This window comes from Lemur catta, chromosome 2, assembly GCF_020740605.2.
Source record: "Lemur catta isolate mLemCat1 chromosome 2, mLemCat1.pri, whole genome shotgun sequence".
Taxonomy (NCBI): Eukaryota; Metazoa; Chordata; class Mammalia; order Primates; family Lemuridae; genus Lemur; species Lemur catta.
The window spans coordinates 20,794,052-20,936,858 of record NC_059129.1 but is presented as its reverse complement, the minus strand read 5'-3'; the positions used below and the strand labels follow the sequence as shown (position 1 = coordinate 20,936,858).

Here is a 142,807-nt window from a genome sequence, read left to right as displayed (position 1 = left end):
GAGAGATTTGAAGCCTCTGAGAAAAGGCTTCTAGCAAAATTAGCTCAATGTGGGGCAGACACAATCCAGGCTCAATAAATATTTGTTGCATAACTGAAATGAATATTTCCAAAAGACTCTAAGTTCCAGGCTCTCGACACAAATAATATATTTCTCTTTCATTTCTACATAATGGGACTTTTTGTGCTGGAAAATTGGGAGAAAGGCATGATCTGGCCAAGGTCAATTGTCCACAGTTTGTGCTCCATCTACTGCTGCTGTGCTTGGCATTAGAAAAACCCTCAGCCACAATAAATTTTATATTTTATTACCCTTTTACCTGTTTCTCAAACAGTTTCAAGTACACTAGAGCATCTTTTATCCTTAATGGTCTGTTTTCCCAAAATTTATTTTGAGAAACAAATGAGTAAACAAAAGAAACCAAACCCGGCTTGATCCCAATAACTCTGAACCAGACAAATTGGGTTTTCTTTTTCGTTTCTTTGCTGCTTACAAGGCTTTAAAGGGTCTTATGAGTCATTAATTTGTTGGCTCTTGTGGAAGTATTTATGCAGGGCCATTAAGTAGCACAAACTGTGGAAGAAAATTGAGATTCTTTATGAACGTGGCCTCTGACCCCAACTGCCAATCTCCTCATAAGAGAGGAACACAGACGGGACTTTGGGCTTTGGGGAGAAACCTCACTGTGGCCTGATTTTCCATCCCCAGACAACAGTTTTCCACCCTTATTCTCATCCTTAGTCAAAAGCAGAAAACAAAACACAATGGCAGAACTCTAAACTCTAGGGGGAAATTGGGGTCCCAGAGCAAAGATTCGTGACATCCCAGGCAAAAATGACAAATTCTCATCTATAATGTATCATCGACAGCCTCAGTATGAGGAGGAAACAGGTTGCAATTTAATTCTGACACTGGCTACCTGGAGTCAGGTCAAACTTCACAGGTTAAGGGCACAGTCCTCCCCTAGACGTGCCCTCACTTCAGACGCCAGCCTCAAGCTCCAGGGCTCCCAGACCACCCACACTTCCAACCAACTAACCACAAATTGGGGGGCTCTCATTACTCCCTCAAGTTCAATAACTCCCCCAAGTTCAATAACTCACAGACCAGCTCACAGAACTCACTCAGGAAAGCACTATACTTTCTATAATTGTTTATTTAAAAAGGTGCAAATCAGGACCAACAAAAAGAGAGAAAGAGAGAGAGACCCATAGAGTGAGGTCTGGGAAACTTCCAAACACAAAGCTTCTTTGTGTCCTCAAGATGCGTCACCCTCCCAGCATGCAGATGTGTCCATCCCCAACAAGGGAGGCTCAACTGAGCTTCGGTGTTCGGAGTTTTTACTGTGGTCTCATTGCATAGGCATGCTCCTTTGCATCATCACTCACGTGATTGAACTCAATCTCCAGCCCCTCCACTCCCCAAAGATCGGGCTGATATTACCTGACTCAATGTCCCAACCCTCCCTCTGATCACATGGTTGGTCTTTCCGGGGTGGCTGGGTCATCTTGTTGGCATAAACTCAGGTGCGATCTGAGGGGCCCACCATGAATAACAAAGACAGTCCTAGCACTTGAGACATTCCAAGGATATATCTATCGATCTTCTTTTCTTTTATTACACCCCATCTTTGCATTACAAGTGGAAGCCAGTTCCAATTGGCCATGTGCTTCAAGCTCAAAGTACAGGCCAGTTAGGCAGGTGCTGGCCCTCAGAGGCACACACAGGTGAAAAAGCAAGGGCTCCGGGGCTGGTGAATGTCATTCATGCTCTTTCCTTTATAATTTGGTTCCTCTTGGTGCTGGTCAAGGGGCATGGTTGGGAGGGAGAGACCACACCAGTAGGATAGTGGGAACCTCCAAGGGAGACAGCAGAGCGTCCTTAAAATCAGACAGACCTGGGTTTGAATCTCAGTTCCACTATGAGTCAGTGCTGCTGGGCTAATTGCTGAACTCTCAGCCAGCATCAGTTTCCTGATCTGCAAAATGGGGATCGACTCACCCAGAGTGGGGCAAACTCAGCCAGTGTCCTCCCTGGGAGTCTAACATTTTAGTGAGCACCTGCTGGCTTCTCTTAGTGGTACCTGTGCTTCTTTGCCCAGGGGATGTTCTGAGGATGTGCACAGAGCTGTGATGTAAACACCCCAGTTCCCGCCTTTGCTCATCAATGGTAAGTCCAATCTCTGCAGGGAGAAGGTATTTAAAAGCACAAGTGCACAGTCAAGAGAAATTAAAATGGATTCCTTCCTAAGCCACATCACTCAAACACCCCGTGACCTGCTCATCCGCACGCCCTATGTTGGCTGCCTTCCTTCTCATTTCCCTTCCCCTCCCCAGTGTTTCCTGGAAGCACCTCTCAAACAAACCACCTGCACAAATGTCTTTGTCTCAGGGTCGGCTTCTGGGGAAGCCCCAGCTAAGACGTGACGTAATCATGAGGAATAATTGAGATTCTATGCAAAGGGCTGGGCACAGGGCTGGCACATAAGAAGCCTCTTTAAATAGCGGGTGCAATTGTATAATTCCACGTTGGGATGGGTGGGATTTGGAAGGGCTTCCTGGAGGCATCATTTGGGGGTGGCCTTGAAGGGAGAGTTGGTAGAAGGGGGCTGGACCCCGGGGTGCAGGAAGTTGCCAGGGGAGGGTGCAAAGGCTGTGGGTGGGAGGGAGAGGAGCCAGGGGTCAGAGGGCTGGCCAAGGTTACTCTCCTAAATGCCTCATGCCCAGCAGGAATGGACTTAATTCTTCAAAAGCTGTGCCCCTGGCCCCTAGCTCTGTGGTCCCCTCCGCATTAAGGTCTGTCCCCCACACCCCCAGACCTGTGGATCTATTCTCTCCCCAAAGCCTGCAATTCAGGCAGGAGAAGTGAACCCATTCACCTAGTCTGTTCTTTTTTCCTTCCTTTATTATCGTCACTTTTGTTTATATCACTTTGCACATAAAGCTTTATTGTAATCAGAGCAGTGTTTTATATTTATAAGCCGCCTTTCATCCGGCCCTGGTCTAACACGCACCAAAGATTCTGGAAACTTTAAAGAAGCCACACAACGAGCTCTACTTTGGTCCTCCCTAATCTCAAAGGCAAGCGAGGGGGCAGGAGGGGCGGGGAGGAAAAAGCTCACACACACTCCCCAGCCCTGGGGCCATGCCCTGAGTTAGCACTCACAACACACCAGCGAGGGGGGAGTTATATTCCCATTTCATGGATACGGAAAATAGCCCTGGGTTTCCGACATGGATCTGGGACGTTATCTCCAAATGAGGTCACTCACAGAGTCACAGGGATACACTGGCGTGTTTGGAAGGCGACAACTTTCTCCATGTCACTGTAGAAGGTGCCGCCAGATCGGCCCCCACCACCCTCCTGTGTAACTGATCAAAATATTTGTAAAATATTTTAAACTCGTGAAAAACACAATTCTAGTGCATTGTGTGTTCAAAGGGTACATTTTCATCAGGAATATATTCTAAATATGTGCAACTTTGTAACTATTTTGGCATGTTGTCACATGCTAAGAATTGTGGGAACCTTAAAAATCGGAGGCGGCCCTGGCCCCCGCCTCACTTGGACCTCGTCATCCCTTTGCCTTTCGTCCTGTCTTGGGTTGGGGAACCCAGAAGCAGACCTTGGAACAAAGGTTTGAGGGCAGGTTGTTCACAGGGGAGACGGTTCCAGAATCTCCCAGCAGGGGAGTGAGGAGGTGAGATGGGAAAGGGTGGGTCGAGGATTAAGCATTTGCTCTGGATCCAGTCACCACGGTGGGCAACCACGCTTGGTCCTGCTGGGGACCGCTGGAGACGGGGGCACCACAGGCCTTGCAGCCACCCTCCCAGACAGGTGAGAGAGCTGGCGCACTTCTCCAGCTCCCACCGGTTACTGGTGCTCCTGGGCCGCTCCTATAAAGCAGGCAGGGAGTCCCAGGTGGTTACAGCTGGTGCAGGGGGGACCTTCGCACCCAGAGGTGGTGAGTACCAGGCCACTGGGGGTGCTGGAAGCACCCCGTGTTTAACACTTCTTCACAAGCTTGCACTTCCTTATTCAAAACAATTCACCATCTCTTTTTTTTTTCCCTAGAAATAGCAGATCTCAATTAGTGGGCTCATGTAAGGAAACCACATGCTCTTAGTTTCCCCCTAATTCATGTAACACATGAAACACACTTTAAGATATATGTGTGTGTATAAACCCCAGAATGGGAGCCCCTAGAGGGTAGGAATGATGTAAGCAGGTTGTTTCTCTCCCTTTTTATGCATAACACCTCACTTCTCCCAGAGGCTGCATAATGTAGCCACATGAACAAAATTTTCCACCCGGTGTGTGCAGGGAAGGAGGCAGAGAGGAAGGGGAAGAGGCTGGGGTGGTGGCAGCAGGTGGAGCCTGCACCACTGTCCCCGTTTTACAGAAGAGAAACCGAAAGGGCTGCCTGGCGGCAGGATCCCACAGTACAGTATGAGCACAGTAGAACTAAGACACACGGGGTGGTTCTCACTTGTGTTTGCTCCACTCGACTGTTCTCTGACTCAAATGCGACAGTCCTAGGCCCCTAGCATGAGGCAGAGCTTGGAGTGCCACTCAGCGGGTCCCCAGGTCACCCCCATTCCATGCCAAGGCTCGTATGCACAGTGTTATGAGGGAGACAGGAGCGGAAACGACCCAGGCAGTTCCCTGGGGGGTGCACCTCACAGACAGCTGTGTGTCCAACCAGGGCTCAGAGCCTGCCAGAAAAGCAGGGTGGGCATTGGTGCCCCACGGCTGGGGTGCTGGGAGCTGTCTACTCTGGATGCAGGCAAAAGGGGAGGCATTGTCTGTAAAGAATTTAAAGTGAACAATAAAACCAGCTGAATGTGGGTCTGTTTCTATTAGCACTACGCACCAGCAATTCTACACAATGCCTGTGATCAGCTATTCCTTCCTCCCCAAAAAATCTTTGATTGGTCTGAGTTCCAAACAATTGCTGTGATTACCATTGGGTTTTAATAATATATGTGTGTGCCTGAAATTAGCATATTTTTTATTACTTGAACTTAAATATTGTGTTCTGCATGGCAGTTAGTTCAGAGAACTCCTAGTTCTACAATTTATTCCAACACACCAATTCAGCTACACATCTTGGTTTCAAGAGTAAGTTCCTATAGCAACAAGACAAGGTTGTCCACTCGGGCCACTTCTCCTGGTGGTTCTAGCCAGGGAAATTAGGAAAGAAAAAGAAAGAAAAGGCATCCAGATTGGAAAAGAAGAGGACATAATTTTGTAGAAAATCTCAAGGAGCCCGCTAAGAACTATTAAAACTAATCAGTGAGTTCAGCAGGTTGAAGGATACGAGATCGACGTACAAAGATCAGTTGTGTTTCTAGACACTAGCAATAAACAATCCAAAAATAAAATTAAGAACACAATTCATTTACAATAGCACCAAAAAGAATAAAATACCTAGGAATGACTTTAAGAAGTGCAAGACTTGGCCAAGTAGGGTGGCTCACATCTGTAATCCCAGCACTTCGGGAGGCTGGGACAGGAGGATTGCTTAAGGCCAGGAGTTTGAGGCTGCAGTGAGCTGTGATTGCACCACTGTACTCCAGCCTGGGCAACAGAGTAAGATCCCCATCTCTAAAAAAATAATAACAAAATAATATTAATAATAAAATAAAAATAAGTGCAAGATTTGTACATTGAAAACTGCAAAGCATTGTTGAAAGCAATTGAAGAAAATTTAAATAAATGGAAAGACATTCCATGTTCTTATTCCCCAAATTGATCTACACAATTCCTATCAAAATCCCAGCTGGCTTTTTTGTAGAAGTTGACAAGCTGACCCTAAAATTCACATGGAAATTTAAGGAACCCAGCACATCCAAGACAATCTTAAAAATGAACAAAGTTGAAGGGCTCACATCTCCTGACTTCAAAATTTACTGAAAACAACAGTAATCAAGATAGGGTGGTACTAGCAGAAGGATAAACATATAGACAATGGAATAAAATTCAGAGTCCAAAAATAATGGATTTTTGACAATGAGGTCAAGACAATTCATTGAGGAAAGAACAGTCATTTCAATTATGGTGCTGAGACAACTGGATTTCCACGTGCTAAAGAATGGATTTGGATCTCTACCTCATAAATATCACATCAAAGTGGATCACAGACCTAAACATAAGGGTTAAAACTATGAAAGTCTCACAAGAAAACATGGGAGTGATTATTTGTGACCTTGAGTTAGTCAATGATTTCTTAGCTGTTTCACCAAATGCACAATGACAACAGAAAAGATAAATCTGAATACATCAAAATAATAATTTCTGTGCCATAAACAATACCATCAAGAAAGTGAAAAGACATCCCACAGAATGGGAGAAAATATATGCAAACTATAAACCCGATAAGGGACTTGTATCCACAATATATAAAGAACTCTTACAACTCAATAATAAAAAGATAAATATTCCTATTTTTTAAATGGGCCAAAAATTTGACAGACATTTCTCTAAAGAAGATACACGAATGGCCAATAAACATGTAAAAAAGATTTTCAACATCATTTGCCATTAGGTAAACACAAATCAAAACCACAGAGATACATGTCACACCCACCAAAATAGCTATAATCAGAAAGTTGGGCAATAAAAAGTGCTGGGGAGTATGTGGACATTAGAACCCTCATCCACTCCTGGTGGGAATGTAAAATGGTGCGGCTACTTTGGAAAGTAGTTTGGCAGTTCCTCAAAACGTTAAATAGATAGTTACCATATGACCCAGAAGTTCCACTTTTATCTACCCCCGAGAAATGGAAACATGTCAACACAAAGCTTGTACACAAATGTTCATAGTATAATTCTTAATAGCCAAAAAGTGGAGACAACACAAATGTCCATCGATCAATAAACAGATAAAAAATGCAGTATGTTTCTAGAAAGGATTAATATTTGGCAATATTAATAAAAGAACTGGAGTACTGATACGTACTACCATGTGGGTGAACCTTGAAAATGTTACGCTAAGTAAAAGAAGCCAAACACAAAAGCCTGCATTTTGTATGATTCCATTTCTAGGAAATGTCCAAAATAGGCAACTTCATAGAAACAAAGAGGAGATTAGTGGTTGGCCTGGGTGAGGAGGAAGATGGAGGAGGAGATTTGAGGGAAAAGAATGGAGAATGCTAATGCCAGGCATCATGGCTCACGCCTGTAATCCTAATACTCTGGGAGGCCAAGGCCAGAGGATCGCTTGAGGTCAGGAATCCGAGACCAGCCTGAGCAAGAGCAAGTCCCCATCTCTACTAAGAATAGAAAAATTAGCTGGGCATGGTGGTGCAGCTACTTGGGAGTCCCAGCTACTTGGGAGGCTCAGGCAGTAGGATTGCTTGAGTCCAGGGGTTTGAGGTTGCTGTGAGCTACAGTGACACCACAGCACTCTGGGCCAGACAACAGAGCAAGACTCTGTGTCAAAAAAAAAAAAAAAAAAGAAGGGGGAATTATCCCATTTAAAAAAAAAAAGAATGGAGAATGCTGATGAATACAAGATTTGTTTGGAGGATGATGGAAATGTTCTGAAATTAGGTAATGTGTGCTTACACAACTCCATAGATACACTATTAATAAAAACCATTGAATTACACGCTTTAAATGGGTGAACATTATGACATGTATTTTTTAAAATAAAAGTGTAAGTTCCTAAAGGTCAGAATTGTTTGGGCTCATCTCAGGCTGATCCTTGTGTCCAACCCCTACAGTACTACGTGCTCGTGTGTTTAACAGTAGATTCCAAATAAATGACAACAGCACAATGATTGTAAAGACAACCAAACAGAACTTGAGTTCTTCATTTCTGCCATTTTTGTGCCCACTTGGAGTTTTTATTTATGTTTAAAATTTAAAATGGTGAAACAGAAGGTGAGTCACAAGCTGTAATATTTTTGTTTGGTAGGTACAAATTTCAGTGTGTACTTGGAGTATTTTCCTAAATTTGAATAATACCTTTAGAATTGAAAAATCTATTCTTTTTATAACCAATAGTTATTTTTTAAAACCATAGAACAAATAAAAAATAATGATTATTACTGATTAGTATAGACTTAGTACTGAAAATAATTTTGAAATATAGAGGAAGTTACTCAAAATTATCTGTTCCAGGTGTCAAATATGCTGGTGGTGCTACTAGGGAGAATTATTAATAGAATATTGATGTATTTCATTTCTCTTGTCAAGTACTGTAAAATTGTATGGGCCATTTTCCCACAGTAATTTAATCTCAGCATCCCCTGATACAAAAGCCAGTGCTGAAAACCAATGTTGTGTGAGTGTGTGTGTGTGTGTGTAGTGAGTGTGTGTTAGGTTGTTTTTGTTTTGTTTCGATCTTGCTCTATATGTACTCCCTGTTGGCAGGGCTCAGGATGGGGTCTTAGACTATATGTCAAATGAAACCCTTTCACCTCGACAGTGCTTAGTGTGTTTATGTGGTATATGTATCTCTTGGCCTTGGTATTTTGTGCTGAATGTTACTGAACCTTATTAACATCCCCAGCATTTGCTTCTGTCTGATCACAACGATTTGTTCTTCTTCTCGCTGTCCTAATCATTCTTTTCTTTCTCCAGCACTCCCTGTATGACGTCCTCCTTTTAAAGTCTCCCTTCCCTTGCCTAATCTTTTACTGGCAGTTGTGCAGTTTCTCTGTGTTCTTACTCAGCCATTTTAACACAAGCATTTCACATGGACACAATTCTCTGAGGAGATTGAAAGTTTTCAGAAACACATCCATTTCCAAACATTCTACGCAGGGTAAAGATCAAAGTAGCCAACCACGCACTTAATTTTATAGGAGGTAAAATATTGGCTAAAGTTAAAATGTATAAGTAAGTGCATGCTCAGAAATTCATATAATTATTCTAAATAGTTGCAACCAAACTGTCACACGTGGGTGTCAACATTGATGAAGTGACAGGTGGTTTTCACATTAATCGAGGGATGCTGACTTCTTTGTTGCCTAGAGTGATCTTACGAATGCCTCCGTGCCCCGCCGAACCTCCGGGAAATACACTGGAGTGTGTTATGCACGTAGATACTGAGAGATGCCTCATAAAACCCACACTACTATAAAACAGTTTGAGAACCACTGGGGTATAGATGACTGTGTTTAAAGTGGCCAATTCTATAAGCTACAGCATTCGTATTTTTAATGAGCCCTGACTTTCGTGCTCAAACATCGTGTGCTAAAAACAGGCATAACTCAGAACTGTTTATATGGCTTGGGTGTTTCCAGTTGCTTTCTCTAAAAGCAAAGGGAGGAAAAAAGCAATCGGCAGGCCTGGTGATTGATGAGCAGGGCTAAATATTTTCCATCTTTAAACAGGGGGGCGACCAAAGGCAAATACTGGACTGCCGTTAAGGTCCATGAGGAGGGGAACAGACTCGAATTTGATGGAGCACCCTTCAGGCCTCAGGTAACCCAGAGCCTTTCAAAGCCTAATCAGTTACATGCTGGTAATACAGTCCCCGAAGACAAACCAGGCATCCATTATGTGCTTGCCACAATAGCTCGCACACATTTCTGGTCATTACTGTGAGTTTTCATTATTTATATAGAGCCTCGAGCACACACACCACACTGTAAAATGGATGTAACGTGCCAATTACCCTAATGTTGATTAACTGAGAAAGAAAATGGTGGTCAAGTTTCAGGGACTGGCATTTCTCCCCTCGGAAAGACAAAATGGGCAAAGCACCACAGTCTGCAGAGAATGGGATGACTCTACATTTTCCCGACATCTGCCTTGTGCAAAAGATGGCACCTCTGTGGGCCGATGTGGAGCCGTCCTCTGAGGCGTAGACCAAAAGCTCCAAGTTCATTTCAACAGTGGTGCTGTCGTGAGCCTACGGTCATTTTGCCCATTTCACGCAGAAATGCCTTCATGCCAGTACTGTGGTGGAGGAAATTTCAAGGTATCTTCCCCCCATGAGATATATCAATGGCTATCATCATATTTCATAGCTCAAGCAATTGAAAACTATTGAATGTCTATTACCAGCCCACAGATGGAAATACTTTCCTCCTGGATGAAAGCCATGCTTTCTGCAAGAATTAAAAAAAAGAAAAAAAAAAAAACAAGTCAAGGGTCGTTTAAGGTATTCCGCATACAGGAAAGTAAATGGGCCTTTCATTGGGTTATTTTTTTGTAATCAGTGTGGGGTAATGTAGACACATTGATGCCTTTCTGGAATCATCTCTGCATAGGGAGACGGCAGGGAAACGATCTGAAATTAAGCGGCATGAGCTTGCAGGGGCAGAGAGAGCAATAACAGCGTAAGAGTATAAGGTACGTAAAACATAATTAAAGGCCTGGAAGGTTCTGTTTTGCTCCAGATGCTATTTTGGGGGGTATTAATATATATAATGGCAGTGAGGTGTGGCATCTGGGAAAAGAGCGATATATTAATTCTCAGATCAATAGTTTGTGAAATGCCTTTTTGCTGTCCCAAGCGTGTGACTGCTCCGCTGATAAGGAATGATTTTCCTGGAGTTAAAGGCAGCGCGGCAGGATGAGATCGCTCTCTGGAGGGGAGGGCGGGGGAAGCACGGACAAAAGAGGGGTCGTTTAAGAGACAGGACCTCACTCTCCCCCAGCTTCCCTCTCTCATCCTATTTTGCTGTCAGTGCAATACAGAGATGTCTCCAAACACAGCGTCAGGACCAAGGCTCAGCTCCCAGTAACAGCCTCAGCCTCTGATCTCTGCATTTCTGATCTCTGGGGGGCTGGGGGTGCTCAGGCAACTCTCACGCCACTCTACATAGTAAAGTTTGTCAGGGGGAGAACAGTTGAAGATGGAGGGTGTCGGTAGGCATTTCGAGACCTATCAGGGAACAATAGTGAGGAAAGGGGGGTGCAGCAACCCAGCTGACAGTTTCGAAAATGGAACTCACTTAACGAACCGCATCCGATCCTGCAGCTACAGCACAGATCCCTGCTTTGTCTTTTCCGTTTCTGAGAAGATCTCAGCTCAGGGTGACCCATCTCCAGAGAAGACACGTGGCACACCCCTCCTCCAGGCAGCCCACAGCCAACGACCGGCTGACAGTGGAGCCACCTCTGGGGGCAATCCAGGCTCCAGAGCTCCTCAGGGGATGACGACAGCTGACGACGTCACCTCCCTGTCCAGCTTTCCTTCTCTGCTCTGCCACTTCCCCCCGCTCCCCTTCCCCTGAGAGCACCCCTCAGTGAATCACTCACACAAGAATTCCCATCTCAGGGAGAGATACCACTTTCCTTTCTCAGCTTCCCCGGGGCAGAGATGGGGTCAACCGGGGCTCCCCCAGTGGGTGGACAGAGCAGACAGAGAGGGCATAGACGCGAGTCTCAGGCTGTCCTTGCAGACACTTAGTGCCACTTCATGTCCTGCAGAGAGGCCTGGGCACGGGCTTTCCTAAGCTGCTTTTAGGACCCCGATGCTATGGTCGGTGAGCTGAGAGCCTAAGGCACTTGAGGTGACCCCTCAGCGGAGGCAGCAGGTGGACTTCGGGCTGGGTAAGAATGTGGCAAATACTCAACCATGCTAAGAGAGAGCAGACAGTGAGTAGCACAGGAGCCCAAAGCCAGCCGCAAATCGCAGGAGGGAGCGCAGCCACCAGGCAAGGAAGGGCATTGGCCTGGGGACTCCAGAACTGGAGGTCAGAAGTGCAGGACTCCACGGCTTCCTCTGGGCCCACCCGGTCCCCTATGCCACTCCCCTCCCACACACTCAGATGCCAGGTGAAGCCAAAGCTGAGGAAGGGGACAACTGTAAGAGACTAAGCACCACCTAAAAGGACTGCTAAATTACTAGATTGGGCTACTTTTTGAGCCAGACAGTGCCCAAAGTGTTATTTTTCCTACTAACATGCAGGAGGAGCTCAGAAGGAAGGCAAGATTTGTTCTGGATAAAACAGGCATCTTCTGTAAACACACGTGTGGTTGTGAAAGTGACCCTACACCCCAGCACTGACCATGCTCTGATCCCTTGGCCACTGGGATGCAGGGAGGTAGGAAATGAAACCCATCAGTCCCGGCCATGGGTTTTATTATTCAGCAGAGCGCATGCACCGCACACACGCATATACACGCATCCATGCAGACACACGCTTCTCGTAGAAATTCGTTCTCTTTATTAAGATAGAATGACATGGATATGGAAATAGACATTGTCAGGACAGAAGGATACCCAGTGAAGACGGAATATACCAGTTTGGACTCTGCTTTCACCATTCCTAGTTAAACTCCTTAGAAATGACCACTTTTGACTGAGTAAGACTTCTAGATGGTTCTGGCTTAAAACTTACTCCAATCCAGGACTGACTTCAACAGTTCTTCTCAGTTCTTTTGGGAGCTGGGGGTCCTTCCACTAGCTAGCTGGGGTCTTTACCGAACCCACAGATACATGCTGACTTTTTTTCCTAGGCCTCTGCACACTTATATTTTTCAATTGTCCTATTTATTTTATTTCTAGTTTTATTTCTTTATTTTATTTATATTTTTAATTTAATTTTATGTTATTTTACCTATTTTTTCATATTCTTAAAAATTCTTTTCATTGATTTATTTCAGTCTTTCTTAGATCCTATGTCTTCTTCTTAGGTTTCTTCTTTATTTCATCGTCGTTTTTCTCAAGTGACTTTTCTCTTGAGGAACGCTTGGGGAATAAAGGTCCCAAGTTCCCCGTATGTATGAGAATGTTGCTTTTGCTCTTACACATGACTGATGTTTTGGTTGCATACAGAATTCTGATCTTGAAGGGAATGTCCCCGAGAACATGGAAGCTTCATTCACTTCTCCGTTGCTTAGTGCCCCAACGTTGCAGGTGACAGCTCCGAATCTCATTTGCTCCTTGGCACCAGCAGGCATGTTTCTTTCTCTCTAAACGATTTTAGAATCTTCTCATCACCCGTCTTCTTTTCCCTTCCTGAAATTTCATGAGGATGTATCTAGGTGCAGATCTTTTCCCATTCATCCAAGTCAGTCCCCAGTGAGCCCACTCGTGGGGAAGAGTCACATCATTCCTCAGCATTGACATGCGATGATCACATTTTGTGATTAAATCCTCCCTCCATTTTCTCTCTTCCTGCTGGAAACTATTTCTAAGTGGACGCTGGTCTTTCTGAATTGATCATGTATGTCTCAACTTTTCTCTCTAACTTTTCATTGCTTTTGGGGGTTTGGTTTTGTTTTGGCTTCCTGGTCTGGGAGACAGGCTTGACAGACATCTTCCTCTGGCCCTCCTATTGAACTTTAAAATGTATTTTATTATTTTGGCAATCATATTTTAAATTTCCATAAACTATTCCTTTATTCAGGCAGCCTATTTCATAGTCATTTGTTCTGATTTTATGGATGCGATCCCTGCTGGAATCTCTCCGAGGACATGCATTAGATTGTTTTTGGATCATTATGCCTCATTCTCTTCCCAGCATCGCTGTTCCCTTCCCGCCCTTGGGAGACAGTTGTCCTATTTGTGCATCTAAGTCCTCGTCTGTCAAGCTGCTGACTTATGTACGTGTTTGCAAAGGTCCCAGTTGACTAATAGGAAGTTCCTCTGGCCTTTTCCAGCCTCCCCCTCCCCCCTTCCCCCCTACCCCCCACCCAGGTGAAGTGAAGCTGGCTGGGCTGGCTGGGGGCTGGCTGGGGGCAGACGGGGCTGACAGTCAGCATGCCCCCTGCACTCCGGGGCGGTGCTCCGTAAAATCTGGCCTGTGGACCCATGTCTTTTCATGCATACATCTGCGACGAGAGAAGAGCAGAAATTGAGACTAAGCATTTAGAGACTTTTATGGCACTTTTGACATTGCCACAATTACCAAGCATGATCAACCAGCTTGCACCTTGAGTAACTTTTTTTTAAATTCTATTTTCTAGTAATTAATTTTTATTATATCTTACGAAAGTATCAATCCGTAACAGATTAGAAATTTTTTTTTAAAGGCAGCTGGTGGGGAGGTGTCTTTCACTACAGATAGTTCTGGAAGCACTGCGTTAGGGAGCCCAGGCAGGGAGAGGGCCACAGGGCTCCACCCCGCTGCAAAATGTCACACAGGGAGGGAGCTCCATGGGCTGCTGCCCCTTCTTCCGAGAGTGCTCACCTCTCTGAGCAGTTTTCATTAGAAAGATTTCTCTGGCTTCGGCCTCGGGGAGAAGCTGAAGATGCACAGTGGAGGGTTTGGTGGAAGGAAAAGGCACGGCCTTACCTGTCCCAGCCATTCTGCAGCCGGCGCTTCTGCCCCCCACTCAGTGTCTACCCTTCCTTCTGTGCCTGCCTCACTTCAAACCCAACAGATCTGAGGGGTCCAGCAGCGGAAAAAGACCCCCCAGCTTGGCTCCTGCCTCCCCTGCAGGCTCTGAGCTGGGGCTCCTGTCCACCTGCCTCCTGCCTCCCAGAAACTTAGCACACCTCTGATCTGCAGTCTTTAAACCCACCCTCCACTGTGGCTTACTGTTATATCAGCGGGTCTTCAAAAGAGGAGGTAAATTTTGTGTTTAGTTCACTGTCTTGAACCAGAAGTCCTCATTCAAGAACTTTAGAATTAACTTCTCCCTGGGATCACAGATACAAGGATGTGCCCAGCATGTGAGGGAACTCGGTGGGGTGATGGTAATGTTCTACATCACACCAGCACTGCCCAGTAGAAACAAAATGTGCAATGTAAAATCTCCTAATAGCAACACGAGAAAAGGAATAGGTGAAATTCATTTTAATAATACATTTTACTTAATCCAACTCATCTAAAGTATTATTTCAACATGTAATCAATATACAAATTATTAATAAGACACTTTGCATTCTTTTTTACATACAAAGTCTTCAAAATCTGGTGTCTTTAACACTTATAACACATCAGTGCAGTCACTAAATTTTGCCATATTTAGGATTTCATGAAATTTACAGTTGAAAAAGTAGACCAAGCACAGTGGCTCAGGCCTGTAATCCTAGCATTTTGGGAGGCTTAGGCAGGAGGACTGCTGGAGCTCAGAAGTTCAAGACCAGCCTGAGCAAAAGCAAGACCCCAGCTCTACAAAAAACAGAAAAAATTTAACCAGGCGTGGTGGTGCATACCTGTAGTCCCAGCTACTCAGGAAACTGAGGCAGAAGGATCTCTTGAGCCCAGGAGTTTGAGGCTGCAGTGAGCTATCATGACGCCACTGCACTCCAGCCCAGGCAACAGAGCTAAATCCTGCCTCAAAAAAGGGAAAAAAAGGTAAGTTAGCACACTCAAATTACTCCAGACATACTTAAAAGGTTTTCAATTGCAGAATCAAGTATCAGTTTTTAGATTTAGATTAACATCAATTAAAATTAAAGAGAATTAAAAATTCAGTTCCCATTCACACCAGCCTTCTGTCAAGGGCTCCAAAGTCAAGTGCAACTAGTGGCTGCGGTTTTGGACCACACAATTCTCTATCTTTGTAAGGGTTTGGGTTACGAGGTGTGCACATTTGCCCAAATTCATTGCATCATACAGTTAAAACCCGTGTGTAAATTTCATCAAAAAACCTCTCCAGTTAATGACATGCATGATGGAGTGTTTAACAGTGACATATACTGATGTCTGCAGCTTACTTGGAAACGAGTCCCCAAACAGAGGAGGAGGATGAAGGGATAGACGGATAGATCTGTGACAAAATGAATACAGTGAGATGTTAGCGATTGTATCGTATGGTGAGGTATACGGGTATTCACTATACAATTCTTCTAGCTTTTCTGGATGTTTAAAATTTTTAATGAGATGTTAGTGGAGAAAGAGACTTGTCTTAATGAACTGTACTTGCACACAATCCCATGGATCAATCTCAAAAACATAACGTCCAGTGAAGAGGCCCAACTCCAAAGATAACCCGCACCTGCTTCCATCTGCATGAAGTTCACCAACAGGCAAAACTGACCGATGCTGTCAGAGGTCAGAGTGTGGCTGCCCTTGCTGGGCAGTTTCAGGGGAGCGGGTGAAGTTCTATGTTTTGACAGACTATAGCGTGGGGTATGGGTTACATGATTGTGTTCACTTTGTGAAAATTCAAATATGCAGAATCTGTGTTCTTTACAGAATACACATCTCAGTAAACACTCTATTGTTTTAAGGCATGCCAACCTTCAAAGCTCGAGTGAGGGAAACCCGTGTTTTCCTGTGAAATGACACTGCCTGGTGTAGCAGGCCCATGGAACGCAAGCGGCGCACCTCCCTGGTAGGCAGTGAGAATGTGTCGCTGGGGCCTGAGGACTTGGATGCCTTGGGCCTTGGTATTTATTTTAAGAACTTTCTCTCTTTACGGTTCTTGGTTACATTTCTGAACGTGCTTCGCAGAAGGCAGACTCCTATCTTCCTCAGTCCCTGGCCCAACTGCATTGGTACACACCATGGGCCTCAAAACTGCCAAGATCTCAAATTCTTCCGTGCCTGCAGCACAGTCCCATTGTGTATTTACTTTCTTGCTTAGTTGTTTAATTTATTGAATGCCTTTTCCTCTAGAAGCTCAAGGAACTCTCCCCAGAACACTTAAAACATGAAACAGAAGGGTACATTCTCTAGCTGTCATAGGGGAACTCCAAAGGGGGAGAAAGAGAAGGGAGAGGCAAACCGAGGCAGAATAGAATGAGGGGTGCGGAGGCTGGGGGAACACGGATGGGGGCAGGGTAAGAAGTCCAGATATTCTGGCGGCTGTGCCTGGCTCTCCAGATTTCTGGGTCCATAGTTCAGGTAAACCCGTGACTGTCCCCCCAGGCAGTACTTGCTGTGAAAGAGCAGCCAGCAGACCCACCATCATGGCCATTTGGGACAAATGATTAAAATGATGACATCCAAATCACAGTTTTTAACAGGTATTGTTCACCAGAACTTTGAGAGCACAAGTTAAGTGAGAGTATTGGGGCCCCAGGAGGTGGGGGTGAGGAAGGCCCTTGAGGGAGGGGGCTGCTGACCCCCAGGCACGACACAGGAAGCTTCCAGAACGACTGAAGCAGAGAAGAGGCTTGGGATGTTGGAGGCTGCAATATTTGTTCCTTCCCACTCATTCGTGGGACCCCGCCCCCCATTGCAATGACAGGGTCCGGAATTTCTTCAGAACGTGGCTGATTCCTCTAAAAGGACCACAGCCCTGGGGAACCTAGCCAGGGCATCCCCCTCCGAAGCCACACCTGGGTGCCCGACTAGGGGGCGGAGCTGGCCGGGGGCGACCGGACGGTCCAGGTGCTCCGGCCTCGCCCCACCTGGGCCCCCCACTCCAGCCACTGATCTGTCCCCGAGCACCCGCCCCAGGCGCCCCGCGGCCTGGCACAGAACTCCGCCCCTTCCCCCTCTTCCTTATCTCCTTTTCTAACCTTTTGCATTTTTCGTCTCATTTCCTGTCGGGTTTTGCATTTCCCTCCCCCGCCGCCCCTCCCAGCCTATGACACACTTTCTCTCCTTTTTTCTCTCTGGCCTCCTCTGGCCTTGGCGCTCCAGCCCGGGCGCGCGCAGCCCCCTCCCGGCCCTGCAGCCCCTGGGCGGGCGGCGCCCCCGGACGGGTGCGGGCCGCGGGGACGGAGGGCCCGGCGCCCGGAGGAAGCCGGCGGGCTGCGTGGAGGAGGCGCCCGGCGCGGCGGGTGGAGCATGAGCACCCCAGGTAGGCTGGCGGGGATGGGGGCTGCTGGAGGGGGCGCGCCCGGGGCAGCGTGGGGAGGGCGCGGGGCAGGGGCGCGGCGTGGGCCGGGGGCGTCGCTGCGGCCCGGTTTTTCCCTCACCAGCTCCTTCCTTTTTCTCTCCCCTCTCCTCTCCTCGCCTCTCCTGTCCCTTCCAAACCTTTCCCTTCTCACTTTCCACTTCCTTGGGTCTCCCCTCCCTGCCTCTCTGACCCGGTCTTGAGTGTCAGCGCCTGGCAAAGTCCCCGCTCCTCAGAGAGGACAGGGATGAACCGCCCGGGCGTCTCGGGGTGCACCTGCCCCGGAGGGAGGAAGAGAAACTTTTCTGACACCTGAAAGGCCCGGAAGTTTGCAGCCCACAGCCCCGCCTGACTCAGAGGCTCCCGAGAAGGTGGGGCCTGGCTCAGGCGGGGAGGGGGGAGGACAGCCCCTCCATGGGAGTGGTGGCGCTGGTGGCAGGGGCTCGGGAGGGGGCGCTCCTGGGCTCGGGCCTGAAGTCACCTCTCCCAGGAGACCCCCAGGCCTGATGGGGCCACCAGGAGCTCTGCCCAGCTGTCCAGCGGGGAGAGCAGGGAGGGCTGTTCTGTCCCTTGGGGGTTCTGAGCAGAGCTGGAGGGAGTCACTGGGTCACAACAGGTCTCAGAGGTGGTCTAAGCTGAAGCTTCAGGTCACCTGCCCCTGGTCTCCGCAGAGGACCGCTGATACACACTTGGTCTCGGACCAAACTGACCTCTCTGTGCCCGCCCGCTCTCAAAGCCTTTGATTTGTAGTTTAGAAAAATTTCTCCTGACATTTATGACTTCTCTTGAAGGTAAAAGGTTACCAACCTACCAGAAAGGGGAAAAAGTGTCGGTCAGTCATTCAGCATTTATCGAGTGCTTACCCACTGCATAATGTGTGCCGGAAATCCCGGGAGTCGTGAATTAATGCGAGGACAGGAATTTCGCTCAAAGTGTCCACTTCTGTGCTTTCCCCGAAACGCCAGTTCTCTCCGCCCTGGACACATCTGTAAAGGGGTGATGGTTCTGCCCAGGGCCTGGGATGCTCCAAGGGCAAGGGGAGGCGTGGACTCAGCCTGGTCTCCTCCCAGGGAACGGTGTGGACTGTGTGGATTCCCTGTACAGGTGCAGACAGGCAGGCAGTGCACCCGTCAGTCCCAGAAGTCCTGAGTCAGTGCAAGAATGATCCTTTATGTGATTTTAAAAAAACTGCAGTAAAATACATATAACATAACGTACCATCTTAATGCCATGTTTAAGTGTACAGTCGGTGGCACTAAGGGATTAAGTGCATTCACGTTGTCATTGCAGCCATCACCACCATCCATCTCCAGAACTTCTTTCATCTTCGAAAACTGGAACTCCCTAGACCACCCTCCCTCCCCGCCCCTCTCCTACCCTCTGTCTCTATGAATCTGACTACTCCAGGGACCTCCTATGAGTGGAATCACACAGTATTTGTCCTTGTGTGACTACTTTATGTCACTGAGCGTAATGTCCTCAAGGTTCATCCATGTTGTAGCAGGTGTCAGAATGTCCTTCCTTTTTAAAGCTGAGTAGTCTTCCATTATCTGGATAGACCACATTTTGTTTATCCACTCCTCCTTCATGTGCCTTTTCGAAAGGACTTCTACACCTAACTCTTCTTCTAAAGATGCCGGCGCTTGTTTGAATCCATCAGTGGGCGCTGTGCGGTGGCTTTGTACTCGGTGCCATCAGGGACATGCAGAAGGAATGCGAGGCACAGCCCTGCCCCAGTAGGTCCTGCTGAACAGTCTGAGTGTGGCTGAGACATGCACTAGACGGAAGAGAATTGAGAAGGAGGACGGCGTGGGGGGGCTAGGACCAGAGATTCATAGAAGGTTCCAGGCTGAGATTGTGCCAGAAGGGCAATCAATGTCCAGACTTCTTTTTCCACTTCCCTATGTAGTGTGTCCCCACCCTTCCAATCAAAGACTTGCTTCCTGGGACTGAAGGGAGGTGTGTCTGTGGTTTGGTGGTGGCTGGGGTGAAGGGCTCCTTTGATTACCACTCTTCATAGCATGTCATGCATGAAAGGCCAAATAGAGTCCCAATTTTCATATGATTATGATAGAAAGGAGTGTCAAATGCTGAAAAATGGAGCCTCAAATCTGTTTTTACAACTGCCTTCGATTCCTTCTTGCCTGGCCTCTGCACTCTCTGCTTCGAAGACGGTGCCCGTGGCAGCATTCCATCTTTGGGGGCTGAGACCATGAGGACCGAGATTCGAGGCATGACTGCCCATCTGTGTGACCTGCGTGACCTTGGACAGACTGGTCATTACGAGAGCTCTCTGAAAGTCATTTCTCTAATGCAATCAGGATATTAATACTGATTATTTTCAGTACTATCGGTTACATCAAGCATAAAATGAGAAAAGACGACATATGACATGTGATTACCTTTGCTGTTATTACTGGGATCTGCACAGAGCAGAGGCTGGACTTTGGAGTCCAGACCTGGGCTGCAGGGCCCAGGTGGGTGGCCTGCCTTACTTTTTCCGGTTTAGCGTCAGTTTCCTCGTCTGCAATCCCAGTCTTCCAGGGGGACTGTGAGGTTTCCAGGAAACCATGGAGTAGATGCTCAGTAAATCCACCCTATAGATAAAGTCCTCTCGTGTTACTCATCCAATCGATCTGTAAAATATTTGGATCGATTGAAATAGAGGAACAGAAAGAAGAGGAAAAGACAACTTTGAAGGAAGCCCCTTCAAAACATGCTTCTGCTAAAAGAAAAGTAGAAGGAGCAGATCCCAGATGCCAGCCTCTTCCTGTGCCGGGCCACACGGGAAGAACACGCGAGTGCATGTTACATACAAAGAACACACACCCCACTCCTTGTCCCCGCACTCTCCTTGAGGGACTTCTGCTCTCTGGGTCAGTGGTTTAATGGGGTGATTATTTTTGGGAGGGTAACCTTTGGGGTTGTGATTTGTTCAAGGGCTCCGAGATTATAATGGTCGCTGTCACATTTGTGTAATGTGTGTCCGTGGCCCCGTGCCAGGGGGCAATAAAAGTTCTGCTCATGTGCTCGGCTCCCACTCCTTCTCCTCGCTGGCTTCCCCAAGCACGTCCGTTCCACCAAAGTACTCTGGTCCTCCTGGCGCAGCTGGGGCCATTTGTCTGTGGGCTGCTCACAGCGTGGGAGCCAAAGTGGGGGTGCAGTATCTGTACCCCAAGAGAGGGCTTCAGCCTCCCTGGTGTGGTTTCTATTTCTAGCGTGTAATCTTCCTTCCTGCCCCTGTGGGACTCGGGAAGGTGCAGTCTTTAGACACAAATGGGGCAGCGGCAGGGAGGGGGCTCCCTGGTACTCTGTCCCACGAACCTCACAGACCCTGGTGGTATCACAGGCAGCACCCACCAGGACTTCGCTTTCCCCTGGGAGTGGCCTCATCCGTTAAAAGACAAGATGCTCTGCTAGGAAGATCTACGGACTTGGACTTGGAGCCAGGCAGACAGGGCGTGTGTCCCAGCTCTGACACCTACTGTCTGTGTGAGCTCAGCAAAGTCACCTAATGGCTTTGAGCCTCAAAAGACACCTGTATAAAATGGGTATACAAATACTGCCCCAAAATGAAGGTAGACCAGAGTGTTTCCAAACATCCTGCGCGTGTTAAACTGCTCTGAGGGCTTCTGCTTTTTAAGTTTTACTTCTGACTTGGTTATTTTGAAGGCAGGAGAACAGAGAGTGATGAGTTAATGCAAAACAGAATATAGGTGGTGAAGAGCTAGTTCCTTGATTTAGGAAGCTCTCTTGTAAACCAATCAGATGCGGGTATCAGAAAGCCTTTTCTTGAAAGGTCCAAATAATAAATATTTTAGGCCTTGTGAGCCAGATGGTCTCTGTGGAAGCCACTCAGCTCTGTCGTGGAGTAGAGGCAGGCGGGAATGAGTGAGGGCGGTACAGGACTGGGCCCTCAGCAGGAGTTTGCAAACCCCAGAATGAGAGATTTCACCCCAGTGGAAAAATGGTGACAGGTTGCAAACACACGGACTGTGAACAGGCCAAGCAACATGTTTTATGATTAAATTTATTTTAATACCTTTAACATTTAATTTATAATTAAATCAATGTAAAGCAATGCAACAGGAAAATGCCGTCTTTCTGGCAAAGATGAAAAAGGTGATAAAACCTAATAGTGGCAAGGGTGGGGAAGCAGGCGTTCTCACAGGCTGTCCATTCCATGACGCTCGCCAGCATCGTAAATGAATAAACCCTCTGGTGTGAGAATTCTGTGTCTAAGAAACGATCGTGTATACGTGTGAAAGTATGCAGACGCTTTTGCACACCGCTGTTGCTTGTAGGAGCATCTATGATTTATCATAGGAAAACGCTTGTAAGGGTATCAGTCCTCCTCCAGAGCAAGGTTGTCCATGCAAGGGAATTCCGTTGCTGGGAATGGGGGTGTCTATGCAGACAAACGGAGAGTTTTAGGGAGAAAACTCTAGTGCCTGTAAGTGAGTACTTTCTCGTAGTGACCTCTGGGGGAAGGGGAGCCCAGTGGTTGAAGGGGAAGAAATTTAGTACGTATTTTGTACCTATCTTTTTTATTAGAGAATATATATGTATAATTTTCCCCCCCATGAGTCTTAATCCCAACTGCAAATACGTTTGCCTCTTTTTGTAGCAAGTTCCAATTTCCGCTGCATCCTAGCGAGAGGGCAGTGTTAGAAATCACAGGCCTCAGTGCTCCCTTGAAGGAATTATATTATTAGGGTGTAACACACACAGCACAGTCGTAAGCATACAGCTCAACGAGCCTTTCCGTCACCTGGCTGGAGCCAGTCCCCCAGATCAAGACTTGAGTCCTTTCTAGGGCCCTGGGGGTCTCATGCCCCCTGCAAGGACTCTTCCAATCTCTGTCTCTGTCACCTGTCCTTGGACTTCCCGTGGAGGGTGTCGTCAGGGGTGTCTGTTCTCCCCAGTCTCTCATTTCCGTTACTCGGGTACGTGTATGAGACTCACCGTGTCATGTGCGGCTGTAGTTTATTGTGTCTGGTGGCTGTGGTGGCACCCTGTCATATAGCATCATACACATGTAGCGCGATTTATCTGTCTGTTCTGCCCCTGGGAAACATTCGCGTTGCTTGCAGTGCGGGGCAGTTGTGACAAAACTGCTGTGAACATTCTCGTACTCGTTGCAGTGGCGACAGCCCCTTTTATTTACATCTGAGGGCCCAGGGAAGCCCCGCGCTGACCTTGTCTGGGGTTTGGTAGATTGTTGTTTCCCTGCACGTACGTTGGCGTGAAGTAAAACTGCGCTTTGCGGGCATGAGTGCCCCGTTTCCTGCTTCCCTGTGAGGATTGTGGGACCCACTGGAGTCTTCTGCGTGGAAACGGCCTGTTTTTAAAGGGATTCGAGGACGGTTGGTCGAGGGGGAAACGTTCGGTTGAATAATAATGAAACCTCCCCCTTCTTTCCAAGCCTCCCATCTTTAATTCTCAGATGCTTGTGCAAAACCGACTTGCTGACCTCCCTCCGCAGCTCCTCTGGAAGCCACCAGGGTGGTCCTGTTTGTGGGCACATAGAGGGGCACTGGGATTCCCGCTCTGGATCTTTGCAGTGTTGGGAAGGGACGTTCTTTGACAGGGCCCTGTGCTGAGTGTTCTGAGTTTGGGGAGGTGTCAGATGGGCGAGGAGTGTGGCCCAGGAGGGAAAGGGTGGTCTTCTCTGACGGTTCCATGTCAGAAAGGCCACAATGCGGCCACCACACAACGCAGAAGGTTGTTTGCAGGGAATTGCAGGGAATGGCTCAACCTGTTTCCCCATTAATTTTATATAGAAATTTTATATTATTTTGTATCTTTTTAACTAATTTTAAAATACATTTTGTAAGCCCACCCTTTTATGTCTTGTGGCAGAGTTAGACTCTCTGGGCCTGACTGGCCCTAAGCAGTGGCCCTGCTCTGTCCCTGAGACACTGCTCTGTCACCTTCCCGGGCCCACCCTGCCAGGCACCAGAGCCCCCCGTGACTCCCCAACCAAAGACACTTCTGCAGCAATTGTCGTTTCTCTGCGGCACCATTGACTTTTTATTCCCTCTCTAGGGGGATCATTCCCAGCAGATAGACACAACTTCACCCCTCTTTAAAAAACCGGCAAACAAACCTGTCTTGATTTTACTTTCCCCTCCAGCGATTGCTGCATTTCTCTGCACCCCTTTTGGAGCAATTCGCTAGGGTTGCCATAACCAAATAGCGCAGAACAGGGGGCCTCAACAGCAGACGTGTGTTCTCTCTTGGTTCTGGAGGCTGGAAGTCCAAGGTCAAGGGTATCCTGAGGCCTCTCTCCTTGGTTTGCGGACGGCCATCTTCTCACTGTGTCCTCACCTGGTCTCTTGCCCTGCGTGTGTCCTTTCTGTCTCTGTGTGTCCAGTGTCCTCTTTTCATAAGGACACCAGTCAGATTGGATTAGGGCCACCCCATAGCCCCATTTTACCTTAATCACCTCTTTAAAGACCCTGTCTCCAAATACAGTCACGTTCCAAGGTATTGCAGGTCAGGACTTCAACATGTGAATTTGGGGGGACAGTATTCAGCCTGTGACACCTTTGCAGCAAAGTGTTGTCTACACCCACTGCCCCAGTTTCTCTCTTCCCCTTCTGTCTCGAACCCACTTCAGTCAGACTTTTGTCCCAGCACTCAGTGTAAACAGCTCTTATCAAAGACGCTGATGCCCTGACCTCTTGGCAGCATCTAATGCAATCCCTTCTTCTCTCCTCTCTGAAACACATGAGCGTTTGACTTTGCGGCTCCCTCTCTCTTGGTTTTTCTCCCACTGTACTGGCCATTCCTTCCCAGCCACACTTCTCTGAGTCCTCTGTGTCCCTGTCCCTCAAGGTCACAGTGAGCAGTCCCTGGAGCCTGAGTCCATGGGCCTCCTGCCCTGGGTGGTCTCGTGCAGCCTCCTCGCTTTAAGTCACCCGTATGCCAACGACTCCCAGGTTGATATCTCCTGCCCAGACTGCCCTCCTGAACTTTACCTTTCGTATCTAACTGTCTTGACATGTCCACCTGGACACACAGTGGATCCAAAATCAAACATGTGATTGTTCAAACCCTAGACCCCCTCTTCCATCCTGCCAGTGGCTCAGATTTAAGATCTTGGCGCCGTCGGTGACTCCTCTCTTGGTAATTTGTCCACTTGCTCGGCACAGAGAAAACACTTTGCTCTGACCAGGTCATGAAGCGAGTCATTCTTGTGCCTTGCAAATGCGCCTTTTAAGGGGGACCTCTTCATGCAGCAGGCAGGGCACAGCGCGGTGCACTAGAGAGTCCACTCGGCTCATCAAGCAGCGGTTTGGGGTTTGGGCCACTGACCCATTGTGCAGTCTTGGCCAAGTTCCCTTTCCCAACTGGGACTCAGTTTCCTCACATGTCGAGGGAGAAGATTAGATGGGGCTTAGGATGGCAAAGGGCTTCATCTCACAGGCTGGTCCACTCAGCTCGCAAGGGCTTGCTGGAGCCCGTGGGGGGGATCCGGGCTCTGGGAAGAGGCTTCTGTGATCGATGCCAGTGTCTGCATGGGCATGAAACTGACCACTGAAGCCTGGCAGCCCCCATCTGTCATCCCACCCTTGCCCTGCATGACCAAGAGCCCCTCCAGCTTTAAAAATCCATGATGACCTCGAGACCTTGAGCAAATCACTGTCCCAAGATTTTGTGTCTTCACCAACAAGATGGAGATAAATAAAGCCTACCGTGCTGCACACAGAATTGCTCTGAGGAGCATGTGAGATAAGTGGATGAAAAACGGCGCTGGAAATAACAACGCGTTCTAGAAAGGGGAGGTCTTATTTTTATTAATTGCCCTCTCTAGCCCTGATTCCTGGGTTGGGTGAGAGCCTTCCCCATGGGAATGCAAAATACCTTTGTTTCCCTGGCAAGACAAAGCCATTTGGATTTCCCTGGTGATGGTGAGAGAGGAAATTAACATGGATGTTGGATGTGGGATGTGATCCTTCTGTGCTTGGAAGATCTCAGCATCTTTAACAGCCCCTGGGCAGGTGGCAGTTAGAAGGGTTTTTTCAGGGTCACTCAGCTAATCAGTGATGTGGGTCTTGCATAATGGAACCCAGAGCTCCGGTCCCCACCCGTGGTCCTCACCACTTAATGGTGCTTGTGCACAACGGGTGGGGGGAGAAAATCTTTCCAAAGTAAATTTTTATCTCCCTTAAGGATTCATCCCTATTATCCAAATCTCTGGAGTTAAATTAATTCTCCAGTTGGGCAGTTAGGAGCGGTCGGTCTCCCTGGAGTGCCGCCGGGTGCAGCCCTGGTTAATTTCTGGAGTGAGCAGGTGCCCTGCAGCTTGTGGGAACCCGGTGGCAATATCTAGATATACCTGTTTTTGTTATCTGATGAAAATGTCCCTGTCCCTAAATCTACAAGCCCTCTTTCTTTCACCTTGAATGTTGTTAATGCCCTGTGTTTTCTGCCAAAAATCCCAAACACAGCCTCTATTCGCAGCCTCCTGTATATATTAACTTTTCCTGGAGACCCAGGGGAGCCATCTGTTCTTCTATTATTTGGTTTAAGCAAAGCTTTAGGGCATTTCCTCTTGCCAGTGGTATATTCCGAGTTGGATTCATTGCCTGGGCTCTTATTTATTAGCATGTGTGTTTTATTGTAATGCGTTTCATTTCCTTCTGTCTTTACTCTGCGCTTCACTCTGCAGCCTCTGTCGTGAACAATGTTTGGTGCTGTGTGAAATGAGATGCATTCAAAACTCTTCTAAGACATAAAGGGTTTTTTTTTCTGGTGTGATTTTTTTTTCTTTTCTTCCTTATTATTTTTTTTTTGTTGTTCTGTTTTAGTGACAGATAAATAAAGGACTTGAGTTTCCTGTAGGACTGGAAATAGTGAATCAGATTTTTGTTTTGTTTAAAACCTGAAAATCTCAGACAGGGAGTTGAGAGTCTCTGGCTAGAGCTGAATGCTGTGTCGAGGTGTTAGAGGTGTCACCCCCTTGCCAGCGGGGCCATTCCACGGGAGAGGGGGTGGCCACCCACACAGAGACTGATTTGAGAGGTACCGGGAAGGTTGCCAGAGTTAAAGCGCTGCCCAGGGCAGAATGGGCACCTGGCACTTCCTCCTTTGACTGGGCTGTTCCGTGAGGGCGTTTAGTGATTCAACACCTGGTGTTATTCACACAACAACAAGTGTAGCGAGTGTGGATTCTGCTGTGTACCAGCCACATGGCTTTGGCCAAGTCATTGAACTAACTGCTCTGCCCCTCTCTTCCTACCTATGACATGGAGTTGAGACCAGCATCCTTCTCACAGGACATTAAATGAGACACCACCTACCGTTGCCAGCACGTGCAGCAGGCACCTCCCTCAGGGCAGGCGCTGCCACAGCAATCAGCGCCCAGCGTCTTGTGGCTGCCTGCCTCTCATTAGCAGAGCGACTTAGAGCACCTTCTCAAGGGTCCCTTCCCAATCTAAGATGCAGTGTGAACCCTTTGCGAAGCTTTCTTCTATTCTTGTGTCTGATCTCCATCCATTAGCACCCACTACCATAGTCACCCACGTGTTCACCCCTTTACACATACCCGGCATCGACCACTGGCAGACACCCTGCTAGATGCTGGGGATAAAAAGACAGAAAGACGGGGTCCTCCGACAAGCCTGCCTTCTGGGGAGGAGAGAGCCGTAGAAACAGTCCGTTGCCAGATAATGCAGTTGCTATAAAGGAGGCACGACGTGAAGATGGGCCTCGGCGAGAGGAACAGACAGGTCTGCCTGGAGGAGTGAGAAAGACCTCCCAGAGCAGGTAGAAGCTGAGATGATTCTGGGAAAATAAATAGGTTTTTGCCTGGCAGAGAAGTAGGGGAAACAGCATGTGCAAAGCTGGTGGAGGTGCAGTTAGTGTCAGCACTGGAAAAAAAAAAAATATGTAGGGACGTGGGGCTGGGGCGGGAGAGGCCCCAAGAGCTCTGGGATGCTGAGCCAAGGAGGGCAGATGCTGTCCTGTGGGCGTTCTGAGCAGGGGCTGCGAGCCAGGATGGAGGTACAGGTTACAGAGATCACAGGCAGCAGCGAGGACAACAGATGGGACCCTCGAGGCAAGAGGCAGGCCCTCGTTTAATGGGACACGGGCCAGGGATAGTTTTATTGTTATTTTAGATAAGCTTTGTGTTGAAGTATAGCATACACATAAGAGACCCACGCAAGTCCTGAGTGGGCAGCTCAATGGATTTTCACAGATTGAACACACTCATGTCACCCAGGGGCAGCCAGACCAAGAAGCAGAACGTGACCAGGTAAAAAATAATATTGTAATATAATAAGGATTTTTAATGTAACTATGCCCCAAATGTTGCATAGGACATTCTTGCACTAAAAAATTATTCGTTTGTAACTCAAAATACAAATGTGATCTGGTGTCCCATATTTTATCTGGCAACCCTAGCTTCATCCATGTTGTTGCATGCAGCAAAGTTCACTTTTTATTGCCAATGATAGTTTGTTTTATGAATATTCCACATTTTATTTATACTACCATTGATGGATATTTGAGTTGTTTCCAATATTGGCCCATTATGAATAATGGCACTATGAGCATTCTTATGCATATTGATATCTTTTGGAAACATATCTGTCCACCCAAGAGTAGATTTGCTGGATCCTAGACTATGTTTATGTTCTGCTCTAATAAATACTGCCAAATAGTTTTCCAAGGATGTTGTTCCAATCTATGTTCCCTTCAGTGATGGATGAGAGTTTCAGTTGCTCCACCTCCTGGCTCACACAGTATTGTCTGTCTCTTCATTTTAGCCATTCAGGTGGGTGTTTAGTCAAAACAAACAATTGCATGACTTTAATTTGCGTTTCACTTATGACTAATTAACTTGAGTGCCTTTTTCATGTGTTTGCTGATCATTTTGGGTATCCTCCTGTTCAAGTGTTTTGTCCATTTTTCTACTGAGTTGTCTTTTTCTTATTGAATTGTAATTGTTCTTTATATATGGTAGATATGAGTCCTTTGTCAGCTATATGTATATTGCAGTCATCTTTCTTCAGTTTCTGGCTTGCCTTTTCATTCTCTTAATGATGAACAGAAGTTTTTAATACTAATGTGGTCCAATTCACATATGTATATATTTTTTTCTTATGGTTAACTCATTTTGAGTCCTGTTTAAGAAAGATTTGCCTATCCTAAAGTTTATGTTTCCTTCTAAAAGCTTTATTGGGCCAGGCGTGGTGGCTCACACCTGTAATCTCAGCACTTTGGGAGGCTGAGGCAGGAGAATTGCTCGAGGCCAGGAGTTCAAGACCAGCCTGGGCAACAGCAAGACCCCGTCTCTACAAAAAGTAAAAAAATTTAAAAAAAAAAGCTTTATTGTTTCATTTTTCACATTTATGTCTATAATTGATCTAGAATGGATTTTTTCCTTTAAAATGAGTTTTATTGAGGTATAATTTACAATAAACTCAGTGAGTTTTGATTAATGTATATACCCATGTAACCACAATCAAGGTATAGAATGTTTTCATCACCACAAAAAGTCGCCACTTGTCACTCTGCTACTAAGGGTCTCAGGGTTTGGTCCATAGACTGGCAGCGGCATCCTCACCTGGGAGTCGCTAGAAGTGCGGACTCTGGGTCCCACCGCAGACCTACAGACCTACTGAGTTAGAATCTGCATTTTAACAAGATTCCCAGATGCTCTGTAAGCACATTAAAGATTTAGAGACAATCAGAGCTCCTTTGGAGAAAGATGACAAGCCAGAAATGCTGTTTCTATTGTTATAAATAGCATAGCCTCAAGCAAGTCCAAGGTAAATGACGGATTATTGAGTTTAGGGGGGAAAAAAGAGAAAAGGGCTCAGTTGGGAAGAAATGTGAAGTCATTACAAGAACACCCTTTACTCCCCGGACCAAACACTTCCTCTCCACGAGGCCACTGATGTCACAGCTGGGCGTAAGACCTGTGAATTGGAGGGGCAAGGTTTGCCACTGGGGACACAGGAGGCTTTGTGGCGGGGGAAGGGGGGCTGCTTTCTGGTCTGTGTTCTGCACCACAGTGAAGGAAGCAGCCCAATGGCCAAGTCCAGAAGAGACCTTAATTTGGGGCTATCTTTGTTGTTGTTTTCTTTTTAAGTTTAACTTTTATTTTTATCTAAATAATATATGTGCTTGGTTTAAAAAGCCAAACACTACTGCATACCGTATAATAAAACATAGCAGCCCCCCCAGCAGCCCTTCCCCACTTAGGATCCAATTGTCCAACGTTTTAATCACCTGCCTTTCCGGATGGCAGCCCCTTCCTCACACAGTTGCTCCCAGAACTTTCCAGTGAGTAAACCTTGCTCCTCCTGCCGGGGCTGGGGAGGGAATCTGGGGGTTTAACTGCTACTTTGGCACATCCTCCACTGATCCTCTGGCCTTGCCCCTACCCCGCACACCCGGCTCCTGCAGTGCAGCGTGCGTCTGGGGTTCTGCGGAGCACGCTGGCCCTCCTCTCGCCAGCTCTGCTACTGCCAGGCACTTGGGGTTCATCCTTAACATCTACTCTTACGTCTGGAAACATTTCAAACTGTAAATTAAATTCCTTTAAAAAATTTCAAACAAAAGAATATGCAAACACTTCTTGGGTATCATCCCCAATAACCCCATTGTGAGTTAGAAATACTGTAAGTCAGAAATTCACTTAATCCACCTAACCTGCCAAACATCCCAGCTTAGCCTCGCCTACCTTAAGTGTGCTGAGAATGCCTACATCAGCCTACAGTTGGGCAAAATCATCTAACACAAAGCCTATTTTATAATAAAGTGTTGAATATCTCATGTAATTTATTGAGTACTGTACTGAATGTGAAAAACAGAATGGTTGTATGAGTGAATACTTGGAGTACAGTTTCTATTGAATGCCTATGGCTTTCGTACCATCATTAAGTTGAAAATGTGTAAGTTGGACCTGCGTAAATTGGGGACCATCTGTTTGTGTGTGTGTGTGTGTGTGTGTGTGTGTGTGTGTGTGTGTGTATGCATATATATTTATATTTATATATATAAAATAAAGAATACTAGCAGTAAGATTTCACATTCAAGTACATGGGATTTATTTATGTGAATGGTTTGTGGGAGACAGACAATTAAATTTACTTCCAAAGGGATCTCCGGTCATCCTGCACCATCCTCTCTCTGCTGACCTGCAGTGCCAAGTCTCTTTACGTATCTCATTTTCAAATAATCATGGCTCTAAATCTGAGCTCTGTTTTGTTCCTTAGATCTACTTGTCTTTCTTGGAACAAATACCAAACTATCGCGCCCCCTGCCCCTCGTTTTCTTCCTTCTTGGGTTTTAATTGAGCATTTTATGATTGCATTTTATGTTCTCTCTTAGCATATCAATTATACTTCTTTTGAAATTTTTTTAGTGCTTGCCCTAAAGTGTAGAAAATACATTTTTAACTACCTCAAGTTCACCTTCAAATAACACTACTGTTTCAGGTGTGGCGGAGGTGCCTTGTGACGCCAACCCCTCCTGCCTGACCCTGTGAGACACCCACCAATCATTCCACTTATCCGTATGCTATAATTACATGACATATGTCACTCTTATTACTTTAAAAAGCAGTTATCTTTTGGATCAATTAATAATAAGAAAAATAGAAGATCTTATTTTACTTTTATTTATTCCTTCTCCACTGTTCTTCCTTTCTTTATAACATTTCTCTTCTGCCTGAAGACTCTCTTTTACCATTGCTCGCAGAGCAAGTCTGTTGGCTATGTAGTCTCTCCGTTTTTATGTATCTAAGAAAGTTTTTATTTCTCTTTCAAGTTTGAGGACAATTTTACTGAATTCTAGTCTAAGGGGGGTGGGTTCTTCCTGAATACTGTCAATATTTTGCTCCACTTCCTTCTTGTGTGCATGGTATCTGATGAGAAGTCTGCAGTTATTCTTGTCATTATGCCTTTATAGATAAGGTGTTTGTCCCCACTGTGGCTTCAAGATTTGCTCTTCCTCTTTGGTTTTCTGCAGTTTGGTGTGTTTTTGTTATTTATCCTGCTTTGAGTGTTCTCTGAACTTCCTGGATCTGTGTCACTCATTTTGGAACATCCTTGGCCATTATTACTTCAAACATTTCTTTTTCTTCCTTCTCTTTTTCTTCTCCTTCTGTTCATCCAAGTATGTATATACTACACTTTCACTAGTATCTGATACTGCTTGGATGTTATGTTCTAATTTTTTTTTTTCCATTCTGTTTTCTCTGCATTTCAATTTGGGAAGTTACTCTGACTTTATTCAAGCTCACTGATTCTTTCCTCAGCATGTCCAGTCTACTGATGAACTCGTGTAAGGCATTCTTATTTTTACTCTGTTTTTATTTCTAGCATGTCCTTTTGACTCCTTCGTAGAGTTTCCATTTGTCTGCTTACCTTACCCATCTGTTCTTACATTCTATTTACCTTTCTCCATCAGAGCCCTCAACATATTAGTCATAATTATTTTTATTTGCCTGTCTGATAATTCCAGCATCTGTGTCATATCTCAGTCTGGTTCTGATAATCACTCTGTCTTTTCAAAGTGTATATTTTTTCTTGCCTTTTAGAATATCTTGTACTTTTTTTGTTGACAGCCATACATGCTGTATTGGGTAATAGGAACTGAGGTAAATAGGCCTTTAGGATGAGGATTTATGTTAACCTTGCTAAGATTCAGGTTCCATTTGATGTTTGTTGTATTTAGAGGTACTAGAAGCTTCAAATTCCTCGAGTATCCTTGTTTTTGTCTTCTCTCTTGACTTTGGGCTTCCCTATGCACTCCTCCTTAAAGCAAGTTTGTGTTGTGCAGCTCTTACAACTATCATCCACTGTTATTATACTGCAGCCCTATTGGTGTAGTGGTCAAGTGTGGGGAGGGGAAATGTTCTATAATCTATGATTAAATTTCAGTCTTTTGGTGGGCCTGTGTTTCAGGGCTGTGACATTCACAAATGATTTTCCAGGGATAAAGTCACCACCCCCACCCCCTACTCCCTCTCCTGGCTGCAGCATTCCCAATCTATAAGGTGTCCCGAAAGTTGCCACGTATAGGGAAAATGGGAAGCTGTAGCTAAATGTACCTTTATTTACAAAATATTCATTACAAGATTTTTCCTTTTGTATGGAGACTTTTGGGACACCCTGTATTTCCTTGACCCTGACCCCTTGTCCCGCTCTTGCCCCGAGGTGAGACAGGAAGGCTGGAGAGGGCTGGAGAGAGGAGGATCCCCCTCCCCTAGGTGGCACAGGGTTTCTGAGTCACACTCTGGCAAAGTCCTCTCCCTTAGAGAACAAGGCTTTGTTTTAGAAAAGGCTCTGGGTATATTTCACAATAGTTACTGTTCCTCTCACTCTGCCAGAGCCACTGGGGATCTTTCTGGGATCCTCACAGTGAGAACCTAGTGGGGTTCCTAGAGGGAAAGCCCAAAAAAGTATGGTGGCCCCTAAGACTGTGCCTCCCCCGCAAGTTTTGCATCTCACACTAGTCTACACTCAGCCTCCAGCAATGCATCAGAATTACCACGTAAGTGTTCTTGCCGGTTTATGGTACCTGTGGCTTCTGCTCCACATACACAGATCCCAGTTGCTGTATCTCTCGAGATGTCCCAGACTTTCAAGTTTTTAAGGTGGCAGCTTGCCCTGTGACCTTGGTTCTCTAGTGAGTTCAAGAAAATTATTAATTTTCAGTTTGTCTAGCTTTTTTTGTTAAGATGATGCCCAAGCTGAAACCAGAGGTCAATATCAAGCTATTTGAATTGCCATTATGCATTAGTCAGGGTAGGCTACACTGTATAAAAAATAGACCCCAAAATATCAATGTCTTAAAGAACAGGAAGTGTATTCTTTTTCTCATGTAACATCTGGGGAGGGTTTCCAGGTCAGCAGGACAGCTGTCCTCCATGTAGTCATTCAGGGTCCCAGGTTCTTTTTAACATGCTCTTCACAATATCCTAAGGCCATGGTGTCATCTGCATCCAGCCAGCAGAAGGAGAATGTGCAAGGCACACACATGAGAGATTTATTATGGACCAGACCTAGAAGCAAAACACATCACTTTTGCACATGTTGCCTTGAAATGAACTTAGTCATATGGCCACAGCCTGACTGCAAAAGAACTGTAGTTGTGCACCCAAAGAAAAAGAGAAAGGAATTTTAGAAATGACCACTAACCTGGACATAGAGTAGTTTTGCCTGCTTTCACATAAATAGAATCATCCAGTCTGTATTCCTTTTTTGTATCTGTCCTCTTTCACCCAACGTACGTCTGTGAGATCCATTCATGTAGTTGCTTGCAGCTGTAGTGTTGGCTTGCCTTGCCGTATAGTATTCCAATTTGTTTGTCTGTTCTATGGCTGGTGAGCACTCGGGTGGTTTCCACTTGGGAGCCATGATGAACGGTGCTGCTATGAACTTCTTGGGCATGTCTTATGTGAACATGTTGTGCTTTGCTGTTAAATCTCCTGGGAATGGAATCGGGGACCACAGGATATTGGTATATTCTGCTCTAATGCTAATAAAAAGTTTTCCAAACTAAATTATATTCCCACCTTGCAGCACAAGAGTGTGAGATGATTTAAACTACATCCTCAGTTTGGTGCTTTTTGGTCCATGAAGTTGGGTGAGTTAAGATCCTACAGCTACAGGAAACTGGTGGCTACAAATTGAGAACAGATACATTTCCCTCCACTCAGAGCTATGGCTGAGACAGACAAGTTTCCTCACTGTCTCATGAAACCCAGTTGTGGGTTTCATAGTTTGTCATTTCCCTGGAGGGTCCCTGAGTGTTATGTGGGGGTCTCTGGTCTGACCCCTAACTCTGGATCCAGAGGTCTTCAGAGCAGCCTGCAGCCTCAGTGGTCGCCCCCTGACTTTTCTGGCTCCTGCTCCAGTTTCATTTTCGGCTTCTGAGGGTGTCCCTGAACGTCCTGCCAGGTCACTCATGCACTTTAGCAACTATTTTAAAATATTTTATCTGGCATTTTAGATATGTAATGGTGAAAGTGTTTCTAGACTTTGTAGTTGTCTTAGTCCATTCAGGCTGCTATAACAAAATACTGTAGACAGAGTGGCTTACAAAGAACACACATTCATTTCTCACAGTTCTGGAGGCTGGGAAGTCCAAGATCAAGGCACCTGCAGATTCGGTGCCTGAGGAGGTCCACTTCCTGGTTCATAGACTGCCACCTTCTTGCTATTTCCTCACATAGCAGAAGGGGAAGGGAGCCTGTTGGGACCTCTTTATAAGGGCACTAATCCCATTTGAGAGGCCTCCACCCTCATGGCCTGATCACCTCCCAAAGGCCCCACCTCCAGATATCACCACCTTGGGGGTAAGGATTTCAACAGATGAATTTGGGGGGATATAAACATTCAGACCATAACAGGAGTCTCCCCAGAAATGGTCTCCATCTGCTTTCCATCTTCCAAAATATTGTCGACATCTCTCATCCACTGTAGTCTTCTCCATTCTTCAAGCCCGTGTGAAGACACACATCCACATGTGTTTCATTCCTTCACCGGTGAGCTGGTGCAGTTTCGGGGGGGAGTGGAGGGAAATGTGTATGGATTTAACTAGAGATCCAGCTAGAAGCATCGTAAGTAAGTTTTTATCCTCTCTGTGTTTGCGAAGCCCTTTTCTGCCGGTGCTCTTTCTCTGACTCCTTGAAGTGTGGTCCTCAGACAAGCAGCACTGACGCCCCTCAGGCGAGTGTCAGAAATGCAGATTCTCAGGCCCCACCCCAGACCTTCCGATCACTTCCACAAGAGCCTGGGGGTTCCCATGCCCAGGACACCTGGAGAAGCTCTGCCCGGACCCCTTTCTCTTTGCTCCCTGTCCCTGGAGCCCCTGCTGGGGCAGTGGCTCTCCGCCGTGGCTGCAGGTTAGCACGACCCTTTAAAACTGCCACTACCGGCCCCCCCAACAGCCAATTACTTCCCTATCTGGGGCGGGACCCTGAGCATGGTTTTTTAAAACTCCACAAGTGATTGTAATGTGGACCAAGGAGATGCAAAAATAGTACAAAATAGTCCCTGCCCTTAAGAAGGTTCCGGTCTGGATCTGGGAGAATGTTCTAGAGATCAGGAAACAGCCTGTGAGGGCAAAAAGTAGATTTCTGAGCATTCAATGTAAAAAATATACAGTTACAGAAGCATAGAGTTATTTTTGAGTCAAATACATGTACTTCTGGTGAAAATCCCAGAACTTTGTTTTACTGGGACCTCGGGTTCAGTCACAGCTCTCTGTGTTTTGGGTCATCCGATGGGTTGCCAGAAGTTTGGAGGTTCGGCAGGACTTGGCGTTGCTCGGAGAGGAGTGGGCATATCCGCCGCCCCTCCCTGCCTGTCCCCTTGCGCTTCTGTGCACTTGAGTCACCGTGTGTGACAATGGCTGTGCTGTGTTCTTGGCTGCAAGTCTGTGCTGGTCACAGAAGTCCGTTTCCTGGGGGACTCTCACTCAGTCACCCTCGATGGCGACGATAGTGTCAAACCGGGCTCAGTCATTTGGCCCAGGAGCCTGAGTGGGACCTAGGACCAATGTGGGAAGAAACGCAAGACAAGGGCCCCACGGACCTCTGTTTCCTCCTGACATTCCCCCTCAGGCACTCACGTCTTGGCACATCCGACGTGCTCTTAGATCCACAGGTTGGCAATGTGAACTGAGTGGCCCCTCAGCGGTGGCCTGCATCCGCATGCTATCAGTGGAAGAAGGGACACTCCGCGCTCGGTTCTCTGGGACCTCCGTGTCTTACTTGCCAATTGGACACGTCACCTAAATTTCCACTGAGGTGCTGTGAGGTCTTTGGATGCTGTCTGCAGGGGGCAGGTGCCTAACGCTGCTGTCTTAAGAGTCTCAACACATTTTACTACTTCTCTGGGGTGGTTCTAGAATGAGAGCTGGAAGTGCCGCCGGCCAGAGTTACCTGGCGCGGCCAGGTGGGCAGAGAGCTGGTGGCATGGGGGCCACTCCAAGGCCGCAGCCCCCACGGGGCTGTTACGGGCTGAATCGTGTCCCCCCTCAGTCCATATGTTGGAGTCCTAACTCCCAGTGCGTCAGAATGTGACTATATTTGGAGACCGGGTATTTAAAGAGGTGATTAAGTTAAATGAGGTCTTTAGGGTGGGCCCTAATCCCGTGTGCCTGGTGTCCTTATGAGGAGAGATTAGGACACAGACACGCACAGAGGGACGCCCATGTGGGGACATGGGAAAGGCGGCCGTCTGCAAGCCAAGGAGAGAGGCCTCAGGAGATGCCAACCCTGCTGACACCTTGATCTCGGACTTCCAGCCTGCAGGACTAAGGAGTAAACGTCTCTTCCAACTGCATGGTCTGGGTGCTGGGTTACAGCAGCCACAGGACACCAATACGGGGGCTCACTGGCCGACCCACCCTTCTCCTCTGTGACTCCCTGCCTCAGTGTCGCGAGTCCACAGGACAGGAGCCGGGCTCTGCCCCGGCCACCAGAAGCCCTGATGCGACACTCAGTTTTCCCGATGCCCGCAATGCAGGTTTCTGGGGCTCGACAGAGATTTTTCTTCTGCACATACGGCCTCAGGTCTCCAGAGCCGCGGTAGAGGTTTGCAGTTCAGTCCTGTGCCCGCGCCACCGCCGCTGTCATTGCCACTATTATTGAGCACCTCGGTGGGCACAGTGCTGAGTTAATTTTTTTTAAATTGGCTCTGCCCGACCCACCACGGGAGCTTCTGGGAGTTCATTTTAAAGTCAGAGCGAGAGGAAGCAGGCGCGGGCTGATTCCCTGCTTCAATTGCACGTTAAATCTAGTTTGGTATCTTCCCCGCTCGGCACATCTCTTTTATGACAGTCGGGAGCGGACGATGACAGCTCTGGGGCCCTGCCTCTGCACTGGAGGGTCAGGACGAGCGACCTCATTAGCGGGCCCACCGCGCCCTCCCGCTCTCCGCCTCTTATGGCAGATTTCCCAGGACGCGCCTACGGGAGAAGGGGCCTCCTCGTGCAGGGGACAGGACAATAGGGTGGGCCCCGTGCCTGGGGCCAGCCTCTGCGTACAGGGCCTCAGTCCCCCAGGCCTCACGCAGACGCCCAGAATGTCACACATGGACTCGGCCTGGCTTGTTGGCCAGACATGGCCTGTCCTGTCCCCTCCCTGCAACGCCCCTGCCCCTCTTCTCGCAGCCCCTGCAAATCCCACCCAGTTGTGCTCTCACTGAAGCCCCACGAAACCTTTTATGGCTGTGTTCTCTGTCCCTCCTGCTCCTTCTCTGAATTTCTATTGCATTTTGTGATTAAAAGAGAAATCATGGTGTGAACGGAAAACAGCTGTCGGCTCCACGAAAAGTTAAACAGAAAATCACCATGTGACCCAGCAACTCTACCACACTGGAGAGGATCGGAACCAGGGACTCTAGCACATCCCTGTCACAGGTGTTCACAATAACCCAGCAACAGATGCATGGATGAGCAAAATGTGGTCAGTCCACCCCGGGGGCTGTTAGTCAGCCATCACAGGGGACGGAGCGCAGATACATGCATCCCCTGTGGGGAGGGGAACCTCGCCCTTGTAAACAGTACGCTCAGTGAGAGGAGCCAGATGCAAAAGGCCGTGCAGGATATGGTTCCATTTATATGAAACGTCCTAGGGGTGGGCAGAATGAGGTGTGACTCAATGGGTCTCCTTTAGGGGTGGTGAAAATATCTTGGGTAAAGGTACATTATGAATGTACTAAAAGCCACTAAATTGTATCCTTTAAAGGGTTAATTTTTTTGTTATGAGATTTTTGTCTCGATAAAAAGAAAGAAATTGCAGATTCTTAAAGCCAGAGGGACTTTAATCCAGATTAACCTTACAGGTGATGCAAGAATCCTCTGTAGAAGGTCCCCGACAGTCCTCCTACCTGAGGACCTCATTGTGTGACAGGTGGCACCTGATGGGGACAAGTGGCCCAGGCAGATGACACCTGCTCCCAGGTGACAGCCATTCGGGTGTGGGAGGCCAGTCCCCTAGCCCCCCAGCCCCTGTGTCTCCTTCCCTCCTTCCTTCCCTCCCTTATTCAACAGTCTTGGGGACGTTCTCATGTCTTATTTTAGCCTGTCGCTTTCCAGCCATGGCAGTGGACAGAAGCAGCCTAACTCAGTGGTTCAGTCTTTGGACTTTGAAGCCGGACAGCTTGGATTTCAATCTGGCCTCTACCAACAGGGGATCCGTGTTGGTGGCAGATTCTCTCTACGGTCCAGTTCCTTGCCTGTGAAGTGCAGATGATGTTAGTATCTCCCTGATGGGTTTAAAGAAGATACAGGTTCTGAGACGACGCTTAGGGCCACGCCTGGCACGGCGTCAGCTGGTGAGGCTGCTCATTACTGGTATTTACGATCCCAGTTCCTGCCACTGTCCTTGTGCGGGTTTTCATATTAGTCTCCGACTCAGCCTCCTCCCTGGATAGTTGGGTGACCATACAATTTACTGCCTGCACCAGGACCCTTTCTGTTTCAATCAACATGCAGAAAATTGCCTCCCTTTGATGTGTCGTTCTATGCATTTTAACACGTATATGAATTCACTTAACTGCCACCACGATCCGGATTCAGAATAGCTTCATTACCCTAAAAGAATCCTTTGCAGTACGGCCACCCTTCACCCCGACCCTGTGCTCTGACACTATGTTTGTCTCTTTTCAGGAATGTCATGTCAATGGAATCATGCAGTATGCAGCCTTTTGAGACCGGCTTCATTCATTCAGCATAATGCCTTTGGTACTCATCCATGTTACTGCATGTATCAGTAGTTTGATCCTTTTTATTGTTGATTAATATTCCATCGTATGGATGCACCGTGTCTGTTGGTGGACATCTGGGTTGCGCTCAGTTTTTAGCGATGATGTATAGAGCTGTTATAAACATTAGTGTACAGGCCTTTGTGTGAAGATGTTTTCATTTTTCTAGGGCAAATACCTAGGAGTAGGATTGATTAATTTCGTAAAACTGCCAAACTTTTTCCCAGGGTAGGTACCATTTTGCAGTCCTACTAGCAGATGCTCCACATCTTCCCCAGTGATTGGTATTGTCCATATTTTCTTTTATTTTAGCCATGCTAATAGTTGTGTAGTGGCAGCTCATTGTGGTTTTAATTTGCATTTCTCTAGTGGCTAACAATATTTAATATTTTTTATGTGCTTATTTAGCATCCATATAGCCTCTTTGGTAAAGTATCTGTTCGAGTTGTTTATCCGTTTTCACATTGGGTTGTTTGTTTTCTTAGTACTGACTTTTTTATTTTTTATTTTTTTGAGACAGGGTCTCACTCTGTCGCCCGGGCTAGAGTGCAGTGGCGTCATCATAGCTCACTGCAACCTCAACCTCCTGGGCTCAAGTGATCCTCCCGCCTCAGCCTCCCAGAGTGCTGGGATCACAGGTGTGAGCCACCGCACCCAGTCTAATCCTGACTTTTGAGAGCTCTTTGTATTTTCTGGATACACATCTTTTGTCAGATCTGTGATGTGCACGTTTTCTCCCAATCTGTAGCTTGTCTTTTCATTCTTTTAGCAGTGCCTTTTGCAGAGCAAAGGTTTTAATTTTCAAGTCCAACTTGTCAATTTTTTTCTTTCATAGACTGTGCTTTTGGTGTTATATCTACAATCTCTTTGTGTAACCCATTAACACAAGTATTTTCTCCTATGTTGTCTTCTAAAAGTTTTGTAGCTCTATGTTTTATCTTTAAGCACACGACCCATTCTGTTCACTTTTGTACAAGGTGTAAGTATTTGTTGAGGTCCTTTTTTTAAATAAGGAGATCCAATTGCTCTAGCACCATTTATTGCAGACTATACTTCTTCCACCTGTGTGGCTATCCCTTCACCAAATCCACACTCCAGTGACTATTATACCTTTATCGTAAGTCTTAAAATCAGGTTTTCAGAATTGTTTTGACTGTTCTAGTTTATTTGCCTTTCCATATAAATTTTAGAATCTGCTTGTCTATATCTGTGGAAAACAAATCCTGCTGTGACTTTTATTGTAATTGAGTCAAATCCATAGATCGGTTTGGCAAGAATTTATTTAGGTCTTCTTTGATTTCTTTCATCAGTGTTTTATAGTTCTCAGTAAACAGATCCTGTACCTGCTATGTGAGATTTATGCTTAAGTTTTGTTTGGGGGAGGGGAGGTTTCTTTTGGTGGGGGGAGGGGAGCTTCTATAAGTCAAATCAGGAAACTGTTGAGAGGCTCTATTAGTGACTACATCAGAGCAATAGGGCTGTCCTGGGCAAATTGGAAGGTGTCCTATGGCTAGTACACTCCAGCTGTGAATGCCTCTCTGAAAGCATGATGCTCAGAGTGGACACAAAGCCCAGACGTGAGCTTATCTTCTAACGCGGAGTGTATGACCTAGATACTCTCAGAACAATGGAGTAGCCAAAGATTGCATTGGTTTGGGGGTTGTCTTACATTTTGTTTATTTTTGTTTCTAAAAAGCATACATGAAAACATTCTTCTAAAATTTTCAAATGCTGTAGACAAAGCTATGAAGTCTTTCTTTACATGCATAGCACGGATCCCAGTGTGGTCCCCTGAGGAAACCAGTGCTGTCAATTGGGCGTGTTGCCTTCCGGAGCTCTTCCCAGGCATAGTTAGGCAACTACTGAAATACAGGTTTGCGTTTTGCAGTTACTATTTTCCTAAGTAGCATCATTGAACGCTTATTGTTCTGCAACTTGTTTGCGTCACTTAAAAATATGTCTTGGAGATCTTTCCACGTTAGTACAAGCTCTATTTCGTTCCAATCAACAGTTGCAAAGTACTCCACGAGGTCAAAGCTCCGTGCTCCCTGTGGCTGGACGCTTAGGATGGATGCCAATCTTTTGTTCTTTGTTTGCAGAGGGTTGACTGTTTCTCCAGGTTGGGTGCCAACATGGAACTGCTAGGTATCTTAGTCTTTTTGGGCTGCTATGACAAAATAGACTGGGCAGCTTATAAACAGACTGGGCAGCTTATAAACAACAACCATTTATTTCTCAGAGTTCCAGAGGCAGAGAAGTCCAAGACCAAGTGTCTGATGAGGGCCCACTTTGTCTTAGATGGCACCTTCTGGCTGTGTCTTCCCACGGTGGAAGGGTTGAGGGGTCTCTTAGGGACATCTTTCTGACACCTCTTTTATAAGGGTACTAACCCCACCCATGAGGGTTCTGCCCCCATGACCTAATCAACTCCCAAAGGCGAGGTATGCTACCTCACCTCCTAACACCATTACCTGGGGGGTAGGATTTCAACCTATGGATCTGGAGGGACACAAACACTGGAACTGTTGGGTGTGTGATGGCATGTGTTAATGGGTATTGCCAAATTGCCTGCAAAAACTGCCTGGACCAGTTCATGTTCCCAGCAAGACAGTGTGAGAGCACTTGCTTCCCTGCACCCTTGCTAACACCTTACGTGATCTAGCTTGAAAATCTGCCACTCGGATGGCTGAAACATGCGGATGATAATGACAACAATCGCTTATGCTTGTTGGCCGCAGATCCCATTCCAGGTACTGTTCCAAAAGCTTCACTTATATTGGTTCACTGAGTCCCATGACAACCCCATGAGGTGGGTTCTTTTATCTCCCTGTTTCACAGCCGAGGAAACTCAAGTGCAGAATGGAATCTCGTCGTTTCAACTCATGTCCTTGATTATTACCAAGCCTAATTATCGCTGCGTGTTTATTGGTCACATAAACTCGTGTGATTCACTGACTCGTTTTCTTCTTTTCCTTCCTACCATGTGCCTTGTCTTTTTCTTATCTTGTCTGCACCTTAATCTTTAAATCATGATGCACTCAAATGCATCAATATTTCCCTACATGACATTAGCATATGCCTTGTTTAGGAAGGCCTTTCCTATCCCAAGCTTATAAGCATATTTTTAAAAATTCGTTGTCTTCTAATACTTTTGGAATGTATTATTTACTTTCTAAGTGATTCATCTATGTGCAAATTATTTTTGCAGAGGGGCAAGTAGGAACATAATGCTTTCCAAATCATTAGCAAATTATCCAACAGTTCTCGAACGCTCCTTTTATATTCCACATTGATGTGGAATGTCACCCTAATCATACACTAAATTTTTACACATATGTGGGTTGTTTACTAGACCTTTGTTCATTGACCTAATTATCTGTTTCTGCACTGCTGTGGCCTGTTGCGTTATAACATGTTTTAATAACTGGAGAGCTGTCAGCTGACCTCGTAGGTAGCCACCTTGCTGAGCTTCTCATATTGGTTCCAGCAGTTTCTGCTCTCATTATCGTACATTTTAAAATAATATTTAATTTGTGTTTTTAAATTTTCTGATGTCTAGATGAGAGGGAGTATTCTTTGGCAATGTTAAAAATTTTATTATGTCTGCGCCAGCAAATATGCCCTGCGTTATTTCTGCTTTTCATTAGGGCTTGAAATTTCCTTTGTGGCTAATACATGTTGAATTCTTGTAAAACTTCCATGTGTAATTGAAAAGAGTTTGTCTCCCCTAATTGTGGGGTACCGAGTTCTGTAGCTCTGTTAGAGCAAACATATTCATTATTTTTAATCATCTGTGACTGTACTGTGTTCCCCTCTCGGGGGGTTACATGAAGTCTTGTACCATGGCAATATCTTTACCAATTTTCTCTCTATTGCTATGAGTTTTGCTCTCTGTGCTTCGGAGCCAGGCTGTAAGGTGTGCAAACATTCGTGGTTGTTGATGTTTCTTAATAGCATAAAAATCTTATTTGTCCCTTTCAATGTTTTTTTCCCTTAAATTCTATGTTCTCATATAAGGACGGCAGGACTACCAGATTAGGGCCCACCTCAGGCTCATTTTAACTTAATCACCTCTTTAAAGACCCTGTCTCCAAACACAGTCACGTTCTGCGGTGCCAGGGGCTGGGGACTTCAACATACACATTTTGGGGCACACAATTCCCACCGCAGCAGGCAGCCACCATTGTCCCTGACATCCTGTTTCTTCCCTGCAGTCTCTTCTTTCCCCTTCCTGACTCCATCTGTACGTGTGACACTTGGGGACTGTTTCATCGAAGGTCTGTGGATGGGAAACTTTTGGGGTCCTCATATGTGTGAAAAAATTATTTTTTTATTTTTTTCTTTACACTTGAGTCATTGTTTAGCCGAATGTGGGATTCTAGTTTCAAAATTATTTTTCCTTAGAACGTCAAAGAGACTGTCTTCTTGCATCAGGTGTTACCGGTTGATCCATCCCAGTGTATGTGCCCCGTCGGTAATAAATACATCTCTGCAAGCTCTCGGGATTTTTCCTTGTGAGCCTGGTGTCCTGAGACCTCATCGCAGTGGGAGTAGATGGAGCTTCCCTCCTGTGTCCTTCCTGGCACTCTGTGTGTCCTTTCGAGCTCAGGGTTCAGATCTTTTTTCAATTCTGGAAATTTTTTTCTAGAATTTCTTTGAGTGTACCTTCCTCTCCATTTCTGAAATTGTCACCTGCTGGATCACCTACAAGACAAATGTTGGGACTTCTGGATTTATCTGCCACTTCTCTTAACTTTTCTTTCATTCTGTCCAGCCCCTGCTCCCACCACCACCACCACTCTTTTTTTCTCCTAGATTCTGGGCAAATTCCTCAGTTCCATTGGCAGTTGGGTCATGAGCTGTGTCCATTCTGTAAATTCAGTCCACTTGCAGTTTGTTTGTTTGTTTGTTTGTTTGTTTGTTTGTTTGTTTGTTTCAGTGATGTTCTAAATTTCTATTAGTTGAGCCCATATCCGCTTGCATCTTTCTGAGGACATTAGGTATGCATGTTCCAATGGCTTGTTCTGCCGGCTCTGTGAGCACTTCCTTGGTGGGGGCTCTCTTTGCTGCACTTGGTTGTTTCTTTTACGGTGTTGACTTTCCTCAGATGTCTAGCATTTCCTGGAGTTACACATCGGACATTCTCCGTACACTGTCAGCTACAACTGCCCCTGTTCCCTTCAGTCTTTTAGTGAGGGTGACATATCCCAGCTGTGTTGCAGAGGAAGATGCTTCGGGAGCACCTTCTCCTGGATCGAGGCCGCCTGTTCCTCCTGGTCTTGCCAACACAGCCCATCCCTTGCCCAGAGCACTGTCCTGCCCCTCCAACCACCAGGCCCATGGCCTGTCTGCCTATGGGACCACATCTCTGCAGTTTGCTGCCAGGCTATGGGGAGGGGTGAGGGGAGTGTGCAGAAGTGTCAACCAGCGTGGCTGCTCCTGTCTTAGGCGGGGATCTGACTGGTCACCCTAGAGGCATCCTTGGTGTCTGGCACCTCCTGTCTTGGAGTTGCTCTTTCTTTCCTGCAGCCATTTGGACTTGGGTTTTCTCTTTCAGCCTGATCCTGTCTGCTAGCTGTCAAAAGGTTTCTCATATTTTCCAGTCCACTGGGTTGGGAGTGGGAGAGAAGAGAAATTGCAGCATATACAGAGTTTGCCTTCTTCATATAGTCTCACCTTATTCTTTAAACATCGGTATTACATGATCGGGTCACATTGAACATTTAGTTAATCAAAAGCTAGAGGTTTTTTTTATCTTTTCCTTTCCCTACCTCCCTCCCCCCTTCTCTCTTCCTTCCTTCCTTCCTTTCATTTGGCACAAGCCTCAGCCATGCCAATTCTCCCCGATCATGTCCCTGTACACTTTTTTAAAGGCAAAATTCAGCACTTTACATTCATTTCTGTTGAATTCCATCTTGTGGTTTGGGCCCTATATTCTTGCCTGTCTTTTTGAATATTGATGACTGCATTTATCGTATTAACTGTCTCCCCAACTTCGTGTGACCTGCAAATCTGATAAGATTCTCCTTTTTAGTGTCACTCACATCGTTGCCAAAAGTGTCGAACAAAACAGGGCCCAGAAAGGAGCTCTTTGGTCTCCCCGCTTCAGACCTTCTCCAAGGTTTTAAAAATTTATGCAGCCAACGTAAAGATAATGCCATTATCAATACTCTTTAGGTAACGCTCTCCAACAACCTATGAGTGCGCCTGTCAAGGAGACCAGTCGGTCCCGATTCTGTTATCTTATTCTCAAGGTTATCGTAGAAAATTGGTCAGAAGCTAAAATCAGGATGTGCCATTAGTCCCAGCAAATCAGCGTGTAATTATCTTATTGTTTCCTGATTTGCTGTTGTGTGTGGGTTTGTCTTCCGAGCCGAAGTATGAGTTTCTCAGAGGAGGTTACTGATGTCATTTCCTCAAGGGGGATGTGCAGCAGGTCCTCAAATAATGTCATGTAGTCCAACATCATTTGTTATAATGGTGATGAGAGAAAAAAGTTGATTCCCAGACAGGGCCACTGTGTGTGTGGGTTTGTGTGGGTTTTCTGCTGGCGTTCGGTTTCCCCCCATGTCACAAAGATGTGCACATGAGGTTCATCAGAGCGTGTCTCCATCCTCCCAGTCTGAGCGAGCGTGAATGTACATGTGATTGTCCTACGACGGGATGGCGTCCTGGCCAGCGTGGGCTCCCACCTTGCACGCTGAGCCGCTGGGATGGGCTCTGGCCACCCATGACCTTGAACTGGAATAAATGGGTAAATAATTATTTTATTACTGGCTTTTATTAATATTTCTCCAATGTACCTGCAACTCACATTTATTTCCATGTTTAACATTAAAAGTGTTTTGCTCTTTAGTTAGAAGCTTGGTGATGTTTTTGTGACCAGAAATCTGCCATAGGAATTAACTCTTGTTTGTATCTTAGCCTGTGGTCAACTGGTTTCGTTACACATTGTTTCACTTAAAGTCATGGTTTCCAAGAACCTATTGGCAATGTCAGGTGAGGAGTTACCCGGTCGTTATGCACGTGCGCCCCAACGTGGGCACCATTGTGTTCAATGCTTTGTAAATACTAACTCTCTGCACCACAGTGGAGATGCTATGGCTACGATTTCGTAGACTGGGAAATGCCCTGAGTAAGTCTCCCAGTTGGTCATGGTGGAGTTTGTCTGATCCCAAGCCCAGGCCCTCTGCGTTGCACATACTCCCCTGCCCTTCCAGAATTTGGGAGCAGGCTCAGGAAATGCCGTCCTCTGAAATTCCACCCGAGAAGAATTGAAGAGAAATGAACAAGGTGATTCCCAGCAGGGATTCCCCACCCGAAAGGATTAAGTGAACCAGGTTGCTTGGGTGACTGGGTCCCTCCCACACCTCATCAGTAGACCCCGAGCCAGAATGTTACTGAACACAAAGTGGTCTCCTTCATTGACCTTGTCTGTGATGGATGTTGGTGCTGGGACCAAAGTGGGGTGTTCTTACCCAAGAGTAAGAACTGTCCCTGTGCTTTTTATTCTGCTATTCTGGAGCGGTCATGGCCCACTGCTACTGCCATTCCTCGTTCTCTGAACAGATGCATCCCCTAGAGTGCACGTGAGCTCATCAGGCCCCTCCAGGTGGGTGGACACATGGCCCGAGACGGCGTTTCTCAAAGTGTGTACCACAGAACACTAGTCCATGAGTTACTCCACAAGGCAAGGATCCCATGGTCAGAGAAGTTGGGAAATGCTGCATGTGCACCTCCCTTGGGGAGATTCGTGTGCTAAGGCTCTGAGAAGTCCTGCAGTACCAGACTTACTAATCAATTTAGCCACATTGCACACCCCACCCCTCACCTTTTTGGGGGGGGGGGCTAAACACAGTGTCTCCCAGGGGCAGAGTTCTGTGTAGTTAATAGGAAATATTTATTGAGTTTCTATGGGACAGGCCCCAAACTAAGCTTTTCCTATACAGGATTTCATTCACTCCTGAAGCAACCCTGTGAAGTTTCTATATTGTCATCATTCCCATTTGACAGGTAAAGCAGTCATGGCTGGAAGAGTTTAAGCCATTTTCCCTGCTCACTCAGCTAAGAAGTGGCAGAGCCAGGTTCACACCCAGCCTGCCTCCCTCCGGGTCTGCTTTACCATGCTGCCCCAGGGGGCGATGGCTGCTTATATAATAATAAAAGTAAATTAGCATCCAGCCTCCGAGTCAGCCTCTTAACTGAGCAGAGATAACCCAGAACAAAGGGGGAGATATTCACTTCCTCAAGCTTGCAAAACTGAGCCCCACGTCCCGAGTGCGGGGTGACCCCACGACAGTGTAGCCAGATTCCTGGTCTCTTTCTGGACACTTTACTTACCTTCCGGTGGCCGTCCTCTGTTGCCAAAAGAAACGCAGCATGCTGCTAGGCCCATCAGAGGCATGCCTTAGATAGCCACACAAGTGACAATTGAGATTAGCAAGATGGGTCCCCAGCCGGGAAGTCACGTAGTGTCTTTGTGATGGGCATAGGCAGTGCTGACCTCTGTCCTGGCCCAAGCTTCTGCGTCACAGTTGGGGTCTGGTTTCTGTGTCCCGCTGTCGATAATTATCCTTCACCCTCTCCAGGACGCTCCCCTTGGTTCCCCACACGTCCAGCAGCTGCTCTCGGCTGCTTCCACCCCTTTTGGCCTCTTGCAGTTTCCTTCTCAGCCTGCTTGGATCTCTGAGATCCCCACCCTGTAATACTCCTTCGCCTGGAGACTCTGTGAATGTCCCATCCCAGTGGGGACCTGACATCCCATCTCCATGGTAACCCGTGGGAAGCTCGTGATGGATGGGGGTCCAGCGTGGAACATGTTGCAGTCCTTGGACGCTGATTCTTCCCACAGAGGACGTCCAGGCAGGGAGGAAGTGACCTGGGGGATGGGAAGGAGAGGTCACAGCGCCTTCTAGGGCTGGTCTTACATGGTGACGTTCCTGTGCCCTTCTTGGCTTTGGGTTCTTGCCAAAACATATCACTACGCTGACGAGACTGTGGATTAGGTCCAGTGAGAAGCCCTTCTGGCGAGGACTTGTTCATGGGCCAGGCTGTGGTGACTATTAATAATAGTTAGGCGGGAGGATAGCAGACCCCCTTGGGAAGACTTGCGCCATCTGCTCCAACACAGATGACCGTGCAGCTCCTGTCCGGTAGGGGCAGAATCAGGTGAGACTCTGTTACCCAGTTGGCGATTGTTTATTGAGCTCTGGGCCAGGCGCTGGGGATATAAGAGTTGTCCAAGTTAAATAAAATATAGAGGTGACTCTCTGAAATTAAAACGTTTTGTTTGCAAAGAAAGAATTACAGTTTGGGGCATCCACAGAAAGTGGTTTTCGGTATGTGTGTTCATGTTTTCAGTATGTGTAAGGAACAAAGACTGGGTTAGAGGTTTGATGAAGAAAAGAGAGAGAGAAGTGTTCTGTGCTGCTCTTTGAGAAAGTTTACCAGCACCAGTGAGGTTCTAGGGGGCTGGCAAGCTCCGACTGGTGAGCGACAGTGGCTGGCGAAACTAGTCTTCGAGTTGCAGCAGGTGATTTCAGTAGCCCATGGACAAAGCTGGTTTCAGGTTACGACAGGCAGTTTCAGCAGCCAGGCTTGCGGAGAATGCCATTTTTGGAGCCATGCTGTGTGCCCCAAGTGCGTTTTCCCCCTGGCCCCTCAACTCTGTTTCAGTTGAGTGTGACAAGAATGACTCAATCCGTATGATCGACTTTCACAGGGTGAATAAGACAGACGTGGTCCTTAGTATCAAGAAACATTCAGGGTGGCGACAACAATACTCTCTTGCATTCGCCTACCGTCTGTCCCTCAAAGAGGTCCTTTAGTTTCTCCGTGAGGTGGGAATGGTCAGCCCTTCCATTTCCGCTGTCCACTCTGATGTCTAAGGTCACTGTCATCCCTCGCCTGGCGCAAGCCATTGCGTCCAAAATTATCCCCCAGCTTTCACCTGTGCCTCCCTGAGTCTGTTCTCAGAGAGCAGTTTAAACCTGTCTAATTGGTCCCCAATCTGTTTGAAATGCAAACCACATATTTGTCCCTCTCAGATCTAAAACCCTCCCTCAGTTTCCCCTCCAATCCCCTCCCCAAGACCCTCAAGGCCTCAGGATCTGGCCCTGCCACTCCTTGTGACATCTCTCCTCCCCTTGGTCCCTACAATTCTACTCCCCCACCCCCCACCTTCCCACAGGTCCATATCATGGCAGATCCAAACCGAGATGGAACGTGTAAAGTACACTCCGGGTTTCAAAGTGTTAGTATGAAAAAATAGAACGCAGAATATCTCATTAACAATTTTTATGTGGATCACGTGTCCGAAGGATTATATTTTGGATATAGTGCATGAAATACATCTTAGTACAATTAATTGTACCTATTTCTTTTGACTTTTTTTCATGGCTGCTGGAAAACTTATAATCACATCTGTGGTCCAAGTCTGTGGCTCTCGGGATCCTCCTACTGTATCGCACTGTCCTGGAATCCTTCAAGCCTTTGTCTTCCTGCACATCTGTCTGTCTGCTGCTCCGTCTGCCAGGTCCCTGGTGCCCAGACAAGTGGTTCTCTCATCACTTGGGCCTCCTGCCTGCCTTACCCACATGCACGTTCCCCTACGGAGCTCATGCTCTCCTCTGTCAGCACCTGTTTGCTTTTTTAGCGTTAATCACACTGTGTCATTGTTTACTTAGTGACTCTCCAACCATACTTAGGATGCACCAAGCCTTTCACGTGGATTAGCTTTTTGAAGCCACAGGTAGATGCTTCCCCATTTTACAGGTGCGACACACGGATGCCGACCACAGGCCTGTTCTCGAGCCTACAGGTCTGACCCGGAGTAAGCTCCAGGTGGGGGCAGGGACCCCCTTTCCCTGTGTTCCCGTTTGGCCCACGTTGGTGCCAAATAAATATTTGTGAATACTTGGCCGGGCAAGGTGGCTCATGCCTGTGATCCTAACACTCTGGGAGGTGAAGGCGGGAGGATCGCGCAAGGTCAGTAGTTCAAGACCAGCCTGAGCAAGAGAAGACCGCGTCTCTACTAAAAATAGAAGAAATTAGCCAGGCGTGTTGGGGCACACCTGTAGTCCCAGCTACGCCAGAGGCTGAGACAGGATGATCACTTGAGCCCAGGAGTTTAAGGTTACAGTGAGCTATGATGATGCCATTGCACTCCAGCCTGGATGACAGAGCAAGACTCTGTCTCAAAAAAAAAAAAAAAAAATTGTAATCATCAAGTGACCATCAGTTGATGAATGGATAAATAAAATGTGATGTATATATACATGAAATAATATTCAGCCATAGAATTGAATGGAGCAAATGATACATGCTACTGTGTGAATAAACCTTGGAAACCTTATGCTAAATGAAGGAAACCAGACACAAAAGGCTACAGATTATATGATTCCGTGTATATGAAATGTCCAAATAGAGAACCCATAGATGCAGAAAGTAGGTGCCAGGGGTTGGGGAGAGAGGGAATGAAGAATGACTACTAACAGATATGGGGGCTTTCCTGGGGTGATAGAAATGTTCTGGAAATAGACAGTGGCAACAGTTGCACAGTATTGTGAATATACTAAAAACAACTGAATTGTACCCTTTAAAGTGGCGGATTTTATAGTATGTGAATCATATCTCAATTAAAGCAAGTAAATATATAGATATTGTGTAGATTGAATAAATTAGCACAGAGGCAGACGTGAAAACCCAAGATTCAGCAGCTTTCCCAAAGCCTAGTCATTCATTCATCAAATGTTCTCATGCATCTGCAAATACGCTGGCACCGTGCCAGGCACCGAGTTGCCACTGTGAATAAGACAGACAGGGATCCTGTCCTCTGAGGTCCAGCAGGGAAGACAGGTGGTTCTGCAAGTGCTTGCAGGGGATGTGACCCTGGGGCAGCAGTTCTGAACCTGGAGCCCAGAGACCCTCAGGGGATCCATGGATAAAATTAAAATTATATCTTTATTTTTGCTAACACTAATTCAAATTTATCAATTCCTTCAATTCCAAATGGAAGTGACAAGCCACGGTGGTGTCAGCAGTACCCGTGACTTTGTCACAAGCAAAAATCACAGGTATTTTCACATCCCATTACGGTTTTTTGCAGATGCCTCAAAATATTGTTTACAGATCTCTATTTTAAAGTTAGGGTAGTTGTTAGACCTTAGTGCTAGATATTCTTTGGTACATGAATAAAGAGGCATGTGTATTCGAATATTGCAATTTTAAAAATATATGATAACTGTATTTCAACATCATTACTTTCCTTGGTAATCTTCCATATGTCATTTTATGTATTTAAAAACATTATTCTGAGACAGGCACAGTGGCATTGGCCTGTAGTCCCAGTTACTGGGGAGGCCGAGGCAGGAGGATCTCTTGAGCCCAAGAGTTCGAGGCTGTAGTGCACTGTAGTCGCCTGTGAAAAGCCACTGCACTCCAGCTTGGGCAACATAGCGAGACCCCATCCCTAAAAAAATTATTCTGGAAGTGATCTCAGATGAATTAACATTCAAGAAAGTTAAGAAGTGCTGCCCCTAAGAAGGGGCTTCTTATACTGGAAACTTCCCAGATGGCTCCTGCGATGGAGGGAGTGGCGAGGCAGGGGACTGGCAAGTGCCGGCCCAGGTGGCCGACCAAGGAAGGGAGTGACGCTCCCATTCTCAGGGCAGGCTCAGGGCAGTATGAGGAGTGTCACGTTCAGTCCCCGGCAGGCCCAGAGGAACATGAGTTGCCATGGAGAGCAGGATGGACAGAAGGTTCTTGGACCGTAGGAGAAGGAACAACTTCTTGGGCAGGAAGCAATTCCATTTACAGCCTTTCTCCTGGAGTTGGCCCTCTGTGCCTGAAAAACACTTTGAGGAAGTTAAGACGGAGAAAGTTCCGTGTGGCTTTCTGAAATACACAGTCAGGGTGGGCGAGTCATTCCTAACTCATTCCCGCACGTACGAGAGGGGAGCGCACGGTGTCAGGAAGGTGGCTAAATGCACCCACATTTCTGTTGCAGAAACGGGCAAAGGAGGCGCGTTAAGGATGGCGCGTCAGCCTTAACTGTGCGTTTCCTGGTTTTATTGGTCCGTGTCATAACCTCCGCGTTCCTTAAATGTAGTTTGGTCGTGTTTTTTATTGCAGTTTCCCCTTCCCTTCCCCGTGGCTGCCAATATTTCGTGTGGCAGCTCCCCACTCTCTTGTCACCCGTTATCCATTACTGTCACCTCCCGCCAGGATGTCCTTGCAGGGGACTCTTAATGGAGCTGTCCTGGTTAAAGAAATTCAATGTGATTGAACTGCAGCGAAGAATCAAAATCCAAGTATCTGAAAGGGGTGAATAATAACTAGGTATTAAAGCATATTGGTTATTTATTACTGGCAGAAGGCAAGAAAACATTAGCATGTAAAAAGCTGTAAATTAATCACAGCTGGGGCTAGGAAACCTGAAAAAGTCACCTCTATCTTTGTTAACGCTGTTTTGTTATTCCCGGTGTGTTACTCAGCCCCCACTTCTCTCCTTCTATGATAGATTTTCATCCCCAGCTGCCTTGCTGCAGGCACGAAGGGGCAAGATTTTTCTTAAAAAATGGAAAATCTCACATCACCCAGTCCTCAGAAGAGGGCGGCAGGGGCTAGAGCATCGAGGAACTGACTTCGGTCTGAATCCTGGCCGTACCACTCGCTGACCGGGGCTTCAGACAAGTCACCTGACCTCTCCAGGCGGTGGGCATCCAATCTGTGAAGAGCAGGTGATTCTAGAACCTTCCTGACAGAGTTGTTCTAGGATCAAACGAGAGGCTGCCTTTACAGGTTTAGTCCCGTGGGCAAAGGGGAGCTGCTGGTGAAAGACCAAGGGGCCTTGCTACACAAAATGCTACCAGTGGGCCAGCATCGCAGTAAAAATGCAGGTTCCGAGGCCCCCTCTGACCTTCCGTGTTAGAATCTGCATTCAACAGGATCCCAGGCGAATCATATGGACATCGGTGTTTAGGAAGCGCTAACACAAAGTGTTCTTGTACTTTTAGGGAATTTTTTAGTGAATCGAAGAAAGGGTGTAAAGTGTTATGATAAAACCAGGAAAAGGATTCATTAATGTCAAAAGCATTCATTGAATATTTTGGCTGAAATGTACTTTGGAAGTCTTTGAATCCTACTCTCTTTACAGATGAGGAAACTAGGTCCAGCGAGGTTAAACATTTGACCGAGGCCACAGAGGTGGTGTTCTGGTTGTGTGTTGTTGTATAAAAACCACCCCCAAATTTAGTGACTTCAAACAACAATTTATTGAGCTCATGAATCTGCGATTTGGGCAGAGCTTGGCAGGGAAAGCTTGTCTCTGCCCAACATGGGCAGAGACACGTGGGCAGCTCACCTGGGGGCTGAAGGATCCACATCCAAGGTGGTACAGGCACACAGCTGGCTCAGAGCTCGGCTGGGGCTGAGGGCTGGGAACCTTGGTTCCTCTCCTCAGGCTGCTTGAGCTTCCTCGCAGCATGGTGTCTGGGTTTTAAGAGTGAGTGTCCCAAGGCACAGGCAGTGAAGCTGCCAGTTTCTTAAGGCCTAGGCCCAGACTTCCAGCTTTTTCTGTAGGTCAAGCAGTTACAGAGCCCAGATCCAAGGGGAGGAGATACAAGCCCAACCTATCCATGATAGCAGAGAGTTTTAATATTATGCTTTAAAACTACCATAGGTCAGCTTTAGGAGAACTGGGATTTAAACATAGATTTTCCCAGCACAGAGCTCTTTCTACCATGTCAAGCTCAAACTTCCCCCTTGATCTTTCCTTGAAGGAAAAATTACACCCTGTCAGCTTGATTCTGCATAAAAGTAAAAAGAACCCCATGTTTTCACTTTACGGTGTGAGCTGAGAGCCCAGGGCCCAGACCACCATCCCGTTCCCAGAGCCCCCAGGAGCAGCCGGGTGAGATGTCGCATGTCTGGGCAGCTTGCTTTTTCACAGCATGGGGCATGTGACAGCTGCTGCTGTCCCTGGCATAGGCCTGAGCATCTCAGGACTGTCTAGCACAAGCCTGCCGTGAGCCCTGGGCGGAGCTGTGCCTAGGGCTGCTGGCACACAACCGCCCACCCGGGCCCTGTCCACCCTCCCATGTGGGCTGCGCTGCAGGAGCTCCTGGGCCGGCCTCTGCCCTTCCCGCTCCTGAGAGCCGGTGCTCGTCCATCTGCCTGGGGCCCTAGTCTTAGATTAGGGGCCAGGCCATTTTGCTTGTTTGGTTTGAATCCAGCTAGCTCCAAGGACCCTTTATCAGAGCTGTTTCCCCTGTCCGGTGCTGTCTGCCGTTCCAAACTGTAACTTAGTTGGGGTCCCCCCAAAGCAGTCTGTGAGTAAAAGATTTGCAAGCAACTAGTTCATGTAGGAGTTGCAGGGGACAAGGGTCAAGGAGTAGGGAAGTGGGGCAGGGATGGGAGGGCAGACAATGAAGGGTATTAGGAAGCTTGTCACCACTGTGGCAGCAGGAACTTCGTCCTGCGGGAAGCTCAACAGATGCCCCAGGGGTTCCCACCTAAGAGTCAGTGGCGGAGGTATTTATGCACCAGCCCCCGCAAAGATTTGCTGAGGGTCATGGCGGCTCTTACAGCTTGCCACACACCCAGGCTTGGTGGTTTAAGATACTTCTGGAAGAAAGGCTTTGGGAACAGAGATGAAAATAGCGGTGGTAGGTCCACTTTACTTCCCATTTATCTTTGGGACAAAATTGGGCTGTGGCAGCTTTGGGGTTGGATGGAGTTGGGGGGAGCTCACTAAAACGTCACTGGCACAAGATTTGACAAACGTCTGCAGAACACCTGCTATGGCCGAGGGCCTGGTTCTGCTGGTGACAAGACGGGTCTCCCAGCTTCAAGGGCAAGCTGCCAGTGGAGGAGACACATGAGGGAGCAGAGAAACACAATCAGATGTGACAAGTGCTGTTCTGGAAGTCGGGGCTTGAGAGCCGTGGAGGAAGGAGCCAGGAAACTACCGGCAAGTTCAGGCAGTGGTGGCACTAAGCACCAAGGGATGTGTAGGAGTCATCCACGTGATGTGGCTATGGTGGGGAAGGGCACTGCAGGCACAGGGAACAGCGTGGGCAAATGCTCAGAGGCGTGGGAAGTGCACGGTCATCAGGCGTGGCTGCTGCGTGTCCCCTGCCTGTCCCAGGGATAACGTCACGGCTCCCAGAAGGATGCGGGTCCTCGCCCTTGGCCATTGTTTTGCAAGCTTCAGAGCTGTAGTAACTAAGAGGAGAAAATTCCATAAAACACGTGGAGGGATTGCAGCATGGTTGGAAAGATTCTCAAAGGACCGTTCATTTGGACGTTACCAGGTGAAGTCTCTTTCTTAAAAATGTCCATTTTGGTTCAAATGTCCCAACATGAGGGGGAAGACATAATGTGTGCATAGTTACTGTTATGGACCAAATTTCATCCCCTCCCCCTCAAAGACTGGAATGCTGAAGCCTCACTCCCCATGTGATCGTATTTGGAGACAGGGCCTTTGAGGAGGCAATTTTAAGTAAGACCAGAAAGGCAGGGTCCTGATCCCACAGGACTGGTGTCCCCACAGGCAGAGGAAGAGACACCAGGTCCACATGCACAGAGAAAACGCCATGTGAGGACACAGCGAGAAGGTGGCATCTGCGAGACAGGTAGAAGCACCTCAGCAGAAAGCAATTCTGCAGGCGCCTCGGACTTCCAGCCTCCAGAGCTGTGAGAAAATAGATTTCTCTTGTTTAAGCCTCCCAGTCTGGGGTGTTCAGTTACAGAAGCCCAGGCAGACAGTTACCAGCAGATAACTGAACATTTCTAATAGGGACTCTTTAAACGTCTTTGCAGACTCCCGAGCTGCTGTCTGAGAGGGCGTTCGCACGTGGAACCCATCCCATTCAACCCTCTAAGTGCATCTTCTCTCGTCTGTAAACAGTGCTATGTTTCCAAGGCCCCCGTTCCTGAATGTTCTGCCCCCGCGCACACACGCTCAGATCCCCAGTGCTTGCAGTCCTTCAGTTAGGAATAGCTATTTTCCCTGCTCAGAGCAGGTGTTCGTGCAAGAGGTGACACATTAAACACAGCCGGGTGCCGAAACCCTCGCAGGTGGACATCGAGGCCGGGAGCCCTGCCTTGGAGTCAGACACACCTGAGTGTGAATGAGGCTCAGCCAGTCCCCGCTGTGCGACCTCAGATGGGGAATTCAGGCCTGTGAGGCTTAGTGCAAACAGAAATACCTGCGTCCCAGGTGAGCAGTGGGCGCACTGCACCTGGAGAAAGCAGCTGGTCGCTGAGTGTCTGCTCTTCCTGCCTTTCCCGGGAGCAGAGTTTGATGGGACAGCAGGACCCGGAGCATTTGGTGAGGTGGGACGGGGGCTCCTGCAGATGGGAGGAGGTGGGGGCAGGGAGCTTGATGGGGTGTGCCAGGGACAGGTTCACCGAGAGCCAGCTCTGCATCAAAACCTGCAGGAGGCTGCCCCGGCTGAGGAGCAATTATTCATGCTGCTAAAGGTTAATTCCTCTATGGAGAAAGCAAAAGGGCCTCAACTGCTTCGTGGAGAAAGGGCAAAGGCAATTAAAAGTGACTGTGACCCAGGAGCAAAGGGTCCGACCTTTGGCTCTCTCTGTGGCTACGAGCTTCTCCCATCCTTCTCTTTCCTGTAGACCTAACAATCGTCACAGGTGTGTTCTCAAAGTTTCTCTCTTCATGGTGTCGCAATGCCTCTGAGCAGATCAGGTACCCATCCAAGATGGGGAGGATGTGGAAGCATAGTATTGTGTTAGAGAAATCGCGTCAAATCCATTCTAATTTCTTGCCTAAATCGAGACAATTTGTACACTGTGTTGAGTATTTTTTCATCTGCTTATTAACCATTTATGTTTCTTCCTTTCTAGAATGTCTAAGTTTTTTGCCCACTTTTTATTGGGTTGTTCATCTTTATAGTTTATATTTTGGTTTCAACATTCCTTATATTGCAGGCCTGCTGGTGATAAATTTTTTCAGTTTTTGGTTTGTCAAAGAAAGGACTTTTATTACATCTTATTTTTTAAAGAATCCCAAATTAGCCAGGCACAGTGGCGCATGCCTGTAGTCCCAGCTACTCAGGAGGCTGAGGTGGGAGGATCCCTTGAGCAGTGTAGAAGTTCGAGTTCAGCCTGGGCAACATAGTAAGACTCCGTCTTAAAAAAAAAAAAATCCCAAGTTAACTTGTTCATATGTTTATTTCAACACATTAAAGATGTTGTTGCATCGTTTTCTTCTTTGCATTGTTATTAAGAGTGAACAATGATTCTTATCACTGTTCCATTGCATTATATTTGTAATACGTCTTTTTTCCTCTGTCTGCTTTTAAGATTTTCTCCTTACATTTGGTGTTCAGCAATTTGATGAAGATGTGCCTGTGTATAGTTTTGTGTTTATTTTGCTTAGGATTCACTGAGTTTATTGGATCTGTGAGTTAATATTTTTCATCAAATTTGGAAAAATTTTGGTCATTACTTTTTTTTATTTGGTCATTATTTCTAAAAGTGATTTCTCTTCCACAATTCTATGTTCTTTTCTAGGATTCTAATTACATGAATATTAAACCACTGAATATCGTTCCACAATTTGCTGATTCTATGTTCATTCTTTTCAGCCTTTTATTTCCTTGTGCGCCTTAGTTATACACTTCCTGGTGCCCTGTTCTCAAGTTCACTGATATGTTCTTCTGCAGTGGCCAGTGATTAAGTCCATCCATGGAATTTGTAACTCAGATATTCTAATTTTTAGTTCTGGCATTTCCATTTGATAGTTTTTATTTCATCTCTGTTCCCTTATTATGTTCATTCCCTCATTTCTGTAATTTCTGGGTACATTTCTATGGACTGTTTTTTCTCCTGATTATGGGTCAAACTTGCCAGCTTATGCACATGTCTGGTAAAAATTGTTATTATGTTCTGGTCATTATAGTTGCTCAATTATTGAGTTTCTGGATTTTATTCTTCCCTTAAGTTGTGATAAATCTTAATCTGGCAAATAATTTATGTGTGAAGAGCCTTGATCCTTTTGAAACTTGGTTTTAAGCTTTGCTAGGTGCATCTAGGGTAGTCCTTATTCTAGAGTTAGAGTAGCCCTACTCCTAAGGTGTGGACTTATTGGGTGTTTGAATTCCGAGGAAACTCAGGGAGGTCTGTCTGGTCTGGCCGCTTGGGACTACAACGTCTCTCAGTCCCATGTGTCACCTGAAATCTTCGCAGGTCACAGCCTCTTGACAGCTGTTCTCTGCCAGGCTCGTCTTTCCTGTGCATGGAGAGTTTAGTCTTTATCCACACAGTCTCTCTCTGTATTGTTCCCAAATTCTAGCCCCCTCAGCAACCCTGAACACTGACCTCTGTTAGCTGCTGTGCTCTGGGCTGCACCTCTCTGCCCCAAGATGTTTAAAATGAATCCGGGTAAGAAGCCTACGAGCTGGCACCACACATCTTTACCTTCCAGCAGGATCTGTCCCGAGCTACCTGTTGTCCAATATCTGCAAACAGTCGTTTCAAATTTCTTGACCCATTTTACAATTGATTAATACTCTCACTGTCAATAGTAACATGTTACTTTCCGCCTACCTCACAACAGATCCTAATTCGCAAGGCCAGGTAGGAGGAGGGTGTTATAAAAGATCAGCCATGAAGTAGGATTTATTGTAGGCAGGATTCGCTGGGCATCCTGTCCCCACATAAGACTTTACGCACAGTGAAAAATCCTGTATGAAATATTATTAGGTTTTTACAAGAAATCATTGTGGGGCTTAATCCTTACTTTGCACTTTACAAAAGAACTAGCAATAATTAAATAAGTCCTCCCTTAGCCCACTTACTTACAAGATCGCAAGCAACGTGCGTCAGAGCCCCACGTCCTGGAAGTTGTTTCCAGGTGGGGTTGTCAGTTAGGAATGAAGTTCATGTGGCGCTGACATGTTGCCGCATTTCCCCAGCTTCTCGGCCCTTCAAGGCCAAGACAAGGTGAGGGCCGCTATGGGATGAAGCGTGGACCCTTGGTCAACGTGGGGGCTCGGTTACCCAGAAGAGTCTTGAGTGTGTGGAGCCAGGATGGGAGGTCAGAAACCCCGTGAGAGCCCAGGCAGAGGTGCGAGCCAGGAGGGGTCAGCGAGGTTCTCAAACCAAAGTCCTAAAAGACTCAGGCAGGGAGGGAACAGGGAAGCCGGCAGCCTGTGACTCTGTGCGCAGTGAGGAGTGGGTTGCAGTGGGTTGCAGTGGCGCGTCCCAGTGTGCCTCTCCATCACCTGGGGAACTTGTTAAACCACAAGTTCCATTCGGAAGGTTGAAGGTGAGGATTGAAACGCTGCAAGGCTAACAAGCTGCAGGGGACGCTGGCGCTTCTGGGGACAACACTCCAATCAGCGAAGAATTTGAGTCAGCAAGCGAGGGCTTGCTTCGGGCAGCTGCTGGTGTGGGGCACCCACAGCTCTAAGCCCAGTGCATGGAGAGAAAAGGGTTTGATTTACACAGACTCAGCTTACTCATAATGTTTAGTCCTCGAAGCCGGCTGCACCTGTTGGAGCTGACAGTTACACCTGAGGGGGTTCTGGCTCCAGCCTCCCAGAAATCTCAGTCGTGACCCTAGGAGAATTCCCTGCACAGCCACAAGGACCTGAAACATGAGCTGTTCCTACTTGTTCCGGAGCCGGAACCTAAATGCCTACAGAACTGCAGTATGCTTCAGTTAAAGGAAAAAAAAAAAAAAAAAGCAAGCAGGAAAAACACCCTCAAAAACTCCATTACCTTCTGTCATAAACTTTTTACTAGAATATAATCTTGTGTGCCTTGACTACAGACTACATCTAAACTTTTATGTTGCAAACTCCCTCTCACATCGAATGGGTATTCGTGTTTGGGGAGTCCATGCACCTGCCCCTGCATGCAGCACCCATGCAGGGGGGTGTGCATGGGTGTGACCTCTGCATAGGCAAATGACACATCTTCACACCATCCACACATGCTGGGGTTTTCGGCCCTGTGTGTGCACACATGTGGACACGCCTTGGTGGATGTTAGCATTATGTGAGCACTAACCATAGGGACTGGGTTTTTCCCCAGCGCATTTGGGGAATTAACAATCACGTTTAAACTTCAGCTTCTAGGATGATGTTTGGAATAGTCCCTTTCTTCTTGATAAGACTTCAGATCTTAGCAAATTCTCGACTTTGGATTTAACTAATGAACTCGTACAAGCATGATAATAACGAAAACTCGCATTTATTGAGCACCGACTATATTCCAGGCGTGTGCTTTAGAAATGTGTTTAATCACCACTAAGATCCTGCAGCCTTTTGGGTTGTGAGCAGAGGAGATCGGAATTCCCACCAGGAAGGCTGGCTGGTGGTGGGAAGGGCTCCGTGCCGCCCTGTCCACCGTGGGGCAGAATGGCCCAGGCTGGGTGCTCACCACCTTGTGTGTAGCTGGGCTCTCTCTGAACCTCTGACTGGGAGCAGAGTGTGTTAGTCAGAGAAATAGAACCAACAAGACAAAGAGAGACTGTATAAAGGGGATTTATTTGGGGAGTTGGCTCATGCAATCATGGAGGCTGAGAAGTCCCACTATCTGCCATCTGCAGGCCGGAGCACCGGGAAAGCCAGCGGTGTCATTCACTCTGAGTTCAAAGGCCAGAAACCCAGGGGAGTCAATAGTATGAGTCCCAGAGTCCAAAGGCCCAAGAACCAAGAGCGCCAGTGTCTGAGGGCAGGAAAGATGGATGTCCCAGCTCGAGAGAGAGAATTCGCCCTTCCTCCAGCTTTTTGTTCTGGTTCTACCTGGGCCCTCAACAGATTGGACGCGGCCCGCCCACACCGCGGAGGGCGGAAGGTCTTTACTCTGTCCACTGATCCGGTGCTCCCCTCTTCCAGAAATGCCCTCACAGACACACCCAGAAATGTTTTACCAGATTTCTGGACACCCCTCAGCCCAGTGAAGTTGACACACAAAATTAACCATCACACGGAGTGCGTGGCTGCCGTGCCTGGGAGCTTCGGGGGACCCAAGGAGAGGGGACCCCTGAGCCATCAGCTTCTCTTCGTCCTCCCAGGCCAGACACTGCCCCTCCTGCATTCCCAGGCTGACCGAAGGCGTGGCCCTGTGGCCATGGGAAGGGCCCTGTGAGGGCTGAGGGGACAGGAAGAGTTAACCGGGCAGTGGGCTCTGTTTTATGCAGATGTTCGCCTTCCCTCTCCGCATCTCCAGGCTGGCTTCCACGGTGACTTCATTAGCAGCAAGCTGCTAATTAAATTTCATATTTATGATCAGAAAATAAAATCATTGGACCTTTCTGAAATAGGATTTTATGAGTTTTGGCTCAGGCAGCTGAATCAGCAGTCAGGGGCCGGCACTGTTTAGAACCACAGTTTCGAGGCGGAGATAAAGAAAACAAATAATGCCAGGGAGGAGGTCACATCCTCAGTTCTTGGACCAGCCTGGCCGGAACTGGGTTGGGGGCCTCGGTGGGACAGACCTGGGTCCGCTGTGGGAGCCCAGGCGTTGGGAAACGGAGCTCCCTCCCGGCCCCCTGGGCTTTGGGAAGGCTGGGGCTCGTGCACCAAAGCCCCTGAGGCCGAGTCAGCTGTGCTCTGTCCCTGGGGTCACCGAGCCCTGCGGGGCTGTTTTGCTGCAGAGCCAGCTATTCTGTATTTTCTTTTTCTCGCCGTACTAGAGAAATCGTGCCTCACCCACAAGCTCAGACACCTACCTCGGTGGGTGAGCATGCCGGAAGCTCTCAGATGCCACTTCCTTTCCGTGTGTGACTTAGTCACTGCCACCTTCTCCAAGGGGTCCCCGACGTACCTTCTCCTCCATGGCCTCATGTGGTCCCCTCTTCTTGGCAGGTGAGAGGGCGCAGCACCTGCCACCGTGCGGTGCTGGCGTCCCTTGTGGCACCGCTCAGACGAGCCCAACAGGAATCTCCTCACCCTCTCGTGAGGAAAAGGGAATTAAGCCTGAATTTTACCATTTATGTTTTGGTCTCCCCCATGGGGACTGTTCTAGAATCCCAGAGTTGGAAGGGACTTCAAGGGGGTCCAGCCCCCTCTTTGAATGTGGAACATCCGTTGCTCTGAAATCTCCAGCCCCGTGACAAGGCAACTTCCTCTGGTGTCTTCTTGGAGGGTTTAAGCCTCCTGCGTCTGCTGCCTCCGCGGGGAAGGGCCAGCTCTCCCGGGGCAGGAGGAGAAAGTGTGAGTGGCAGGAAGATCGGGAAGCAGAGGTGTGAGAAGAGGGGTCATCCCTGCCTCTCCCCTGACCCCTCTGGCCGCCCGGGCTCGATGCCTCCACGTCCAGACCCTTCTGCCACGTGGGGGGAAATAGGGCCGGGTTCGTGGGGCCATGGCAGCGAGGGCAGTGTGAGAACACGCATGTGCAGGGCCAGTGGGATCTGCATGTGGGGGCACCAGGTGAGCCCGCATAGTTTTTTTCTCTCGGTCCTCCCACCGCCGCCGGCTATGAGAAGCGGTTGGGTGGGTGCGATGGCGCCCACGTCCCCTCCCAGCTCTGAAACTCCCGTATCTCACGCTCTGACTCTAGAACTGCATCTCCCAATGTGCCCTTCCCCAATGTGCTCTTGGAGTTGGCCCTCCGTGGACAAGGTCTGAGTCACAGCGGGTCACAAGACGGTGGTCCCAGCCCTGGAGCGGGACCCAGTGCCACCCCCAAACCTCCCGCCACCTACCGTGAGACCCCAGCAAATCCTACAACTTCCAAGCGCGTTTCCCAGCCAGGGCCGCAGGGAGGGTGGAAGGAGACCCCGTTAAGCAGGGCGTACCGCCGTGCCGTCCCCAAAGGTGGCAGCTGCCAGGACCAGAGTCCTGGAGAACAGGGGAGCATTGGGGCCCGAATCTCCCCTTCCCACTCCTCCGTCAGCACACACAGACGGGCACAGTCTGAGCACCTAGTGCACGGGAGTGTGGCAGGAGATGGTGTGTCCCTTTCTGTCCTCGGGAAGGAGCCAAGACGTTGAGGAGCACAAGCCAGGCTATCCCTGGGGAAAACATACAGCTCCCAGCCCTGAGCTCTGCCTAGATGCAGCGCTGGGCTCTCCTCGCCCAGGCATCACCGCTATCTCCGCGCTCACCAAGAGCGTGGTGCTGTCACTGCCCCACCTGTGCCCCAGACCCAGCCACCCACTGGGCCCGGGCCCTGCCCTTTGTAAGCTGCATCCGTGGCCCCCCTGCCTTTTGGCTTTTGCTTGAGTTTGGCCTAGGGGAGAGCAGAGGGAGGTCTGAGGTCTGCCATTGAGGCCCCCAGGTGCCCCTGGGGGAGGCTGTGGGTGGCCTGGCCCCGTCTGGCAGTCCGTGCAGCCACTGTGCCCACTCCCACCCTTCCTCTGGCCCTTCAGGTTCGGCGAGAAGCCCTGCCTCGGTTGGCGCCCCCAGGGTGCTTCACGGTTCCCTGCAGGCTCCCTGCGGGCTCCCTGCCCACACCTCTGTGGACTGTTCCTTTGCTAAACTCTCCCCAGACCCGGCTCATACGACATCTGTCTCCTGCCAGCGCCTGACTGAGTCAGAGTGGAGCATCTTGCCCAGGGTCACCCAGCTGGTGGGAGCCCTGCCCGAAGCCACTGGGAGTGCCCAGGGAGGGGGACACGTGAGGTGAGGGCAGTCGGGGACCACTCCCTGGACGAGGACACCTGAGGCTGGACAAAAGTCTGACGTGTGGGTGGTGGAGGAGTCCTGAGGTGTATGAGTTTCCGGAAGCTGCCTTAACAAATGACCCCAAACTGAGTGGCTGAAAACCACAGGAATTTATTCTCTCACAGTCAGGGAAGCCAGAAGTGTGAGATGCAGACGTCAGCCGGGCTGCTCTCCTTCCCAAGACTCGGGGGGGTCCTCCCTGCCTCTTCCAGCCTTGGTGGTTGTGGCATCCTCGGGGCTCCGTGGCAGGAAGCACCTTCACTGCGCCTCGGCCTCCGCTTGGCCCCGTCTGTGCTTGTGTGTGTCTGCTCCTCTTAGCACGACACCCGTCCTTGGATTTGGGACCGCGCCTTAACTTAATTGCATCTGCAAAGGCCCTATTTCCAAATAAGGTCATGTTCTGAGGTTCTGAGAGGACATGAATTTGGGGGACACTATGTTGAGCAGGCAGGGGGAGGCTGGGGCGTGCAAAGTCCAGGGGCCGTGTCACCCCTCCCGAGCGGGAGGCCTGCGATCACGGGGCCTGGTGCTCCAAGTGTCGGCGGGATGCAGAGGATCTGGGGTGCTCCCCGCGCCACACACCCCAGAGCCATGCAGCTTACTGAGCACACCCCAACTTTTTGGAAAAAGGAAAGGGAATGGCAAGTAATCTTGCGACCGGGACAGGCTGGGAAGCAGAGGGATCGGGACAGCAGGGTAGATTTAGCCCCTTGTGTGGGGCCAGGAAGCACAGGGTGAGAAACTTGTGTTCAGTTGTAATAGGAAGGGGTTGGGGGTTGTTGGCAGCTTTTAGGGAGGGAATGGTGCCAACCGCAGATCACCTACATGCGCAGGATGCTCCGACGGGCGATTGTCACGCATCACCCCATCCAGCCTTCCCACGACACTTGTGGCCCCCCTTCCCCTGTGAAGACAGGTCGTTCTAGCCATCTGCCCCCGGGATGTCCACACCCCAGGGCCTCCCAGAGAATGAGCCAATCAGAGCTCTGCCGGTGTCTGTGGCGTAAGGGGCCTGTCGGAGAGTGGCAGAGAGGAGACACAGGCTGCCAGAGACGGTTGGTGGTCCGAGGTGGACGCCGGGTGATGGCTGCGGACAGGGGTCCAGGGTAGTCTGGGCTCTGCGCCCACTGCAAATGTCGACAAGTCGAGAGGAGCAAAGGCTATAATATGATGTGTGCTCGTAGAAACAGCTCCCCTGGAATGTTCTAGGCCCCGCATTTCCCACTGTCTGATCTTCCTCCTCCGTGGGGTTCAAAGGCAGAGCAGGCCAGAGCAGTCTCCAGGGTGAGGGCTGGCCAGGTGCGGGGGGGCAGGAAGAGTGGAGTTGCCCATGACGGCGGCAGTGACAGTGAGGCTGGGCTCCTGCCACCCGTTCTCTGCCACACCCGCACAGGGCCCCTCTGCCCTCCCAGCCTCCCCGCTGCATGGGGTGGACAGTCACTCACAGGCTCTGCTCAGAAGAAGACAGGGGGAAGTAAGGCAGCCCCGCCCCCACTGCTGCCCCTGCTAAAAATAGAGGCAGCATCTGAGTGGGGCCTCGGCGTGGGCTTCCGGGGAGGCTGCGGTTCCCTGAAACGTCAGCGTCTTCTGGGGGCCACACCGGCACCCGGCTGCAGGAGAGGGGATTCGGGAGGAGCGCAAGACCCCAGGACCTCGCTCACTCCCAAACAGTGAGTATATTTCCCAACCAGCGGGTCCCCCGGCCAGGCCTGCGTGTGCAGGGCTGGTGAAGCCCGGTCCCAGGGGCTGCCGTGGGGCCCCCCTCCCGGCACCTGGCACGCTGCTCTCGCCTGAGCCCCTGTGTTCTCACGGCCTCATGCGTGATCCCTTTCACCTCTTTTCCTAAACAAGACGTGGCATCTCAGCAGCAGTGCTGGGCAACTGTCTCATGCCATGGCTGGGATTGCACAGAACTCAGACTGAGCATGCAGAAGGTGCTCCATAAATGCCCATGACCCATGAGGACCAGGATGCTCCCATCATCATGTGCTGGATCTCATTTTCTTCTGACCGAGGACAGTGCCGGAGCTGGAGGGCGGGGGGCAGTGCACAGAGGAGCCTTGTGGAAGGACAGAGGTGCCCGGGCCCCAGCCGGGGCAGAGGAAGTGTGTGCAGCGGCTGTTTCCAGAAAACGGGGCCGTGCCTTTGTCAGAAACAGCTGCCCTGCAGGCTGGCCCTCCCTGGGTCTGGGAGGGCTCCTGCCCCGACCCAGCTCACCCTTCAGTCGGGTCCTCTGGGGCTTCTCGAGGTTCCAGATGCAAATAAATGAGCCTGTGCCTCCCTGGGGCCCACCCAAGGCCCAGCCACCACCCACCTGCAGAACGGACCAAGAAACACTGAGGACAAACCAGGCGATTGTGGGCCAGGAGCTTCCCAAGGAGACAGCAGGACCGCAGACCCCCAGGGGGATGTTCCCCTCCTCCTAGAGTCTCTTCAAGGCATCTGAGCAGTTTTCTAGATTCCTGATGAAACGCTTCAGATATTCCTTTTTTTTTTCTTTTTTTGAGACAGGGTCTTGCTCTGTCACCCAGGTTGGAGTGCAGTGGCACAATCACAGACCACTGCAGCCTCAAACTCCTGGGCTCCAGTGATCCTCCCGCCTCGGCCTCCCACAGTGCCAGGGTTACAGGCCTGAGCCACGGCACCAGGCCCAGGAATTCCTTAAGTCCCGCGGAGTTGAAAACACTTTGGCAGCCCCTTGGGATGTTTTGCTTATGAGAGACCGTGATCTTGTTTTGTGGGTTTAAACTGACTTCACTGATTTGAAAAAGTCAGCCAGGTCTCAGAGGCCTCCTTTAAAGTGAGAAACCGAATGATACATTCAAGGCGTCTCGAAGTCACGCGGCAGATAACATCCTTCGATGCAGAAATTTCAGGGTGATCCCTGGCTGTCTCGCCTGCAGGGTAGAGGCCCGGCCTGCAACACGCCCGTGTGACCTGAACACCTGGCTTCCTATGCGAGTGCATTCAGAGCCCCCTGCACACGAGCAAGAAGAGATAGCTGATCACGGCACAGCCCGGTCACCCCACCGCTGAGGAGACGCATGCCTAAGAGCGTCGTCCACATGGATCGACGGTTTCTGGGTGCAGCTTTGACAGGTGCCTTATTTCATTATTGGTGGTTGTGTTATTTGACACACACATAAAAAAAGGCTTCCCTGTTTGCATCTGATTTATCATCGTTCACTTACACGGCAAGAATCTAGCAATGATGTGAGCCTGCAGAGTCCTGGGTCCCTGTCCCCAGGGCTGGGTAGCGTATTTCCATCACGGCCTCAGTGTGGGCCGCATAAAGCCTCGGAAAAACGTGGCTTTGTGTTTGCTGGTCTCACATTTGAGCAGAGAACATGAAAAGAAACACCCACGAGCCTCCAACCCCAACAAATTCATCTAAAGACATTTTTTACACAATAGATCATTAAAAGAGATTGGGGGTGGGCACGCCGAGGAAGTTTGTTCCCTTAGAAGAAAAACACGGGTGCATTTTGAGATGTCGTGTGGGTCTCTCTTCCTCACTCCTCTCACCTTGCACAGATATATGGAAAGTGTGAGTCTAGGTATTTTTAAGTGCAAGATCACCAGTGGCTTTGAAACAGGTGAGCTGGCTTACGGGAAATTACTCAAGTTCATGTGCAAGTTGCTTGCGGTCTCGGGAACTCTCGGGAGTTGTGGTCCGGCCTGAGATCGTCACACAAACACACACACACACACACACACACACGCACACACACACCCGCTGGACCCGCCCTCTCACTTTCTCGCCCTGGGCCCAGCCCACGCCCACCTCCCTCTCCCTCCGCGCCGCCTGTCTGCATTTCTCGTTCCTGTTCTCAGCTCTGCACCTGTGGGCACCAAATAAAACCCTGAGTTCTTGTTCCTTTTTCTCTGTCGCCAGCCGGTGTCCTGTCCTCTCTTCTAACTCACCCTCCTCCTTCCCCTGCCGGGTCATTCCTGCAATCCCCACGTGGACTGTCCTCTCCTCCAGGGACCTCGGGTTCAGAAGCCGAGAGAATCCCCCAGTGAGGAGCTCATGCCTTCCCCCTGGGGCTCCCATCCCAGCTCTCACCCCGAAATGTCCTCTCTCCAAGCTCTAATGGCCGGGCTGTTGGAGGGTTGGTGTCACCATGGGCTCGGGGCCTGGCCCCTGCTTACATGTGCTCGAGAAATTGTAGCTATTTTTATTTTAGTTATTGAGGTGAAATTCACCATTTTAAAGTCAACCACCCAGTGGCATTTAGTACATTCCCAGTGTCGTACAGCCACCCGTTCTATGTGGTTCCAGAACGTCTTCATGACCCCAAAAGGAAACCTTGTCCCCCTTAGCGGTCACCCCTCCAGCCACCGGCAACCACCAAGCTGCTTCCTCTACGGATTTGCTGTTCTGGACATTTCACATAAAAGGATCTCACAACTGTGAGCTTTTGTGACTGGCGTATGTCCCTGGGTATCCTGTTTGCAAGGTTCATCCGTGTCATAGCAGACATCCGAACGCCATTCCTCTACAGGGCCGAGTAATATTCCGCAGCGTGGGTAGGATGTCTGTGTTAAATGTCCCTGGCACTCGGGGTCTGGGACATCAGGGCTGCGAAGGCAGCTGGCAGAGGGGGAGGAGGAAGGCTCGCTCAGCCCCAGAGGCAGCGAGGATGCCAGAGCCAGCGCCAAGCATCGCTGCCCACCTCCCTCACTCTCCCCACAGGGCAGCCCGGTCCTGTTGGTGAAGGCTGAGCTCCGGGTTGGCCCTTCCAGAAGGCATGTTGGGGGAGGAACAGCCATTGCCGAGAGCCTTCCCGAGCTGCCTGCCGTCTGGCTGTCCTCCTGAGTACATCACAACAATCAATTACAGCCCACCCTTGACTATCCCAAGTAATAGGGGACAGGAGTAACACAGAGATCATTGAAACTCGGGGCTGCGGGGGCTGCAGGCATGGGGAGGGGCATTCCATGAGAGGGCTGTTTATTTTGTAGTTCATTTTAAGTAAAGAGAATCTCCCCCTTTCTGAATCCCCCTCTCTCTCCGCCTCTCTCTTTTTCTCTCTCGGAAGCCTAACATCTAATTGGAATCATAAACCTATTTTGCTCCCAACGTAGTGGATGCTCAATTAATGTATTTTAACTAACGGGCTCCCTGGGCATCTCCCTGGCAGAGCAGTCTGAGGCGGAAAGGCTGGCTGGTTTGGATTTCATTTCTGTGCCCGCCTAGTCTCGATGGAAACGCTTGTTGTTGCAATAATTGCGGTAATAAGAGCACCGGATGTGGGATCACATTTTATTCTTCTAGAAACGCCTCCCGTTAACGGCGATGTGACCATGAGACACCCGGGAGGAGGGGAAAGGGGACACATCAGGAGTCTCGAACCTCCCCACACTGGGTCCCCAGTCCCTGGGCATTGAGAGACGTGGTGGTTGCTCCTGGCAGGTTGCTTGGGAACCCTGTCCTGAATTAGCGGATTTGCTAAAGATTGAGACACTTCTATTTTCCTGTCTAGTTAAAAACTAAAGAACTCTGTTGCATCCTGCACTTTTCCATCACCAGCATCGTGACCTTTCCTTTTCCTCCTGGGAAGCTCAGCCACAGCCTAGGGTGACCCTAGATTAGGTCCTAGGAGCCTGACCTCTTCCCGGGGACTGCCAGCCTCCGCCTCCGCATCTGTCGCGGTTTGGTCCCTGAGTCATTCTGCTCCCCCGCTCTGAGATTGGGCGAGCGCCCACTGCGTGCAGACACCGTGGCACTAAGGTGTCGTGGCCGGGTTGTCCAGGAATGTCACCTGATGAAGCAGTTACCATTCACGCCTGTTCTCTTACACGGTGAGGGAGTGACAGGTTGCGTGTGATCCCCAAAATGATGGCTGGTATCAGGTTATCTGTTTTCAAAGAATTAGAATTCCACAAACAGGACAGAACTCCAGAACGCCCCAGTGGCTAGAAGGGACTTTCCTCGAAGGCGCAGAAGGTCCTGCATGTTCTGGTGGTGCTCCGGGGAAGGAGCACATTGCAGAGACCCGTGGTGGCCCTAACACGCATGTCTGGTGGCACCGGCACAAGGAAGCTCTGCCAGGGAAAGGCAGGACCAGCCAGCCAGCCAACATCTCACCCAGTCACGACAGTTTGAGACGAGGTGGCTCTGTCCGTGGGGATCAGAGGTTGGCGAGCCACCTCTTCTAGGCGACTGCCCGGGACTGCTTGCGAGGGCAGGATGGCTCAGCACATGGCTCCAAAGTGCAGGCACAGCAGAGCCACCTGGGGGCACGCAAAGGGCACCTGAGCCCGTCAGGCTGTCATGCTGGCAGCTGTCACCACATGCGGGGAGATAAAGGTCTTATCGGCTGAAGGGAAGAACCGCAACAAGGAAAAGGAAGCCGGCATTTAGCCATTGGAAATCAATCACTTCATAAATATTAAATGCCTATTTATGTAAGGACTTGTTAGGCCACAGGGTGTACAAGGAGTAGGAGGTGGGTCCCTGCCCAGACATCACAAGGAACAGGGAAGGCATGAAAAGATGCTCACACCTCCAGCTGGGTGAGTTTCAAATCGGAAGCCCAGACAGAAGGATTGAGGATAAGTCTTTGAAGTTGTTCTCTAAGTGCTGTTCGGCGTGGAGGCTGTTAACACAGGGTGATGAGGGAGTGACTTCATTTCTGTCTCAAGTTCACTGCTGGCATCTGAGGGGAGTGGACTAAGTGACATTGATTGAGTGTCCACCTTATGTGCTACAGTAGCCTTAAGATATTAGGGCTACTCATCCAATTTCACAGACCAGTCACAGGGAGCTCAGAGAGGTTAAGCAACATGCCCAAGGCCACACAGCAGCAAATGGCAGAACTGGAGTTTAAACCTAGAGCGCTCTTACCGCAGGGCCATCTCCTTCCTACTAGAACACAAAGGGGAGCTGTCAGTTGTATCCCTTTATGCAAAGATTTTTCTTTTGGGTTTGACTTCTTACTTGATGAGAATTCCTGAGATCCTTCCCCCACACCCTTTACCCTTTTTTGAGAGGGAGGGAACAATGTCCCTTCACACCAATATGCACAACTTATTTTAACCTCTTAAGCGCAGGAGTTATCTCTTCCTTATTTGGCGGTGACCCATACATGGCCCCCCAGCCACCCAGCTCCCCAGGTCTACAACAGACGGCGTCTTCAGAGACCACTCGTTTTAACAAAGTCACTCAAGCCTGGCCCTCGAAAACCACCTCCTTCTTTTTCTTCTGCTGCCTGGAAATCTGCCCACTGAACTGACATGTGTGACACATGAAAGTGCAGTTTTGATCTCAAGCCTTGAACCCCTTGGGTTAAAATAAGGAAGCCTGAGGCCTAAATAAAACCCAGGTCTGCTGCTTCCGGCACCACGGTTTGGCCAGACCCGAAGCCCTTTTGAGAAAGAGGAGCTGCACGCCCTGTGGAGTCCCCGGGACGGCCAGGCCTGGAGCCCCCTCCCTGGGGCTTTCCTGCTGTGGTCGAGGGGACGTCCCGGGTCTCACATGTTGGCGGATCCTGGGATAATAACGGGAGGATTAGAGAGCTGGAGGCAGAAGCCACCCCCACCACCCTGTTACCACATACGAACCCCCTGGAAGCTGCATTCTTTTAGATACGAACCTTCTAGTTGACAGGAGTTGGCAGAGTTACTTTCGAACACACGGAAATGTGTCTGGAAATGTTACTGCGTTTACCTGTCCCCACCATATATCATGAAGTAGACGGCCCCACAGAAATGCATTTTGAATGGATCGCTGCATCGATTCTAAGCATATTTTCAGTGTGCCTCGTGAATGCAGAAGTGAGCCGCGGGGGCTTGTCTGTGAGTCGCTGGCAGCTGAGGCCTCAGAGGAGGTGTGTGATGCTGGCGGGGTGGCTCTGGGCCCTGGAGATAACGTCCTCTGAGCTGCAGGTAGCGACCCGGGCGGTCACTCTGCACACCCCGGGTAAACAGGCCCCGAGCCTCCGGGCTCGTGCTCACCTGTACCGATGGGCCGATGGGCTGACATCCAGGTTCCCTCCTCCGTCCTCGGCTCCCGTCTTTCCCGTGGCTTCCTTCCTCTTCCAATGAGCCCACGAGCCTTTCCCACTGTCGTTCCTTCAAGTGTCTCCACCCCGCCTCCCTCCCTTGGCTCTCAACACTCAGATATTTGTCGTTTGGGTCTTCCTCTCACTTGTCCTTGTCTTCTTTTGTTCTCTGAATCTTGCCATAGTCAAAGTTTCTTCCTTTCTTTTTCTTCTGCCTTCTGCATCTAGACATGCTCATTGCATCAGATGAGTCAGTGAATGAATGAATGAATGAATGAACAAATGAATGTGTGGGGCTCCCACTCCCCCCGCCTCAAATCCGCTCTGGAATATCCGCATTACCACACTTTGCAGACATTCCCAGGGTTGACATCCGAAGGCATCCGGGTCCCGGCCTGGCCTCTCGTTCGAACCTGGCCACGTGCCCCTGGGGACCCCAGTTCCAGCCAGTGAAATGAGAAAAAAACAAAAGGGGAAGATTTAAGGTCCGGCTGTGGCTCCCGCAGAATCTTCCTGCTTCTGGCTCTTGGCTGCTCTCCGAGTGGGACTCGGATTTGATGATGCTGGTGACCTTTTCTCTGAAACTCAAGGGCCTGACCCTTTCACTTAGAAGATTCTTGGGGCCGCTGGGCCCACCCCACACGTTCCCACGCCAGCCCCAAAGGCTCCGGGGAACGGGATTCTGCTTGTTAATGTGCAAGTCTCGGCCAGTGCCTTTCCTGTGTCTGATTTTCCTCCTTCCAAACTGTCTCCCCAGTTCCCCAAATTGAAAAGTAACTTGTAATTTCCTCCCTCTTCCCTTCCAGCCCTTAATTTTTCTATAATTTATGCACGAAAACACATGCTCTGTGTCCCACGTTGTGGTTGTGTTTGTACCAATTCCCCAGGCCGGGCTCTGGGAGATTTGTTTATCACCCGCTTTGCAGAGGGGGACCAGGCATCGTGCTGGAAGGACACCAGCGGGTGCACACGGGCCTCCTCCCGAGGAATTCTGTGCAGTGGCAGAAGACAGTAAAAAGCACGAGAACGTCGGTCCATGCCCAGCGCACTGGCGGCGTGAAGGGGGCAATCGGCGGAGACTACGCAAAGAGGTGGAGTCACTTATGCTCAGTGCATTCGGCTTGGTGGACTGATACCAAAGGTAATTCTGTGACACGGAATGTTTTATCATGGAACCTCAGATCACGCGAGCACTGGATTCAGCAAACATTTACTGAAAACCCTGTATGTGCCAGACAGCACGGTTCCAAACCGGTCCCGAGACTAACATGGTGAGTTCCAAGAGCAACAGTGGGCTCCCCACGCTGCTTCCAACCCAAACAATAAAACCATGGCCAAGACGTTGACAACTACGCCAAGGAAAAGGAATGGCATCAGGCCCAAAGAAGCAGTAAAGCGTCCATCTTCGAGGGCACGGAGCGGCCCCGAATTGGCCTCAGCTGGTGGTCTCAGCTACATCCCACTCCTGCAGTGAGGGCGGGTTTGCTGCCCAGGCTCGCAAGGCAGCAGCAGGAGAGGGCAGGTTTCCCCCGGCTAGTCCTGTAGCAAGGCTACACTTGACGGGAGTCTGGGACAGTGACCTCACTCTGGGATTTGCGTCTGGCGGAGGAGCCCAGCCACGGCTCACGGTGGCCCTCGGAGCTGTCGGTCTGCTCTGTGCACAACCCTGGGTCCAGGGGGAGCAGATGTTCATGAAGAACCGATGTGATCAATTGATCTGAATTTCAGAACGATTTAAATCTGTCATTCCTAATAGCGCTTCTTTTGAAAGCTTTTCAGCAGTGGTATTAGAAAAAAAAATGAGAACTAGCTGGGGAAAAAAAAACAAAAAAGCCATATCCTTTGGCAATGCAAGAGGTGTCTGCCCTTCCAAAATCCGTGGTCTTGGTACAAATCTGGAGCCACTACAGAGTAAGTCTGGACGCGTGGCAGGGCTGGGACATGGGAGGTGGACGCTTGGTGGCACCCTTGGTCTGGGGGCTCGGTAAACATGCACGCCAGCACACCCTCGCTCCCCACTCATGCTCCCTCCTTTCTAAAAGACATCAAGTTGAGACGTTTTTATCCACAAAAACCATTATTCCTTTGCTGGGTCACATAAAAGCAGATGGATGTAGCCCTGTGAGGAGTTTTGGGTATAACTGTTAGGGGCAGCCTGGTACACAAGGCGTGCCTGGGGGTGGTGGGCAGTGCAGTGGGCGTCACAGAGGCTGGAGAAGGGACTGCATTGACTGAAAATGAGGGGCCTGGCTGAGGATTTGAGACAGGGCCACAACCGGCAAGGGAAATATATCGTCCTGCCTGCGTGCCAGGAGCCAGGATGATGGTGTTGTATGTTATCTAGGCACTCCCAGAGTCATTGGTTTCTCACCCCCACAGCACTGTATACGTGGGTGGTACTTAGTCCTTCTGGATCACTTGCTGACGCCAGTACTGTGCCTGGAAGAAAGGGATGGGAATGAATAGCCAGATGAGGCAGTTGCTCAGAATTGAGGGCTAAGGACCCACGTGACTTAGAAGATGTGTTGTGTGTATCTGTTAGGAGTGTTTTCAGCTGCAAGTAATAGAAACATAATCAGATTTTATACATACTAGGGATTTTAGTCTTTTCATGGGCCAAGAACTTAAAGGTTAGTTGTCCAGGGCTGTCCCCCAAGACCCAAGATTCTTGTAGCATCCTGTTTGACCACCCTTAGAGTGTGGCCTTGTCTTCATGGTCACAAGATAGCTGCTCTGCTTCCAAGCATCACATGCACATTCCAGGTGGGAAGACAAGTAAAAGGCTTTTTTCATCTGGTTCTGCCTCCATTAAAGCGCCTTCTTAGACGTCTCACCCAGAAACTTCCACTTCCATCTCATTGGCCAGAATTGTGTCATAGAAGCCACCTCTAGCTGCAAGAGAGGCGGGAAATAGTTTCTTAGGTGGGCATGGTACTGCCCCAGACAAAATTGGTGCTCTTTAATAAGTACGAGAGAATGGATATTGGGTCGGCAGCTGGCGGTGTCTGCCACTCCGCTGTGAATTTAAAATGATAATTGCTGCTTTCAAAATATGTATCAGTGAAGCTCTACTGATTGCTGTACACATGTTAATTGATGGGAAATGTTATCATCTCAATATTTCGGTTGAATGAGCTGAGAAAGAGAGAGGTTAAAAAGTTAACTGGGATATGAGGGAAGAGTCTAGCAGGGGGGATTTTCTAGCTGCTTCTGTAAGTGCCCTTTTTGTAGGAATGAAGGAGATTCAGCGGGAGGGTGCATGAGGGGGGTGACTCTGGGCCTTCCCAGACAGCTTTCATTTCAGGGCTGAAAAGGCTGTGATGGCTGGAGGCCGGGCGTATGCTGACGTCTCTTCAGTCCTCTCTCACAGGCAGTAGATCATCTTTTAAATAATCTTTTTCCTTTTTTTTTTTTTTTTTGCCAGAAGTCCTTTCAATTATGTGGAGGTTACATTGGAATAATTAAACCCTGCACATCAGGCCGCTCACTGCAATCATCCAGGCACATCAATTAGCCAGAGATGCGTTTATCTAAGAGACTGCTGGTTCCCTTCTGGTTTCAAAGCATTTGCGCTGGGGGAGCTCGTGGAGAGAAGAGGTGCCTGTCTCCCCAAAACAGCTCGTTTTCAAGGGGCTTTCTGGATCTAAAGCAATAGCAATCTCACTGTTTATTTTATTCAAGATTTGCTATTTATTTTTATTGATTCACCCAACAAATATATATTGAACACCTCCTAAGCACAAGGCTCCATGCTAAGTTCTACCAGGGATACAGAGATAAGACAGACATGGCAAGTTGCTGGACTTCTCTGTGCCTCAGTTTCCTCATCTACAAAATGAGGACAGTGGTCGTATCTGCCTCATAGTGTTGAGCGTATTAAATGAGAAGATCCACGCAGAGCATTTAGTACAGTATTTGGCATAAAGCAACTCCATACACCTTTTTAGAAGCAGCTATTAGAGTATATGCTCCAGCAAAACGAGGGATTAAAATAATAAAGAGGAAGATGTGGGATCTAATTGGTTAGATTAAATGCTATGCTTTGTAAGATTTTTTTGGATTTGCCGGTGCCAGAGAAAGACGAGTAGAGCTGAAAGGGATAATAAGTAAAGAGGCTTTATTGGAGCATTCCCGAGTGAGGATAACGGGTCCCGAGAGTGGGGCCCGGGCGAGATTTTTGGGTCCCGGGAGAGAGAGAGAGAGAGAGAGAGACGCGAAAAGTCGCCCCGCCTAGAAGTCTGAGTGGGTTTATATATGTTTTTTGGGCTGGGGGATGAGGGTTTCTTTGGCGGGAAGATTTCGGCGTGAAGAGTGAGGAATTTCTTTGTTGCAGTTTTAGGGCGGGTATTGAGGAATAGGAGGGGCTTCTTTTTTTTCATTAAGGAAGGGAGGGATGCCTGCCACCAGCCTTACGTGCTTAATAAATGTTGGCTGTGATGATTACTAGCTGTATAAAGATCAGACAGTGTTGAGTCTGGGAGGGCTGAGTTGGAATCTCTGCTTTTCCACTTACTGACTGTGAGATCTCACCCCATTATTTACCTTTCTGATCCTACTTTCTCATCCATAAAATGGGAATAATAAAACCTACCTGACTGAGCTTCTATGAAGGTTAAACAAGGCACACAGCACTTCCAGTTTGTAAAGGAGTGAGCTGTCTTACAAGCTTTATAACAAATAGAACATGATGTGTGTGCAGAGAATGAGGCTAACTCTTTGATTCTTCATATTTAAATGCATTGTCCATATTTCTAATGATTGACATGTGTTATTTTTTATTACTGTTTTTTTCAATCAAAGTAATACATGAGTCATGCAAAGTTAGAAAGTAAAATAGTCTTATAAGAAAAACTTCAGTCCCAACCCGGCGGTCACCATTCCCAGTCCTGATCCCCAAAGGCAATCACTTCTAACTCTTCAGTGCTGTTTACTTCTGTCATTCACCTGCTATTTCTAAACAATATGCTTTACATTGCTGTTTATTGATATATTAGTGTTAAGATGTTATCAATTCACATATTGTTAGACAGATGAGAATTTATCTGTCTTTCACTAATAATCCACTCCAAGCACTCCTGTTCCTCCATTCTTTCGTTACATTAGGTCATAATTCTTACCTTAGATCATCTCTGATTGTTACATTGTTGTGACTAGGTAAATATCATTCATGCTGAGGCAAGCTGTGCACTGTGATTGTTTTCTTTTGTCTGCATTTTTGTTTCTCCTGGAGTTAATATTGCCTCTTTTTTTTTTTTTTTTTGCATTAGCTCATTTTTTAAAATTTGTTCACATATGACTCTCAGATCTGTCCTTTGCCTAACAACATTATTCGCTAAATTTTCAAATATATCAGAAAACCATTCAGTGTTTTTCTCCTGGCAAACTCTCGCTGGTGGACCCTCCGTGATCCTGCTGTAATCTTGGCCAGCTGCTCTTTGCTACTTCACTTCCATCTGGAACTCTCCTTGCTGCTCTCTCCAGGTAGGTTCCTTGCATTCTAAGCTCCATACCTTCCTCTTTTTTGCTTTACTCCCTCATTTCACTGGAGCTTATCCTCTAGTAGTTGCCTAAGGAAAAGGTACATAGGAGATAAATATTTGGAGTTCTTGCCTTTCTGAAAATCATTTTATTCTATTTTCACATGTAATAGTTTGGATGGGTTTAGGATTCTAAGTTAAAAAGGTTAAAAAGTATTTTCTGAAAATGTAAAGGCATTGCCTTCCTGTCTCCCAGCTTCCAGTGTTGCTATTAAAGATCTGACGCTACGCTTGCTTCCATTCCTCTGCATATAACCTGACATTTTCCCTCTGGAAGCTTCTAGGGTCTTCTCCAATTTGCTGGTGGCCTGAAATTTCACAATGACATGCTCTAGGAAGGTTCTTTTCCACTTATTGTACTAAGCATTCAAAGAAAGGATCCTTGAAACCTAAAGACTTATGTTCTTACACTCACAGAATTCTCTAAAATTATTTCTCTGATCATTTCATCCCTTAATTGGTATTATATCCCCAAAACATATACAAGGAGGAAACACAATCTGTAAAATCTCTTTTTAGGGTTTCTATTTATTGGATATTAGACCTTCTGAATTGACCCATTTTTACCCCCTTGTCTTCTTCCTCCTCTTTAAGTTTTTATTTAACTTTTTGGGCAATTTCTTCAACTTTATCTTCCAATTCTTCTACTGATTTTACATTTCTTCTGCCTTATTTTTAATTGCCAAGAACTCCTTCTCGTTCCTTGGTTGTCGCCTTCACAGTACCCGCTACCACTGCTGTCTAGACGCAATGTCTTAGCTCACCCCCTGGTGGATCTTAATTATCGGGTCGCATTTTTTAAGTTTTCTCTTATTCTGTGCATTGTCTGCTTGCTGCGGGTTCCTTGTATCACTGTCCCTTTCCATCTCTGCCTTTCACGTGGACACTTTCCTCAACCATCAAGTGATCTTTGGTTCTCTATTCTTAAATGGGAGGCAACAAAAACCGGGGTTCTGTTTGTCATCGAAGGGGCTCCACTGCGGCGCGACTGGGCACTGATCGTGCCTGGGTAACACCAGGGATAGGGCATTTACCATCCACCAAGCCAGTGATTCCGCTTTTGAGAAGCAACAGTTGTTCTTTTTAACCTTGAGCTCAGTTTTCATTCTATCTTAAGTTTACATGTTAAAGTGACATTTCAGGGAGCTTTTGTGGACACACTTTCTGGTTACAGCCCTTTAAAAAAGTAAACTCTTTGTAAAAAGTAGTTCTAGGTGCCGTGTAGTAGTAATTAAGGGAAAGTCAGAGAATCTTGGGTCCAAATCCTACCTTTTACGCTAGTTATGTGACCTTGAACTTCTCCAAGCTTTTACCTTCTTGGTTGTAAGATAGTGATGATGATGATGATGGATGATACCACCACCTACCTCAAAGAGTTCTTGAGGTTTGTCGATTACGTGTAACAAAGTACCTGGAGCACCGTGAACAGTCTCTCAGCCTGGCGGGTGACATTTCGTCTGGTGAATGTGGGGCAGATAAGTCAGTCTCGTGAGTGATCAAGAGATTGACTTTTCAATCCTAGAAATCTTCCCTGACCTCAGGACCAAGTTCTCAAATGCTGTAATCAAAATTCTAAGGGCAGAAACAGTGCGGCCTCATTAGTGGTTTTCTTGTGCCTCAGTTTCCCAGCCTGTGTTGACATGGTGGGAAGGCAGAATAGCAAGGCTAGCAGTGCAGACCTGTTCTCCCTTTCTTGCAATTAAAACCTTTCTTACAATCTTTTTTAAAAGCCTTTGTTTCCGATGATAAAAGAAACACATGTTCTCTTTTTTAAAAAAATGCAAATGCAGAAAGTCCAACTTCCCTTTGCGTTTGCTCATGAGCGTGTGGACCTCTCTGCCACTCTCTGCCACTCTTCTCGAGGGCCCTCGGCTCTGCAGACCACCTCCTCCGCAGCCCTGGCCCCAGCCCTGGGCAGTTGTGCGGCTGCCCCTGTCCCGGCCACGGAGCAGGGAGGCCAGGAGGAGACCAAGGAGACGGTGTCCTCTGGAGACGCGCATCGTGCCACCTCCCCCGGGCCGAGGGCCTCTGACAGCTCACTTCAACCTGAGCTGACACCCGACATGAGCAGCTTTGTCAGCCCTGTGAGATCTAATGTCACCTGTGATTAGTCCTCAAAGCCAAAACCAAGCAAGTTCCTGATTAAACAGTGGCGTCCCAGGGTCCCCGTCACTCCTGAGTGGAGCTGTCCTGCTGTAACAGCCTGAGGCCTCCCCACAGGGCTCCGAGCCGCCGTCCTCCTCACCGTCCCAGGGTCTGAACACCACCTTTCCCTCTGCCCTTCCCCGAAATACCCAAATCCAGCTGGGCTCCTAGAGCGGCTGAGCAGGGCACTAACAATGGCCTTGTCGTCACCATAAGGAACGTCACCCTTGGGAAATTACAGTGTGGGTTTGCCATGGCATGTGCCTGCCTAAACCATGGCAAGCTGAAGGCTGAAAATATAATTCACAGTGCAGGGGACTCTTCTGGGCTCGGGAACAGGGTTTGCTGCTTTTGACCTCATGAATTAAGAGCTGATTAGAGCATCTCCACTCTGCAGGTGCTTGTCCCAAAGCCCTGTGAAGACCCCCCAAGGCTCCCATCTGCCTTTCTCGCCATTCCCGGGGTCTCAGGACCTGCGGTCAGTGCCTTTCTGAGTGTCCACACCCTGGGTGGGCCAGAAGCCCTCCTCCCTCAGCAGCCCCCGGCACACTCCACCCTGTCAACGTCACCTGGGGTGACATGCACCTCTGGCCTTCCCGGCTTTTTCTTCCAAAGCAGAGCATCCCTTTGATACTTGAGTGGGTCCCCTCTCTTTGACCTCTGTCCCTGCTCCAGGGCTGATTTTCGCTTTCTTCGCAGATCCTGGCCATCCCCACTCCGGATCCAGCGGGAGCCTGGCTCGAGGGAAGACAAGATCCAGCCAGAAGGTGTAGAAGTCAGACCCAATGACGGGATAGCAGCGCCTGCGCCCTGTGCACCTGCTCCATGCCAGGTACTTTGCATACGGTAGCCCTCTACGTGACGAAATAGCAAGTTAGGGTCACCTGAGACGTGGCAGGGGCTGGGAGGGGAGGAGGGGCAGGAAGCAGGCTCTGACACTCGCCAGAGTGGGGTGGACAGAGAGGTGGCTGGCATGCCTGGGATGCAACCAGGACAAGATCGTGGGGCTGGCAGGAGGCAAATCACGCAGGACCTGCAGGTCAAAATCCAGATGTTGAACTTCAGTGTAAGAGCGAGAGGCAGCCACACCATAGGTATCTTGAATGCACAAGCGAGGGACGTGAGCCCAGTGGCTGTCACAGACTTTGTCCTTGGGTGGGTAACATGCCCTGTGCTTCCCAAGTAAAGGTGAGCAACACAGCCGGGGGGGCCTGAGCTTGCTTTTCGGCTGTTTGTGGAGAGACTGGTGTCATCTACGATTTGGCTCAGACTGGAAGCTAAACCCTGCCGTGGGCTGGGTCAGAGCTGCCGCAGCTCTGGCCAAGACTGAGGGTAAGCACAGACCATCCGGCCCGGGGGGCTGTGCAAATTCAGAGCCTCCGCGTCTCACAGTGCTTTTATGGGCAAATTGCTTTCACAGAAACTGCCCAGAGCTTGACACGAGCCGCTGGGCTCGTCCCAGGTGATGCGACTGCATCAGGCTGAGTTACAGTGAAGTGTTTGGAAAGGAAAATACATTTCAAATTGTGTCGGAGACATTCTGTTCCTTTTGAGGCTGGCTACACTCCCCATAGTTTTTACCCATGAAATATTTCGTACAAACAAAAATATATATAGGTAATGTGTATCGCTGAGACAAAGAACAGCAAAATGGACGCTTGTGTGCCCAGCTGAAGCCATGTCCCCTGGGCATCCTTCCAAGGTCACATCTCTCTACCTGCGCCTCCCCAGGGGAGCCACCATCCTGATTTGTATGAGTTCCTTGCTTGCCGGGATTGTTTTGCTATATATCCCTAACAGCAGAGTTTCATTTTGTATGTTTTCTAAATGTATGTAGACATTTTCATCTCGTACGTCTCCTGTGACTTGCTTTTTCACTCGGCACCATGTTCCCAAAGTCCGTCCCTGCTGACGCACGTGGCTGTGTTTCTTTGCGTTTTCGCTGCTGTAGAGTGTGCCATTGGTGAACTTCCAGGTTTTTCACCCACTCTGTCGCCGCAGGATACTTGTGTGCTTTCCAGGTTCTTGGATGCACGATGCCGCTGTTGAACATTCTTGCACAGGTCTCCTGGCGCACAGATTTCCCCAGGGATTATACCCATGGTTGTGTGGTGTGTGTTTTCAACCCCACTAGGTAAAGCCAACTTGTTTTCCAATCCTCAAGTTTTTTCAACCACTAACAAGTGTCTGTAGGTGAGCCCCTGCGGGGGAAGAGGTGCCATATCGTTCTTGTTCTTTGCCGCTCCAAGTGGGAACAGATGGACCCAGATCTTCACTCTTCACAGCTTGGGTTGTTCACTGTATGAACTCTAATCCTTCACTCGGCTGCTTTATTTTACCTCTTCCTCTGCTCAAAACGCTACCTGCTTGGGGGAGCCTTTGTACCGGGAGGTCTGGGCAGGAATCCCAGTTAGACTTGCTGTGCACCCCTGAGTGGGTGTGTAGGCTCTCTGTTTCTTGGGTTCCTGGTCTACAAAACAGAGATGAGCACGTCCACCTCTCGGAGCGGCTGTGATAATTAAATGAGATGATTTCTAGAAAGGGTAGGACACGGTGCCTGGCACACAGGGCCACCCAGGCAGGAGCACGTCCCGTTCTGCCAGCTGCATGTGCTTCTGCCCCCTGCAGGCCTCCAAGGGCGCTGCAGAGGCTTGGGTGGGCAGCCGACTCTCGCCACCCAACTCTGGGCACCTCGCAGTGCAGGGACCGAATCCTCGCACAGGGCTTAGCATGGGCAGACGCTGGAGTCAGCTGAGGATGAGGAGGCCCTCTCACCTGGGCACATAGGAACTGACCAGGTTGCCCAAGTTCGACTTGACTGCTGGTTGCCAAGTGGCTTTGCTGTGTGGGGCTGTTACTGATGGGACAAGTTCCAACAAAATTGAGGGTCTGTGATTTCATTACACCTGACCTAGGAGGGTCATTTCCTGTCCTGCTTGGTGGCTGCATAAACCACCCCAGTCTGTGACACTGAGTTCTCTTGGAACTGGGGGTTCACATGTGCCAACTACAACCTCCTTGTCCATAGAGGCCGGTGAGAAATACTTCCCAGTCCATCCAGACCTGCCTGTCTCCCTGCCTTGAGCTGCTGTGTAGAGAGTTCCTAGGCACAAACCTTCTGACTGCCCAAAAGGTAGAAGCTTCTCGACACCTGACTTTGGGTTCTTTTGTGCATTCACAGTGCTGGGTGAGTCTTTGCACAAAGCAGATGCATTTTCCAGTTAGGAGGCCTTGGCTGCAGATCACAGCAAACCCAACTTCACATGGCTTAGGGCAAAGGGCAGTTATGACCTTACAGATGAAAGAATCCAGAGGTGGGAGGGGTCCAGAGCTGGTTAGTGCAGTGCCCAGCAGGTGACATCAAGAATCCGGGGCCTTTCCATCTCTCAGCCTTGCCACCCTGGGGGTGTTAGCATTTGGCCTCAGGTGGGTCCTCAGGTCACAGGCTGGGTGCAGTGACCCAAAGCATCACATACACCTTCACACACCAAGACCCACAAGCTCAATGATGGAGTGACCCTCCTTTGTGCTCCTGTTAAAGACCAAGGAAAACCACCGAAATCACTCCCCCCTCCCCCCGTGCGCTTTCCTGCAGGCTGAACGGGCCAAAATCACTTTGTGTGCTTCCTCCTAAACCACTGGTAGAGGCCAAACAAGATCCACCCCTTGCAGCTCAGATATCTGGCCTCCCTAGAGCACGAGGCTGCCTGATTCCTGGAAAAAAAAAAAAATGGGGATTCTGTTAGCAGAAAGAGGAGGAGGGTGGTGTGGAGAGACACCGGCAGTGTCTGCCACCTGCTCCATAAATAATTTGTTGAATCAAATTCATAGGATGTCAACTCCTTGAAAATAATAAAGGCAAGTACATTTTCCTTTCTGAACGAAAATGATCGTGCTGACACACTGTCAGAAGGAGCCATCGTCGTGTCATATTTATGTTGCACTGGATGTAAACCCTCACCGATGACCCAGGTAGCCAGTGCCACGTGCTGGCAAAACGGCTCATAGAAATTAAGACTTAGGTCTGTGAAGCAAAGTTGTTATTGTCTATACAAACTTCGCTGGACTGAATGGGGACCCAAATCCTCGTTTTTAATCACTTTAAATCTGGTTGTTGCTCATAACAGCAAATAGATATTTTCACTCAAGGTTCTTTGGTTGCATGGAAAAAAATTCCACTTAAAATATCTTAAAGTAGTGGGTGGGGAGGTTACTGAAGGCCTACAAGGGCCAGAAACCACATGTGCCCAAGGCTCATTGGGACAGGAACTGAGTTCCGCACCACAAGAGGCGACCCCGCCACCCTTCTCACAGAGCCCTGTGGTCAGCAGGCAGCTTCCTCTACGTGCTTGTCCTTTCTCTGCCCCGACAGCCTTGACCTGCCTGTGTCTCTCTTCACTTGGCTCAGCTCCGGCCTCTGTGGCTGCCCTAACGCAACCTTCCAGCTCAATTCTCCATGGCAGACTCGCCCGCCCACCACGCAGGAAATCTCCGAATCCAGGAATTTGACCGTTGCCACCCAGCTTGTCAATTGGTCCTCCTTGGAGAAGGTCAGGTGGCCGTGGCCAGAGAGGTTATTTGGTACTAACAAGGTATCAGGGCTGTGGCCTTCAGAGGGGATGTGGTAGGAAAGCGCTAGTGTGGCTACTGCTCTAGACTTGGCTTTCATCTCTGTTAACTTTTCTGTTCTGTTTTTCAGACTATACAAGTAATGCATACATATATGCTTGTTGTAAAATACTGAAACAGAGTTGGTCACTGCCTCTGAACTCATCCCTCTTCCCAGATATAACCGCTGTAATCAGATCCTTTCAAAGCCCCCACACACACTCACATACACACATACGTCTATATAATTATAGTCTTGCTTTGTGTTGGATTACATAAACAAGTTCATATTGTACATATTCTGAAATTTACTTTTTTTAAAACAGTGTATCTGGGGATGTTTTCATGTCACCACATCCTTTTAAAATGCTATAGAGTATAGTACAAAAGAACCAGGAGGATCCGCTGATGGCAATTAGATTGTTGCCATTTTTTCCTATTACAAATAGTGCTAACTGTTCAAGTGAAAAACTAAGGGAAAATTAAATATCCCATAATAGGGGAATGGATAAATAGTGTATTCTTGTAATGGAATAATATACAACAGTTAAAAGATGAATAAACCAAGCAAAAGTCACAGATTATCAAAGTGAATTTTAAAAAAAAACAAGATCACCTATATACTGTCTACAGTATATAGATATAAAGAGGTTGAAAGTAAAACGACAGAAAAATATATCATGTTAACAACAACCATAAGAGAGCTGGAGTGGCTACACTAATATCAGACCAAGTAGACTTTAAAATAAAAATATTATTATAGATAAAGAAGATTTCCTAATGATAAAAGGGTCAATCCACCAGCAAGATATAATAGTTATAAACATATATTCACCTAACAGAGCTCCAAATACATGAAGCAAAGACAGAATTGGTGGGAGAAATACCCAATTCAACTTTATTACCCTACTTTCAATAATGAATAGAACAGCTAGGCAGAAGATCCAGAAATAGGAGACTTGAACAAGACTGTAAACAAATTAGACCTAACAGGCAGCACAACTGTACTACTATGCTCCTCCAACCACAGCAGAATAATACATTTTTCTCAAGTACACACCTCAAACATTCCCTAGGACAGATTGTATACTAGGCCATAAAACAACCCTCAAGAAGTTTGAAATGATTATGATGATATGAAGTATATTTTTCCCACAGTGTAATTAAACATCAATAATAGAAAGAAATTTGGGAATTCACAAATATAGGGAAATTAAACAGCACACTCCTACTAAATAACCAATGAATCAAGGAAAAATTCATAAGGAAAATTTAAAAATCACAAGGGAATTAGTAATTAGAAAATGTGCTTGTGAAAACACAACATACTAAAACTTACAGGATGCATCTAAAGCAGTGCTCAGAGGAAAAATCATAGCTATAATTGCCTGTATTAACAAAGAAGAAAGGGCCAGGCTCAGTGGCTCACACCTATAATCGCAGCACTTTGAGAGGCCGATGCAGAGGGATCACTTGAGGCCAGGAGTTCCAGACCAGCCTGGGCAACATAGCAAAACTCCATCTCTACAAAAAATAATTTTTTTAATTAGCTGGGTATAATGGCATATGCCTATAGTTCTAGCTACTTGGGAGGCTGAGGCAGAAGGATCACTTGAGCCCAGTAGTTCAAAGTTACAGTAAGCTATGATCACACCACTACACTCCCGCCTGGGTGACAAAGAAAGAAAAGAAAAGAAAAATAGATCTCAAATAAATAACCTAACCTTCCACCTTACAAAACTAGAAAAAGAACAGGAGCTAACTAAATCCAAAGCAAGGAGAAAGAAGGAAATAATAAAGACTAGAGCAGAAATAAATATACAGAAAATCAATGAAACCAAAAGTTGGTTCTTTGAAATATCAACAAAATTGACAAACCTATAGCTGGACTGACTGAGGGAAAAAAGAGAGAAGATTTAAATTACTGGAATCAGAAATGAATGAAGGGACATTATAAGTGACCTTACAGACAGAAAAAGGATTCTGAAAGTAACTGTGAGCAATTGCTGCCAATAAATTAGATAACTTAGATAAAATGGACAAATTCCTAGAAAGACACAAACTTCTGAAACTGGCTCAAGGAAAACAGAAAATATAAATAGATCTATAATAACAAAAGAGACTGAATTTATAAAAAAAAAAAATCTACAAATAGCCCATGCCTGGATATCTTCACTTAAGGACTTAGTGTAAGTCCTACATGACAAAAGAAAAATTAATACCAATTCTTTAAAAACTCTTCCAAAAAGTAGGTGAGGAAGGAACACATCCTAACTCATTCTATGAGACCAGTATTAGGCTGATATCAAAACCAGACAATGACCTCACAGAACAAGAAAGCTATAGGCCAATATCTGTTATGAATATAGATGCAAAAATTTAAAAAAACAGCTAATTGAATCCAGCAACATATAAAAATAATTATACACCATGACTGAGTGGGATTTATGCCAGGAATACAAAGTTTGTTTAACATCTGAAAATCAGTCAGTGTGATACATCATATCAATAAAATAAAAACCACATGACAATTTCAAAAGATACAGAAAAATCAAGCACCCTTTCATGACAAAAACACTCAACAAACCACAAATGTAAGGGAATGTCCTCAACTTGATAAAAAACATCTGGTTAAAAAACAACAAAAATCTACACCTAAAGTCATATTTCATAATGAAAGATTGGATGCTCTCCCCCTAAGATCAGGAACAAGATAAGGATGTCCACTCTCACCACTTCTATCTAAAATTGTGCTGGAGGTTCTAGCCAGGACAGTTATGAAAGAAAGAGAAATAAAAGGCATATAGATTGGAAAGATAGAAATAAAACTATCTATATTTGCAGATGACATGACCTTATATGTAGGATATCGTAAGGCAACTACTAACAAAGTATTAGAACAAATAAATGACTTCAGCAAGATTGTAAAATATAAGATCAATATACAAAATCAACTGTATATCTATAGACCAGCAATGAATATTCCACAAATGAAATTAAGAAAACAACTCCCATTTACAAGTCATCAAAAGTAATAAAATACTTAGAAATAAATTTAACAAAACAATATAAGACTTGTGCACTGAGAACTATAAAACATTGCTGAAATAAATTAAAGAAGATTTAAATAAACAAAAAGACATCCTATGTTCATGGATCAGAAAACTTAATATTATTAGACAGTAATACTCCCCAAATTGATCGACATATTCAGTGGATTCACTATCAAAATACCAGCTCCCTTTTTTGCAGAAATTGGCAAACTAATCCTAAAATTCACATGGAATTGTAAGGGGCACCTAATCGAGGCCAAAACAATCTTGAAAAAGAATAAGGTTGGAGGACTCATACTTCACAATTTGGAAACCTATTACAAATCTACAGTAATTAAGACAATATGGTACTGGAATAAGGATAGACATATAGATCAATGGAATAGAATTGCTAGTGCAGAAACAAACATTTACATTTATGGTGGGTTGATTTTCCACAAGGGTGCCAAGATCATTCAATCAGGAAAGAATAGTCTTTTCAACAAATTGTGCTAAGACAATTGGATACCCACACATAAAATAATGCAGTTGGAACCTTACTTCACACCATACACAAAAATTAACTCAAAATGGATCATAGCCCTCAGTGTAAGAGCTAAAGTATAAAACTCTAAGAAAAAAACAGTAGTGTGTCCTCATCACCTTGAGTTTTTTAGATACGTGCCAAAAGCACAAGTGAAAAAAGAAAAAGGAAATAAATTGGACAACATCAAAATTTAAAACTTTAGTGCTATAAACAATGCCTTTAAGAAAGTGAAAAAACAACTGACAAAATGGAAGAAAATATTTGCAAGTCACATATCTGTTAAGGAACTTGCATCCAGAATACATAACAAACTCCTACAACTCAATAGAAAAGGGACAAACAATCAAATTTTAAAATGGATAAAGGATTTAAATAGATATTTCTCAATACAAATGGCCAATAGGCACATGAAAAGATGTTCAACATCATTAGACTTTAGGAAAATGCAAATCAAACCCACATTGAGATACCCCTTCACATCCAGTAGAATAGCTATAATAAAAAGACAGACAATACCGGGAGTGTTAGCAAGAATGTGGAGAAATTAAAACCCTCCTACATTGCTAGTGGAAATGTAAAATGATATAGCTCTTTGAAAAAGAGCATGGTGGGTCCTCAAATGTTAAACATAGAGTTACCATTTGGCCCACAAGTTCCACTCCTGTGTATCTACCCAAGGGAAATAAAAACATACATTCACACAAAAACTCATACATGAATGTTCATAGCAGCATTATTCATAGTAGACAAAAGGTAGAAACAACTCAAATGTGCATCAACGGGTGGATGGATAAACAAAACGTGGTGTATCCATACAATGAAAAATTACCTGGCAATTTGAAATACATGAAATAATGATACATGCTGCAACATGGATGAACCTTGAAAGCGTTATGCTGAGTGAAAGAAGCCAGTCACAAAAGACCATCCATTGTATGAAATGTCCAGAAAAGGCAAGTCTATAGAGACAGAAAGTAGATTAGTGATTGCCTAGGGGCTGGAGGCACAGGTATTGAAGGGAAATGGGGAGTGACTAATAAAGGGTATGAGGTTTCTGTTTGAAGTGATGAAAATGTTTTAAAATTGACTGTGGTGATGGTTGTACAACCCTGTGATATACTGAAACCACTGAATTGTACACTTAAAAAGGTGAATTGTATGGCATGTGAATTATATCTCAAAAAAGCTGTTTTTTAAAAGAAAGAAATGAAGTATTGACACATGCTTCAACCTGGATGAACCTTGCAAACATTATGCTAAGTAAAAGATGCTAGTGACAAAAGACCACACAAATCTGTAGATAGAAAGTAAATCAGTGGTTGCTAATGAGGGAGATGGTAGGAGGAGGTCAAGAGTGACTAATGCCCAGGTGTGGTGGCTAGCACCTGTAATCTTAGCACTTTGGGAGGCTGAGGGAGGAGGGTCACTTCAAGTTCTAGACCACCGTGGCCAACAGCGAAACCCCATGTCTAAAATAGTAAAAAATTAGCCAGGCGTGGTGGCACACGCCTATAGCCCCAGCTACTTGGGAGGCTGAGGCAGGAGGATTGCTTGAGCACAGGAGTTCAAGACTGCAGTGAGCTATGATGACACCACTGCACTCTAGCCCAGGCAGCAGAGTGAGACCCTGTTTCAAAAAAAAAAAAGTGAATACTAATGGGAATTGGGTTTCTTTTAGCTAGGACAGAAATATTCCAAATATTAGATTGTGGTGATGATTGCACACCTCACAAGTATATTAAAAAAACATTGTACACCTTAAGTCAGTAATTATATGGTATGTGAATTATATCTCATTAAAGCTGTTTTTAAGAATGAATGAATTAGATCTATATGTATCCACCTAGAAAAATCTCAAAAAAATGCGGAGGGGAAAAAGCACATTTAGAAAGGAAACCTACAGTATAACACCATTTATGTGAAATTTTAAAACAAAAAACAATAGTATTAATATATATTGTTTTGGGAGCGAAACATTCTTAGTAAGACATAAAACCTCAGACGGAAAGGGTATGCTCCAACTGCAGGATTTTCCTTCTCTCCCCTATAAATAATCTTTTAAATTTTTTATGGCTTAACCTTCCATTGTTTATGTTTAGTATATAAGGAAATATATATTTTTTATATTCATATCCCCTTCGTTTCTTAGATAAAAGGTAGAATGCTATATATATTTTTCTTTTCAGTACAGTACTTTTTTTTTAACTTAACAATATATTCTAGAGATCACTCCAAAGGAGTTTATAGAGCTGTTCCTGTGAGGCTCTTTTATTAAGCTTGTTGGGGTTTATGTCTAAAAGGAGGAGGGCCAGAGATGGATGACTACATGGAGACGCTGAAGGATGAGGAGGACGCCTTGTGGGAGAATGTGGAGTGCAACCGGCACATGCTAAGTCGCTACATCAACCCCGCCAAGCTCACCCCCTACCTGCGCCAGTGCAAGGTCATTGATGAGCAAGATGAAGATGAAGTGCTCAATGCTCCCATGCTGCCATCCAAGATCAACCGGGCAGGTAACCTTAGAAGTGCTTTGGGGGGAAGAGGGTGGGCAGCTTCAGGACACACCCTTCCATTAGCTGTACCAAAATGAGGTTTCTCTAGGTCCAGGAGTTTTAAATTGGGGTCCATAGACCACCATCAACCCTTGTCCCCCAGCCAAGCTGCCTATGTTTAGAGCTTAGAGGATCCATGAACTTGAGACATAGGGAGAGAATCACATCTTTATTTTACAGCCTAAACTGAAATTAGCATTGCTTTCAATTAAGAATGTCAGTAGGCAACAAATTACAGTAGTGATTAGTAATTCCTGTGATTTAGTCAACAATAAAAATTACAGATATCTTCATATCACATTACAGCTGTTGCAGATCTCTCAAAATACCATTTACACTCATCTCTCCTTTGAAATTACAGTACTTATTAGACCTGCCAAGAGATCTTGTTATTTAATGTATTAATAAAGAAGTACATTTATTACTGAATCACAAATTTGCTTAATATTTGATAACTGTATTTTATTATAATTGGTTTCCCTTGTAATCTGATGTATTTAATCTGTTTAAAAATATTATTCTGAGAAGGGGTCCTTAGACTTTTCCAGTCTGACTTGGGGCTATGGCAGTTTATCAGATTCAGTAAAGATAATAGGTATGGTTTGTGAAACCTGTTTCAGTTTTTATATGTACATGTGTATATACATATATATGTTTATAGACTTTATGTATGGACACTAGGCCACAATGTAAAGTGTACTTCTTTCTGTGGATCACAGTTTAAAATGTTTGAGAATCACTGTCCCCCAGCTGCTGCCGATAACCAGCTTCTAAGCTGTGACTCTTGTATCAATGGCAGACATCACTAATCAATCACAACATGGGTTCCCACTGAGTTTGCATGTAACTTTAGAATCCTTCTCAAAACAGTGCTCCAGGCAGCTTCACCAAACAATCAGAGTTGACATAACATAAAACTTATTTATTGTGTCTGTCCTACAGAAAAAGGTTGAGTTTTAGGACCTCAAGTAAAGATATATCTGAAAATAAAATGCTTAAGGAAGGGCCAAGAAACATAAGCAATAAGTGAAACTAGTAGTATAGACACTGGAAACTGCTGGAGAAATTACATTTAGGTTAATGATGTTTCCATACTCTAATAATCCCAAAGAAGAACATGGAGCTGTGCCTGCTTCCCATGACTTTTTCTAGCTCCCCAACCAAATATTTGCCTTCCTGCTCTGAATCCCAGAGAACCACATATTATCCCATAACTGTTATTGTGCTTCTAGCCTGCTTCAGTCACAGAAGAGATGGTGCCTGTATGCTTCATTTTAGCCCTGGTCAATTGGGAAGCTCTTTAAAACTATTGGTTTCCTGCGGCTGCAAGTCCATTTATCCTGGTTCTACCAACTTATTATAGAAAGGAAATGAACATTCACTGAACCCCTGCTGAGCACCTGGCACCTTGATTTATTATAATAATACATTATGTGGACTTCAAGATACAACTTAGGAGTGACAGAATGTGGTGAGACTGTCTTCTTATAGTTTATTGAGGGATTTAAGTTTAGGATAAGACCAGATATGGAGACTTGCTTCCATTTAGACATGTATTCTTCTCACAGAGAGATTTGGTCTTTCCCTAGGCCGACTGTTGGACATTCTACATACCAAAGGGCAAAGGGGCTATGTGGTCTTCTTGGAGAGCCTGGAATTTTACTACCCAGAACTGTACAAACTGGTGACTGGGAAGGAGCCCACCCGGAGATTCTCTACCATTGTGGGTAAGTGGCTTTGCCTTCAGGAACATATGCACTCTAATAGGAGGTGTGTGTGTGTGTGTGTGTGTGTGTGTGTGTGTGTCCCTTCAGCAGAGGGACAGTTCTAAATCTCTGATGACATGCCTGTGACATGTAGGATTTAGGGACTGCCAACCGCCTATTTTGCCTAATGATGAAAGGTAGGTGACAGAGGGACAAACTGAAGCAGGGAACAAGAAATGTGGGTGTTCATGGAACACGCATCACGAATGGTGCTGGGGTGGAACAAAAATTCATTCTACCCTCTGGATCTTGTCCTTGCCTTGGCTGCTCTCTTGCTAGTGTCCCACGGGACAGAGCCCTTAGGCATCTTGTCTTCTTAATTTTTCTTCCTAAACAATATTGAATCATTCTTCTCTCCATCTCCACCACTAACCCCAGTCCAGACTCACACAACCCATCAACGCCCTACGTCCATTCCTGATCTATTCCAGTGTTTTCTCCATTCCTCTCATTACCCTCCCATTTGAAATCCTTTGGTCATTTTCCATTGCTCCCATGTAAAGACCCTACATGGTCCAGCCCCTTTTTTCTCTCTCCTACACACCCTCGTAGCTCCCTATCCCTTTACATTGTGAAGTCCTCATAGTCTGTAGTTACATTTGCGGATGATCATTGATTTTTTTAATGTCTGTCCACATTACTACACCATAAGCTCTACCAAGACCACGGCCATTTCCCTCACTCTGAATCCCCAATGCCTAATGGGTAGTAGGAGCTCAGCAAAATGCTGGTGAGTGAATGAGTGAACGAATGACACCTGCCCCGCATCTGGAACCTCCTTTTTCCCCTTGCCAGTCCTCAGGCCTGACTGGGTGCCCCCTCTCCACAGTGGAAGAGGGCCACGAGGGCCTCACGCACTTCCTGATGAACGAGGTCATCAAGCTGCAGCAGCAGATGAAGGCCAAGGACCTGCAGCGGTGCGAGCTGCTGGCCAAGTCTCGGCAGCTGGAGGATGAGAAGAAGCAGCTGACGCTGACCCGGGTGGAGCTGCTGACCTTCCAGGAGCGGTACTACAAGATGAAGGAGGAGCGGGACAGCTACAACGACGAGCTGGTCAAGGTGAAGGACGACAACTACAATTTAGCCCTGCGCTACGCCCAGCTCAGTGAGGAAAAAAACATGGCGGTGATGAGGAGCCGCGACCTCCAACTCGAGGTGAGGGGCGCCCGGGGCTGCACGGCCAAGCTGAGCAAGGGGGAAACAAACGTCGCTGGGGCTAAAGACACCTATACAGGCACGTGCAGACACTTACTGGCCGCCCGAGCTTAGTGCCCAGCCAGCTAAGTGGGAATAGAGGACACAAAGGCTCTAACGCCTAGAGCCACCATGCGCATGCGTGCGTCTCCAGTAGTGCTTAGCGTCCCTGGCTCAGCTGCCTCCATCGGATGTGCGCATGCGCAGACAAGCTCACACGGACCCTGCGGGGCTTTCCGACTCTGGCTTGAGGTCCAGATCCACTCTGCGCAGGCGCGTGCGGGGCTTAGTGCGGCTAGCTAGCTCCACAGTGCACGTGTGCAGACATGCGCACACAGGCCCTACGTCCGGCCCGAACTGTGGCCCTTGGGAAAATTAGAGTGGAAATGGACATAGCACCAGTGTCTTGGTTGCATGAACTTCTTGGGGCCAGGACTCTGACCTTCATCGTTGTATCCACAAAGCTCAGCATGCTGCCTGGCCCAGTGAGTTAGTCGATACATCTATCAGTGAAGGACCCACCCGCTAAATGATTGATGTCATTAATGAGTTTACTTCCGAACTGGATTTGCTTCATTCATTCTTTCTTTCTATTTATTGAGCGCCACCTTGCACCGGGCTCTTTTCTAGGGATACATAACTCAAGACTAAGGCCATGCTGTCTTGGAGCTCACGTTGTAATCAGAAAACAAATACATAAATGCCTGGTAGTAGTAAGTGCTATCAAGACGAGAAGACAGGGTATGAGGACACAGAACAAGGCATGCTGTTTTAAATAGGGTGGTCAGGAAAGGTCTTTGAGAGGGGGACACGTGAGCAGAGATCTGAAGAAAGGGGGGTAGCCAACCACGTTAGTCTCAAGAGGAAAGCACATGCAAAGGCCCCAAGTAGGGGGCAGGCTTTATTTTTATTTTATTTTGAGAAATGACGGGAGACCCAGTGAGGCTGGAGCCAAATGTACAAATGGTACAAAAGGAGGTGGGAGAGATGGCCAGGGTCCAGATTATGGAGGCATGGTAAGAACTTTGGAATTTATTCTAGTCATAATGGGAAGCCACTGAAGGATTGAAAGCTGAGGAGTGGCAATTGATTTATATCTTAGAAGGATCACTCCAGCTGCTGGGTGGAAAATAAACTCTCAGAATATTTATTAAGCACCTGCCATGTGTAAGGCACTGTGTTAAGCGCTGTGGGAGACACAGGGATAAATAACCTGAGCTCTGCTCAGGTCACTTACAATTTAGTGAAGCAGACAGATCAGTAAACAATCCCCTAGAATTCAGGCAAACTGACTCAGTGGTATAGCAGGCAATGGAGTGTTTCCATTAAAAGCATGAGCTTTTAAGTCCAATAGTTTTGAGTTCAAATTCTGACGTCTCTCTTTACCACTTACTTAGCTATTGGCCTCAGTTTCCTCATTTGTAAATGACAACAATGAAAATAATATCTCTGCCCTAGGATTGCTGAGATACTGAACCATAAGTCTTTGGCAAAGTGGCTGACCCAGTAAGCACCCCACATTGCTAGCACCCCATGCCCACTGGTGTGGAAATCAGGATCTGGACCTAGCACAAGATGCTTGTGTTGATCTTTGAAGATGCTGAGGATTTCTTCTTTCTTTCTTTCTTTCTTTTTTTCTTTCTTTCTTTCTTTCTTTTTTTTTTTTTTTTTTTTTTTTTTTATGTTTGTGTGCACGCCCAGGAGGAGAGGTTTCTGTACTATTTTACCTAGGATTTGGAGAAGTTAACCTGTGGCAGGGACTTACAAATTTCCTAGAACTTCCTCCTGTATTACATTTCTCTGGAGATACGTTAATAATGAGAAAGCGTGTAGAACTTGGAAGAACATCTGGCCAATGGAGTCCCTGGGCCATGTCTCAGTCCCTGTATGCCCCTTCCTTCATTATCTCAGGCCATTGGGGTGCGGCAGTTCTTTCCTTGCTAAAGTCACCACCCTCTAACTGTCAGATTTCTGAGACTTCTTCCCACAAGCCTAGATTTGAAAGTTGACACCTTCCCCTTTGGTGCCTCCTTTGCAGCCCTGAGCACAGCCTTCTGGTTTGGGGTACTTTACCAAAGCCGATCAGTTTGGGGAAGCAGACAGGCTTAGTCACAAAGGTTCAAGAATTTTTCTGCTGGTCTCAGTTCCTGATATTAAACTCTTGAGGGTGAAAGTCAGCACATCTCCACTTGTCCCATTTCCAGATATAGTAGCTGCCTCCTCCAGGAAGCCCATCTTTTTGGCCCAGAGATCCTGCAAACTTACAGACTGATGTATTTCACGTGGGCCTTTTTCTTTTTCTTTTTTTTTTTAGCAGCAGGGCCGTTTGTTCAAATAAAATCTTATATGAAGTCCAAGAAGACAAAACATACAAACAGCTGCTCTGGGGGATAAAGTTGGGCGGGGAGAGCCCCAAACCCTGACTTCTCCACCCTCTCTTCATTCCCTTCCCTAACCCTGGGATTCTTCATGGAATCCTTGAGTTCCGAGGACCAGAATTTGAAACCCATTCAAAAAAGGGCAATGATAGGGGTAGCATACCTTGAGGAAACACCAGCTTGAGTGTCTTTTATCCTAATCTGTAACCTCTTCCACCCCATAAAAGTTACCCAAGGGAATTTTCTCTGAGACATATAGCCCCTTTAAAACTATTCTAAACTGACTACTCAGGAACTCTCCATCAACAAGGAGATGGTGATTTGTTTCACTGGAGAAGGTTTCTGTGAGCCCTTCTCTGCCACCAACTGGAAGGAGGGAGGGGCACACACAGGTTATACTGGAAGTCCGGTGGGATGCGGGGACACATTGCCTTTTCTGAGTGTTTCTTGCCAGCTTCATTTTCCCCTGGGTACCCTTGGGGTGTTTCAGATCGATCAACTGAAGCACCGATTGAATAAGATGGAGGAGGAATGTAAGCTGGAGAGAAATCAGTCGCTGAAACTGAAGAATGACATCGAGAATCGGCCCAAGAAGGAGCAGGTTCTGGAACTGGAACGGGAGAATGAGATGCTGAAAACCAAAAACCAGGAGCTGCAGTCCATCATACAGGTGAGGGCCTGGGCAGGACAGGATGGGGCCCCCGGGGTGACAAACATACCTGCTGGAGTGTGAGTCCCAGAGTCCCGCCCCGAACCTTGCTGACTGCAGAGCCACATCCCTGGGTTCCTTACTTTCCTCCTCTGTAAAGAGGTAACCACACCACCCACTTGTTGAGATGTGGCATTTTGTGAGATAGTATTTGTGAATTTGAAGCCCTCCATGAAAATCACCATGCAAGTGGAAAACAGTGCCCTGAGCACTGTGAGAAGACAAAAGTCCGTCCAGGAAACCTACTTGCCCTTAAAGATTTCAAGAAACTCAATTTTAATTCTTTGCCACTTGTTCAAACCTCAGATGCCCCACAGTTGTCATCACAGAATCACTTGTGGGTGTGGAGGAGGAAGTTACTGAAGAATAACATCCCAGAACACATCTGCAGGGAAAGAAACACAATGCATCCCCTACTTCCTCTAAAACTATCTCCCCTCCCACCCCATCCCCCGGACTGGCTGCCTGGGTTTCAGATTCTGGTTCAGAGCAGAGAAAAATCCTGGTTTAATCGGGACAGATTAAGTGATATTTCGGGGGCGGCATCTGGAATGCAGATCAGCCCTCCCTTTGTTGTCACCTGTGCAGCGTTTGGGGAGCAGCAACGGCTTCTCTGGGCTCTGATAAGAGCCGGGCAGAACAATAGGCTCGGGATATTCCTGAGCAGATGCTCCTGAGCAGAAGCAGGTTTTCTGCTTCTTTCCAGGTGATAAACTTCTTAAACGATAAGCTGCTTAGAGACCCCCAGAGACATCTCTTCTCGCCTCTGCCTTTCTGGCACAAAACCTTCTGCTGTGTCAGTGTCTGTTGCTGGCTCTTCTGTCCCCCGCCTTCCAGGGCCACCTTGCTCCCCACCCCTCACCCCGACACTGTCAAACCTCCCACCTGCCCGCCCAGGCCGGGAAGCGCAGCCTGCCAGACTCAGACAAGGCCATCCTGGACATCTTGGAGCATGACCGTAAGGAAGCCCTGGAGGACCGACAGGAGCTGGTCAACAAGATCTACAACCTGCAGGAGGAGGTCCGCCAGGCAGAGGAGCTGCGAGACAAGGTGGGAGTTGGGGGCAGCGTCCCCAGCCAGTGCCCTCACACTGGCCCCTTTGCACCAGGGTGCACTGACTGACGTCTGTCAGCAGGACCTCCTGACCCCACACTCCTTTCCAGGGACTGGTCTGACCCCTGGTATAAATTCCCTCTACTTCCCAGCATCCTGCTCCTTTCCATTATGTGTGAGTCATTGTGTTAGCTCAGCACCCATCCTCCCGTCCTGGCCAAAGGCCACAGGAGGGCCAGCACCGTATCTGCCCTGTCCTGTCCTCCCCACCTTAGCTGGCATATACTACCGTGGTTCCCTCCACTCAGACAGCTGGCTCTCGGGGGGACAGGCCACGTCCTGACCATACCGGCTCAGGGAGGGATGAGCCAGCTGCAGCCAGTGGGAAGGCCTGACCCGAAAACAGCCATGAGTCCCGACCTATTGATTGCTTGATGCGCGTATTGATTTCTCCGTGTCGCTCACAGTACCTGGAGGAGAAGGAAGACCTGGAGCTCAAGTGCTCGACCCTGGGGAAGGACTGCGAGATGTACAAGCACCGCATGAACACGGTCATGCTGCAGCTGGAGGAGGTGGAGCGCGAGCGGGACCAGGTGCGGCACCCCTGAGCACAGGGCCCCCAAGGTCGCACAGCGGGCCCAGGCCCCAGGCCATGGGGCTTGTCAGGGTGTTTTGTCCAGTGTAAGGTCACTGACTATGCAGGGATTGCTCACGAATCCCTCTTTGCTATTTCTGTTCCAAAGAGGAATTCCACTCCTAGAGGCTTTCAGAATTCACAGGCATTCGGGTGTCGCAGGGGTCTCAGCTGGGCTCCAGCAGCTTCCGAAACCAAGCGTGGTCCTTGAATGCCCGGTCTCTCGAGTGAGAGGGACAGGTTCAAATCCCAGCCCCATCTTCATAAGGCGTTTGCCCACAGACAAGCTGCCACCCTCTTGACACCTCAGTGCCCTCATCTGGAAAATGGGGATAATCACAGTATCGAGTGTGGGCTCCTGGAGATGCCACGTCACAGCTCTCAACACAGTGCCTGACACATCTCCGGGCTGGACAAACAGCTCTGTGATACTATTGGTGAAGGAGGCAGTGATTGAAACACCCAAGAGTCAAGGTCAAGACAGAAGCCACGCCTATGTGGCTGCACCCTGGGTGGAAGCGTGAGGGTGTCCCTGGGCACAGTCTGGGTGGGTCAGGGTGATGCGCCGAAGCAGCCCTCGCCCCACTTCTGCCCGCAGGCCTTCCACTCCCGAGATGCAGCCCAGACGCAGTACTCTCAGTGCTTGATCGAAAAGGACAAGTACAGGAAGCAGATCCGGGAGCTGGAGGAGAAGAACGACGAGATGCGCATCGAGATGGTGCGGCGGGAGGCCTGCATCGTCAACCTGGAGAGCAAGCTCCGGCGCCTCTCCAAGGACAGCGGCTGCCTCGACCAGGTGGGCTGGGCTGGGCCAGGTCCCCCGGCACTGAAGCCAGTACCCTCCCGGCACCAGCGGACTGCTGGCCAGGGTCACCACCTCCCCGTGCAATGGCTCTTGTACACTGGAAGCCAGAAGTACACCCTTCCCTCCCACACCCAGGACAATCCACGTCCTTTAACCCTCTGTATGTGTCTGTGTGGTGACGAGTAGGAGCCGCTCATTTGGAAGTTAGGAGATGCAGGGTGGAGCCTGGCCCAGCCACTTCCTAGCTGGGCAGCTTCTCCCTTAGGGGCTTTGACGCCCTCTCAGTTGACCACAGCCAGCCACTGACCCCCAGTGGGACTTCCCCCACCTTCTGAACCGTCACTGGGTTTAAGCTGCCCTGCTCTTGGAGTTGCTGGTGCCCATGAGCAAACTGTCAGTTGTGGACAGTGTGAATTGCAGCATGCACGTCCCAGCAGGACCCAGGCACTCAGAAATGAACGAATGCTGCCGTCCAGGTAGATGCTCTTTCCATCAGCGCAGCAGTGGGTTTATGGGGCACTGTCACATGCAGGTGCGGTGCAAAGTGCTTTCTGTGCATCATCTCATTTACACACACAATTGTCTTGCAAGGAAGGCACGTACTGTCCTCATTTACAAAGGAAGGGACCCAGATGCATGCATCTGGGGGCTTGCCAGAGGGCCCAGCTCCTCGGGGACCTTGGGGTGCTGTGATAAGGCCCACCCCTGCTCTCACAAGACTCAGAGCCCAGCACTGGGGGCACATGCAGCAGCATGACATTTCAACGTAATGCCGCAAACTCCAGGTTAAAGGGGGCACTCCAGGTTGCCCGGGGGAGGAGGCCTTCCTTCCCTCCGGGTACAGGAAAGACCCCCTGCAGCAGAGGGGGCTCTCAGTGGCTCCAGGACCTCCACCTGGATGCTCTTCCTCCAACCTCACCTGGCCAGGTCCACTTACCTTCTGCCCTTGGCTGAAACGCCACTTCCCCTGGGAGACCTTGGCCCCCATCACAGGAACCAGGGCCCTCTGTGACATGAGTAAGTGCCACAGTTTGTCATCATGCATAAGCTCCATGAAGGGCCCTCTGATTCCAACACCCAGCACGGTGCCAGGCACAGGGTGGGCCCTCAGGGAGTACCTGCCAAATCCATGCAGGAAGGCCGCAATGGCACCTGGTCAGGGGAGGAGAGTGGGACCAGTGTCCCCGGCTGCAGGACTGGCACTGCTGCCTCTGTGGAGTGGGGGGCGGGGGTAGGGGGCAGTTACGGGCATGTCAGGGTGGGCTGCATGTGTGGGGAGCTCTGATTCCATTTTGGGACCCTGCAGGGTTCTTGCAGGGAAATAGGACCAAAAGCTTTGGGTTTAGACGCAGCATAGCATGAGGGGCATTGTGTGGCTTTGGGGGTCACACGGAAGCTCCTCCTAAGGCCCTTGCACCTCAGCTTCCTATTTTGTAGAAAGTGATTATTAAAAACTGTGTGTACTTGTCAGGGAGGATTAAGTGAGATGATGGATGTGAAGCCCTCAGGCCGGTCCCTGGCACTGTTCTTTGTCATTGTTCAGTCATTCAGCAATATCTGTAATATTTTTAGCTTAGGCACAGAGCTAGAAATTGGAAATATAGTGGTGGCATCAGCTTTAAGGGACCACGACCAGGTAGAAGGCGATGTCCTTTCTGTTGTTAAAGAAGACGAGGGTCTGGTCCGGGCCCCGGCAGGTGGGTGGGCAGCAAGGACAAGAGGCCTAGGAGGAGGCGGCCAGTCGGGCTGGAGTGAGAGGCCTTGGGACGGCAGGCCCAGGAAAGAGCGGCCGTCCTGAGTGTTGGGCCTGGGAGGCCTCGCTGCTTTGCCAGCCAGTAGCTGCCCTTCAAGCTGTGTCACCAGCACCAACTTCTCTTTGTCCCCAGAGCCTGCCCAGGAACCTGCCCGTGACCATCATCTCACAGAACTTTGGGGACGCCAGCCCCAGGACCAATGGCCAAGAAGCAGACGATTCTTCAACCTCAGAGGAGTCGCCCGAAGACAGCAAGTACTTCCTGACCTACCACCCGCCCCGGCGCCGGATGAACCTGAAGGGCATCCAGGTACCGGGCGAGGAGGGCTGCTCGCGTCAGACCCCGGGGCGGGAGGGGCGGGGGCGCCGGCCCTGCAGGCAGGTGAGGGTGCATCATGGCCATGCGTGTTCTGGGCGGGGCTCAGGGCTCAGAGGTGGCTCCACCTGTTCCAGCTCTGTGAACGGAAATCACGGCACGCTTTTTGCTCATTTAGTTGCTTTTGCTGAATCCCTCTCAAAATTAAGAGAGAAAGAGAATGAAATAAGCATTATTTCCACATTCATTTCTTTATCCACCAAATAAGTATAGCGTGCTGTCACCTGCCAGGCACCGTTGGGGAGCCGGAGTTACCGCAGTAATCCTGTGGCTTTGCTCAGGACCTGGTGCAGTCATGGCAGCGGCCGGCTCCTGATAAGGACGGAGGGAGGGAGGCCATCTCCAGGGGCTGGCAGTCCCCTTGCCTCTCCCAGCCCTGCACACACCAGCCAGGGCCCTGAAGCAGCACATCAGAGCCCAACCGGGGAACCGTTAGCACCTCATGCCGAGGGTGGCCAGGCAGCTGCCGGAGAGCCTCATCCTCTCCTGGCAGTTCCTTGCATACCCAGCTCTGCTCAGCCTCGTGTCCCCATGTGTCGCCCCTTCCCCACGACCGCTCCAGGCTCACATCCTCTCTTCTGCCAGCACCATGTTGCACGGCCTCCCTGGGAGGCTGTTTGTCTGCACCAGCAGCTGCCTGACTCGAGCCCAGGGGAGCTGCTGCGTCTCGTCGTCCCAGCCGCGGGAGATGGCACGGCATTCGTTCTGTGCCAACCCAGGCGGCCGTGTGACGAGGGGCAGGATGGCGCCCCTCGTTTCATTTTTTTCCTTAGCTCTGGTGACATGTGTCTGGGGCCTTGTTTGATTTGTGTCCTGCGTCTTGTTTCTTCCCCTCCCCTCTCTTCAGCTGCAGAGAGCCAAATCCCCCATCAGCCTGAAGCGAACATCAGATTTTCAAGGTTAGTGAGACGCCCGGATCCCTCTCTCCATCTCATCCGTCACTCCAGCTCTCTCGGTCCATCTGGTTCTCCCACTGGGGCCATCAGTCCTGCAGAGGCCTTGGGGTCCCCAGGTGGTGGGGTCTGCCCAGATAGCAGCTAACGTTTATGGTTATCCGAGGCTGGCGGGAGTCGGGACTGCAGACACGTCACCTCTGGGGTTCCCTCCACCCCACCCCGCCGCTCCCAGTGGGTCTATCCAGAGCCCCTGACTCTTCCGCTGAACTGTGCGTCTCTGCTCGTGGGTTGTCGGCTGGAGGACCGCGTGCCCTTCCCCCAAGACTTTGGGCTGGGCGGTCCCCAGACTCATGAGGCTGTCTGTTCACCCACAAGCCTCTGGTCCTCCGAGACACACTGCCCCCAGCATCCTGCCTCACATTCTTGCTGTGTCTCTGGGAGTGACAGATCGGCCAGCAAGGCTTGGCCCAGGGAAATCAAGCACCTACTGTGTGCCAGAGGCTGGAAGGTCCTGGTAGACGCCCATGGAGCCCACGCACTCAGGCAATGCCATAACCAGGAAGCGGAACATGCGTGGTACACTGAGATAACACATGGAGGAAGGTTGGAGAAGGATCCCTCAGGAAGGGAACATTTAAACAGGGCCTGGAAAAGGCAGCATTTTGGCCAACAGGCAGTCCCCGGAGAGACTCCTCAGGACAGATCTTAGCACGTAAACAGAGGTGTGGAGACCAGGAAGCGCACAGTGCAGAAGCTGCTCTGCAGCCATGGCACCCAGAGCAGGAAAGCGCTGGGGCTGAGACTTCAGGCACCATGCCGGAGACATGGCCTGTCTTGCATGGGGAGGGCCTCCAGGTGGCTCCAGGGAGGGCAAGAGAGTGAGGAAGCCCGGGTTTCAGGCAGTTCTCCTCAAGCCTGGAGGACAAGGGAGAGGCCCAGAGCTGGGGCCCAGTCCAGATCCCTCATGGCTGTGTCAGGAATCTCAGTGACTTTCCTATCAGGAGGGAAGTGCAAAGGGCCTGGGGTCTGTGGGAAGTAGAGAGGGTGTTTGCCCCAAAAGGAAGGGAGAGGTGCATCTGACCACAGGGCTTCATTGCTCCTCACCAGACCCTGACAGGCTTCCCAGTGGGAGGTGCCGGGGGCCCAGGAGAGGACAACAGGGTGCCCACCTACTGGGGTGTGTATGTGCATCTGTCCATGTGTGTCTGTGCCTGTGCACACACAGCATGGCAGGGGGTGACCAGGAAGGGACACAGATGACAAATCTATCAGATGGGGGCTGAGAGGAATGTGCACAGAGTCCCCAGGCAGGCAGCAGGGGCAACCCCAAGGGAGGCTTTACTGAGGGGGGACAAACTTGCCCAGCCCCCACTTGCCCTGGTTCGCTGGTTGGCCAGCCCTGCCTGTCAGGGTAAAGTGGAATCCATTCTGAGGATGGAGAATTGGGCAGGGGGACCTGTGCCCCCAGCTATGCATTGTCCCCAGAGACAAATGATGTCATCCACCTTGACCCAGGCTGCTGGGGCTGGCCCTGGCAGGAGGCAGGGGCATGTTGGTGAAGAAGGCCCTCCCAGGAGCCTCCATGTGAGGTGGGAAGAGAAGAGGTTTCCAGCGCTCTTCTTCCTGCAGATGCCAGAGGGGGGGTCCCCACCCCACCTGGCAGGAGGAAGCTCGGGGCGGATGGCCGGGTGGGAGAGCCCTGCCCTCCATGCCCCTCGCTCTGATTTCCTTTTCCTCCCTTTTCTCTCTCTCCTCTGTTTTCCACCTCAACCTCTCCTGGCCCCTTCCCTTCTCCCTGTCTCTCTGGCATCTCGAGGACAGTCAAGGGACATGAGGACGACGGCGCCGATGTCAGCCCCCGCTCCTCCAACTCCCTGCCCATCAGCAGCTCCTTCTCCAAGATGGTGCGTCTCTGCCCCACCGCCCACGCCCAGCACCCGGCCCAGGTCCCCACCTCGCACTCCTGGGGTGCAGCCCAGCCTGCCTTATGTTTATTTAAAGACCTTTCCACAGCCTCACAGTGTATTTACACCTTCCTGCCGCCTCCTTTCCCAATTTAACACTTGGTGGGAGGCGGAGCCGGGCCTCCAAGGGGCTGTAGCGAATCCAGCAGGCAGCTGAAAATTCTGCTGCAGCTTCGCCCCTGGCGGCTCCCGCGGCCTGGGGAGGCGAGAGAGGGGGCTGCAAGCTGCAAGAGCCGCCACAGAGCCCAGCCTGGGCCCCCTCCTGGCCCAGCGCCCCCCACTCCGCAGCTGCAGCTCACCTGGCCAGAGCCAGGCAGGGTCCCAGCCACCGCATCCGGTGCCGCTCTCCTCCAGCCAGGCAACAGAAGGCACAGGATTAGAAATTCTAACCCCGAGGGGAAGCCCTAGGAAGCTTGTCGGCTCAGCTTCCAAAATCAGGCCCTAGGGGAGGCAGAGATTTCATAACGAATGATGCTGCCTGTCTGATGGCGGCTCTGGGTGACAAAATCCAAGGCTGTTATTTAAGGCGGCCCTTGCCAGGAGCCGGCAGGCCTGGTTTCAGAGGTCACCCTCCAGCAGCTGTGCTGTCCAGGGGCATCCGCTGCCCTCCCCGCCACATCCCAGGCCCACACCGTCCATCATGCCCACAGCAGGCGCAGCTGGGGGACATCGAGCTCAGCCTGTGCGGGTGGCAAGGCACCCCTTGGCCTCCAGGGCCTTGGCTGGTTCCCTCCCGCCTGCATCCTCCCTGTGAGCAGATGTGTGAGCAGATGTGCTCCCAGCTCGGCCGCTGAGCCCCCCAGGCTGAGCTCGAGCCTTCTCCAGCCAAGGTCGCCACTGAGAACCGGCTCGCTGCACCCACGCCACCTGAGTCGGGGGGCAGAACCGATCCGAGTTAAATTTAGTCCCTGTGTATCTAATATTTATGCCCGTGGAGCCCGGGCGCGTGAATATCCGGCTCCAGCAACGCGTCTGTGTGTGTCTGAAGCAGCCCCACCGGAGCCGCAGCAGCATCATGTCAATCACCGCCGAGCCCCCAGGAAACGACTCCATCGTCAGGCGCTATAAGGAAGATGCGCCTCATCGCAGGTGGGTGGCAGGTGGAGGGAGGAGGGGGGACATCTGCCGGGCCCCCCCGTGTGCCAGTTTGCTCACCCCGTCCCCGGCTAGTCCGTGCTAAAGAACTTCCCTCCCCCCGGCCCATGCACACACAAGTTCACAGACGCTCACACACGCTCACACTCACACGAGTGCCCTCCCTGCCCCCCTCATGTTTTGCAGCACAGTCGAAGAAGACAACGACAGCGGTGGCTTTGATGCCTTAGACCTGGACGGTAGGTGCCTGTCGGGTCTGAGAGGGTCACGGGTGCGCCTCTCAAGAGCAGGACTCCTCGCACACACCTCTGACCTGCCAGGAAGGGGTCCTGCACACAGTAGGTCCTCAGGAAATGCCTGTGGAATGACTAAGTGAAGGAGATGAGCCTCTGTCCCCAGGCTTGCGTGTGGCTGGGGACGCCCTGGGATCACGTTCTCTATCTCGTCGGCAGTGGGGACAGAATTAGGAGAAAAGCTGTCGTGAGTCGTAGCCAAGCCCTGCAGAGGTGCTTGGCCCATGTACCGGCTCCAGTTTAATCCAACAGCTGCTCCTGGAAATACTGTTGTTATCACATTTCACAGATGAGGAAAGGGAGTCTTAGAGACACGGAAGAACGGTAGGGTGGGGGTGGGTCAGACACAGGGAATTCTCTTAAGAAATCCATATGTTATGCGGTTAACCAACCTGCACAAAATGAGTATAGGGTTGGGGGGCAAGGTTACTTTTCATTCCCTGAAATCGGGGGTGTAAGGCAGGCTGACATGGGGCTGAGGCTGTGGGATGGTCCTAAAACACCCTCGCGGGCAGGGCTGGTGCTATGGACGAGGGCACTCCCTTGGCCCAGAACCGCAGGCTCAGCCTCCAGGGACAGAGTGTGTGTGCGGTGCCAGCCACCCTCCCTGCCAGCCAGGAAGTCCAGCTCAGTCCAGCAGCTCTCACCTCGCCTCGTGCTAGGTGCAGGGACGCAGAGACTCACGTCCCCAAGTCCCTGCCTTGGCAGAGACAGTGCGGTTACAGCTGTGAGCCAGTGGGGCAGACGGATGCAGGTTCCCAGACCCGAGGAGCATCTGCAGGGGTCAGTGGGTCAGGAGAAGAGTAGGAAGGGCTGAGCCGGGCTCCCTGGAGGTGACTCCATGTTCGCCTCGGGAGGGTGGTGGCAGGAGCCTGCGGCTCGGAAGCCCCCAGATGTGCCCTGCCGGCCCCCTCGGGTCGAGGCTGCCCCACCCTGCCCCCACCCCGTGCCAACCAAGGCTGCCAGCAGATGAGAGGCACGATTAGTGGTCCTCCTTAATGGGGGACCATCAGAGCCACCAAGTGTTAAAGAGAGGTTAGTGCCTCATCCAGGCTGGGTAATGAGAAGAATTGAAAGAGTTTGGAAAAGGGAGAGCTGGGAAGAGAGGCCTGGGCAACCGTCCAAGGTATTTTGCAGTGTCGGGAAAAATCCCTCTGCAGAGAAGCCTTTGTTATCAGCCCCGAGCAGGACTCGCAGGTCCGGAGTGTGTGGAGTGGGGGTCTCTCCCCCAGGGCCCCCCAGTCGGGCCATGTGAGAATGTGGGGGGGTCCTCTGTGTCCGGCCCAGACCCTCCTCTTTCTGCCCTGCCCAGGCCCAAAGAGCGGAAGCTGGTGGGTGTTGGGGAGACCTAGGGTGCCCCCAAAATAAAAATCTGAGGACTCGATTCAAAGACAGAACCAGCAACTGCTAATGGAAAGACAACCCCCTACACCCTGCCACCACCTTTCCAGATACAAGAAAAGGATAAAAAGGATTCTTAAAAACCAGATCCCTACTAAGCGGGCACTTCTGGAGGCAGGAATGGCTTTCTCAGAAAGGACGTAGGGCTGGACCACCTTTACCCCGGGCCTCGGTGACCCTCAGGGAGGGGCAGGGGCAGGAGGGCCGACCTCTCTCCATTCGGTGCTGACGGCCCTTGCTCCCTTGCAGATGACAGTCACGAGCGCTGCTCCTTTGGACCCCCGTCCGTCCACTCCTCCTCCTCCTCCCACCAGTCCGAGGGCCTGGACGCCTACGACCTGGAGCAGGTCAACCTCATGTTCAGGAAGTTCTCTCTGGAAAGGTGCCTCCGCCATCGAGCCCGGGGGAAGCCAGGGTGGGGCAGGGGTGGGACAAAGGCCCCTTATCCCCTTGCTCCCCCACACGTCACACCACGTGGCCAGCAAGGGGGCCAGGACGCCCCGGCCCCTGATGGATACAGGAGGCTGTGCCGCCAGGGTCCCCACACCCCTCGCACCCCGGCGTGTCCTGGTGGAGCCTTTCTCTCCTCAGCCCAGCTGCCTAACTGCCGTTTCGTTTCCTGCCGCAGACCTTTCCGGCCCTCGGTCACGTCCGTGGGGCACGTGCGGGGCCCCGGGCCCTCGGTGCTGCACACGACACTGAATGGCGACAGCCTCATCACCCAGCTCACCCTGCTGGGGGGCAACGCCCGGGGCAGCTTCGTGCACTCGGTCAAGCCGGGCTCCCTGGCCGAGAAGGCGGGCCTCCACAAGGGCCACCAGCTGCTGCTGGTGAGGCGCTGGGGGCCGGGTGGGGGGTCACACGGCATGTCCCCTGCTGACAGAGGGGGCCCCTAAGCCCTACGTCCAGCTGCAGACCCCAGGGTGGGAGGCGGGATAGAAGCAGCCCAGGCCGTCAGCACCTGCAGGCCCTTCCCTCCCCAACTCCCCACGCGTGTTCCTGGAGCCCGTGCACACACACGGCACACGCGTGCTCCTGGGGTGCTTTCTGCCCTCAGCAGCCTGAGCTGGTCCTCTGTTCGGGATGTCTGACTCCCCGGGTGGAGCAGTCTCACCCCGAGACCCTGCTGCCCACGAAGCTGGGGCAGAACGGTGCGTCTTTGCTGTCTAGCTGGAAGGCTGCATCAGAGGTGAGCGGCAGAGCGTCCCCCTGGACACGTGCACAAAGGAAGAGGCCCACTGGACCATCCAGAGGTGCAGCGGCCCCGTCACGCTGCATTACAAGGTCAACCAGGAAGGTGAGGCCCGGCCGGCAGGAGACTCCGACCTGGCCTGGGGTTGGGGCTGGTCCCGGACTAAACAAGTGACCTGCCGCCCAGAGCCTCCGCTCCGCATTGTTCAGTGGAGGAACGCGGCACCCCCAGCTCCGTCAGCAGGCTCCGGGGAGCAGGGCTGGGAGAGCAGACAGGGATGGCCGCAACCTGAGCGTGGCTTTGCTGTCTCACGCTGGGCTCTTTCGCCAAGTCCCCACACACCTGCCCTGGCACAGGGGACACAGCATCCCCAGCCTCAAGCACACGTGTCAGAGCCAGGCAAGAGGAGGCAGTGACCCCGGCCTGGCCTGGATCAATCCTCCCTGCCAGGGTGAAGTTCCTGGGTGGCAGCAGCTCTGGGGTGGCCTCTCGGGGTGGCCTCACCATGCAGCAAGGCCCTTGAGCCACATCCCTGAACCCCAGGCCTTTTGCTGTGTGGTCCCCCCACCCCAGGACCGGTGGGCCTTGCCCTCCCTTCCCGTCTGGGCCCAGCAGCCTTTGATTCCTTATCTCCTCTGTTATCTCCAGGACAGAGCCCTGAGCTTTGTTTTCCATTTCCTGTGTCCCTGAGGTCTGAGTTCTCACTCTCACCGCTGGGCTTTCCTGCGTGATCATCTCTGCAGCTGGATCTTATTTTTAACCACCAGGGCTCATGAATGTTTCAACAGAGCATAAATAGCCGTTTCTTTCTAGCCGCCCTCCAGTGCCGCCTGCTCAGCTCCTTCCCAGCAGCGCCCTGCCCGTGCAGAAAACGATAATGACACTCTGTCCCGTCGCGGGCAGAGTCGCCCCCACACACGGGGCAGGCTGCTCCCCGCTCCCGAGGCCTGGCTCTCCGGCCGGGCAGAAAATCTCCAGGCAATGCCCTGCCCACGGGCTGGCAGTGCCACAGACTGCGATGTGAGCAGCGCCCCCCAGCGGTGTGCAGCGGCAGAGCCCTGCAGTCTGGAACTCCAGGGAGAGAAGGTTCCCTCTGCAGGGACCTGCTTGTAGACCCTTTGCTCAGAGGAGGCAGAGAGCTCAGATAGCGATTGCTGTTGACCCAGCTGGGTGGGTGGGAAGGACGCTGACAGGCGCTAGACAAAGTCAGACCCCCAAGAAGGACCCGCCAGGGAATCCCTGTTCCTCCACGCCAGACAGTGAGGACATGGGCCAGACAACCGCTGGCTGAAATGTCGCTGGAAGGTGTGGTATAGATACCCGATGGGTTACTCTGGGCCTGGCTGTTAGAACTGGTTTAGCTTCTGCTGCTTTATGCAGCCCTCTGCGTGTGGGACTGATTTGGGGATTTATATTATGGATTTATATCATGGACATTCACAGAGAGCTTGCTGTATTTATTGTACTTATGGTTTACACCTTGCTTCCTTCCAAAGTATTTGCAAAATTTTACTTGCAAAGACAACGACATGTAAGGTTAAAACAACACGTACCATGGTCCTACCTCTTTGGAAAACCATTTGGGAGTATCTGCTAAAGCTAAATATATATACACTCCATGACTTAGTAATTCCACCGTATCCAAGAGAAATGAGCATATATCTCCACCAAAACCAATGTGTAAGAATAACTCACCGTAGAGTTATTCACAGTAGCCAAAAACTGCAAAATGCAGATGTGCACACAGGAGAATGGATGAACGCCCATAGTGTGGAGTATGATGTAGCCATGCAAACGCACACACTCCCGCTACACTGCAGCGCCACGGACAAACCCCGAGCGAGGGGCATGATGTTGAGCAGCCGAAGCCAGAAGCAAAAGAGCAAGTACTGTTAGGTTCCGTGCATGTGATGTGAGGTGCAGCTTATCTGCCGTGACAGCGGTTAGGATCCAGGCACCTTTGGAAGGGCATTGGCAGAGAGCGCTCTGGGTGGTGGCTACCCCGTGTGTACATATGTGAAAATTCATCAAGATACATACTTAAAAATGTATGCAGTTTACCATATGTAAGTTGTGCGTCAATTTAAAAATTTAAAAAAGCAAGTGCTGTGTCGGGCTGGGGAAGGCGTGGAGATCGTAATAGAAATGCTAGTAGAGGCAATGGCTGCAGTTTGGCACAGATTTTACCTCTGTGCTGCCTGGCAGCCAAGGCAAAAAGGAAAACAGGTAAATGACACAGCTGCCCATGCATCAGGGAAGAACTTTTTGCTAGGCGTGAACTCTAGAGGCACGTGTGTCACCTGGGCACGTTATCTGAGGGTGGTGGTGAGTGACTTTGCGCTGGGAGCTGCCCCCCCCACAGACAGCCAGCTCCTCTCTTCCCCCCCGCCCCCCGCAGGGTACCGGAAGCTGCTGAAGGACATGGAGGAGGGCCTGATCACGTCGGGGGACTCGTTCTACATCCGGCTGAACCTGAACATCTCCAGCCAGCTGGACGCCTGCACCATGTCCCTGAAGTGTGACGACGTCGTGCACGTCCGAGACACCATGTATCAGGACAGGCACGAGTGGCTGTGTGCGCGGGTGGACCTCTTCACGGACCAGGACCTGGACGTGGGCACGATACCCAGCTACAGCCGGTGAGGCCAGAGCCTGACCACGAGGAGGACCAGGCAGGGGCTGAGGAGGCCGTGAGCATCGGCAAAGGGGCCACAGAGGAGCCCAGGCCACAGAAAGGCCATGCCTTTGCCTCTTGAACAGGGAGGTCCCCCAGTCTCTCCTCCCCGGGAAGCCTTTCCTTGCTCTGCAGGGACGTTTCTCTCGCCCTGGCACCCTGCTGCAGGCTGGTGGTGACCAGACAGCTTGGCACTCGATTCTGTGCCCTCACTGTGCTCCCTAGTCATTTCTCCCCCATAGGCCACATCCCGGCCACGGTAGGTCGTTACAACAGGACTGGCTGTACTGCAGGTGGCGCGTCAGGTAGCACAGAGGGCACATGGGAAGCATCTGTGAGACCTTAGTGTCTGTAAGACTGGAAACTGCTTCCCAGGCTGGTCCCACCAGGTCAGAATCGTCACACCAGACCTGCAGAGGTAACCGGGGCTCAGAGAAGTGAAGCCACTGTGCCACAGCCCCGCAGTGAGTCAGAGGTGGAGGCAGGATTCAGACGCAGATTCGAGGCACCATCTTCTCCCCGGGGTGCCCCTGGGCTCAGAGCTCACACCATCCGCAGGGCCGGGCACGCGCCCCACCTGCATGGGCACCGTGCAGCGCCGCTGCTGGCCCAGGCCCGCCCTGAGGCTCTGCCCCGCTTGCCTCCCCAGAGCCCAGCAACTGCTCCTGGTCAAGCTGCAGCGCCTGATGCACCGGGGCGGCCGGGAGGAGGCGGACTCCGGCCACCACACCCTGCGGGCCCTCCGGGTAGGTCTGCCCCGTGGCCCTGCAGGGCAGCGAGGACAGGGACCTTGCCAGCCTCCAATCCACCTCCCCAGGTCTTTTTTGGAGGGTGTAACAGGGGGCATCCATTCATATTGTTGAGATGATGACTTAAGGGGGCTCGGTTCCCTAGGAAGGGGACACCTTCTCTAGATAGAGCCCCATCCTCTTGTGTCCTGCCCCAGGCTCCAGCTTTGCCAGGGAAAAGGACAGTGGCTGAGCCATGATTTCCCATCCCAGCTGGACTGTAGGCTCTGCTGTCTCTGGCCTCTGTCAAACAGTCACCTTCCCCTAGTCTCACGACTCCTCTCACCCCTCCCCGACCACCCGCCCATCTGAAACCCTTTGATCTCACAACTGAAGCTTCAGCACAGAGGGGCTTGGCGACAGGTCGCCGGTTCTCCACAGCATCACTGATCTCACCAACCCTTCCAAGCCCAGCCGGGTCTGACTGATTGATAAACTCATTTCAGAACACCCTGCAGCCCGAAGAGCTGCTTTCAACAAGCGACCCCCGGGTCAGTCCCCGCCTCTCCCGAGCGAGTTTCCTCTTCGGCCAACTCCTTCAGGTAAAGCTCTCTCCAGCGAGCCACTGACTTTGCAATCACGGCCGGCAGTGGCCTTGCCCTCTGCCTACTGAGACTAGACGCCTGTGTCAAAATCACAATGCTTTGTGTTTGTATACCACTTGCAACTTTTCACAGTGCCTCACATCTGCTGTCCCGTTTTATCCTCTCAGCGACGGGTCGGTAGACAGTCTCTGTGCCTGTCGGAGGCAAGTCCCACTTTCATAAAAGATTTGAAGAAACTTGTGGCTAAAAGAAACTTAAGTTGGCTGTTCAAATGTTAATAGAAAAATCAGAAACAGTGTATCAGGAGAAGAAAACAAACATTCCCAATATCTAGGCCAGTATAGCTTCTCAGATTAACCATTACATTTATCTGAGCATCCTGGAAGCCAAGGAGAAAAGGGAACCCCAACAGATTCTATCTACAGAAACATTTTAGCTCTTCAGGACCAGAAAGGATTTTTCCCTGGTACTTAATTCTAAAAGGAAAAAATATTTTTTTTTTGCATGGATCATTATACAAGAAACATTGATTAGCACAATGTGTGCTATCTTCAGAAGTGAGTTCACATAAATACAGGTGCATTTTTTGTGACTATTTGTTATATCACCAGTTGACAAAAGCTAAGTGAGTCATATTAAAATGTAGTCCCATGAGCACGTATCTGTGTAGTTGCCACACTAATTAGACCCCAGCAGAGCCAATGTGACACTCCACTGCTCCATCCTGACATTGGAACAGAGGAAACCCAGAGCAATGGTTCCTGGTGTGACCTAAAACCCAGGTGGACACAAACAGGTGGCAGAGAGACACCAGGTGGGAGGGAACCCTGGCAAAGTTTGAGGTACTCCTCAAGGGAGGACATCTACAGTGACACACTGTTGTGCCCACATGTCACACAAAAGTCTAGAAACCTTGAGTCTCATACGAGGACATGCCGCCAGCTAGCACCAGGGCTGGGCTGAGACCCCAGCTCACCTGCATTCTCCTTCCTGCGGAAGGAAGGGTGCGGGGGCACAGCGTAGCCCCGGGAACGTGGTGTGAACCTGGCCACTGTGCCCACCGCTGGGGCATCCTCTCTGCCCTCTAGGACTCAACTCTGTGAATTGTAGCAGGAAGTGGGTCCCCCCGAGAAGACTCGGGGATACCGAGGCAGGGGTTGGGCCATAGTGAGCAGTGCTGAGGAAGACAGGGCTATCTGGCGCATGACCACCTCGTGTACACTGTGTGGGCTGTCAGCCAGGGGCCCTCACCAGCCAGGGCACCTCAGGTCCCAAGTGCCAGCAGAGGCTGCACCCGAAGTCCCCACAGGAGTGTAGGTGGGACTGACGGAGATGCCATCAGGGGCCTGGTTGGGCAAGAGGCTTGGGAGCTCAGGCATTTGCTCACTTACTGACCTACTAACCACATCTACCCAGTTCTTACAGGGAATTGACTGGCCCAGGGACCCCCGGGGCAGGGCTGGGATTTGAACAGAGCTCTGGCTTTGTCGGGATCAAGGTGGCTCCACCTGATTAGAGGCAGGAGACCGACTGGTCCCTCCCTGTGTTCCTCCAGTTTGTCAGCAGGTCCGAAAACAAGTACAAGCGAATGAACAGCAACGAGCGGGTCCGCATCATCTCCGGGAGCCCGCTGGGGAGCCTGGCCCGCAACTCGATGGACGCCACCAAGCTCTTGACCGAGAGGCCGGAAGGTACACGGTGACCGCAAGGCCCCTCCCCACCGCCACAGGCCACACAGCCCCACCTGAGGGCACATCGTCCCCATAAGGGGCCCAGAAGTCTGCTTGACCGGGAGAACCATGCAGCCTCCTAGGGTGACATCCGCTAAGCTCACCCCTCATGGCGCCACGATCACTCTGAGCCCAGATGCCACATTAACAGGGCTGTTTGCTGTGAAGCATCAGGGACTGATTTCTCCACCCACCGAGCGCCTCTTGCCGTTTACCCAGCCAGTGAGGGGCCCCTGGGTACACCATCCCCCATGGCAAGGCCCCCAAGCTCAGGGGAACGCAGGCCAAGGCCCCAGGGGACAATCAGAAAAGGGCCAGGAACGAAGTCAAGGGACAAGGCACTGGATTCTGGGGGATGTTAACAGATCCCCAGTCCCGAGCCTCTTCCCAGCGCCCCACGCACTAGCCAGATGGGGTTTGGCAAAGTGGAACTGAGGCCACAGAGCTACCACTTGGCTCTCATGCCTCACTGTTCCCTGCCGGATGGCACCTGCAGGTCCCACGCTATGCCCCTCCTCTGAGAAGCATCCTTGACCGGCTGCTACAGCAGCCCCTCCCTCCCAAGCCCTGCCAGGATCCATGCGCTCCTTGTCTGCCTCCGCCCACCTCCCGCCCCCGCACGAGGTCCCCACAGATGTGGCCCCTGAAGACAGGGCTGGATGCCCAGGGCTCCTGGCCAGTGGAGCGCGGGCGCCGCCCTGTGCAGTGGCCCCTGGGACCCAGCCCCAGGTGGCGCATCCTCCCCGAAGGCCTCCTGGGCCCCAGGGCTGAGCAGGCACCCCCGCGGGGCGGACAGGGCCCTGACAGCCGCCCTCTCCTGCCCCCGCCAGAGCTGGACCCAGAGAGCGAGCTGGGCAAGAACCTCAGCCTCATCCCCTACAGCCTGGTGCGCGCCTTCCACTGCGAGCGCCGCCGGCCCGTGCTCTTCACACCCACCGTGCTGGCCAAGACGCTGGTCCAGAAGCTGCTCAACTCGGGGGGTGCCATGGAGTTCACCATATGCAAGTCGGGTGAGCAGAGGCCACCGCCTTGGGGCCCCCGAGGGAAGCCAGTGGACGAGACAACCACCCCTTTCCTCTCCACCACCCCCCCCCAAAACCTTCCCACCCCCTTCCTCCTCCTCCATCCCCGGGAATGGAGAAGCTGCTTCTTCCTCGCCAGGTGTAGACAGTGAGGGAGTGAATCCACTCCCACATTGTCTCTGTGGCCTGGGGACCGGGGAGAGCCGCCTCCCCTCACCTCAGGGTGAGAGGGTGAAGGTCACAGGGTTAGCCAGGAGTTCAGGTCCCCACTCAAGGCCCTAGGCTCAAGGCCAGCCACCTGTCACTCTGGGCCTTAGTGTCCTCGTGCACAGCAGGGTGATGGTGCCCACCCCGGAGGCTGGCATGAGGTGGCGCAGATCGTGAGGCCCAGCCCTGCTGTGCTAGACCCATCATCAGAATCATCGGTGTTTAAACACACGGGTGCCAGGCTGGGCGTGGTGGCTCCAGCCTGTGACCCCCGCACTTTGGGGGGCCGATCGCTTGAGGCCAGGAGTTCAAGGCTGTGGTGAGCTGTGATTGCACTGCTGCACCCCAGCCTGGGCAACAGAGCAAGACCCTGTCTCAAAAAAAAAATAAATAAATAAATGCCCATGTCCACTCAGACCAATTAAACATCAGATGTCTAGGTTTTTTGTTGTCTTAAATGGTGGTAAAATAAGCATAACACAAAATTTGCCATCTTAGCAATTTTAAGTGTACAGTTCGGTGGCATTAAATACATTCTCATTGTGCAGCCTGCTGGCCACCATCCATTTCCAGAACTCTCCACCTGCAAACCGAAACCCTGTCCGCATTAAGCCCTCACTCTCCACCCCCTTCCCCCAGCCCCCAGTAACCGCAGTTATACTTTCTGTCCCTCTGCCTGGGGGCAAATCATCAACCTGTTTCCTCCCCTGTAAAACCAGGATCCTGGCGGCCACTTCTCATAGAGGTTGCAGACAGAGCCCAGCCTGGGTCCAGGGTTTCACCCCCCAGGGGGAACAGACAGGGCACAGATATGGGTTCCACAGCTCTCTGAGCGGGGGCTGCAGCCCACCTCCTTTCTTAGCAGGGCTTGAGTGGCCCCCACAGCCCCCAGGCCCCAGCATTCGGGAGCACAGGAATCTTTGGAGGGTGTGCACTGATCCCCTTCTCCTGCCTGACCCCTGGGAGCCACTTGCTCCATCAGGGACAGGCTCGGGGAGAGGGATTTCACTTCTGCCTGAAGCCCCAAGCACTGTTCCCCTGACACCCGGCCGATGGGAGGCTTAGTAAAAAGTCTTATTTGAAAACCCCGCTTAGCCCCATTGACCTCTGCAGACATGTCTCATCTTTGCCTTGGTGTCTTCACAGCTGGTGGCTGTGGGTGGTTCCCTGCGTGCTCTGAGTTTGCACTCGGTACCTGGGGACTGGTGTGGGCTCCCCCAGGCCAGCCGGGACCTGAGCAGAGAATTTCAGACCTGAACTTACTCCATACTCCTCCTCTAACAAATGGAGAACCTGAGGCCCAGAGAGGTTAAAGACATGCTCAGGGTTACCCAGCAAGTGAGTGGGGCCTCTGATACACACCTCCTCCTCCAGGAAGCCTGCCTGCACCCCTCTCCCCCACACTTCCTCAGTGCCCCCAGATTAAGTAGCCCGTCCCTGTACCCACTAAGTTTTATTATATAATTATCTTCTCCCCAGCTAGACTGCAGATTTTTTAATACATCAGCTGTGTTTTTAACATTTTTATTTCTACTGCCTGACCCTCAGTAGGGTGGGGTGGGTGGGTGGACGATGGGTGGATAGATACATGGGTGAATGGATTGATGGGTGGTGGATGGATGGATGAGTGGATGGGAGAAGGGGTGGGCAGATGATGGTTGGGTAGGTGGATGGGAAAATGGATTGATGGATAGATGATGAATAGATGGATGGGTGAATAAACACATGTGTAAATGAACAATTGATGGGTGGATGGATAGGTGGGTGGGTGGATGGATGGATGGTTGGATAAACAGATGGATGAATGGACAATGGTGGGTGGATGGATAGGTGGGTGGGTGGGTGGATGGTTGGATAAACAGATGGATGGATGGACGATGATGGGTGGGTGGATGTATCAGTGGATGATGGTGAATGGGGGGTGGACACATGATGGGGGGGTGGCACAGGAGATTCTTCATGGTTGGCGACTGGAGATCAGCATGGCACCAGTGCCTGAGCGACTTGTCCATGAGTATTTACTGAACACCTCCCTTGTGGGCTGCCATGGGGAGTGTGAGGACATGTGACCTTGGCCCTGCCCTCCAGGGGCTTCACAGTCCAGTGGAGGAAACGGGGTTCATTCAAACATGGCTGGAAGGGGGTCAGACACCGAGTCCTGTAGAGCCCAGAGGGGACGGGCAGGGTCTGGATGGGACAATCGGCCCAAGCCCCCCTCGTGCTGCCTCAGGACTGGTCCCTCTGTCTGCAGACATTGTCACGAGGGACGAGTTCCTCAGAAAGCAGAAGACAGAGATCATCATCCACTCCCGAGAGAAGAACCCCAACACTTTTGAGTGCATCGTTCCCGCCAACATCGAAGCCGTGGCAGCCAAGGTGAGGTGGGCACTAGGGGGCTGGGCAGGGCTGGAATACCGGAATTATTTTTGGGAGGCCCCCTGACCCCAGGCGAGGGTGGGATGAAGAGGTGTTCTCACCTCCCCATGGCCAAACCTTCTCCACATCTGCCCCATGTTAACTTTCTCTCTCCGCCCTCGTTCTCTGGCTCTGATGTGGGTTTATATTTTGGAACCACCTTCTATTTTGGTGGCTTCCTGGTGCTGGTGTGCCAGCTCACATTGTTCAGGGACGTGTGTGTGTCTGGTTGTGATAATAAGGGCCAGACATAGAGGACGAGCGTGTCAGGGTGAGAGACAAGACGAGCAAGCAGGTGACAGGCACCGTGTTCACCAAGCGGGAAAATGGGGCATCAGAAAGGTTGCTGGCCGCACAGCGGAGACATTGTCCTCATGCAAGGCTGAGTCTTCTGGAGCCAGGTGTCGTGAAGGAGTTTTCTCTTGTCCTAGCAGTTGGCAGGTCCGAGACAGGGCAGTGTGGCCCCAGCGTCCTGGGCAGGGGCTGTGGAGGGCAGCTCTGTGGGGACAAGAACCTTGGGGAGGACAGGGGCAGGCACCCAGCCAGGACGTCTGTCTAGCCCGCTCCTTGCGTTACACATGCAGATAAAAACACAGGCAGAGCCATCAGCCATCCTGGAACAGTTTATTGTTTTTTAAAGTCTGGGCTGTAGCAGTTTAGGAAATTCTGACAGCTGGAGTGGTTAGAAAATGAGTTGGCAGGGTTGGAGCCAAGAGCTCGTGTTGGCTGAGAAGGTGATGCTGTCCGGGGTGACGCTGCTAGAAATCTGGCAGTGGCCACGCTGTGGGGGCTGGGGGTGGTGAGTGGCAGGAGGTCCGGGGGCGCTGGGCTGGCCGTTTCCACCCCTGGGCCTGGGTGTGTGCAGCTTGTGAGCTTCACTGAGATGCATACTTAGGACACTGTATGTATGTTCTCTTTCAACGCAAAGTTTGGTGGCTTTTTAAAGCGATGCCTCTGGTGAAGCAGGGGTTGTCCTTTTTCGGAACGAGGAGCTCACTGTTAAGGACCCTGGCGGAAGCTCCCAGCCCCCCTCACCTTCGTGCATTTTCTATCCTCTGGCCTACTGCCAAGGATGCCCTTGAAGGCCCACAGGAGTAGCAGGTGTTTTATTCAAACGCGTTCCCACGGCCTGCTTCGCCCAGGCGGGGGCCTGGCCTTTGCCAACGGCACACCGCTGTGCCCGGCAGAGTCCTGCGGCTCCCTGCACAGCCGGGGTCTCGTCTCACGGAGGTCGGGTCTCACCTGTGCAGCCTGGCCCTGCGTCCCAGCCCCACCCAGGTTGGGGAGGGCAGGTGGGCCACCGCTGACCACAGCCACTGTGCTCGTAGAACAAGCACTGTCTGCTGGAGGCCGGCATCGGCTGCGTGAGAGACTTGATCAAGTCCAACATCTTCCCCATCGTGCTCTTCGTCCGCGTGTCGGAGAAGAACGTCAAGAGGTTCAGGTAGGGCTCCCAGGCCCCCGGCCGCCCCTCCCCCACACACCCGCCAGGCCCCGGGCTCCCTGAGCCTTTGTTCCCCAACCCCTGCCTTATCCCCTTAGCAAGTCCTCATCAAGTACAGAACCCAAGTCCTGGACAGACCCGGCCCCAACCTCAAGGAGCTGATGCCAAGTGCAGCCTCAGAGACAGTAACTCACACGTGGGAGACAAATGCTGAGGGGACAGGGCAGGGCACCGCATGACCCGGGGTGGTGGAAAGCCTCAGGGATAAACCTGTGACAACCACTGCGGGGAGGGCCCCAGCAGATGCTAGAGGAACAGCTGGTGCCCAGACCCTGAGGCAGGGACGTTCCCAAGTGGGCCAGAGTTTGGGCGCATGAAGAGAGGGGGCCAACCCATACTGTGTCGGGCCACACTGGCCATGGGATGGATGTGACTCATTATTCCAAATGCAATGGGAAGCCACTGACGTTCTGAGCAGACGAGTGACGTGGTCCAACTTAGGATGCAAAGGCTCCTCTCACCCCTGTGCCGACACAGGCAGGGTGGCTGTGCGGGCCCGGCGCTCTCTGCGAGGCCACGAGGAACAGTCTGGATCCTGTTCAGGGTCGAGCCTGTGGGGTTCATTAGAGGGTTGGCTGTGGGGTTTGAAAGAAGGGATGGCACTGAGGTCTGGGGACTGGGTGACAAGGACAGACTTGCCCATAAGTAGCATCTTCTCCGATCCCCGCCTCTCCTCCGGCACAACTGCAAAATAAACATCAGGACCCCATTTTACAGGTGGGGCCACTGAGACTTAGACAGGTTGGGCCGCTTCATTCTTTCTCACCAAATATTTACTGAGCACCTACTAAGAGTCGGGCACAGGGAATCCTTCGATGAGCAAACGAGATGAACATGCTCACCGCGCTACCTTGTGCCCGTTAGGATGGCCCCACCAAAAAAAATGGAAACTAACAAGTGTGGGTGAGGATGTGGAGAAATTGGAACCTTGTTTGCGGCTGGCGACAGTGTAAATGCAGGTGCTGTGGAAGACGGCACGATGATTCCGCAAAAGGTTAACAGTAGAGCTGCCCTTGACCAAGCTGTCTACTCGTGGGCACATGCCCAGGAGAACGGAAAGCAGGGTCTCTAAGAGATATTTGCAAATCGTGTTCACAGCAGCGCCATTCGCAGTAGCCACAGGGTGGAAGCACCCAGGTGTCTGTTGATGGGGAATGCATGAGCGAAATGAGGTTTATGCACACAATGGAATATTGCTCAGCCTTTATAAAGGGAGGACATTCTGACACCCGCTACAGCATGGATGAACCTTGAGGACATCATGCTCAGTGACATAAGCCAGCCACAGATGACAAACCTGTACAACGCCATTTGGATGAGGTCCCAGAGTAGTCAGATTCCTAGAGACAGAGGTGGAACGGTGGGCGCTGGGGCAGGGGGGAGCGCCAGGGGGAGTCAGTGGTTAATGGACTTGCAGTTTGGGAAGATGAAAATGTTTTGGAGCTTGGCTGTGCAACAGTGTGAATATACCTAACGCTACTGAATTACCCACTTAAAAAGAGTTCAAACGATAAATTTTATTTTATGTGTATTTCTTCATGATCAAAAGTAAGCATTTGTTTAAATCTCCGCCTCTTGGGATTTGCCTAACGAACAACACAAAAGGGCACAGTCCGCAGCGTGAGGAGGTGGCAGGCGCTCTGGGGGTGCCAGGCAGGGAGGGCAGGTGCCGCAGTGGTCAGTGGGGGGGTCGGGTGGCCCAGGGACCCACAGTGGCACCACGGTGGCCGGGCTGACGGGCATCACACCAGCACCCGGTCCTGCAGCGTCCCCACAGTCCCCGCGTGTCCCCCCGCAGGAAGCTGCTGCCCCGGCCGGACACGGAGGAGGAGTTCCTGCGCGCGTGCCGGCTGAAGGAGAAGGAGCTGGAGGCGCTGCCGTGCCTGTACGCCACGGTGGAGGCCGACATGTGGGGCAGCGTGGAGGAGCTGCTCCGCGTCATCAAGGACAAGATCGGCGAGGAGCAGCGCAAGACCATCTGGGTGGACGAGGAGCAGCTGTGAGCAGGCCCCGAGTCTGAGACCCCACGTGGGGACACGGCCGTCCTGCTGCCCACGGAGCTGCCCGGCCGGGGGCTCTGTCCTACCCGGTGGTGAAGCCCTCCTTGGAGCCCCCGGGGACAGATACACCTGGCAGGGGCGGAGCAGGGCGTAGTTTATTCCACCGGGGCTGGCCGGGCCCAGCTGTTCGGCCCTGCTGGCTGAGCAGGGAGACGGGGCGCAGAGGACGCCAGCCAGAGGCCCGAGGCCAGCCGGCCCCTCCAAAGCCAGAGCAGCAGTTGAATGTAACGCATGGGACAGAGGTGCTCCCCGTAGGGCCTGGGGACGCACTGTGAGCACATTCCCAGGCAGGACAGATCGGGGAAGGGGGAGTGCACCATGCTATTATTTCTCTCTTGCATTAAAATTTCTCTATTTCTTTGGTTTTTATTTTTTAAGTTGTTATTATTTAATAGTTTGCAGAGGTTTTCAGTTCTTGCCACCTTCCTAACCTGAAAACCACTCCCAGCAAGCTTAGTTGACACCCAGAAGGGCTCCGGCCCCACGGTCACTGGTGGGATGAAGGGGGGGTGACCATGTGTCCCAGCTTCCCCGGACAGGCCTGATTCACACCTGGGCTTGGGCCATGCTTACAAAAGCACCCACTTTGACCAGCGCGTCCTGATTTGGACGATAAATTATACCTTCACCTGGGAAGGGTCTGTCCTTCCGTAGGCTCTGGGGAGGTCTTGCTGTCTGTACCCTGCACCCGCCAACTCCCGCCCCGAAGCAGAGCCCGCTTACTCCGCGCTTCCTCCGCACACTGCTGTCCCTGTCCCTGTGCATTTAGCGTCCCTGCCGTGCACCCTCACTTCATCCTCCAGTTCAGGAAGGGGTCTATGCCCCACTGCCCGGGAGCCGGGGGAGTGCAGGAGAGCCGTGTTTCCTCAGCAGCAGCAAAGCCCTAAGGGTTCTAGAACCATTCTTCTCCTTGACCCCCTCGATGCAACCTTGCCAAGTATGGACCCGACGGGCACAGCCGAACCAGACCAGGTTGCGCCCTCGGCCAAGAACCACGCTGCATAGGCAGGAAGCTGGTAGGAGGCAGGCTGGGATTCAAACCCAGGTCTGCTGGTGTGTTCGTGGGAACTGTGGGAGCAAGTGCTAGTTGACAGCCCGATGTCCACACTCCCTTCCTTCCTAACAGAATCCAGATTTATTCTGGGAATCTGTGGGCACAGCTAAAAGATATATTTCCCAGCCTTCCTTGCAGGTAGGTTAATCAATGGAATGGAAGGGGAGGTTTTGGAGAGAAACAAAGCAGACAAACACCACTTTTCTGCCTGGGATGGAGACATGATGGCTGGAGCTCCAGCAGTGATCTTGGATCTTGAGGTGATAGTGAAGAACAGGAACCCTGGGCAGGGGACAGTGGAGCAAAAAGATGAAAGGAGCCACTGTCACTGGTGACACTCAGGAGCCCAGGACTACTGTTTGGGTTTCTTTTACATGAGACAAAGAAGTTTTTATGTTGTATTCAGTGGCTGTTAGTTCAGTTCTCTGTTACTTGCAGCGGCCTGAAGCAATTCCTGGCAGATACAGAAGCAGTCCTTTTCCCAATGGTTTCAAATACCACGGGCATGGGGGTTGCTCCTCTGCTAGGTTTTTGCCACATAGGCAAGGTATGAATTGTTCATAAAAGAATTCAATTAATAAAGACCCGACCTAAAAAACAATACTGTGTGGCCTGTAGCATTTTCTGGCATTTTGACCCGTGGAAGACAAATGAGCACACCAAAGCGCTGGGAGGTGGGAGTGAATGGACGGGGGTCCAAGGAGGGCACCTCGTTCTCTCCTCTCTAATGATGCATCCCTACATCACTGTTTCTGAGCTTGCCAGGAAGTGCAACATCTCTGAAAACAAAAGCATTCCTCCAAGAGCCAGTTAGCAATGCTGCTTTTTCCAGCACAGCCCCGGGAAACAAGTTGGATGCGCCGGGTATAGAGAGGCCATGATTCCTCGGCCCAGCTGCGGTTATTTAGGGCCGGAGAAGCCGCCACGCCAAGAGATGCGGGGGCTGGAAGGCCTCTGCTTCCATCTTGTTAAAGCCCTAAGTGAAACAGTAAATTTCCCCCAAGCCGAGGCCATGGCGTTTTTCCCTGGAAGTCGTGCTTCCTTGTAAAGTGCTTAGTGCCAAGTGGACAGACGTGACTGGAAAAGAGTCCCAGATAAAAGGCCTGTTGATTGATTTATATTTATTTAACTTCAGAATTCTTGGGCTTGTCGTGCAAACTCGTGGCTTGCATGTAATTTGGGGGGACAAGGGGTGAAGACAGGCCATGCATGGGGAAAGATATCTGAAAAGAATTTGTGGTGTTTTTTTTTTTTTTTTCCTTTGCCCAAGTGATTGTAACAGGCCCCAGATTTCAGGGCTCGGGGGTGGATACTTGCTAATGAGAAGGGTGGGAAGAGATCAAGCCAGGGCAGGAATGAGGCTCCCTGTGCTGGGCTCTCTGCTGGATGAACTGGTGAAATTAGCGGGAGGCTGGGATTGGCGCCCGGAGGAACCCATCACGTGCAGATTTCAAAGGAGATCTCCAACATCTGCTGTAGCTCCCGGGTCCTGTTTGTCAGCTACTGACAACCCCTGCGGCTGCCTGGAGGGCCAAGCAGGGCCTGGGGGTCCCAGGGAGGGACTGCACAGAGCTCCCTGCACGGTCTGGTTGCAGCTCCAATTATCTCACAAGGGTCTGCATGCCGAGCTTGCTCTCTGGAGCCGGCCCAGGGTGCAAGGAGGCTGCCCACACAGCAAGCTGGAACCTGTGCCAGGCTGATAACACCTCAACGGTGCTCGGTCCACTTCACAGGACCCAGCCAAGCAGCGCAGAGCACTGCAAGACGCAAGCCCCAGCAATCGTGTCCTATGTGTACATGCACACTTTTCTGGGGAGAAAGTCCAGTTTTTCTCAGATTCCCAAAGGGTCCCGTAATCCCAAAATGGTTAAGAACCATTGCTCTTGAGTTTGGCAAATATTTTTTGAGCTCCTACAGTGTGCCAAGCACCTTGCAAATGTTATTTTACTTTACTTACCCCAAAACGCTTCTCTGTTTTATACAGAAGACAAGTGAGGCTCAGAGAGGTTAAGTAACTTGACCAAGGTCACACAGCCAGTAAATTAGAACTCCATTCAGGTCTGGTAGATTTGCCAACCACAGCCTGTCAGCTGGATCTTCCAAGCCAGAGCTGCTGTTTGGGGCCCCGGAGTGTTGGCCATGCATCTCCTCTGCTCTTCAGTGACTGGGGAAGTAGTCGCTGTCCTGGGCAGTGACTGGCATGGGGCTGGGGTCACAAGATGACAGATTGAGACTCTCTTGGATGAGGCAGCCGCTCACACCCTGCAGCACCAGGCCAACCGGCCCTGGGCTTCTACTTAAGCAGGCCACAAATCTGGGGACACTGGCTTTCTCGCCCAACCCAAGAAGGAGCTGCTGTGGGGAAGGGGCGAATGCAGGAAGGGAATGTCTTTGAGCTTTGGCATCATGCCACCATGCTGCCCTCAAAAGCCACCATATCCACTGGCCTCATTTCCCTGGAAGTGCTTCTCTCTGGGTTGGCATCCTGGTCAGCCCTACTTCCCTCTCTCCCTGGGATTTTTCTCTGATAGTTCTGCCAGGTCGACCAGGATGCTCTGGCGGCTTGACTGGGAGCCCTGTGCCCACTCGGGTCCCTTTCATCCCTGAGTGTCCTGCAAGAGCTCTGCCCAAGGAGCAGCAAGAGCAGCTGTCAATGTCGGCCCCAAGACCCCACCCCGTTAGTTTCCGAGGTCATTAAGTGTGGCATAGATTGCGTCCCAAGAGAAACGAGCTGTGTGCGTGGGCTCCCCACTCCAGCCCCCATTTCCTGGGCATCCACCTTGAGGACCACAGTGGGCAGGACCTCAGGGACAGCCTGGGGAGCTCCCAGAGGTCCAGATCGGCTCTGCCCTATTAACCATCCTTTCCTCTCAGGGCCCATGGGAGCCCACCTTCCTCTCTCTGGCCCCTGAGAAAGGCCTCGTGGGTAGTGGCAGGTAGAAGGGGCCACACATTCTTTGACCCTCCTCTAGCAGAGACTTGAGGTCTGGTTTTCTTCCCCTCCCATCTGGGCTGGCCTGGGACTGCACTGCCCCAAATAGTGGCACCCTGCTGGCACCTTTGAGAGGACCAGCAGCTTCCATCCTGGTCACCTGAAGCCCTGGGCTGCCCTGTGAGAAACAGGAGAGACCACAAGGAGAGGGAGGCGGCCAGCTGGGCCCAGCCTCCCAGACATCCCCTCCAAGGTGCCAGACAGGTGACAATAGCCAGCTCTGACCCTCCAGACTAGTCCAGCCACCAGTTGAGAACTCCTGAGTGACCCCAGCCGACACCAGGTGGAGCAGAAGATAAGCCCAGCCCTGTCTAGAGCCCTAACCCAGGAGGTCAGGAGAGATAATAACATGGTGATTGTTTTAACCCACTGGGTTTTAAGGTCACTTACACAGCAACAGACATCCAGAACAGGAGTGTAATAATAAAAGCACTAGACTTCAAGTCAGCCACGCCTGGGTCCCAGCCTGGGCAAGCCATGTGTTTGCTGTGTGACCCAGGCAAGTAGCTTGACCTCTCTGAGCCTCAGCTGCCTCATCTGCCTGGTAGAGATAATTGGCTGTGAGTTAACTCAAGTGGTTGCATCTGGCAGAGAGCACCCACTGGATCTGAGTTGCTTCCGAGTCTGGCGCTGTCGGCAGCATCCCCAACAGCTCCAGGAAGTGGTGGGTGGGCTCGTCCCTGAGTGATGATTCTGAGAGGTGGTTAGGGCTGGTGCTAAGACCCACTTTGCAGATGAGGAAACTGAAGCTTGGGAGCTAGGATTTCCATCCAGCTCTCCCGGCTCTAATCACATTCCTCCCCACTTCTGCTGAAGTCTGGAGTTTGCTTTCTCCTACTCCGCCATGTCGGGGGTGTTCCTGGGGGCTCTCTCTCACCAGGGCATATTCCACCTACTTCTGGAGAGCCGGCTGCCTGGCCCTGCGCCCCATGGGCCAGGGCTGTGGGGTCTCCACAAGGGGTGGGGGCCACTCCCGCTGGAGCTGAACCCTGACTTCAGTTTCCATTTCAAACCCCAGGAACCCAGACTGAAAACAACAGGAAGTGCCTCCCCACCCCCGCCCTGGCCAACTCCTTTTGGTGCTGCAGGCCCAGGTGGTCCTTCTGTGGTCACCAGGCTGCGGGGTCACTTCGGAAAAGGAGAAGAGAGACCTTGAGAACAACTGCAACCTCAGGGGGTTGTCCTGAGATCGAATGAAGCTGCAGGTGTAGATCACCCATCCAGGACCATCCACAGTGGCCACGGGACATGGGGTACCGGCCTGTAATTTCTCAGACCAGCCCTTCCATCCATAGAAGTCACAGCAAGAAGTGCACAGCACCAGGAACCCCAGAGAGGAAAGAAGCTTCAAGGTAGAGAGGCTTTGTTTTCATTTGAAATTTTGTATCTATTTTTAATAGATAAAACACAGAGTTCAAAAGCTGGTCATTATAAAGGCTCTACACTTAAAATCCTCTCCTCTCCCCATCCTCCAGCCCCCTCCTTCCCACTACACACACAGGAAACCATGTTTATTAGCATCAGTGCGTCCTTCCAGAGCTCCTCGTGCTCACACAAAGCATATTCACGTACCAACCCCATTCCCTCCTCTCGTCGCAACACCACAGACAGCACATTGTACACGCTGTGCTCTACCTTGTTGGGGTTTTGTTTTGTTTTGTTTTGTTTTTACTTTAAACATGTATCTTGGAGCTCTGATCAGTGCATATCTTGGGGCTCGGATTGGAGCAAACAGGTGCGCTTCCTCCTTTTGACAGCTGTCTGGTGTCCCACCGAGGGCTGTCCACCTTTGCTTCGCCGGCTTGCTGATGAACATCTGGTTGTCTCCAGGGAGTAACTGCCCGAGCATCCATCTGTGCAGTCTCTCTGCAGGGTAAACTCAACCAAGAGGGACTACATGCTTATTCCATTGGATGGGGCCACATGGCCCTCCACGGGACAGCACCCATGGACACAGGCTGGTGGGTTTCCATTTGGCCTGTCTGCTTCGTGGGATCAGATGTCATGAAGGGATGATGGACTCACCTGTCCCCCTCGGTGCCTCAGTCATGCTTTGAGTTCTAAAAACCTGACCCAGGGGCTGCTCTTCTAAACTGCAAAGTGGTGTGTGTGGTTTGTGAACTGTGGTTCCCCCTGGGGGGCCTATGGGGATGCTTGGTGCTGGGACTACCCCACCTCTGCTGGACACGGCCTGATCCTCTCCTCCTCCCATCCTCGGGGACACTAGTCCACGCAGGTGGTCCTCTGAGGGGCTGCCAAGGAGATGGCTGGAAGCCAGCCTCAGCTGGAGCTGTCAATGGCAGCTGCCCACATGTGGTGTCCCCAGCCTGGTGGCTTTAGGGTTTTGGATTTCTTAATGGCAACCCAGGCTTCCAAAAACAGTGTCCCTAGAAGCTCCTTATGACCTAGCCTCGGGAGTCCCAGAACAACATGTCCCCATGTGAGTCGGGAGGGCCAGCCCAGATTCAAGGAGAAGGGAAATAAATTCCTACTCTAGTGGGGGAGTCCCAAAGAACTTGCAGCCTCATTTAATCCACCTCATCCCCAAAGCCCGTATTCTGGGAACTCCCTGGCTGAAACAGCAGTAAATGTCCTCAGCCAGTTACAGAGCCAACAGAATGTTCTCTACAAACTGTAGCTGCTCAGGGCAAAGTTTCACCTGGCTGACAGGTGACCCCACCTGCGTAGAGGGGGCTCGGGCCCGCTGGGCCCACTGTGTGGAACGCCAGCCTCTCAGAGCTCAGAAGAGCTGGAGGTCTCCTGCTCACACAGTACCGGCCAAGGGAGATGGGGAAAAAGAAGAGCCCCAGGGTGTCTGGAAGCTGTTCCATTGTCACCTCACCTGCCCAACGGGCTCTGAAAACAGGAGCAGAAAAGGCTCTGGAAGCTACAGAGATGGGCGTGATTCTCTACTACACTAATGGCAGCCATTAGGCACAAATGGCTATTTAAGTTTAAATCAATTAAAAGTAAATAAAATTAAAAATCCAGACTGGCCACATCTCAAATGTTCAGTAGCCTCATGGGGCTGGGGGGTACTGTCTTGGGCAGTGCAGCTCACAGAACATTTCCATCGCTGCGGAAGGTTCTATCGGACCGCTGCCCCAGACGGTCGCCACATTCCTGCCACTTGCCTGGCGCAGTGCTGGGTCCTGGAACCCAGAGAACCATCAGCCCCGGTATCTATTCTTAGGGTTCCCGCAGCTTGCTGGTATAGACACAATTAAACAAGCCATCGCACTGCTATTGGAGGTGCCCGGGGGGCAGCAAGGATGCAAATGAGTGAAGTGGGCCAGAGTAATGCAGCAGGGACGGGTGGGCCCAGGCAAACGGGAGCGCACGAGCCATCTACAAGCAGCAGCCGGTCCTCGGCCTCGACTGCTCGGCTCCATGCGGGCAGCAGCTCTGTCTCGCCAGAACTGACTGTTCAAGAAAAGTGTTGGTTTTCTCTGCCAGGCCGGTTGCCTCATCGCTACGAGCTGGCTGCCACAGATCCAGGCATCACATCCCCACATGCTGGTGCCCACAGCAGGCAGGGAGGAAATCGGAGACCGCCCTCCTCGCGCGCCGTCTCTCCTTCATCAAGGAGGAACAGCCTTCCCAGCAGCACCCGCGGTCCTTCCCTGACATCTCATTGGCCGACACTGAGTCACATGCCCACCCCTGGGCCAATCACTGGCAAGGGGAAGGGAGCAGCCATGATGGGCTTTGACCAAACACTGTACTCCCGCTGGAGCTCTGCAGGTGCAGAAAACAAGACTGGTCTTTGGGGAGACAAACAACATATTTGCCACAGGGGAGCTTGTTTAGATGGCTTGGTTTCCTTGAGGAGGGGACATCTGAGCAGAGGCCCACCGGGAGTGGAAGCAGCGCAACAACGCGGAAAAGAGCATTCTGGGCACCGGAAACAAGTGCAGAGGACCGAGGCCGCCACACAGCCCGTCCGGGCAAACGCAGGTGAAACCGGGCAGGGCGCCCACGCGAGGGGGAGATTCCCCCCACTGCGGAGGTTCTGGCTGTGCCTGGTCGGCCGCTTCCCCTCTCGCACCCCTCTGCCGAGGCTCGACCCTCAGACTGGGGTGTTTATGTCGGGAGCAGAGCAGGAGAGGGAGGCATCTGGGCAAGAACGGGGGTGGAAGTCTGGGGGGAATTTTCCAAGAGAAGAGGAGGCAGGGCAGTGTGAGAGAAGCGTACGGGAAGAGGAGGAGAACATATTTTCCAGTATGACTATGAATGATGTGTTTGCTTCATAATATTCAAGAAACAAAAGTCTTTGGATTCGTTTTTGGTGGCTAGACTATGCTTCTTGGCTTCAGACGCTTCTGAGAGACTGCCTGTGGGTTCCAGCTTCAGAGAGGCTGAGAATGGCCACAGCCAGGGGCGGGACAGCAGCCAGGCCCCGTGGGGACAGGGAAACCAGCAGTGCGCTGGAGACTGCGCGGCCCAGCGAGGGCTGAGTGTGGCGTCTCTTCCCAGCTCCCCGCTCAGTGACGTTACGTTGGTAGCCCTGTATTGGTGTGCCAGGAACGTTTGTACTTGGGAACTGGGGCTTTTTCCCCTGCAATCGTGGTGTTGAACCTTTCCTGGCATATCTCTGTCTACACCTCTCCACCAGCCAGGGAACATCTCTGCCTTTTGCACTCTGGATTCCTCTCTTTCTCTGAGTCCACTTTGCATCACTCACCTTATGTGTGGATGCGACATCCAGATGCCTTCCAGCCCGGGACCCCAGCTCCGCATCCCTGCAGGAGGAATCGTATTGGACCAGCCTGCTTCAGGCTTGGCCCAGTGTGGGTGCAGCAGGTTCACATGGCAGAAGGTGGCTTCCAGGAGGAACTGGCCCTTCTCAGAGGTCATTGCTAGGGGGCACCCCAGGGACAACCACTCCTGAAAGCCCACAAGGCCATCCCTGCTCCGTGATTCAGGCCTTTTTCGTGGCTAGTCTCATTCCCCCAAGCCTTAGCCGACCAGTATGCTGAGGAGGAGGAGAAAAAATTCAAGAAAAACACCAGAAGGATGACATTACACGTTGGCAGCTCGGAGATGCAGCTCAGAGAGAGAGAGAGAGCCATGGATAGCTCCCTCGGTGACCTTTCCTTGGCTCACATCTAACTTTTCTCCTGATACAAATATTTCATTGAATTTTTATGTATTTTTTTAAAAAATCAGAAACTGAAAGCGAACGGCATTTTTGCCCCTACCCAGCTCAAAGGGGCTTCTGGAGAGCGGGACCCAGCTGTGCTCTACCTAAGGAGTCACAGGGCCTCCCTCCCCACAGGCCTGGGTCCCTGTGCCCTCAGCAAGTCCCCTCCCACCCTGGCACCTGGCCTGGCCTCAGGCTGGGGGAGCCTTGGCCCTGCACAGGCAGCTGCCCGAGTTCCCACTGACCTCCCGCCATACCCCAGGGGGTAGGGACCACCCTCCGTTGGCTCAGGGCCTCTGGGTCTTCTAGCCTTGAAGAAGACCCTCCAAACTAGCTGAAGAGAGACATCTCCTCCCGGCGACTAATGCACCTGTTGTGTGTCTGGCTCATTCGCATGTGTCCTTTCCAAACCTGGTGTTCATCACCCCCATGTTAGATGGGGAAACTGAGGCTCAAGGGTGTGTCTCAAAGCTGGGAACAGAGTTCAGACTCAAAGAGGGGAACCTCCGAGTGCTTCCCACAGCTGCCTCGGGTTTCCTTGGTGCAGGCTCATCTGGCTTCTTTCCAAGGGCAGAGGTCAAGGTGAGACAAAATTCAGGAAGCAGTGCTGAAGGAGGGGGGATGGGCCGTGACACTGGGCTGCAGGTGGGAACCTGGCTCGGCCCCTCCCCCCAGCCACTCTTCCTGGCGGCTGAGGGTCCCCACATGGCCACTTCCTGTATGGCTTCTGGTGCCAACTATGCCCTCTGCCCCTAGGAGCACCCAGGCTTTGCCCTCCAGGCGGGGCCACACAAGGCTGTCCTGGCCAGCAGCGGGAAGCCACGGGCTCGTGGGCATGGGCAGGAGCTGCACCTGCACCGGGCAGGGGTGGTTGAGGAGGGGGCGTGGGGAGAAAGAGGAGAAAAGATTTTTGGCTTTCTGGTTTGTGTAGATACTAAAATTAGCCGTTTGTGAATGAGGGAGCCAGAGCTCACGCCCTCTCCTCTCGGCACAAGCTGCTTTGAAGCCCCAGGTGCTTGGCTAAAAATTGTATTGAAAGTTTCCACGTTGGTTGGGGTGACTGGAAATGAATCTCTAATACAGGAATTTCTTTCTTTTCTATTGCATGTCATATTTGCTTCTGATCTTGTTTTGACCGATGCTGCGTGCCTCCCCCTGCCTGTCTGAGGGGCGGGATGTGAATGTGGGTACAAGCCTGTGAAATTGCATTCGCCTCTGTGTGTGTGTGTGTGTGAGAGAGAGAGAGAGAGAGAGTGTGAGGGAGGGAGGGGAGAAAGAGAACAGAGAGAGAAAAACAAAGAGAGACAGATACAGAGTCAGGGAAACCATTAGCTTCCCGAGAACGAGACTGGCTCGTAGCACGCCATGTCCGCAGCCGGAGGCCCCGCACAAGGTGGACAGCAGGCGTCTTGGTGACATGAGAACCGGGCCCCAGCTGTGCTTGGCTATCCATCACTTTGCAGTGAGGAGTCCTTGGGTGTGTGTGGGCTAGGAGGGCTGGGAGATGTCTGTGACGTGGGATGACGGGGATCCCAGGGATGGGAAGGGGACATCTGAGTTCTGAGACAACTTTCTGTGAGGACCACTTGAGCTCATGCAAGCAAACCGCCAAATTGGCACCTCCGCCCCAGCTGGGTTAAACTGCCAGCCTAGTGACGCCAGGGCCCCTTGGCTTCTCCACTTGGATTTCCCCAAATTCAACATCCAAAACCAAACAAACTCAGTATTTTCTCCCTGGAAAGAGGAAACCTATTCCTCTTCCGCCTCTGTCACAAATGGCATCCCCACCCTCCAGCCACTCAGGCTGGAAACCCGAGACTCCGCCCCGGTTCCCAGCTGACCCCGGACAGAAGCTTCAAATCCCCTGCCTCTCCCCAGCCCCACCACCCGCCCCATAGGAGCTGTGAACCAACCCTGGGGAATCTGAAAGCCCAGGGACTCCTTTTTATACGTGTAAAATAAAACACATAGGATTGCAAAGAAAACCAGCTTTGTTGAAATACAGTTATCAAAATATTTAAAGAGCAAATTCGTAATCTGGTAATTTATGTGCTTTTTTGTGAATGCATTAAATAACAAGATTCAATAACAAGCTCTAGTGATGGGGCCAACAGCTGTCGTTACTTTAAAGTCGTGACGAGCATAAGTGGCGTGCATTCCGCGGTACCTGTGACAGCTGCGGCGGGACGGGAAGAGCCGGTGTTCTGTTAGAGAACAAGTCCCAGGTGCTGCCCGACACCCCTGTGGTTTGTTGCCTCCGTCCATCGTGGCAGGAAAGGCCAACTTTCAATGAGGGCTCAGGGAACATAAAGATGTCGTTTTTTCCAGTCGAAATTCACAGACCGCCTGGGTTCTCCATTCACAGATCCAAGTGAAGAACCCCTGATGAAGGAATCTTTCCGGAGCACAAACTGGAAGGTCACTGTCCTGCTTTAGACCCTCCCATTGGACGCTGCTGGAATTAAATGAGAACAACTTACCCTGCCTACCTGGCCCAGCCCCATCTGGCCCCTTCCAGAACCTTCCTCCTACCATCTACATCCAGCCACCTGGCCCTCTGTTGGCTCCCCGAACTCTTTCTGTCCCAGGCCTGTGTGTTCTCTCCATGCCCCTCTCCCTTCGTCTCCTCTCCTTGGGGCAGGGCTCAGCCCCAGCTTGTCGCTACACTTTCTCACTTGCTGCCTTGTTTTTTTCTTTCTGTCTCTCACCCTGCAGCTGATGGAACTATGTCCTAACCCCCACCACCTGTGCCTGCGACCTTATTTGGAAATAGGGTCTCTGCAGATGTAATGAGGTTGAGATGAGGTCGTGTAGGGTTAGGGTGGGCCCCGATCCAGCAGCAGTGTCCCTATAAGAGAGGGAGGTGCAGACGCAGAGACCCAGAGAAGCCCAGCTGAAGAGGGAGGCAGAGATGGGAGTGATGCGACCACTAGCCAAGAACCCCAGGAGCCTCTAGAAGCTTGAAAAGGCAGGAAAGACCCCCCCCACCCCAAGACTTTGGAGGGAGTGAGGTCCTACTGACACCTTGACCTCAGACTTTGGCCTCTGGAAGTGTGAGAAGGTAAGTTTCTATTGTTTCAAATCACCTGGTCTTCAGTGATTTGTTACAGCAGCCACAGGGAACTCAAACACACCCAAACTAGAATTTAAACTTCAGGAGATCAGGGACCCTGCCTTCATAGCCACTGCTACGCATGCCTGGTACCCAGTAGGGGCTTAGGAAGTGGTGTTGGGAGGGCGGATGTGTTCTCAAACACGTAAGTCTCCGTCCAGATGTGGGGCATTGTTTCCTCCTCCTGGGTCTCAGTGCTGACACTACCAGCCACTGCGTCCACCTCACCATTTGGGTCTGCAGTCAGGGTTGGCCCAGCTGCTCCCACCCCATCGAGACCCTTCCTTAATCTCCCTTGCCCTCCCTCTCCACAGCCAGCAGAGCCCGGAGCATGTAGGAAATGCTTGATCAAGGAATTTTTTTGTTGCTTTTTATCTATTATATATTTATTTGAGACCAAGCCTTGCTGTGCCGCCCAGGCCAGAGTGCAGTGGCATCATCATAGCTCACTACAACCTCGATCTCCTGGGCTCAAGCAATCCTCCTGGCTTGGGCTCCCGAGTAGCTGAGACTATGGGCATGAGCCACCACACCCTGCTCAAGGCATGTTACAGAAACAGGGTCCAGGGCCAGGGAGCCCAGCCCTGCCTCACAGCATGGAGATCAAGGTGTGGTGTGGGGACAGGTACCGAGCAGAGAGCCAGGGCCCATCATGGGCATGCTCTGGACTCGGGGCCTGGTGAGGGCTGAGGGCCCCATGCCAGAGGCCCCTCTGGCCATCTCACAGGTGGCCCTGACCTTGAGCATGGCTGGGGGAGGCTTCCCACACCCCCAGAGCAATCAGGAACACAGATCCTCGAACAAAATGAACCTGGGAGGTCTGGCCCAGAACTCACCCCTAAAAGCCTATCTTTCTCTGTCCTTGGAGACCCTGACAGCTTAAAATTCACAAGTACACAGATGCACGTTTGCCATTTGCCCTGGTTGAGAGCGAGGGAATTTACGCTGCAAACAGAAGTCAACTGAAAACGGCTAGAGCTGGTCCTTCCCCTCGAGCGAGGACAGGTGACGCAGGGTGGGGTCCCTCTGCTGCAGTCGTCCCTCCTGGGGCTGAGCTGGGGGCAGCACCAGCTCAGCTGAGGTTGGGGTCCTGACAGGGACTGGACCAACTGCACAGAGACCCTAGCAAGACCAATGTCCTGCTGCATCTCGGGTCACAGCTGGGGAGCAGAATGACCAGATAAGACGCAGGGATGCTGCTGTGGAAATATGATTTCCTACCCCTCTACCACCACCAAAGCGGCTCTTAGTGGTGCAGAGAGGTGTTGGGAAGGAGGTGTGCATGATACCCACAAACCTGGAGAAGGGGCCAACTCGGGTACCAATGTCGGGAAAAATCTCAGCTCGGCTTATTGATCTGGGAGGAAACGCATTAAATATCTCTGTTAATCTGGCACTTTGCCGCTCACACTTTATTATTATTGTTATCAGCCTCCAGGATTTACGGTGTCATCTGCTTGAATTACTATCAACGGCTGTATTTTTTGAGGGATTTTCTTTTCTTTTTCTTTCTTTTTTTTTTCCTGGCTCTGTGTGTGTTCATGCATCAGTTTCAGCTGATGAATTTCTGCTGGGAAGACGGCCAGTGCCCTCTAGTGGTGGGAAGGGCTCCACTGGGCTCTGTGTGCGCCTGCACACATCTGTGAGTTTGCATAGGTGTGCATGTGCACATGTGTGTTTGGGTGTGCACACTGGATGTGTCCATGCCTACTGGAGTGTGAGGTGTCAGGTCTGTGGTAGGGCACAGGCAGGTGCTGGGCCCTCACTGTGAGGGCCTGCTGGGGGCCTGCTGGCCCCACATACATGCATGAAGACCCCACCCATTAGTGGCCTTGCTCCCTCCAAGCTGTGCTTGCCAGCTGCCCCCCAGAGCATCCCACCCTCTTTACATCCTCCCAAAAGACTGGCTGCCAGCTCAGCAGACCCCACCGCCCCCCAGACCCACTGACCCACCTTTCAGCCAGAGCAACAGGAAGGGGCAACTGGGACCCCCTCCCCTGATCCAGAGTCCTGCAATCCTTAGTGACATAAATGCCCCAGGATTAAGCTGTTCCCTGTTGTGCAAAGGCTTGGCCTAACCTTGGTCACCTCGCACGCAGGCCCCCACTTCGTGCACCAGCTTGCTGGAGCGAGGAGGTATTGATCTCCTTTCTGCAAACAACAGGGAGTCAAAGGCCAGGCTCTTCTTGGCTTCTCCTCCCAGCCCCCAAGTGACCTGGGCTTCCTGAGGCCTGGCACCACCCAGGAAGTCCCCAGGCCTGGATGCAATCCAAGCATCCTCATCCCTGGCCAGGGCAGCCTGTGTGGAGGGGAAATTCATCTCCAGGGGACCTGTGGTCACTGAATGCTCCCATGAAAGGGGCTTTAGAGGGAGGATCCCAGGCTCAGGGCCTGGCTCTACCACTCATGACCATGTGCGCGTGAGCAAGTTGTTCAGTCCCCTGGGCCTCAAGGTTTCTAACTGTAAAGTGGGCCAGGATGCATGAAATTGAAAACCAACACTGCATATGTGGTTACATACTTATGCAGTGACTTATGGTTATGCACATGTGTGATAACTAGAAATTCCTGCAGTGGAAAAAATGAATAATCCATTGAGGATGTGGCTTTTCCTCAGGAGGGAGAGCAGGAAAGGATTGGGACAGGGCACGTGGGGAGGAGGCTTTAGGAACGTCTGTCTGGTCTGCCCTTCAGGAAGTCCAGAAAAGGTACCTGCACAGGAAGCGTTGGGATGCAGTGGAGCTAGAAGGCAGGTGCATTCTGCGCTCTGGGTGTTGGAATCAGTTCACAAGAAGATACAGTAGTGAAAGGAAGTGGGACATCAGGCCCCCTCGAGGGCTGTGGGGAGGAGGGATGCCGGCATCGAGCCCAATGCCTGCCTCGTGGGGTGCTTGTTCCCCCCCATCCCTGCCACCTGCTGCCCGGCACCCCACCTCACGGCTCCTGGCCCAGCCCCGACCCCAGGCCTCAGTCCCCATGAAGGCCAAGCTATTGCCTGTCCCTTCCCAGAACCCTAGGAGAGGCCCAAGATCAGTCAGTCTTGCAAGTGGGTTTGCTTTCACTCGAGGTTTGCACATTTTAACAACAGCTTGCTGCAGCTGCCAGACCTCAGCCCAAAAGAACTCAGTCGCAGGCTTGGGCTAAGGGAGTGTTTCCCAGCATACACGTGCAAGGTGATTTTAGGGGGTGCATACACTTTTTAAAAGTCACACATAGGTAAATATATATGTGATATATACAAATAATATATGTCCATATCTCCATATATTACGTGCCATATAATAATATGAAGTGTATTGGAGACATATTTATTTTTGTATTATCATCTATTTTTGGCAAGCAATGCTGGTGTCCATAAATCATGGCTATAAAGTTTCCTTTTATAATCTGTTTGTATTGGGGAAACAAAGTGATTAGATTTAAAGAAAGATGAAGCGGGGTCGAGATGGCACACGGTGGCAGTCGGGGTTCTTGCATGCAGTCAGGGGTCTGAGTGGGCCCAAGCCTGCCTGTGCCTGCTCGCCAGCCGCATGCCTGGTGCTGGCGGGGCCACCCGGAGGACACGGCACCTTTTCCCATACACCAAGGGAGCACCTGCTTGCTAAAAAATGTGAGGGTAGAGTTGGAAGTCTGGAAAAGAGAGGGACGGCAGGGCACCCAACCCCCTTCCATCTGATGGCCCAGGGCAAACTGCCTCTTTCCCATCCCCTCCTTCCCGGACCCAGGTCTGACCAGGCCTCCCCGTGCCTCTGCCTCTGGGCTGGTCCCAGCTCTCCCACTCTCCGGCTGTGTGACCTCAGGCAAGTGCCTGTCCTTTTCTGGGCTGGAGTCTCTCCACCTATAAAATCAAAGGGTGGGAGCCGAAGATTCCTAGTGGTTTCTGAAAGCGCCTCCAGCACAGACAGTCTGGGCCTCTCCTCTTCCGCCAGTCTCTGCGACCAATGCCTTCCACTTTACAGATTCCGCCGGCAGAAAACAGTTTCCCCCTGGAGCCGATGGATTTATGCCCCGCTCATCAGCCGCAGCCTAATCAACCTGTCCCAACCTCTGACAGCACTGCCTTCCGGCCCCTCCACTGCCCCGGCACGGAGCAGGTGGGGCTGGGAGCAGGACTGGCCCAGGGGCCCCCGAGCCAGGGCCTGCACTTGGACCTCGGGGCTCTGGGTGCTCATGGGTGGCACACGGGAGAGCAAGGAGTGGGGAGGGGTCCACGGGCCCTCAGGAGCCAGGCCAGCCCGCTCTACTAATGAGGGCCTGTGGCCTGCAGCCAAGACTGCGTGTCCAGGGGCACAGGAGGCTACTGGCAGGGCCCGGGCAAACCAGGTGCCCTGATGGGGCCACCACAGTGGGAGAGGCAGGGATCACGCCTCAGCCTCCCAGGCAGGTCGGGTGGGGTGGGGGGGTGCAGGTCCTCATTGGCACCTCTGCCCCTCTGTGTAGCCCCTGCCCCAGGCAGGTACAACGCTGGCGAGCGAGGTAGGGGTGACCCTGCTCCCAGGACACCTCCCAGCCCCTCTGGGAGGCCCCTGCTCACTGGGCCCAGAGGAGACCCTTGTGGGGGCCTGCTGGCCTGGCCCCCAGCCCCAGCCACCACCGGCACATTGCCCAGTGAGCTCAGCACAGGGTCTGGGGAAGCTCCACTGTGGGACCGAAGCTGCTGCAAACCTCGTCTCTCTGGGGCCAGGTGTTCACCCGCACGACTCATGTCATGTGAGAAATGCTCGCAGTGCAGACGCTCTCGTCTCTCCAACGTACGAATGAGGAAACTGAGGTTCAGAGAGGGGAAGGGGCTTCCCAAGGCCAAGAAATGTGCCACTGGGATTTGAAGCCAGTCCAACCTGCCCCTGAGGCATTGACCGCCCAGAGCAGGTGCACGCAGATGGGTGAGGGCCGCACAGACGCCCCCCGGGAGCAGCGCCCAAGTCTCCGCAACCCCTGAAACACCGTGCTAATACCACAATTAGGAGCAGTGGGTGAAGGAGTCGGGGGTTCCCAATGAGCCCCAAAAGTGTTACCCTGCCCCTCCCCCAGCATCTCCCCCCACACCTGGCAGAGCTTCCAGTTCCCACAGAGGGCAGAGATGGGGACCCCCCCAGCCTCCTAGAGGCTTATACCCAAGCACAGCAGGAGTGACCAGATGGGGGGTACACCTTGCCCATTGCCCAAGGCTGGCGGCCCTGGAAACATTGGGGTACAGATGCCACCCGAGTGCCCATCATTCCCTCCTGTGGGACTGGCTCCAGGCCCGCCTTGCAGAAGGAATCCCCATTCTGGGGCTGAGCCCACCTCTGCCTGGGCACACCCTTGCCCCCCACCATGGGCTGGGATATAAATTAAAATTCAATTTCATTAAAGCCAGTGAGCAATCAATCCCTGGCTCTAGCTAACAATGCCGGGCAGGGGGCCTCTGCTGCCTCCATGGCTGTAATTCACTCGGCCTCCCCTGCTCTTGTTCGCAAACTGCTAGAGCTGCACTTTCCGCCCAAATTTATGGCGCTGGCAGCGTCTAGGGCCTGAGTTACAGCTGCAGGTTTGATCGGGGACTGCATTATTCTGCATCTAATCCTCACGCTTGACAGCCAGGGAAGGGCCTGTTGTTTTCCCAAGCTGGGCATTGTCCTCTGGTTGGCCAGGCTTGGGTGGAGGCCAGGGGTCCTAGGCCTGGGCTCCAAGCCCCCCATGCCCAGGCAGGACACCACAATCAGAGAACTCAACCCACACCTGACAAACACCCTCCCATTTAATCCTATTTCGCAGATCAGCAAACTGAGGCACAGAGAGGTTGTCTGAGGACCCCATGAGTTGACACTAAGCCTCTGCACCTTAGAAATACTTCCCCAGGGCACAGCAGTGGTGCCTGTGGGTGCCCACTGCAGCATTGCTGGTAACAGCCCAAAGTCAGAGAAAAAGAACAAACAGCCATCAACAGGCCACAGAGCACGTGGACAGGGGACCCATGGAATTCTGGGCTCATGGAAAACAGCAGGGCAGCCCCGTGGGTTCCAGCACGTCCCGGAGACAGTGGCCGGAGGGAGAAGCAAGAGCAGAACGGAACAGTGTGGGCAGTGCATGCAGGAAGCACATACGCACAGTGTGCAGGCTTGCACACACACAGAAAAGTCTGGAAATGTAGATTCCACACTCTTACCTCTAGGGACCATAAAGATTTTTGCAAGACCCATATTTCCCCCTCGTAGTGCATCTGGCTGCATCTGGAAGTTTCCACACCCCCATCTGGGCCTCAGATGTTTTACTGCTGGTCCAGGCAGGAGGCTCAGCTGTCTGTGCTGGACTCCCACCCACACACAGGGTGTGACCTGCTGGGACGCTGGGTGCCTCCCACAAGTTCTGGGGCAACCAGCCCAGGCTCCCTGACCTCTGACCTCCTTGGCGGCCTCGGGGCAAGGGGTGCTGATTCGGGGCTGCTTCAGGGCCTTGGTCCCCAGGAGAAGCTGGGATTTGTCCAAAGTGCAGCCCGAGGCAGCACTGCCCGACCTCCTCAGGCACGCTGTGGACCCTGAGTCATTTCTGGCCCAGCTGGGCCTGCACTTCTGCCCGCAGCCTCCACCAACGGGGCTGGTGGCCGTGCAGCAAGTACCAGCCCCTGTAGGGGTCAATAAAAGGCGGTTCCCTCCCATTTGGCAGTTCTCTTTTCTAAGCACCAGTGTGGATTATGGCCTCGTTTGTATCCCCAAGGGCTACGAGCAATATCCAGACACCCTCCCTGCCTTCCAGGCACCCACGGCTCAGAGGAGAAGCAGAACCAACCTGCAGGGAGTCAGAGGAGGACCCAGGCGAGCTCACACCAGGTGGGGCAGCCGCCCAGCTCGGGCAGCACATGTGTGCTGCACACAAGCATGCACATGTGCACACAGACACACATGCACATGTGCAAACCTCATGTGCAAAAACACTCAAGTCACGCACACATGCGCACACGCTTACACTCATGCTCCAGCCATGGTGAACTCTTCGCTGTTCCCCTTCCTGCCTGTGCCTGGGCTGTGCCCCTCCTGTGTCTGGCTATCTCCTGCTCCAAACTCAGCGGTCGTGGCGACTGCCCGTGACACCTGCCCCAGGTTCCCTCTCCTAGACACATGAGCAGTTTACACTTCCTGCCCCCTTGAAGCCTGGCTGCACCATGTGGCCAGATGTGGCCAATGGACCACGTGAGACCCTGCAGTGCCATGTCCCCCTTCATAGACACACGCTGACAGCGGGTACCAGAGATCCAAGGATCGTCACCCTGGAGAGCTGCAGGCACCCACGGCCAACTTGTGTGACCAAGAAATGAAGCTTTGTTGTCCTGAGCGACTGAGACTTGAGAGCATTTGTTATGCAGCATAACTGTAGCTGACTATCACATACATCAGCCCAGGTGGCATCTCCTCCTAGATGTGTTCCCGAATGGCCATCCCTCCCACCCTGCCACAAAACAGCCTGAACTTCCTCCATTAACACCCCCAGCCCATCGTCTTAGAACTGCCCGTGCGTGCGTCCGTGTCCCCAGACAGTACCCTCCCGAGGGGAAGGAGCTGGCCTCTTGGGGCTTAGCTCCTACCAGGGCCCAGCAGAAAGTGGAGGCTCAGTAGGTCACTGTGGGATGAAAGCGTGAGTTAACTAAGAGTTGGAAACAGCTAGATTTCAACGATGGGCAGCCGTCAGACGGGAGAAGGTGAGGTGGGTGATCCAGGTGGAGCCCCCGCGTGGGCAGTCACAGAGGCACAAAGGCGCCAGAGGAGGAGGGTGCCAGGGCTGCGAGAGGCCCCACCTGGCTGAGTGGGGAATGGCAAGAGGTGCGCTGGGAGACTCAGAGTGAAAGTCCCCTGGTGAGTATTACTGAGCATTAATTCAGCGTGGCCCACGATGCGTGGCCCTGCACCAGGACAATCCCGAGACCTTGTCCCCAGCCTGGAAGTTCAGGACCCAACTAACCTCGCTGGCGGGGCGCAGGGCAGGCTGAGCCCCACCAGGCAGTCTGCAGTCCCATCCCCTTCCACCAGGCCCTGGCACCTCCCAGGTGACATCCTTCCCCGTCCCGTGCGCCCTTTGGTGGGAGGGGGGATGGCAGCCTCTCCCCAAGAACAACCCCTGGAGGGGCTGAGCTGTCCTTTGCTCACCCACTCGGCTTTTTCGTGAGTTGAAATGTATTTTTTTCTCTTTCCTAATTAACTCCCTGCCACCCTGCTTGCAGTAAAGCCTGATTTATCTCTGGTTTTCTGCATTCAGGGGACGGGCTATTTAATCTCAGCTGCGTGGACTCCAACACACTGTCTCAATGAAATGCAGATCCCTCATCCTGTTAGCATCCTGCCAGCACTCCTCCATCTTCCCGCTGTCCGCAGGCGGGGCCGGCCGGGCTGCCACCGCTGTAAATCACACGGGCTCTCTTATGATAATACCCTGCGCCCTTTGGCCACACCTGTCAGTGTGGCCTGGGACTCTGCTGAGCCCATCAGCTGCTCGTGTCCACAGGCAGGGCCTTGATGGCTCACCCACCGGGAAGCCAGGAGGGAGACCCAGGTGTGCACCTGCCCGGCCTCCTGTGACGGATGCTCTTGGTGCCCTGCCCACGTCCCCTTGGCCACATCCAGAGGTCACCTGCAGGCAGTCCCCACACAAGCCTTCTGGGGCCTCCTGACCGGGAGCACTTGTGGCCCATTGGCTCAGCTCAGCCCCCCCACAGTTGAGGCCACTGCGCCACCTCCCACAAGCCTGCTTCCTGAGTGTTCCTTGATGCCCAACTCTTCTCCTAATTGTGGGGAGCTTTTGTTTCCTCGAGGGGCCCCTTTGCTGCTCCCCACAGCTTGGTTTCCACTTTTCCAGAAGACGCCTGTGTCGCGTGCACATCAGGGGATGTAGCTAAAGCTAGGAGGAGTAAAGAGGAAAAGAGAAGGATTTTCTAATTCTACGCGCTGGTGAATCTGACTCTGCTATTCCCCAGTTTAGGTCCTTCTTTTTTTTGTTTTAGAAACCAGGTCTTGCCCTGTCGCCCAGGCTGGAGTACAGTGGTATCATCACAGCTCGCTGCAACCTTCAACTCCTGGGCTGAAGCCACCCTCCCACCTCAGCCTCCCGAGTAGCTGGGACTACAGGTGAGCACCACGACGCCCAGCTAATTTTTCTATTTATTTTTAGAGACAGGATCTCACTATGTTGTCCAGGCTGGTCTCAAACTCCATGCCTCAAGCAATCCTCCCTCCTCAGCCTCCCAAAATCCTGGGATTACAGGCATGAGTCACTGCATCCCCCTTCACTTTACATCAGTCAGCTCTGGCTGCATAACAAATAGCCCCAAAATGCCAGCAGCAGAAAACAGTATGTAGTTCTCTCATCCTGCTGATCTAGTCTGAGTTCCCTGGGCTGGCTCCAAGCTACGGGTGAGTTTCAAGCCCATGGCTAGACAAGGGGTGTTCTTCTCGTGGTGAAAAAAGAGGGGAACAAGAAGGCAAGCCCCACCATGAAGTGCACCTCAAGTTTCTGCCCTCACCACATCCCCCCACAGCCCACCGGCCAAAGCAAGTCTCTTGGCAGAGCCCAAAGTCAAGGTCCAGCCAAGTGAACAGTTGTGAATCACACATAATATCACCTACCACAC

At 50.6% G+C, this 142,807-nt stretch overlaps 1 protein-coding gene across 5 annotated transcripts; it reads left to right on the top strand.

The window, feature by feature from the left end:
• Positions 1-65,578: 65,578 nt before the first annotated feature.
• CARD11 (caspase recruitment domain family member 11) lies at positions 65,579-126,119 on the top strand. Of its 5 annotated transcripts, none has more exons than XM_045541234.1 (25): positions 65,581-65,697; positions 80,415-80,547; positions 90,203-90,415; positions 92,044-92,181; positions 93,050-93,375; positions 96,283-96,462; positions 97,399-97,551; positions 98,022-98,147; positions 98,787-98,984; positions 100,880-101,056; positions 101,970-102,021; positions 103,840-103,922; positions 104,971-105,071; positions 105,264-105,316; positions 107,021-107,153; positions 107,400-107,601; positions 107,942-108,068; positions 110,362-110,602; positions 111,287-111,383; positions 111,872-111,967; positions 113,526-113,661; positions 114,531-114,710; positions 117,181-117,305; positions 118,673-118,788; positions 125,973-126,119. In XM_045541234.1, the coding sequence occupies exons 2-25, from the start codon at positions 80,541-80,543 to the stop codon at positions 125,983-125,985; spliced, it is 3,273 nt and encodes a 1,090-aa protein (XP_045397190.1). In that variant the 5' UTR covers positions 65,581-65,697; positions 80,415-80,540; the 3' UTR covers positions 125,986-126,119. The 5 variants fall into 5 exon arrangements, with proteins under 5 accessions (XP_045397191.1, XP_045397190.1, XP_045397189.1 ...); XM_045541233.1 differs by lacking the exon at positions 125,973-126,119 and adding an exon at positions 120,647-121,277 and having other exon boundaries at positions 65,584-65,697; positions 104,974-105,071; XM_045541230.1 differs by lacking the exon at positions 125,973-126,119 and adding an exon at positions 120,647-121,277 and having other exon boundaries at positions 65,584-65,697.
• The last annotated feature ends 16,688 nt before the right edge of the window (positions 126,120-142,807 follow it).

What these genes read in the sequence shown, in the direction of transcription:
- CARD11 (XM_045541230.1), top strand. An exon ending in ATCCAAGATCAACCGGGCAG is followed by an intron (nt 90,416 to 92,043) that starts GTAACCTTAGAA and finishes GTCTTTCCCTAG; the next exon opens with GCCGACTGTTGGACATTCTA. An exon ending in GAAGATGCGCCTCATCGCAG is followed by an intron (nt 105,072 to 105,263) that starts GTGGGTGGCAGG and finishes CATGTTTTGCAG; the next exon opens with CACAGTCGAAGAAGACAACG.